The sequence below is a fragment of the Bactrocera tryoni genome, chromosome 1 (genome assembly GCF_016617805.1).
Source record: "Bactrocera tryoni isolate S06 chromosome 1, CSIRO_BtryS06_freeze2, whole genome shotgun sequence".
Lineage (NCBI taxonomy): Eukaryota > Metazoa > Arthropoda > Insecta > Diptera > Tephritidae > Bactrocera > Bactrocera tryoni.
In genome coordinates, this window is record NC_052499.1 from 32,307,930 (window position 1) to 32,429,855 (window position 121,926).

Sequence of the window (121,926 nt, forward strand, 5' to 3'; positions counted from 1 at the left end):
TATTATAGAACTTTCAGTGCCAATGTTTTAGGTGTGATAAAAACAAACAAACCACTTACTCCTTTAAGTAATTTTTTTCAATCATTTTCACCTTATGCCTATTGCACTACGGAAATGGAATGTTTTTCTCTGAAATCGGATTTAATTCAGCCTACAATTTTTCTATTGATAGCTTAATTTGCGGCTGATACGATTTTCGACAAACCAACGAACATACTTTGACATATTTTCGAACAAATCAAATTCATCGACTTTATCCAAGGTTTTTTTCCAACCTAAATGCAAAAGAGCTTCGTGGACGTGATTAATCACTGCCCATCTAAATGCCCTAGGAATTAAGGACAAACATTTAGTTTTACCTTTTCTTTGTATCCTTCTATGCAAAACTCCTTTCCTCAATTCATATGTTTTCTCTAAATTTTCTGTCAAATTATTATGTTTTTTTTAGCTTAGTTGATAACTTGGCTACCTCAGGATCACGTTATTCAGATACTAGCCAATTATCATTTATTTATTTTTTTTTTCCATACTTCAACATGCTTTAATCATAGGATTTCTTGATAAAATATTTACATACGTGTGTCATTTTTAACTTTTGGTTATGCTTCTATCAACTGCTGGGTATCACAATCCATGCGAAAGCAAGCTAATAAATAAACGCATACTACCACAAATACGCACACACACCGAATAAAAGCCTGACGCACATTTAAGGAATAGGAAAGATCCTTGTTGCACTATTATTACTGTTCCATTTCCCTTCACTATCTAATTGCGCTCTACGCCCACTTCTTCTTTCGATTATCTAATAATTTTGGTCCCTTCTCATTTTCCATGAACTTAATTTTGATTTATTACAACCTCGTTTCCACTTTGTATTTCGCTTTACATTTTTAACTTTATACTGGATTGGGATTAACGTTCAAGTTCAGGTAAATCAATTTCGACATTACCAACCAACCACAAATTTTACTAATAAAGTGCATTTAGTATATTGACAAACACTAACAATCACTTTCCTTCAATGAACATTCAGCTCCAGAGTTAAATCTAAATGGAACGGACTCACCTGATAATTTTACCACCACCTTTGGCGAAACTAATGTGCAAATATCTACACGCCTCTAATATCTCTTCTCTCTCCCACTGATCCGGATTTCAGGATATGAAGTAGCGTAATGTCCTATCGGTGCTCTTGAAACATCGCATACTGTACCGATATATCACTCCAGAATTGCTGCTTCCTTTGTGAATATTTTCTCTTGGGTTCTTTCCTCTTTCCAATCGACTACGACATTCGGCATATTTATGGCTAATCTTTCCACATTGGTGACATATCATCTGGAATTTGGACTTCTTCCTCTCTGGGCCAGTTGCATCATCCTCAGTATTACGATTCTTAAAAGCGTGAGCCTGCAGTTGTTGTTGTAGCTCCTTGCGGCTTGTTACGTTGGTGGTATGTACCCAGCGCAACAAACTATTATCGATTTGCGCCTTGTGTGCCAACGCTACCGACACTGCGATTTCCTCCAAGTCTTTATTTTTCCACTTGGACATGAGTGACGTAACAATTCGGCTACCATATTCTACAAACCCTTCTCCATATTTAGGACGACCATTCATAACGTTTAATAAAATTGCTGTTGTTGTCTCGACTCCCACGAAGCGTTGAATAAATAACTCTTTAAATTGAGTCCAGGTTATGCCTGCGAAGCATATTTGTGATAACCATTGAGATGCGCTGCCGTCTAGCGCCTTACTTAACGCCATCACAAGTCCGCCGTCTTCGAGGGTATTTTCCTTAAAAATAAGGTCCAGCCTTGTACACCTTGCAGAGGCATCCGCTCCAGCACAATCGGAATTGAACTTTAGCAAAGCAACGTGGACAGGCTTTGCGTCTGCTACCGGTCTGATATCGGCATGGACTTCATTATGTTCATTAGATTCCGGTGCTGTGCTTCTAGCGCTACGAGGATCTGGCACGAGTCTCGGCTTGTAGGATTAGCCGATCCCACTTCTGATGTCGGGGATTTGGTTCGTTGATGACTCTGTAGAGGATTTGCTTAAGGATGTCTCCTTATGACTTTACACTTCATTTACACTTCACACTTCACAGTTTTACACTTTACTCAATAACTTCACTATACGAGAACAGCAAGCTCTGCTCCTATCAAGATCACTTCTTGAACTGATTCTGCGAGGACATAGCGCCTTATTAAATGCGCACCCCTTCATTGCTCTAAAAGTAGCTAACGGTTCCTGAGTCTCTTCACTCTGTTCGCAGAATACGATCAGACCTCACACAGTAACAGTTTCTCTAGTCCTGTTACTAATTTGCGCATTTACATTCTATAGTACCGCAATATATGCAGCCAATGCGTCGCCTACTTCAAACGATGCTGTGCCACATACAGTTACCTACAGAATATTAGCACTCCAACATACGCATTTACAGTGACATACAAAATACAAGCCTAAGCGCTCCGACAGATACATACATATGTACATGTATAATAACAAGAGCGGGCGCGAAATAAAAAAATAAAAAAATAAAAAACATTGCGGGCGCGAAGCCGGATCAAAAAAAAATATGCATAAATAACCATCAAAAACGGGCGCGAATTAATACAAAACCAAAAAAAAAAAAAAAACTAAATCAACAACAACATTACAAGCTCATCAAAAGTCAGCATAATCAAAGGACTGGGAGAACGCAAACGCACACACTGGGAGGAAAGGCCACAACTGCATACACACTCCAGACCACATACATATGTACATACACAAATTGCTCCCAAAAAATTGTCCCCAAAAGAGTTATCGCCTACATGCTAAAGTTCGTAGAGCGACTCAAAAATAAAATTAAGGGAATCCACCCAGAATCTAACGCATTGGTTAATGCACCTAGAACTCCAAAAGGCAAAGGTCGCACTAATCGCATCCACTCAAATGCGCTACTTCAGCCGCGATATCTCATTATTAAGAGAATCAAAACCCATTGATAAATGGAGTTCAATCTTGGTTCTTAACCCATTCTTGGACACGAAAGGTCTGCTTCGTGCGAATGGTAGGCTTGCTAACTCAAGCCTGACGTACAACGAACGCCACCCTCTAATTATAGCAGAGAAATCCCAACTTGCCACATTACTCCTCAATTATATCCACTTACCCATGCTTCACGCTGAACATCGCCTAATGCAGCATATAGTCCGTCAAGAGTTCTATATTCCCCGTCTAAGCCCCAAATAAAGAAATGCATTTTCATGTGCAAGATCTGCACTATGCACAAGCAGAAGTTGCGACCAGAGATTATGGCAGCACTTCCACCGGAACGCTGCAACTTCGCTCTGCCTTTCACAGTTACAGGTGTCGATTTTGCTGGTCCTTTTCAGATAAAGGCGTCCATGCTAAGGTCCCCCACTCTAATGAAAGGCTATGTGGCTGTTTTTGTCTGTTTTGCGACAAAAGCAGTGCACCTCGAGCTGTGTACGAATCTGACAAAGGAGGCTTTTCTCGCGGCATTCGCTCGTTTCGTTGGACGACGCTACTTCCCATCAAAACTGATGAGCGATAATGGTAAAACCTTCATTGGAGCCCAAAGAACCACTGAAAAGGAGTTTGTGGATTTTATCAAACAAGTCTCACCAGAGATTGTACAAAGGTATGCTCACCAAAATGTTAACTGGCAATTTATCCCCCCAAGCGCTCCTCATATAGGTGGTTTATGGGAATCAGCAGTAAAAAGCTTTAAATCCCACTTCAAAAAAGTAGCTGAAAACTAAAAATTTAATTATGAACAGTTCACCACACTGTTAGTGCGAATTGAGGCCGTTCTGAATTCACGGCCACTCACAACCCTCTCGCAAGATCCCTCTGACTTCACAGCCCTAACACCAGGGCATTTTCTCAAAGGAGCACCCATTCTGGCCACACCTGAGCCAGGCGTGGGGTCGCTATCCTTATTAAATCAATGGGTGAGAATAAAAATTCTCCATCACGATTTCAGCCGCCGATGGAAGGAAGAATATATAAAGGATTTTCATAAAAGGTACATGTGGAAGAGTCCAGAAAAGGCGCCAAAGCTTGGAGATTGTGTCATCATCCATGATGACTGTCTACCCCTCACCGAATGGCGGCTTGGCCGCATAGAAAAACTACACTACGGTTCCGACGGTCATGTACGAGTTATTGATCTCCGCACTCAAACCGGCATATTAACAAGACCGCTCGTGAAACTATGTTTTGTACCACACATTGACGAAACCGCAAATAACGAAAAAACCGCCGATACTACCGTAACGCAAATAAAATAACCAAAAACCCGGCGTAATAAACTCGCAAATAAAAAACTCGCTTAAACAAATTCGGAACCTAACGCAATGGTCGATCTACGTGACGACCCTTTCATGCCACATAACGTGGCACGATCGCCATACACATTTTAATGACACACATTTTTAACCACATTCCTTCTCCCACACAGATTCCCATGGATGTGGATATGCCAACTGTGCCAACGCCAACGGTAAGGTCAACCATTACCGTGCCGCGCCCTGTGGCAACTCCAGCATGCAGCCCATGCAACGGCAGAAGGTTGCTCAAGCTCACGGGCACTGCCTGAACTGCTTGGCAACGGTACACACCACACAGGAGTGCACATGAGTGACCTTATGCCAACTGTGCAATAGGCCGCACCACACCATGCTGCATCGAACCCCAAAACGGCCTGTAGCGCGGCAGCTTGCCACGAACCGGTCACAGCAGCCCCGTCGGCATCGAAGGCTAGTTGCTCCTCCATCGTCCAGAGCAAGGCGAAATGAAGCATCCCCGCGGCGCCGGCAAAATCGTACATCAAACCGTCGCTCCACTGGTCTTAGCAGCGTTGTTGCCACGCTGCAGCAATTACAGCGACTGCTAGGCTAATATTCGCCTAGGGGGGCCGGGATGGCTAGATGAGTTAGCTCTCCCCTCTATACATCCGACACTGAACAACCACACGACAACACACCACACTAACGCGATCCACAAATGAAGACACCACACACTACTACACACGAATATACCACACATGCTGACATCACACCACAACTCTACACCATCCAACCATCAAAAGCGACCGCTCCAGAGGACGATCTTCCCTTTTTTCTTACGTCGACCAGAACCGACGTCTCACGCAGCGTCATTTTTTTCCACCTACATTCCGCACGTATTAATGCGTATCTATTTTGAAGTGGCAGTGCAGTGAATAAAAGAAAAAGAAAAAAAACCTCAAATTGTGTATTTTTTTTAATTGAATATTGCCGGTAAAATAACCAGTGTCGAGTTCTAAGGTGAGAGGCTAAATCGAAGTAAGTAAACAGGGCCCTTTTATAGAAGTTTTTAACAGTACCGTTATATGGGGAGAGACAGGTGTTGTCTTCCGATTTCATCCATTTTCATAGTGTCTATAGGGGTGCTAAAGGGGTTTGTCTTGAGCGAATTTGGTTTGAATGTTGAACTCTTTCGCAACATTTCTAAATTAAAGGTTTGCCAACACTTGAAGGTATGTATATCTTAGTCTTTGTTCCTGGCAAATCGCAAAAGTCAGTTATACCCGAACTTAGCCCTTCTTTCTTGTTACCTAAAATGTTTATTGAAGGCATTCACACAATCGGTGCCGCTGATGTGTGTATACGCCAACTTTCACAGAAAAAAGCTTTCTAATTATGGTGGTTAATAAGGATCCATTTATTCTTTCCCAAGAATGGAGATGATGTCATATTAAAAAAAATCAAAGTTTTTATTATCTTCTATATAATACCTACAAAATATATATTTCTCCCCATATCAGCTAAAGTTCGGTTTAACATGGCAATGCTGTGATTTTTTACTTTAAATGTGTTGGGAAACATTTTGTAATTTATTACAATTGTACTCTTTGTCAGGTATTTATTAAAATCTGTGAATAAATACCTAAAACGCATACCCTTTATTGTATGCCCATTGGGTTTTAAATGTGTGAAAGCTTTTGCTTGTGCTCTCAGGTAGGTGCATACTGTTTTTTGTTTACGTTTAGCTATCATTAATGACAACGTCGCCAGTATCAGCTGGTGAGTTTTCACTCAATGCAAAGTGTAATACATTCTTACTTACTATATACATACATATGTATGTATTTAAATATGCGGATGTTGATACGAGTGTAGGAATTCCTGCAAAAGTGTATTAATTCAGTGTGTGGTATGTTTGCCTCTCTAAAAACTCAAAAGGCACATTGTACTTTTAGAAATTGCTTTTATTTAGTATTCTTCGTTTGACTACAGCGGTGTTATGTTGGTTTGATTTGCGCTCGCTGTACAATTTTGTGTGTCAGTTGAACAGTTTTTGTCGAATAAATTAAAACTAACGGCGTGTGAGATATAAGTACAACGAAGAATATGCATTCTGAATTGCAAACCATCTGTGAAGAATAGAACACAGTTTATTATTATACGTACATATATAAGCTGGAATATAATCGATTATTTGGCATTAGTTTTGTTTTGACAACAACGAATACCAATTTATCATTTGTGTGATATTATTCATATTGCCGGTAAATACTGTAAAAAATTATACCATATAACATAATTTCCGTTTCTTCCTTAACAATTTGTAAAGCTGCATATACATTGCTTTTATATTGTTAACATATGCTGCATCCGGAATCAAAATTTGTTACGGTAAAGTAAAATTCGTAAAAAGTTTTATTAAAAATGTATAGATAATATAAAATTTACAAATATAATTGAGTTGTAAAACCGGATACTAACCGGTGCAATTGATATAGCTAAGCCTCTAAATAAATTTGCATTTAATTTGTATGCTCATATAGAAATGTATGTATAAAGTAAACAATAGTATTAAAATATTGAATGAAGTGAGGATGCAGGATTTATGGCAAGTTCAAAGATATCGAACTAAAGTCCCATGTACGAAGCATCTAATTTTAAGTACTATTGTATAATTAAGAGCATTTAGTGTAAAATGTGAATAGACATTTCAAAATAAATCAATGAAAAGTGTATTTAATATGATACTTAAATACTATATTGAAGTGTTCAAGTTATTAAAAAACATTATATTAAGTTATTATTTAAAAGTTAATATTTTAAATAAACATTGATATGGGAAGGTAGGCGTACTTCTTTACAAAGCGACAAACATTAGAAGTTAAACTATTTAAACATAAGATATTAGACAATGCGGCAATGAAATAAATTTTAGGTCATCAATGATATGCGTAATTATATTTTCTTTTATATTATACTTAAAAAATATAAGTTGTGAAAATAAAATAAAAAACTTATTGCTAATAACATGTTATTTATTTCTAGGTATGTTTTCCTTTTATTTTTGATAAAGTTTATAAGTATTTCTTAAATATTATTAATCAAACGCCCTATGTTGTTGTATAAAGCTTTTTATTAAAGTATTCCTATGTTATACCGGCTAGACATGAGCGAAAAATAGTAAATAATTAGGTTTTGTGTTAAGTCAATATTTAAGATTTCATTATTATTGCTATTTTACATATGTATTTATTGCACTCATATACAAATCGCAGAAAATTACATAATCTTCTTCCAATCAGACTAATATATCGTAAAGTAATCATTTAAGTGTTCATTACATTTAGATAGTAATTTACTTTTTATCATTATAGAGACTGGGAAATCGATTCGTAAATTATGGGCGAAAATCAACTTCTTAGCGAATCAAACAGTTCCAAAGGACTTATAGTTATCACTTCTAACGGAATCTCTAATGATAGCGACGCACAAAGCAATAGAGTGGCTATAAAACCAGCGCTATCCGCGGAACACATTACAGCGCCCTGTTGTCGAGACATTCACGGGAATGAACCCCCAGATGGCGGTATGCGAGCGTGGCTAGTTATGACTAGTGCCTTTATATGTAATGGTGTCATATTTGGAATAATTAATACGTATGGTATCTTATATGCCTTGTTGACGGATCGGCTTATCCAGGCGGGCGACAATGAAGCTTCGAGCAAAGCTGGTATGTTATTTTATTGTAGATACTAATAGCAATTGATATTAATTTGCACACAAATTACCATTGAAGTATTGCATATGAGCTCTCATTCAATATCTAAGCGAATTTGACTAAAAGCTGAATTAAATATATGTAATAATCTAATAATTAACAGAGGAAAACATACATATATTTAAGCATAATATTCTTCTTCTGAATATGTGTATGCTGGTTTTATAATTTGCAACACTAGGTAAAACTTTTAAAGTTGCTCTGTAGTTGAATGCCGAACACTTTTGTTAAATTTTATTTTAAATCCATCCATCCATCGGTTAATGGCATTGGCTTAATCATCAAATATTTGCAGTTATTGTATTCTAACTGAAATACAAAATCGATGTAACAATGTGTGTCCACATTTGTAACTACTTAAGGTGACGGTAAGTTTGACACAATGTCAATGAAGTTGTAACTAGGGCAGCAGTTAACAACGCTCTAGGTAGCTGCCGATTTCCAAACAGTGAAACCTTACAAATGAATACCTCGCTCTAAAACTTCGCATTTAACTCAAAAGTTTTGCATTTGTAGTGCGATTGCTTTAAATCTTATCAACTCATAAGTTTATCTTAGAATCTGCATAGTGTTGGCTTAAACTAAATAGTTGTAATGATATTATTCGGTATAGATGGTAGAAATACTTGATAGCCTATATATTCTTAGGGGATGGATGTTCGAAAATTATAACATTTCCTAGTTACCACCAATAAAGTGTAAAATAGTGAAAATATTAATATTTTCATTGATTAATCATATATATAAGAATTCAATGAATAAAATCCAATTGATTAATGAGATACGAGCAAGGTATTTTGTTGAGCGCAAGTATTTATATTTTGAAACAAAAAAGTTTTAAATAAATACATTTCGAGTGTTAGTGTTTTTTTATAAAAGGGTGGTGTTTAGAGATTTTAGCATCAATGAGGAGATAATCATCAAATTTGGGGCCAATTTTTAAATAAAAAATTAATATACTGCTACCATTATGTTAAAGAGTTGGAAAATTGCTATAACCTGCTACTTTCTACTTATAATTCGAGATATGTACATAATATATAATACAATAAAACGTCAAGGATTCAGTTCCCCCAGTGAAGTGGTTGACATTTGCTCCAATCGAACTTACGAGAATCATGTGTTTTTTTAATTCGAAAACTCATTTGATGTCCAGTTGTTAGTGCAATCTAGCTTATATACTCATAATATAGCAAAGTTTGAAACGGTGTTTTTTAAAGTGCAGTTGTGTTTAAAATAATATATTCAAATTGTGATTAAATATTTAGTAAAGTCTGAATTCTGTAGAACTATTTTGGATCAGGACAATTCTTTAATCCTTTACGTGAACACTGAGATCATGTTGCGAGAAAGATATGCAAGTAAATTTATCTTTGACTTTCCTGGGATGCGCTTGCATTTATCAACGTAGTAAAATCCTTAACTTTTTGTCCCGCTACATAACAAGTATAAATAAATTTACACAATTTCGTTGTGGGCATACTAATTCCTTTCACTTCAATGAAATTTTAATATTTTGTTAAAAGTGAATTTTTTTATGAAAAAAATAAGTAAATAGGTAAATATTTTTGCTTTAAATTATCAATTGTTATTACAAATGATATAATAGAGCTATTTTATGCTTTTATTTGTAAAATAACGTCAAGTTTGTTAGAGCTGTGAATAATTTTACATTTTACATATTAGTGGCATCACCACTCTACCTCCCCTTTCTATCTTCCATTCTACTGTCAACTCTACTGTCGTCCTACTGGCGTTGGCAAATATAAGTAGGAGGATATTGAAGTTAGCGAGAGCGACAACTGTCGGCCTGCAGTCGTGTAGTTGTGCAGCTATCAAAAAAACCTGTGTCCATAAGAACGTGTGTATTTTTAATATTTGACAGATGTAGTTTGCAGTCTGTCGCGCTCTATGTGTTCAGCGCTAAAGGCGTAGAAATTAGGATTTTCTAAAACGGTATTCGTTATAAGGAGATCAAAACATATTGAAAATTGAATGAAATTAAAGTATTCTATAAATAAATTCGTTATGAAGCCTACTTTTTAAGTATAAAAATTCGTAATGAATAATATAATAATACAGGTTTATCCATTTTGAGATTACCTACTTTTTTAAAGAAAAAACACGGTACCTTAAAACTTAATAGGGAATGTTTATTAACATTCGAAAGAACATTTTTAATGGTCCATTCTCAGCTACGGCTGCTTTATGTTATTCACTGACTCACGCGAGATCCGTCTAAAAAGGCTATTGAAAAAGTACCTCTACTTGAATCACCCGTTGGTTCGACTGTATATGTTATATCACTCCAATTATCTTAGATATCACATATATATATATATGTACATACTATGTAGGTCTGACTAAGTTATTTTTGTTTTTTTATCAGCAATACTCCAAGAGTAAACGTTAATCTCAAAGTATCGATTCTCTATTTAAACCTTTGAATTATTGTACAAAGTGCGTGTGCACTCAAGGTACGACATCATGCTCTTCAATTAAACGAGAACATATGAATTACCAATTACGATTATTTGCTTAAATTGCATTAATTGCTATTATGGTCTAAGAATGGTCAAGCGCACACTTGTACAAAGGCACACAGTTCGGGTACTTGAAGTCGCAAGCGCTGCAAGTTAAACGACATTGGAAACTGCTACACATGTAAGTAGCGGAAGTGAAGTGCTTGTCATTCCATTTAATCATACGCCTATAAAAGCAAAATTTACACAATCAGTCAACATTCAATTAGGTACCAAATGCCGAGAACTGTCATTGATATACTGCTCGACGCTCTGCTAAAAAATAAATGTTCTTTTCAAGAGAAATGCTTTCGTAAACATTATTGACCATGAACATTCGCATATAGCTACATTTGGAATTTTTAACACAGCGTGTCAGAAAGTCCAAAGGCCCATGAGAACGAAATAATTGGGCAATGGAGTTAAGTGGTTATCAGCACAACTTGATCGACCTCGCTTCTTTAAATAGCAGGGAGACTTTTGTCTGTAATTAAACAAAACGGAATATGTTTTCAAAATTTTTGCACTTAATTTTTATTAGTTTTACTTGATATAATTTCTGAAAGTTTATTATAATTTTGAAAACAATTACTAGCACAACAATCATCTCATTGTGATTCCATTTCTCTATTTATATTTTTATAAATTGACAGACATAACCTTTATTCTTATGCATTGTTGCCCTAATTAAGTAATTAATATTCAGACCGAATAACCAAAGAAGCTTAAAAACTAAAAACTACCAGGATGTCATGAAACGTATTATTACTGGCGATGAGTCTTGGATATATGCTTACGACCCGTAAACAGGCGATCAATCGGCCGAATATCGTGGCAAAGGTGATCCGAAACCGAAAAACCCACGTCAAAGCAGATCAAGAATCAATGTTATGTTGACAGTTTTCTTCGGTTATCGAGGTGTGGTACACACCGACTTCCTTTCGACCGGCCAAAATCTCAAAATGGAAAACAATTTAAGTGTTTGCGCGAAGCTATTCGTAACAAGTACTCTTGCAAATTGCTAGAATTAAAGCCGGGAAAATACCTTAAGATGTAAAACGTCAACCAGAAGATCTATAATATAAGAAATTTTATATATACATATACTCTATATAACTTATATACTGGTCGACAAATACGGCATAAGATTTGTTAGAAAAACGAAAGTAGCTCACATACATATAATCACCGACCATAAGGAGCAAAGTCAGCCGGATGTTCGAAAATTCTGGTAATAGTTTAAGGGGGCTGGGTCAAGTTTTCGCTCAAATTTATCCATTTTAGGCACAAGGGTAAGCTGTCATGATTAAAACACGTTCTCCCAATTACATTAAGATAACATATAATATAACATAACAGATAAAATATTGGCTGATATATCATAAAGTCACCTGAAAGTTCGAAAATCTTTATATTAGGTATATGGAGCCTCAGGGAAGTATTATTCCGATTCGACCAATTTTTGACATACAGATATACCATTGTCAGAGAAACATTATACCAGAATTTCAATCATATGTTTCACACATTGACCGATATTTTCTGTCAAAAGTCAACTATAGATACTGCGGCCCACATATTCGGTACCTAGGGTCTTGAACAGTTTTGGTTGGATTTGGCCAACTTTTGGTCAAAAGGTGAAATACTTTAAGGGAATAATTACTGCAAAATTGTATTCCGTTATATTAATTACTTTTTGATTTGTGTACTGGAAAGTGAAAGAATCAAGTGGAATTTTAAATTGTGTTATATGAGAAGTAGGCGTGGTTGTTTTTTGTCCGATTTTTCCTATTTTCACACTGTAACATAAAAATGTTCTAAAATGACACGGACTATATTTAGTCGAAATCGTTTGGTCGGGCCCCGAGATATGGGATTTCACCAAAAAGTGAGCGGTGCCACCCTCATTTTCCAATTTTCAACCCGCTCTCATAAAGCCTTATATTAATTACTGTCTTGGAGGTAAAATTTAATGTCTCTGGCGTGATTATTTATGGATTTATTGGGCTTTTAGTAATTTTGAAAAGTACCGCTATATGGGGAGTGAGCGGGGTTATCCTGCTATTTCATACATTTTCACACTGTCTGTAGAAGTTCTTATAAGATTTGTACCCAGCAAATTTGGTTGTTGTAGCTTTAGTGAGTTAGGAGATATGTACATTTAACATAATAGAGGGCGTGGTCACGCCCAGTTTTTTAACATTTTTTTGCCCGTAGGTGCCCTTGCTACTGCGATGCAATTTTATATCTTAATTTAGTGCTTAGTTATGGCACTTTATATGTTTTCGGTTAATGGCGATTTGTGGGCGTGGCGGTGGTCTGATTACGCCCATCTACGAGCTCGACCCCACATACGCCACATACCAATTTTCATCAAGATATCTCAAGCTTTGCTACAGCTTGCACGCACGACGGGCAGACAGACAGTCACCAGGATTTCAACTCGTTACTCGTCATCCTGATCATTTATATATGTATATATAACCCTATATATGTATATCCCTATATACATATATCCCTATATCTATTAGTTTTAAGTGACGTTCAACCATTAGGTGAACAAAACTATAATACTTTGTAGCAACTGATTGCAAGAGTATAAAAAGAGGCCGAAATTATGGTCCGACAACTCTTGGTTTTTTCACCACGATAATGCACCGCCCAACAAATATTGTTCAAGGCGCTAAGTACGGAATATGTGGGCCCCAGTACATATTTATAGTTGACTTTTTACGAGAAATAAAGGTAAATGTGTGAGATATAGAATTGAAACTCCCTACGTACAGCTGCAACCGAAGCAATTGGTTTTCGGAAAGTGCAAAAGAACAGCTGGTACGACGAGGAGTGCCGTGTCGCAGCGGAGAGAAAACAGGCTGCCTACCTCGCAACGTTACGATCGACCACAACACTTGCGGGATGGGTTGAAGAAGGAAGCGAGACGCTTTTGCAGACAGAAAAAGAAAGAGGCCGAAATGCGTGAGTACAAAGAGCTTGATAAGCTGGCCGACAGGGGTAATGCCCGAAAATTCTACGAAAAAATGCGGCGGCTTACAGAAGGTTTCAAGACCGGAGCATACTCTTGTAGAACCCTCAAAGGTGATCTAGTGACCGATGCCCAGAGCATACTTAAATTATGGAGGGAACACTTCTCCAGCCTGCTGAATGGCAGTGAACGCACAACGCCAGGAGAAGGCGAACCCGATTCCCCAATCGATGACGATGGATCAGACGTTCCATTACCCGACCATGAAGAAGTTCGAATAGCATTATCCCGCCTGAAGAACAACAAAGCGGCAGGGGCTGACAGATTGCCGGCCGAGCTATTCAAACACGGCGGCGAAGAACTGATAAGGAGCATGCATCAGCTTCTTTGTAAAATATGGTCGGACGAAAGCATGTCCAACGATTGGAATTTAAGTGTGCTATGCCCAATCCATAAAAAAGGAGACCCCACAATCTGCGCCAACTACCGTGGGATTAGCCTCCTCAACATCGCATATAAGGTTCTATCTAGCGTATTGTGTGAAAGATTAAAGCCCACCGTCAACAAACTGATTGGACCTTATCAGTGTGGCTTCAGACCTGGAAAATTAACAACCGACCAGGTATTCACCATGCGAAAAATCTTGGAAAAGACCCGTGAAAGAAGAATCGACACACACCACCTCTTCGTCGATTTCAAAGCTGCTTTCGACAGCACGAAAAGGAGCAGCCTTTATGCCGCGATGTCTGAATTTGGTATCCCCGCAAAACTAATACGGCTATGTAAACTGACGTTGAGTAACACCAAAAGCTCCGTCAGGATCGGAAAGGACCTCTTCGAGCCGTTCAATACCAAACGAGGTTTCAGACAAGCCGACTCCCTAGCGTGCGGCTTCTTTAACCTGTTTCTGGAGAAAATAGTTCGAGCTGCAGAACTAAATAGAGAAGGTACCATCTTCTATAAGAGTGTACAGCTGCTGGCGTATGCCGATGGTATTGATATCATCGGCCTCAACATCCGCGCCGTTAGTTCTGCTTTCTCCAGGCTGGACAAGGAAGCACAGAAAATGGGTCTGGCAGTGAACGAGGTCAAAACGAAATATCTCCTGTCATTAAACAAACAGTCGCCGCACTCGCGACTAGGATCTCACGTCACGGTTGACAGCCATAACTTTGAAGTCGTAGATAATTTCGTCTATCTTGGAACCAGCGTAAACACCACCAACAATGTCAGCCTAGAAATCCAACGCAGGATAACTCTTGCCAACAGGTGCTACTTCGGACTGAGTAGGCAATTGAGAAGCAAAGTCCTCTCTCGACGAACAAAAACCAAACTCCATAAGTCGCTCATAATTCCCGTCCTGCTATATGGTGCAGAGGCTTGGGCGATGACAACAACCGATGAGTCGAAGTTACGAGTTTTCGAGAGAAAAATTCTGCGAAAGATTTATGGTCCTTTGCATATTGGCCACGGCATTCGATGGAACGATGAGCTGTACGAGATATACGACGACATTGACATAGTTCAGCGAATTAAAAGACAGCGGCTACGCTGGCTAGGTCATGTTGTCCGGATGGACGAAAACACTCCAGCTCTGAAAGTATTCGACGCAGTACCCGCCGGGGGAAGCAGAGGAAGAGGAAGACCTCCACTCCGTTGGAAGGACCAAGTGGAGAAGGACCTGGCTTCGCTTGGAATATCCAATTGGCGCCACGTAGCGAAAAGAAGAAACGACTGGCGCGCTGTTGTTAACTCGGCTATAATCGCGTAAGCGGTGTCTACGCCAATTAAGAAGAAGATATAATTAAAATTCAGGGATAATCTTTTCCTGATAATGGTATATCTGTGTGTCAAAAATGGTTTGAATATTTTTTTCTTAGCTCCCATATACCTTTCAACGATTTTCGAACTTCCAGGTGACTTTATACCGCATATATCGCCTAAGATGTGAGTTATCTCAATAGAAATAGTAGAGCATGTTTTATTGATAGCAGTGTATCTTTGTGCCTAAAATGGATAACATTGGTCGAAAACTTGACGTGGCCACCATTTAATAAACATATAGCATTCGGGTGACTTAACTAATATGAATGGGAATGGTACATTTGTGAGGTACCTTAATGAATCTCAATGAACATTTGATAAATAAGTGGCATATTCATGTATTGAGAAAAATAGATAAAATCGGGTCGATTCTACCTACTATAAATGTATCCTTTTTTTTTTTGTTTTCTAACAAAGCTTTTGTTGAATATGTCGGTCAGTGTATGAATTATATATGTACATATGTATGTATATAATTGCCTGGATTCCGCTCCTCTAGTTGACGTTTTGCACCATAAGGTATTTCGATGGCTTTGCAAGCCCTTTCTTACTTGTTATCATACATTTCTTACATTTTCATGATTTTGCATGATTTTCGATCGATTCGCATTTAGTCATCACTGAAAAACCACCTTTTCATTGGTTGAAATTTAAAAAAATATTTATTTTTTGTGTCATAAAAACAAAGCAAATCACTTTTGACCATATATTGTTTTCGGACTATCGATGCAACCTTACACAATTGAGTCATGGATACAACTCAATGTGTTTATTTTTATCAACTGTCTTCCCGTGATTTTTATTTTCTCTCTTCTACATACAATGTATGTATATTCCAAGCAAAATGTTTGCCGTAGTATAAATTTTTTCTTTCCGTTTTTTCTAGTGGGATATCATTTATTTGCTGATAAAAACCTTTTGATTTAAAAAAAATTTAATGCTTGATAACTCTCCCTTTGGATTTTTTGAACTTGAAAAATAAATGTTCAAAAGGTTCAATAATTATTACAAATGTTTGAATTTGGGAAAAATCAGAAAAGTTAATAAGTTTTCAGCGACTAGTATAGAAGGAAGAACATATATAATGAAAAACCAAGCATAAGCTTAGCAAGCAAAAGAAAAAAGTGACTTTTGTATGAACTCTAACATGTTTGGGACAATTTGATAACTCGATTTTAAAATCACTGAGCCATATTCAAAAACCGGTGTAACTAATGTTGAGATTAAATCAAAATCAATCGAAACATGTTCAGGAGTACATATTACATATATTACCAACATTTTATTTATGTTAGAACTATAAATTCAGTGATAAATTTTATCTGGTGGGGTGGGGTATAATTAGCAAATATCGATTGAATATTAAAAGTGGTGTAGTAGAAAATTAAAACCTATATATTTTACTATAGATATAATTTAATTACCCAAATAACATTTCCATATGTGGAATTTACATTTCACTCTATGATACATAACATCACAATAAGCTAATAATATTTAATGTGTAAACATTTTGTCGAACATTTCGAAACGATATTTTGTAATATATAAATTCAATAAAAGAGAAAAATTGCCATTGATGTTTAAAGTTTTTAAAACTTAAAGAACCGTCTGATTAAGAAAATGTGTGAAGTTTATTTTCAAAAGTAGCTACCCTAAAGCTTTGTATATATGTAAGTATGGTATATATGATACACCCATATGTAGATATACATATGTATGTAGATATGCACACGAAATTAAACGGTTATATATCTCAAGAGGTTATTTTAACATGCTGATATTTCGTCAGATCTCTCTATTGCACAATCTTTAAGAACTAAGAACAATGACACGGACGCTGGCAATGACAATGGCAATGATAGTGGCAATGATAGTGACGAATTTTGGCGGCATCCGTTGGCTGATTACTGGGTCAACGAAAAGCATCACTACTGAGTGTGTTAAATTATCAGCAATTTTTTAGCTCGCATTAATTTTATTAAATGTTAACGGAAGAGACAGACGCATGTCTATATATACATATGTATGGATGCTTAAATATTTAAATAGTTAGTAGAACTATTTGTATTCATTATCTATTTATACAAAACATGTATATACACATAGTGAGCGTTTTTAATTTGACACACTTGCTTCTTGATGATTTTCTCTGTTTGTGTACATACATGTTGCTTGAAACATCAAAGGTACAATTCCAATTACATCCACTGCAGTATAACAAAATATATCAGAATTATATAAAAATTGGCTCAAGCGCTCTTTTAATTTAAGAATTCAATATTGAAAATAATTAAAATAAATAATTTCAATAGGAAAACGAAATTTTTGCCAAAACGGCGAGCAATTTTTCAAATTGGTCTCTTTTCCTCCAAGTTCTTTAACGTTTTTCTCGAAACAGGTTCGCTGGTAGAAGTCCACAGTTTCGATTTTCCATGAGCCGCTGTTGTGTGCCCACGCTTCGACGACGTTCACCAAAAAACGGTTGCGTTTGTTGTCCATGATCAAATGCGGCATTCATCATGACGATAACTTTTTGATTCTCAATATTTCGTGGAAGATAAGAAGTCTTTGTAGCTGCCTACTGTCTTAATGTCATTCGGCGATGCCAATATGAGATCGTGGACGTCATCAAAACCCAATGTGTGACGTAATCCGCTCTTGTACGCGTTTATAGTATTTCAACTTAAGTTAAGTTTACATGTTGCTTGGTAGTTTACCACAAATGCTTCAACTTTTGCATTTGATCACTTTGTGCAAGTCTACAAACACTTGTAAAATATTCGAAAAGCTCACCTTCGTGGCCTACTAACGTATATAATTGAAATTTAATCCTTATATTCATGGACAAGCCCCATAGTCGCACTGAAATTCCACACCGAGGAATGAACGCTTTGTTGATGTTGCTCATTTATATTCGTACATACATACATACGTATGTACCTAAGTAGGTACATATTCAGTTCACGTGAACATGTATTTAAAAATAGTAAATTATATTAGAATTTTATTGCGAAGAAAAATGTGGTTGCCACGTCTGTTAATTGGCATCCGTTGATTCAAATCGCAACTAATACAATTTTTATATTTTGTGTATGTTTTTATGCAAAATCTATTGTTCTTTATACTATGAATGCTAATGCCTATGAAATTCAAAATTAATTAATTAACTTAGAAACCCGTGTTTTTAAGGTCATGGTTTAAATTAATGCATTAAAAAATAAATTTAACTGAATTTAAAAAAAAATTCTATGACAAGCATATAATTAAAAATTAAAAAGGGAAATTGCTTTAGAGTTAAAATTTTTTTGAACCGAAAACTTATTACTTAATTCAAATTTTTTTAATAAAAAAATCGCAACCCTGGTTGGGGTACATTTAAATACAGGACTTGGTAAATTGTTTACCATTTCTTTATTAGGTACAGATATACCATTTTTAGTGTAAATATATAACTTAAAAATGTAATTATAACCATATTTTACACTTTGTACAGAGTAATTCGAATTAATAATTAGTTATTATGATCATTTGTTGTTTAATAATGACATAAGCATTCGTTGAGGGCGGAAATGTGTACTTATACATACATATGAATATATATATTTTAGTAATTTTATAATAATTATATCCTTCACAAATAACATTTAATTTGTGTTTCTTCCAATGCCAATGCCGTGATAAATTTAGTACTTTCGATAAACTTTATGTGCATTCAGCCAGCTTTTGTTCATTATCTAGCGAACTTAGGCATGTACATTTGATGCTAAGGAATATTTGTCACAAATTTGTTTGTTGTAAATAAACAAACGATAGCTTATGTATGTATGTATATCAACTTTCCTGGAACAATTAGTGTGCCATTATTCTTCAAAATTTTTTGTTCGAAAAATGAAATTTTTTTAGCTACTTGACTGATACAGACCAAATTGAATTTCGTGTTTTTCACTACAGTAATACAATGAAACCTCTACTTGCTGACAGGGACAAAGTTTTACGTTAGTTACAAATTCCACTCCAACAACCGTACACTTACTACACTGGACGCAGACACTTTTATTTCCGTTACCTTTTATAAACGAATGCGCACCTCTCGTTAACGAACAAGAAAATTGAATTACTGAACGAAAGTGTAAAACAATAAAAAAAACCTTTGGGGACAATGAACATTAATAATTGAAGTAAAGGTAGAGTAACTAAACTGAACAGCCGAAATCTATATACGAGTAATACACTAGGCGTATACTATCTGCTGACAAGGTTATAGACGAATTTACAACAGCGCTTCAGTCGTTCCTTCTAAATTATCTACGACTTCAAAGTTATGACTGTCAACAGTGACGTTCGAGCCAAGTCGCGAATGCGATGACTATTTCATTGATGACAGGAGATATTTCGTGTTGTTATCCTTCACTACAAGACCCATACTCTTCGCTTCTTCATCCTTTCTGGAGAAAGCAGAACTAATGGCGCGGATGTTGAGGCCAAAAATATCAATATCATCAGCGTACGCCAACAGTTGTACACTTTTATAAAGTATTGTGCTTTCTCGATTCAACTATGTGGCTCGAAATATTTTCTCCAGGAGTAGATTGAAAAAGACGCCCGGGCCGTTCAACCTAGCTTGAAGCATGTTCGTCCTCAGCCACGAAACTATGAGGTAAAGGTCTACATCGCAGTTCTTCATCGTTTCTAATGCATTAGTCGATAACTTGTTGTCTTTTGACTTTTGCTTTTACCCCTATTGGCACTGTCATTGAGCAAGTCGCATGACGTTGTCATTATCCAAAATGCCTTTGAATTTGTTTTTCAAGAAGTCATTAAGATTTTCCATTTCACTAACAATTATATTATTATATATTATATTAACAATTTAATCTGCATACGTAGCACACGTTGCTAATAAGTAATTTAGCCCTTGTTGTAAATTTCCCCCATAGACCCCTTTTGAATCCGCCACTGGTAAAAATGTGAAGACATCATAAATAATGTGTATGTAGTATATATGCATGTAAGCGTCAAATGGCAACGTTTATTGACTAATAAGAGTATTGGTTTTATAAGTACAGCAATGCCTCTTTGGAACAAAATTCTGTGTTGTTTCCATTCTAAATTTTAAATTTGGTATCAACGTGACTTTGTCATATGTCACTTGTAACTAATTGCTTCAATCGCGATATTACGTGAGCTCAAAAGCCCTTGGCTCCACCGTGACATCGCGCCATTATCAAAAAATCTTTTTTATAAATATTTCGTTATGTTTATTGGTCCTAAAGTGACGCTCCCTTTTCTATTTTGGTTTATAAATAAAGAAAGCCAATTTCGTGTTTCCGTAAAATAGGTTATGGTAAAATGAAATTTAGTGAGTTAGTTAACATCATTAGCATCTCAAATGTATATATAGTATATTTCACAAATTTTTGTACGTAAATGAAAAAAAAACAACTCTCCGATACATGCAACTTTTCTCTTTCATCAACACGATTCTCCGGCTCATTCAGCTTGTGGTGCGACCGATTTATTGAAGAAATTACGCAGTGAACTAGGCTCTCACTATTCATCTTTATTCTCTAAAATACTCGTTATTCGATTAATTAACAATTTTCCTATCATATAATACATTACTTATATGTACGTATGCATGTATATATGTATATATGTACATAGTATATACATATACGTATGTACGCATATCTGTAAAGTTCGGTCACGGTCGGCTTACTTAATCGCTTTAATTAATTACTTTTTACTTTGATTGCGTTAAAGAGATTAAGAATAAAATTAATAAAAAGTCAAGCAACTGTGATAATAAGAAAATAGGGATGCGTAAATGCAAAGCGAGATTAAAATAATTTATTTGTTAACATAAAAATGACAGCCATAACTATGTCAGTGGACTAAGCTAATAACCATTATCAAACAATTACCATATTAGTTTGCAAATTCAAATCATTGTGTAAATTCTCCCGGTAGAGAGTAGTTCAAACATACTATGTACATATGTATATATTGTATATTTACCGTTATCTCGTTTTTTGTGCATATGTATACAAAGGTAATGTACAGACAAATATGAAGGTGATGTGATTAATTATTTAACGGTATTACTGACGATCGCTCAGACTATGTTAGCTGAGTGCGTCTCTTTCAATGAGATTTGGTAGGCTTAGTAATGCTGTGGAATACTTAAGTATACACAGTTTTCGCAATTTTTTATCCTTTCAATGTTTGAACGCGCATAATTCTAATCCCTTAAGAGATAAGAGAAGTTCGGTTAAACATTAATTGTGATGCATTGATTTAAAACGTCAATTAGTAAATATTCTCAATGTCTAATTATTATGTGAATAATGTGAACTTTAAACCTCTGGCTGTATTCGGGCTGTTTTTATCTAACTTTATATACATAAATCCCATTAAAACAACGATTGATGAATATTTGCTAAGTTTGAAGTACACTATTCTTTTTTCCTCCGACAAGCGGTCTATCAAAGGAAAATTAAACACAAAAGGCGCACCGACGACTAATCGAATTACAAGCGCAACTGCAATTACGGTTATACGAGAATATGTATAGTACTAGATTGCAGCGAAACTGAATAAATGACGGCAATTGCAGATAGCCACTTGCATACATAGTAGTAACATACATAGTTAAAAAGTATGCGTGTATACAGTAGGCATGTGTAAAATGTGAATATGGTATACATATGTATATGGATGTACTTATGTTAAGGGTACTCATAAAAAAGGTAGGTACAATATTTTGTTGTAAACAACACTCGAGGTTAGGCGATCATCTGTAGAAAAGTTATTGGCTATACACTTATCTGGTTCAAGATCCCTAATCAAACTAGTTGTAAAATGATTGCGGTTTTTATCCGGTTCTACGTTATCGGAGCTGATCCGGATTTTATCCGGCTAACCGCTGTTATTCCGGCGATTTCACCCTGATTGGATTGGTAGTTTTGGGTTAGAAATAACACTTGGCAATGCAATGCGGTAACAAGGTGCATTAAATTTAAAACTGATATTTCAAAATTGTGACGAGGCCTAAAGATTTGATACTGACAATGTCGCAAAACCAAAAAAAAGTTTAACCATGTCTTAACTTCCTTAAGGGCGGAGATTTCATGTTCAACTTGTTCCTTTAAAAGTAATAGTTGAAAATTAAGAGACTTGTCGTTGTCAACTATAACGCTATTAAAATGCTTTTTTTAATATGTATCTTCTATTGACTACTTCAGATAATGTAATAGCTGTCATATATTATTTTCCTGATTTATGTAGTTTTTCCTTATTGTACTTTCCAATTACGCTCTTCAGGTGGTTCGTGGACTGTGTATATTGTAGAACTTTTAGTTTAGATCCACCATAAGGATCTGAGTCAGTTAAAGAGCTCCGTGCCCAAAGCTAGTAGTAGTAGTAGCAATGACCTCTACTTTTGATGGATTTGTTTCTATACTTTTGTCCGAAATAACGAATCTTAAAAATTTCTCTTTAGTTTAAACTTAACTAAAAAAACTTACGTGATGTTAATGCTGCAAATTATAAGAGCAATTATTAAGAGCATGGTGAATTTATAACTTCCCTTATTTATTGCAGTTTTCTCTAAGTTTGCTTTCCTTTAGAATAATTTGATGAAAATCGGTCTCAAGGTTTAATACGGAAAATGGTTTGTTGTTGCCTGAACGTAAAACAGTACTACTGTGATCAAATTGAAAAGTGTATTTTGTCCATTTCATCTACTTCAATGTAATCCCCTCCTTCTGAAATACGAAGGATGCCGAATTTTCCAGTCATCATAGCACTTGGAAAAATCATCCGTGGTGATGGCCATCAGAGCCTTCTTCGATTCAGCTTTTATATCCTCAATTTAGTCAAAATGGTGTCCTCGGAGTGGTCATGTGAATTTGCTGAATAACCAAAAGTTACACAAAGGTAAATCAGGCGAATGCAGTCATATTAAAAATCAAAGAATTCACTTTTAGAGCCTCACAAAACGACGCGTACTCAAATACTAACGAATACATATTTTGACGTGAAATTTAGCATAGATGTCACTAACAGTACTACCAACTTACAGAAAAAATTTACCGATTCGAAAAACACGCGAAGTAAAATTAAAAATTTACCTTTCAATTTGAACACAGTAGTATTATATTGTCATCTAAAGGTTCTTTAATTTGTTTGTTAACTTTGTCCTTTAAGGTCATGGGGAACTGATAAAATTTAACGTGTATTGAACTTATTCGTATTTATGGTATATTAGAGGTATTAATCGTCAGTTTGTCATTGGGTTCTGCAAAAATTGGGTTTCGGAAAATTTGTAAGATGATTTATTGATATTGTCAATTGAAGCACTCTATTAAGAAAAATTTCACTATTGATCATTTAATATATTAGCCATTGTTAATAAGTTATTTATATGTTGCCGCCAACAGACACAGCACGAAATCGATTTTTTTCAGTAGTGAATTTTGTACAAGATTTTGTTGAATATAATTTATATTGGAATCGGTGTCAATCAGTATTTTAGTAATTATCTGCCCCTTATTTGGCATTCTAAATACTATGGTAGTGAGGAGTCAAATATTCTAAATAATTAAGGCAAAAGTAATTGTCGTTATCAACATCGTTTAGTTGCCTTTCGGCTTCAACTAAAAGGGCCCCAACCATAATTGTTGGAAAGCCAGCGGAGTCGTACAGAGTAGCTAATTTTACTTAAAATTTTGTACTATTCGAATTTAACCGGATTTCTTTGCGTTGGTACCTGTTTGGCTGTTTTTGCTTTATTTATACAATTATTTATTTACATCGCTAGATTCTGAGAGTAGATGTTTTTTTTTAATAAATTTATAGACCAGGGTAGATAATTTTGAAAGCAAAAAACCCTTAGTGTTGGAACCTAATTGCAGCGTCTGTTCACCAGAGATGCGACGCGATATATAAATGTGTATAAAGCTTTATACTATTCGCCTAGCGAGGTTGTGCGCTGGGTTTGGGACCGGCCACATAGAAACCACTCCCAATGAAAACGAAACAACAGCCTCGGTTCAAAGACCACAGCAAACCTAATAAGGACTATGATTTAAGGACATGCACCTAAAATGTCCGGTCGCTAAATTGGGAAAGTGTCGATGACCAGCTGGTTGTGACATTTACTTCTTCTTCTTCTTAATTGGCGTAGACACCGCTTACGCGATTATAGCCGAGTTAACAACAGCGCGCCAGTCGTTTCTTCTTTCGCTACGTGGCGCCAATTGGATATTCCAAGCGTAGCCAGGTCCTTCTCCACCTGGTCCTTTCAACGGAGTGGAGGTCTTCCTCTTCCTCTGCTTCCCCCGGTACAGCGTCGAATATTTTCAGAGCTGGAGTGTTTTCGTCCATTCGGACAACATGACCTAGCCAGCGTAGCCGCTGTCTCTTAATTCGCTGAACTATGTCAATGTCGTCGTATATCTCGTACAGCTCATCGTTCCATCGATGACATTGTTGGTGGTGTTTACACTGGTTCCAAGATAGACGAAATTATCTGACTGTCAACAGTGACGTGAGTGCCAAGTCGCGCGTGCGACGACTGTTTGTTTGATGAAAGGCGATATTTCGTCTTACCCTCGTTCGATGATATCAATATCATCGGCATACGCCAGCAGCTGTACACTCTTATAAAAGATGGTACCTTCTCTATTTAGTTCTGCAGCTCGAACTATTTTCTCCAGAAGCAGGTTGAAGAAATCGCACGATAGGGAATCACCTTGTCTGAAACCTCGTTTGTGACATTTACAGCGGCCATATAAAGGAGCACAAATTTGGTGTGGCATTCGTGGTGGGAGGAATACTCAGTCTTCGAGCCCTGGCATTTACTCCGGTGGATGTGCGTCTAGCCACAATCCGTATTAGAGCAAAATTTTTTTACATAACACTGATTTGCGCCCACGATCCGACGGAAGGAAAGGAAGATATGAGAAAATATGCGTTTTATGAGCGGCTAGAGCGCGCTTATGACAAGTGTCCCAGCCACGATGTAAGAATTGTGCTCGGCGATTTTAACGCCAGGGTGGGCAAAGAAGTCATCTTTGGTACAACAGTCGGAAAATTCAGCCTCTATGGCGAAACCTCTCCAAACGGGTTCAGGATCAAAAAGTTCATAACCAGATAGATCATGTTGTGATAGATGGACGACACGTTTTCTGTGTCCTTGATGTGCGTACGCGCCGACCTAACATCGACTCGGACCACTATCTTCATGTAGCGAATACACGCACCCGCCTCTGTACAGCAAAGCATGCCCGTCAACAAACACAAGGAAGGTACGACGTCGAGAAACTACTATCAGGAATAAAGGGATGTTCAACTTATTCCAGTGTGAGAGTGCTTCAAAACTAGCGTTTTTTATAACATTTTCCATTATGGCCAGATTGAACAAAATAACAATTTTTGGGCATTTATCAACCAAACACCCAACATTTATTAGGAATAAAAATTACTAAATAGTGGTTATGTATTATATGGAGCTCAGTCACCGACTAAACCTCGTACTGAGCAGTTGAGTTAGCGTCTTTCTCTGAGTTTATAGCTATTCATATAGCTCTCTTTTGGTGTTCGTTTTTTTTTTTTGCACTACGGTCTGCTTACTTAAGTAACGCGATTAATACTTATTTTAAGTGAGAAATATAATCCAATACTTATATCAGTGTATTATAATTTTTCCACTATGCCTCCGGCGGGCTTCCAGTTCAGGGACAACAGGTTTGCTGCGCTGGCCCAAGGTCCCCAACCAAAACGTAAAAAATCGTATCAAAAACTGCAAGATGCTTTTCCTGACTTACCGCCAATAAAAAGTGATGACCCAAAATATAAAGTGATTAAATCCGACGAGAATTCTACACCCCTTTCGAAGGTTTCTTGTTTTCGTGTTTACAATGCCTTACTTACCGTGAGCAAAGATATAAACAAAATTAGTGAATTACGCGACGGCAGCTTATTACTGCTAGTAAAAAATAAGCAAGTAGCAGAAAAGTTTATAAAAACGAAATGTCTTTTCAACATTGGCGCTGTTAGCGCTAGCTATCATCAACATTTTAATTGTAACAAAGGCACCATTTATGCACCGTTTTTAAACGATGTGCCTGAAAGCGAAATAATAGAAGGTCTGAGTTCTTACGAAGTTTCCGCGGTTTATAAGTTCACTCGCAAAGTTGAAGGTGTTATAAAGCCTACTGGAGTTATGCTAATATCATTCAACAGTTATTCCCTTCCAAACAAAATAAACATCGCATGGAGGATGACCTCAGGTCATGCCAAAAATTGGGTCATACGCAAAAACATTGTAAGGGTTCCCCAACATGCGAAATTTGCAATTTCCCTTCTCTACACGACAATGACTGCATCCGAGTTATGTGTGCGAATTGTTCTGGCGAGCATCGTTCTTCGGACTATACGTGTCCAAAGTATATGCAAACCAAAGAAATTTTAAAAATAAAGACACTAGAAAAGTGCAGTATGCACGAAGCCCTTAAAAAGTATAGAGAAAATGCTTCCCTCCCTTCCCTCACTGCTAGCTTTGCACATGTGCTTCAACCTACAAAAGAGGTATCCTCTGTATCCAACACACCAACAAAAATTTCAGCCATCAACAATTCCACAAAATCTAAAAATACTCATAGAATTGCCGACAATGACTTGCCTAGTACATCAAAACAAAACGCAGAGGTCACCTCTGCACCCAACTCATCAATAAACTCTTTAACTAAAAAAAATCACTCATCAAACGCCAACAACAAACATATTTCAATCAACAAGCCTCCATCGATCAGTTCAGACTACAAATACGTCTCACATTCAGCTAAAAATATCAGCGACAACTGTACCCAACAAGCCTCTTTCTTAAATCCCAAACTTTTCAGTCCAACAACAGCCTCTCTCATTTCTAACTTAAACAACTCCTTAAACTCGCTCAATAAATATACTGACTTCAACAACACTACTACCAACACTACCGTGCAGTCTAATCCACCTAATCACGAAAATCTCTTTCCAACAACAAGCAATTCCAACGATAATAAATACTCTCATCAACATACTGAACAAATAGAAATTGACTCTGAATAAATACGCTTAGCCTTTACTCTCTTTTGAACTAGTACTCAATTGGTGACACTCAGCTTCAACTGACTGCTCATACGAGTTGATATTCTAGCTCTCTTCTGTTTCCCTTTTCTTTTTTTCCTACATACATCTTATGATTCCAATATTGCAATGGAATTTAAACGGCTACACTAATAATTACAATGAGCTTCAATTATTAATACAAGACCATGCCCCAGCTATTATACTCTTAAATGAAACTCACATCTCTTTCAACTTGTCGGCTTTTACTCCTAAGCAGTACATTGGCATGTTTCACAATCTTCCACATATTAGCACAGGTAAAAGATTGCGATTCTCATAAGAAGAGATATTCCACACAAAATTAATGCCATTCAATCCATCTTGCTGGCTATGTCGATCGAAATTATCTTAGTTAAAAAAATCACCATTATCTGCACTTATATTGCACCAGACGAACAATTTACCAGTACAGACATCCTGCAATTAATCAACCAAGCTTCTACTCCTTTAATTTTCGCTGGTGATTTTAATGCATGGAGTCCACTATGGGGCTCTCCAATAGCCAACAAGAGGGGAAAATGCATTGAAGACGCTTTACTTTCCTCTAACTTAATATGTTTGAATAACGGATCCGCGACACACTTTTCCACTCACTCCACTTTTTCCCATGTAGATCTTACAATGTGCGCCGACACACTTGCCACAGAGTGCGAATGGAGTATACTCGATCACCTGCATGGAAGCGATCACTTCCCCATTGTACTAAAATTGCACCTAGGTTCATTGGGAGAAGTTTCAGACACATTGCGAGATAAATGGCAATAATACCCCAATATCTGACAACCCTAACCAAGAAAGTGCGAGGTTAACAAAAATTATCCGTTCAGCAGCGAATGTTAGCATTCCTCATACGAAGCCAACAGCAAGTTCAAAGAATGTTCCTTGGTGGAATAAAGAAATCGCTGAATTGCGGGCAAAAAAACAGACAGCTTGGTATGAATACAAACGCGCTCGATCACTAGTCAACTTAATATCTTTCAGGAAAGCCAATGCTCTTTTCCGTCGTTCCGCGAAACAGGCCAAGCGTAAATGTTTTCAGGATTTCACAAGCAAAATAAATCCTTCGTTTAGTCCTAAGTTAATATGGAACGCTCTAAAAAAAACTTTCTGGAGTGCCTAGAAACCTAACCATTCAATGCGTAAAGGGGCCAACAGGTTTGGTAACCAATCCATCCGATATTTCCGAGTTATTTGCAAACCACTATTCTGAAACAAGCTCAGATATTTCATTCAGCACACAGTTTCAAACCTCTAAAACCACCACACTGTCCGACACTTCCTACTCTGTCTCCCCTCTTTCTTTTTCTGCTAAACAAATAGAAACCAGCATTTCACTGTCTGAATTCGAGTTCGTTGCATCTACCGTTAAGGGTAAGTCCCCGGGGCAAGATAAAATTTCTTATCCAATTATCAGACATATGCCAAAAAGTCTCAAGCTCCGATTGGTAAAGCTTTATAACATAATTTTCAATTCTGGTGTCTACCCCCAATTTTGGAAAACGTCTTGTGTCATACCAATACTTAAACCACACAAATCCTCCGATGAACTTGCTAACTATAGGCCGATTTCCCTCCTTCCATGTATGGGAAAAATTTTGGAAAAGATCGTGGCTAACCGCTTGATGTGGTATGCTCAGCGAAACAAGTTCATATCACCGAATCAAGTCGCCTACAAAAAAGGTCAAGGCACGTTAGATGCTTTAATCCAACTAGACTACTTCATTACTAACGCTTTGTCCAGCAAAAACCACGTGTCCGTACTATCTCTGGACTTTCACAGAGCTTTCGACAAAATTGGAGCCCATATTATTATTCGACAACTTAGAAAATGGAAAATAGGCCAGAACATGATACGTTTTGTTACTAACTTTCTCACAAACAGAAAACTCAAAGTCAACGTAAATGGTTTTCTTTCTTCAACACTCCCGCTTTCTAATGGTACGCCGCAAGGCTCACCTCTTTCAGCCCTCCTTTTTATCATTGCTTTCGATGATATTAGTAGGATGATAATAAATTACAAAGGAGTTGAGCACCAGATCTATGCTGACGATGTCCTAATCTACACAAAAGTCTCTGACGTTAATTTAGCTCAATCCTTATTTACTAATATACTCGCCAGAATTGAGACTTGGTCACTGGAGTCTGGTTCTTCACTTTCCTTAGACAAAACACATATCCTTCATGTATGTAGGAAGCAAATTTGCAACGGTATTTCACTAACCCACAACCAAACTAACATCGAATGTAAAACACAGCTGAAAATACTAGGATTAATTTTTGACTCTAAATATAATTTTAATGCTCACTATAAATATGTCAGAAACTCGTTAATGTCACGATTAAATATTGTTAAATATCTCTCGTCTAAGCATTCATTTATTCATCCGAACACACTAGTCAATGTTGTCAGAGCTTTGCTAACTTCAAAAATAGATTATGGGCTCCCCATCTATGGCAATTGCTCCAAAAGCAGTATCAACCTTTTAAATGCACCTTACCATTGCGCAATACGGCGAAGTCTCCGGGCCTTTCCAACCTCGCCAATAAAAACGATAATGGCTGAATCTGGTTTACCAACTATTCAAAATAAAATTATAGATTCTTCGCTTCAAATTCTTGCGAAAACGGCTGAGAACACCAACCTATTACTAAATACAACTATCACGCATGCCACGAAAAAAAGAAAAATTCCAAGAATACATACAATCGGCTATTTCGAGATGCTTAAGTTTCGCTGCAGAAAATAATATCTTACGTAACGCAACACGCAAATTCACCACTCGACATCCTCCCTGTCTGATCAATGATAAAATACTACAGAATAAGCTTATGTTTTTGTCCAAGCAAAACACACCAAACGAAGTCTTTCAACAAACCTTTGCTGAACTGGAATCTAATTACACAAATAATGGCTGGAAGTTATTGTTTACGGATGGGTCCAAGTCCATCGATTCCACTTCGTTAGCAGTTGTCACTGCCACAGGAGAAATCATTTGCAATTGGCTTCTTCCCTCAACGAGCTCTGTATTTACCGCTGAAGGATCTTCTATCCTTCATGCAGTTAATTACGCAAAAAAGACTAAAGGAAAGTTCCTCATCTGTACAGACAGCGAATCGTGTATGTCTGCAATAACGCCTCCTTCAAATCGCAATCCCATAATAGAAGTTATCAGGGACGCGGTCATTGGTGCCCCTCAGAAAATCTAAATAATGTGGATCCCTGGCCATGCTGGTATTACAGGCAACCACTTTGCAGACCTCGCTGCGAAAAATGTAGCCAGGACTCCTGCCTTAACATACTACGTCTCATTCAAGCAAGACATTCTTAACCTTATTAAGCACAAAAGGCGAATGGAAAACATTTAAACATCACTACGAGGTCATAAACCCAGCCAGAAATCGTATAATCTACTCGTCAACAGTTCCAACTAGCGCAATGAAGACATATACTCGATTAAGGATTGGACACACTATCATAACACACGCCCACTTACTATCGGGTAAAAGCCCATCCATTTGCCCCCTTTGCGATGACACCGCTTCTATCAAACACTTACTCACACTCTGTCCGATGCTTCACCCAACAGCCCACAACTCTGGCAACATTGATCTCATAAAACTACTAAGTGAACCTTCAGAAAAAAACGTGATGATTGTATATAGATTCTTAAAAACCAACGATTTGTTAAAATATATTTAAGCAACTTACATCTTTATTAACCCTTAGCAATTAGAGTTTTTCACCTAGTTATAATTACAAGACGGCTGAAGGCCTCGTAGCCAGTGCTGCGTTTATGTATTTATATAATAAATATCTTTTTGTTATATGAATTATTATAAATAAATATTATATGGAGAAACTATTTAAATCTTTTTAAAGAATATTAGAACAACTGACTTTTGTCCTTTCAATACCCAATAAAAGGATTTAGGCTTGTTAGCTCTCAATCATTAAATGTTTTTAATAATTTTCCATTGAAAATAAAACTATGATGCTTCAAATTACAAAACGTTTCATCAAATACCTTTAAATTTCACAAATTTCTTTAATTTTCATTGTTTTACATTTTTTGTAAAAGGTCTTGAACTATGCAACAAGTCCCTCCGTTTACATATTTTTTTGGTAAGAACGTGAAACGGTTCTTTCTCTTCTTGCACTCCTGCTCTCTGAGAGCACTCATCAGCAATTCGGTATTAGGGAGCAGTGGGCCGTCATTTTAAGCCCCCTATGTATAGCTGCAAGCGAAAACATTAATTTTCGTAAAGGTCGAAAGAACAGCTGGTACGATAAGGACTGTCGTGTTGCAGTGCAGAGAAAGGAGACAGCTTACCTAACAATCCTGGGATCGACCACAACACGAGCGGGGTGAGATACAGTGGACTAATAAAGTTTACATCCACCTAGTTCTATAAAATTGCGACACGTTTATTTGTTTCAAAATGAATAAATTTTGTGGTTTTTTTTCTATCCATTTCAAGATATGTATATTTAACATTAAATATAGCATATCAAAATATTTTTTTTCTTACACAAATAAAAAAAATTAATGCTAAAGCTAAAAATGTGCCTAATCCATATCAAAAAAGTTTACGTACACTAATGATTATATAAAGGTTATATAAATAAAAAGTAGTTACAATAGTTTTAGCGATTTTTGGCCTACATTTTGTTGCAATTATTGTCTCAAGACGTCGACGTATGCTTCCCACTCGATTTCTAGTATTATTTCCGGAAATTTTGACCCACTACATCGATGATCCAGTGTTTTGGCCTTATTTTGAAGAAACCCGATGTTTTCGAATACCGTTTTGGAAATAGTTCCAGATATTTTGAATAGGATTAATGTCTGGTGATGGTGGGAACTATGGATTTATTTGTAATTCTATAACAACCCCGCACGTACAAGATACATTGTGTATTTTGGGTCGGTATCCTGTTGGAAATTGATTTTGCTGCATACATATGTAAGTAAGGTTAATAAAAAGAAGAGGTCGGCGTTTGCTAAACAATATTTACACAAACCATATTGGTTTTGGAAAAACATTGTGTTCACCAACGAATCAAAATTTAATATTTTTGGTTCGAATAGATCACGAAAAGTGTGGAGAAAGATCAATGAAGAGTCGCAAGGAAAAAATGTATTGCCAATGCTAGAGCACGGTAGGAGCAATGTTATGGTTTGCGAGTGTATGGTTGCATCTAGAGTTGGACATTTGGACTTTATTAGTGAAAAAATGGATAAGCATATGTATCTAAACATTTTAAGAAAAAAAATTAAATTTTAAGTGTTCTTAAATCGGCTGTTAATAGCAGCAAAATCAATTTCCAACAGGATACCGACCCAAAATACACATTGTATCTTGTACGTGCAGGGTTGTTATAGAATTACAAATAAATCCATAGTTCCCACCATCACCTAATAATCCTATTCAATATATCTGGAACTATTTCCAAAACGGTATTCGAAAACATCGAATTTCTTCAAAATAAGGCCAAAAAACTGGATCATCCATGTAGTGGGTCAAAATTTCCGGAAATAATACTAGAAATCGAGTGGGAAGCATACGTCGACGTCTAGAGACAATAATTGCACCAAAATGTAGGCCAATAACCGCTAAAACTATTGTAATTACTTTTTAAACTCACGCAACAAAGTTGCTAAGGAGAGTATTATAGTTTTGTTCACATAACGGTTGTTTGTAAGTCCGTGCACGCTGTAACTTGAGTAAAAATTGAGATATCATCATAAAACTTGGTACACGTATTCCTTGGCTCCATAAGAAGGTTAAGTTCGAAGATGGGCAAAATCGGCCCTCTGCCACGCCCACAAAATGGCGGAAACCGAAAACCTATAAAGTATCATAACTAAGCCATAAATAAAGATATTAAAATGAAATTTGACACAAAGGATCGCATTAGGGAGGGGCATATTTGGCCGCAATTTTTTTGGAAAAGTGGGCGTGGCCCCTCCCCCTACTAAGTTTTTTGTACATATCTCGGAAACTACTATAGCTATGTCAACCAAACTCTATAGAGTCGTTTCCTTCAGGCATTTCCATATACAGTTGAAAAATTGAAGAAGAAATCTGATAATAACCACGCCCACCTCCCTTACAAAGGTTATGTTGAAAATCACTAAAAGTGCGTTAACCGACCAACAAAAAACGTCAGAAATACTAAATTTTACGGAAGAAATGGCAGAAGGAAGCTGCATCCAGGCTTTTTTCAAAAATTGAAAATGGGCGTGGCGACTAACGGGAGGTTTCAAGACCGGAACATACTCTTGTAGGACCCAAAGTGGTGAGCTGATATTTGGAGCATACTGAAGTTTCATGGAAGACTCTAACCTGCTGAATGGCAGTGAAAGTAAAGCTCTGGAATTGGCAAAGTCGATTCACCAAATCTCATCTCATCGTATGGTCCATTGCCCGACCGTGATTAGGTTCGAATAGCAATGACCCGCCTAAAAACAACAAAGCGGCGGGAGCAGATAGATTATCGGCCGAGCCATTCAAATACGGCGGCGAAGAACTGCAGACGTGCATGCATTAGCATCTCAGCAAGATATGGTCAGATGAAAGCATGCCAGAAGATTGGAACTTAAGTGTGCTCTGCCCAATCCAAAAGAAGGGAGCCCCACAATCTGCGCCTATTACACTCGGATAAGCCTCCTTAATATCACATATAAGGTCTTATGAAGCGTAATGTGTGAAAGACTAAATCCCACTATTAACAAACTGATTGTACCTTATCATGATGTATGACTTTAGTCTTGGATAAACTACTATCGACCAGATTTTCATAATCTCGGAAAATACCCATAGAAGAACGATTGACACACACCACCTCTTCGGTAATTTTAAATCCGCCTTCAACAGCACGAAAAGGAACTGTCTCTATGCCGCTATGTCTGAACTTGGTATCCAGACAAAGCTAATTTGGCCGTGTAAAGTTACGCTGAAGAACTCCAAAAGCTTCATCAGGATCAGGACGGACATCTTCGAGCCGTTCGATACCAAGAGAGTTTTCAGAATAGAGAATATTACGAGCTACAGAGCTAAATAGAGAAGGTACAATCTCCTATTAGAGTATACCGCGCTATTAGTTCTGCTTTCTCCAGACTGGATAGGGAAGCGAAACGTATAGGTCTGGGTGAACGAGGACAAGGCGAAATATCTCCTATGTAATATCCATGTCATCAAACAAACAGTCATCGCATTCGCGTTTTGGCTCGCACGTCACTGTTAACAGTCATAACATTGAAGTCGTAGATAATTTCTTCTATTTTGGAACCAGCATCAACACCAATAACAATATAAGCTTTGAAATCCAACGCAGAATCACTCTGGCCTACAGGTGCTATTTTGGACTTTGAAAGCTATTGAAAAGTAAAGTCTTCTCCCGACGAACAAAGACCAAACTATACAAGTGCCTCATCATTCACGTCCTGCTATATGGTGCCGAGGCATGGAAAATGACATTATTTGATGAGTCGGCCTTAGGAGTGTTCGAGAGAAAAGTTTTGCAGAAGAATTATGGTGCTTTACGTATTGACAACGGCGAGAACGGCAGTCAATGGAACAATGAGCTGTACGAAATACAAGGTCTGTCGCAAAAGAAACAGAACTTTTTAAAAATAACTGTTTCTGGTGGCGTCATCTATTGCTGGGTATATGAAATAAAAAGTTTGATCTCTTGTTGAAATTTCGTAAAAATTTTAAGACAATTGAATAACTACAATCGATGTGATCGATCAAAAAGTGACAGCAGCTTTTGGTCATCGGTCGTAAAATGCAAAGAGCAAATATTAAATTTTGTTTTAAGCTTGGTAAGTAACGTTTACTTAAACATTTTAAATGATGAAAAAAGTTTATGGAGATCAGTGCCTATCCCGTAGTAATGTGCATTAGTAGTTTAAGCGATTCCAAGAAGGTCGTGAGGACCTCTGTGACGTTCAGAAGTCGGTCGTCTTAAGAAGTCAAAAATAAAAACAATGCTGATTTGTTATTACTATTCCGAGGGTATTGTACACCGAGAGTTCGTCCCACCTGGTCAAACGATTAATGCTGTGTTTTACCTTGGTGTTATGAAGCGTCTTTTGTCACGCATTCGTCGTGCTCGACCACAATACCGTGAGGCAGGGTCCTGGCGCCTGTTGCACGATAATGCGCCGTGTCATCGGTCGACGCTTGTCACTGATTTTGTGACAAAAAACTCCATATTAACCATTAATAACTCACCCTACTCACCTGATCTGGCTCCCTGTGATTTTTACCTATTTGGAAAACTTCATTTGCCCATGAAAGGACACTGGTTTCAGGACATTTCAGCTATCCAAAAGGCGACGACCGATATTCTCAAGAGCATTCCGAAAAATGACCTTAAACACGCATTTGAAATGCTAATTGACAGGGCTAAACGCTGTATCGAAGCACAAGGAATCTACTTTGAATAAAAGAATATAACTTTTGAAAAATATTAATTTTTTTTTTGTTTTTTTAACAGTCCTGTTTCTTTTGCGACAGACCTTGTATATGGCGACATTGACATATGTAGTTCAGCGAATCAATCGACAGCGGCTGCTATATGGTGCCGAGGCTTTAAGGGTTAACTGCGGTTTATCTCGATTTCCGGCGAAAATTCCGAGTTCTATAATAAAAGATTATATATCAACATCTTGTGTCCAATATTTTTGTGAAAACTTCATATAACCAAGCTTTGGGTTTTTTTTTATCTTGTCCAATCATTTTGTTTCTTTCACGAAATTTGGTGTAAACTTACCTTCTTAGGTCACAAAAATATTGTAATTTTGTAATTTATATTTTCTTCTAACTTTGACTTAATATCGAAAAAAAGACTAATTTTCATTGAAAAATTGTAACGTCTAATTTTTCTTTTATAAAAACGGTAAGTTTTTTTATTTGAAAATCTTAACATTTTGATGTTTTACAAATTATATACATTACTATCGTAAGGTTTTTCAAACAAAAGAACCCCACTAAACGATTCATATCGGCTTTTTTATTGCTAATACTATGAATTAATAGGTAGATAAAATAAAAAAAGCTTTGGATTGTTTGGTAAGGTGTTTTTGCATTTTTTGAGAGAATGTACCAAAGTGATGAAATATTTTTTATACCAACAGATAGTAAAGATTTCAACATACTTACTGACTTTTAGTCATGAAAGTTTGACGTGAGAATTTTTGTTTAAAAATTGTGTCTTTTTTCGATTTGAGCTCGAAGTAAGGTTACCTCCTTAATATTTTAAATAAAAAATATAGAGTATTTGGGAGATAAGACAGTAATTTTATGCCAAATTTCGTTAATGAAACCTCGTTTTTGAACAAAATAAAAATAAAAATGTCACAAACTTTAGTGTTCAAATTTCTCACACAAATATTGAGGTTATTAAATTACTTTTCATTACCTAAACCTTTGACATACTATATACCTTTTTATATAAGAATCGTAGCTTTGCCAGAAATCAAGATAAAGCGTTGCTAACTCTTAAAAATTCAACCACGCACCTCCTTTTTTCTTTTTTGTTGATGTATTTCTTTCACTTTTAACCATTTTCAAAGGCTTCTGCACTAATCTATTAATAATAATGAATAAAATATTGCTACATTTTTGCGTTGAATATTGTTATGTTGACGAAAATATTGGCGGTATTAACTTACCTAATATACGAATTTCGAGCTTCCGGTTGAGTTTATGTTGAATATACTTAGTACATACATAGTTTAATGCCGAAAATGTGGGAAATGGGTCCACGCACTATCCAACTCTTATATACTACCATGATTTTCGTTATTCTAAAAGGCTTTATGCTGCATATGGCGATCATTGCGTGAATTATCTTTACTAAATTATAGTAGTTGGAAACAAAATCTCAAGTACACTTCAGTAATATCAAACGCTGATGCAACCAGTCCTATACCATATCCCAAATATACCATATATAGTGATTTTCGAAGTTGTATTGTTAAGATTTATGGGGTTTGGAGATGGATAAAAATTAAAATTTGTCAAGGCCTTGATTTTAACTTGATATCTCTTATATAAGATTTCCGGTTGACTATTTCCATACATACTCAATATATGTATTCAATTTTACCACTTTGATTTATATCGCCATTATCTCATTTATGTTAAGATACTTAGATTTGATTGTAATCTAGTCACAATTTCTTCGAGTAATGGATGTTGAATTTAAAGTTTTGGAATTTTTTCGAAAGATTTATTAATGTAATGTTTTACCAACGCCTGACAGAATTTTCCAGCTTTTGAACTGGCTCCTTCCTTATTTATTATAAAGTTTCGTTTACATCTTTCACGGTAAGAGTGCTTGGTTATACTCTTCTTGATCATACAAATTTCAATAAACGAGAATATTTCCCCCTTTTGAACTTAGAAAATTAAAAAATAATTCATAAATATATTTTTTTTTAATTTCAGCTTTGGTTGGCTCATTGACTATTGGTACCACCTTTTTATTCTCACCAGTTGCAGGTGTTTTGACAGACAAAATTGGATTGCGATTGACAACACTAATTGGGGGCTTACTCTCCGCCACAGGTCTACTCCTCTCATCATTCTTTACGTTAAACATCCAAGCTATGTATTTGACGTATGGTGTTATGTTTGGTTTGGGTGCCGCATTGGCCTACACTCCAACATTGGCAATTTTGGGGCATTATTTTAAACGATATTTAGGAAAAGTAAGTGGATTTGTTACAGCCGGTTCCAGTGTATTCACAGTAATATTACCGTCAAGCTTGGACTATTTGTTAAGAGGTTATGGTTTGGAAACTATGTTGCAAGTTATGAGTTTGGTGTCGTGCTTCATAATTGCTTGTTCCTTCGTTTATAAACCGTTACATCCTCCGCCTTGTCCGCCAAAAAAAAAGCCGGGCCGTTCACGCATTAATATGATTATTCGCTCTATTATCAACGTAGACATCTGGAAACGCAAGAAATATGTGATATGGGCGCTTTGTGTCCCCATAGCTTTGTTCGGCTATTTTGTGCCTTATGTGCATATGATGAAGTTCGTGCAGAAAACTTTTCCTGGAAAAAGCAAAAATCTGCCTGTGATGTGTATTGGCGTGACATCCGGCATTGGCCGATTGATATTCGGAATTATTGCCGATCTGCCGAGAGTTAACCGTATATATTTGCAACAGCTATCGTTAACGTGCATTGGTGTAATAACGTTATTGTTGCCATTAACCAGCTCATATGCACTACTAATTGCTTTCACATTAATAATGGGTTTATTTGATGGCTGCTTTATTTCTCTTCTAGGTCCCATAGCGTATGAGTTATGTGGACCTTCTGGTGCAACGCAAGCCATTGGCTTTATATTAGGACTGAGTTCGTTTCCTTTAACAATGGGACCACCCATTGCAGGGTGGATCTATGATCAAACCGGCTCATATACTTTACCCCTCCTTTTGGCTGGAATACCGCCCATATTGGGCTCAACTATTATGTTCCTAATACGATGTGTTCGGAATGACAGTGATTATGAAGCGAATGTGTCAAGCGAACCCAAAGCAGAGAGTGGAAATATACAAAACGCTAATTGGAAAATTGCCGGTAAATATATTTTTATTATAAATTAATACTGAAAAGATATTAACGGAAGCTTGTAGTTTTATTATTTTAAGTCATTTTTTTTCTTTTGAATTTTATAACTCAATGAAAACAATGCTGCGAAACTGTGAGTTTTGCGGTTTAAAATTAATTTTGGTTTTCATTGAGTTATAAAATTCATAAGAAAAAAAATTTGCCGCAAAATAATCAAACTCCAACCGTTAATACCTTTTAAGCGTTTAGGTTTACGAAAAAATCGTAAGAAACCATTTACGAAATCTATAAAACGAGATATTTTTTGAAGTACTGAATAGATTTACGAAGAGATGTCTACTTTACCTACTTTTCAAAGATTCACGTTTTTTACCCTCCCTAATACACGCTTAAAATTGTTGCTATTCCTTTACGAATGAATTTCTTTATCAACTGATTTTAAGTAAAATAACAAAGTAATTTTTTAAAATACGAGCTTTTAAACCAGCCACAAGTAAATATATTTAGCAAGTAAGATTCCATGCAATTTACAAGAAAAAAATCATGTTAAGTAAAACTCAAATCCCAGTATTATTGGATTATTTTTGAAAATAACACTTTACTTACATTAACAAACAAATAGTAAAATTTTGGCAATACTTCAATCAAAGACGACTGAATAATGGGTATTAAAGTAATAACACTAGTTCTTAAAATCAATAAAATATAACCAATATATTCACGCCTGTGTGGTTTCGTTTTAATTTCTTGTAAAAACTAACTTTATGGCAACTTTGTTCTTTACTAAATCAGAAATATTATAAAACGAGAAATGCATTAAATAAATTGCGCTACTTTATAAATATCTATGTAAATACATATGTAATATATTTTATGTTTGGGTTATAAATACACATGTGTATATACATAATTGCTTTGCTATATTTGTAATAAGATAATGAACAATCTATTCAATTCTTTTAGAGCAAAATTTCAATGAGCCGTTGTTGAGAGGATCTGAGGAAACAAAATGTGCTGACAGGAGATGCGCATTGGCAGACTCCATTCGCAAAACGAATTCCTCTGAGTCAGGTATTAGTCGATATTTTATGGCCGGTAAACTTTCGGTAACTTTAGAAAAACGTAGAATTATAACTGCTTGTGTTCATGATGCTCCCAGTAGTGAAATAACTAGTCATCCCATTTGCTCAAAAACTGCTTTGCTTGATACGCGTTGCATGTCATTATCGATTGCAAATGACGAAGTCTTGACAACTGACGAAGCTTGTTCAGGAACAGTCGAGCGCTTATACGAGTACGTCACGCAAAAACGCCGTTATGCATATTCGATTTATTAACTTTTGTATATTCATTCATGTATGTATGTATGTATTCGTATATACTTATTTATTGCTTTTAATTAAACCAATTTAAATGAATTAGAAGTAACATTCAAATGCATTTGAAGTATACGTTTCATACCTATAGTATACACATAAGTATAAACCGATTAGTATTTACTTCTCCTACATATTTATGTATATACATATATATAAATGCCCATGTGCAATAGGGTGTTTCTTAAAAAATCGAATGAACAGTTTTTCTAGTTTAACCCACTCAATTTGCAACTCCACAAAATAAGATATTAGCAAACAAGTAAGGTGGGCTAAGTTCAGGTGAAACCGAAAATTTCATACCCTTTCATACTTTCAGGTGCATATGGTTTGTTAGTTATACTATACATATGTACGTGTGTGGTATAAGGCCTGCTCTCATCCGATTTTATCTATTTTACAAAGATACACTGTTATTACAAATATACGCTCCCTCATTTCCTTTAAAATAACTCCAACATTGGCCGATATATGTATGTAGTATAAAGTCAACTGAAAGTTTTGTCCACCGGTGCCTGTTTATATCTGAATTTAATGCTTAGTAAAGGCACTTTATAGATTTTCGATTAATAACATTTTGTGGACGCGATAATGATCCGTTTATCCATTTGTGCCAAGGAACACGTGCATCAAGTTTCATTAAGTTTCCAAGTGTTTGCACAGGCGTACAGACAGACAACCAGTCGGAATTCAACACGCCTCGTCATCCTGATCATTTATGTATTATATATACATACATATGTATAACCCCATATCTAACTCGATTATATTTAGGTGATACAACAAACAAATTATTGACTTAGTGGTTGGGGATTAGAGTTTCATTTTAAGAAGTTCGTATTAATATTTAATTTAAATTTCGCTGAGTTTCGTTATTGTATTACCTACAAATTTTTTTACTGGTGATGTTTACAAAGATACGAATGTTATTAAATCCATTCTTTAAATTACAAGGCAAAGAGTTTTGACTGATAATTGTTTACATATTTGTAAGTAGTAATAGTGAACAGTTATGATTTTTATGGTTTTTATAGGTTATCAACTCATAATTATACCCTGAACAACATGACGAGCTGAGTCGATTTTGTCATGTCAGTCCGTCTGTATATTCGCGAACTAGTCTCTAAGTTTTTGAGATGTCAGTATAAAATATTGCACACGTCCTTTTCTCACCAAGTAGCTGCTTATTTCTCGGAAGTAACGATATCGGACAACTATAACATATAGCTGCCATATAAACTGAACGATCGGAGTCAAGTGCTTGTACAAACAAACTTTTTCATTTGTCAAGGTATCTTCATGAAATTTGGCACATTTTATTATCCAAGGCATTGCTTCCATATTTTTCATATTAGACTACTATAGCTTATAGCTGCCAACGAAACTGACCGATCAAAATCTGAATAAAGATCTTTTTATAGCCTATATGCCTATGAAGGCTATTGTAGGATCGGGACAGCCAATTCAAATGTTTTTTTGTTTTTATTTAATTTTCCAATTACTAATTTTATCACATTTATATTCAGCGTTTTGCATTAATTTTTTTCGTACATATACATATGTATATACATAAGTATGTATATGCTATACAAGTACACTCATATATAGAATGTATATTTTTATATATAAGTATGTATTTAATATTTTACTGCAAGACAATGGCGGTTTGAAAAATAAAAAAGTAAACAATGAGACAAAATAGAGTTTCCACCTGCATCCTACACCACTGCCGCTAGTCGCTAGTTAATTATGCACATACATATGTACATACATATGTACATACATATATGATTACTGTTAATAATAACTTCTCGGACTAATTATATGGTTTTAATTTTTAAATAACAAATTTTATTGGGTCTCAATTAACATGGCTGCTTCTATATCATGCTTGATATTACATAGGTATGTCTACGCATACAAATATCAATATATCATACGAGCTTTTGTATATATACATATATATGTAAGTATCAACAATATATTAAAAAAAAATTAATAAAGTCCTTACTTACGTTGTTATCAGTTTTCCAATGTACATACATATGCCTGTAAGTTGAATTAGTTTAAACAAATGTTCTTATTCGTCAATAAAATTTTTCTGATAAGAGACTTTCAATACTTTTTCAGCACCCCATATTGAAGTTGATCGATGCTAGCCAAGAGAATACATATCATACATGTACATACATATCTATGTATAAACCAAACGTAACTTATTGATTCCTAGTACCTTCAGGGATTTATTGATCTTATGTGTCGCTATTGTAGATACTGTTCCATCTGTCGAATTAGAATCGATGAAATACTGTTACGTATCAGCAGGCATTAATTTAAGATTTTTTTATTAAAATACCTAAGGTATGAAATATATGGAGGATCTACTTATGGTACATAAGTAAGGACCAATTTCATTAATTATAATAATTTTCTAAATCAGTTATAAATTACAAGAGTTATTTTTTAATAATCATTCAGCTTTAAATACAAGAACGTAATTATATAGAAACATTAGATCTGTCAATAAGAAATTGCGAAACCACGATAAAATATTGTCATTGAAGTATCTTACTCATGCCTGTATGTATGTATGCACACAGCTCGAAAACATACACACACTCATATATACATACATACTTATATGGCCATATTAATTATATGGTATGTTAAACGACGCCGCCTTACAGAAAAATGCTTTTGATAATATGGTTAAAAAAATCTTGCCAAATTTATATAACAGATGACTTAGCAATAGGAATAGTGAATTTATTTAAACAAATATGTTCTGCCCATTTTTTTACATAAACATTCATAAATAAAAATAAAGTTTTCTAATTCGAACTTGAATATAAGTGTTTTGCAATATTACAAATGTACCTAAGTATTTACATATGTATGTATATTAAAATTCTAAAGTGAAGTTAAGAAATAAATACAAAAATGTCATGTGCTGAACACAATGAACACGACAGTGTACTGAAAATGGCGTTGTGAATCCTTCTATATGAACATTTGTGAGAAGGCAGCAACATAACCAGAGATAAAGAGATCCCCAACTCTCCTGTCACTGGAAATGTGAGAACCGCTCACCTACCGAATTTTGACAGTTGACTGGGTTGGGTAGGTTTTGACGTTTTGCAATTGGAATGACTGGAACGGCCAGATTGAAATTATACAAAAAATATATGTGAACGGAGGAATTTGTTGCCGCCGCTCAAGATCGCTAATAAAAACTTAAAACAATGAAAATCAAAGAAAATGCGAAATTTAAATATATTTCATGAAACGTTTTGCAATTTGATACATAGAATAAATAGTTTTCAATTACAAATGATTAAAAACATTTATTAATTGAGGCTTAATTCACCTTATTAAGTAGTGAAATATCAAAAGTCAGTTATTTTAATATATCATAAAATCATAAAATCATAAAAAAGGATTTAAGCAGTTTCGCCATATATTAAAAGTCCAATATATAATAATTTGCAATCATAATAAATGTTGGGTGTTTTAATTTAAATGCCCAAAAATTCTTATTTTGTTCGATGTGGCCACAATGGAAAATTTTATAAAAAAACGCTTATTTTGAGGCGCCCTCACACTGGAATAAGTTGGGCATCCCATTATCCCTGGTTTGTTATAAAGTATGTGTAAAGTGTATCAATAGAGGGTATGCAAATTTTTCTTTTTGTTTCAGCATCACAAACAGAATTATTATGGAAAAAAGTCGTGACTTTCTATCATATGAAATAGTACACTTAGAGTATTAAACAAAATGATTAGTATCACATGATTGTGATTTGAGCTGATCCATATGTATAGCTCGGAAAAACAAATTTGCCGCTCAACGTATTCAATTATTTCATTGTGCTGAAGACAGTAAAAGCACAGCCAGTGAAAAACGTAGAATCGTGGCTCGTGTCAGCTGCCACGACCTATCTTATGGGCGCGCAATGTAAGTGAACAGTGAAAAACGCTACTCCCTTCTCTCTTTGACGTGGGATGACGTGAGAATTCACGACATTTGGATTTTTGCCGTGCAAACGTGTCAGCTGATTGCTCTCTCACAAGGCAGGGTTGCCAATATCGATACACTGTAGTAATTATCAACTTTTATAATTCAATCTGTTCAATATGTTTGAAATTTTCATAAAATAACTCAAAATCAGAGTCGAATGCTATTATTTATAAATAAGTAAACTATTTTTAATATTGAAAAAAATTGTAATTGAATACAAAGATGTGCTCGAAACTATATATGCGTATTGGGCAATGGCAACATTGTTCAAATATAAACAAACAAAGATGGCTTATTTCTGCGTTTTTACCACGTTTTTCACTGTGCACACATTTTGCCGATGAAGAAGGAAAAGGAAGGAAGGCAGTAGCGTTTTTCACTGGCTGTGCTATATCAGTTACAGTTTTGGCCAGAGGAAACAGCAATTTAAGCGGTCAACAAAAGTAACATTATAATGAGCGAGAAATTGTCTTATGGATGTAACTTTGTTGGCGACAATAATCATATGAATTCACTTTGTAATTATTTGAGAGATGAGAAACAAAAAAATTAAAAAATTCTGTGAAACAATGCTTTCCAGCTACCAGGATGGGATGAAACGCATTATTACTCGCGGTGTCTGGCTATTTAACAAACTCAAACGACCGCTTCAGGGATACCGTTTTGAGTCAATTGAATTACAATTTTTTGCTCATAGTGAGGACTAGGGCAAGTTGCCTTCCAATTTTATCTATTTTAGGCACTGCTATTAGAAGAATACACCCTCTCAATTTCCTTAAAATAACTCCCACATTAGCCGATATACAGCGAGCCACACTCAAAATTGAACACTTCACACTGGGAACTTTTAACTTAAATAAGAAGGTCAATCCTGTTTTATTCCGAATTATTTTTATTTGTTTATGCTTACTGGTATATAAGAAGCACAGTTATAACAATTAACGGCATTGAAAACAAAAACAACAAAAAAACAATGTGGTCTGCTCACGTTCAAAATGGGACGGTTAGAATTCGTCAGCTGGGAACCGTTATAAGTTGAGCTCAATTCGAAATTTGATCATTTGTTAATAACATCCTTCGAAAATGCGTCAAACAACTATTGAAGAAGAACAGAAGATTATTATAAAAAAAATTGGAAGGATGAAAAATCCATTCGAGTATCAGTGAAATTGTTGAAAAAAAATCGACGGTGCATAATGGATCAGACAGCAAGCGTTTTGTGTGGAGAGTGTGTGTATTTTATGTTCTACCAAGTTCTACCAAGGCAATGACCCCAAGCATACTTACGTCGTGGAGTGCTCGGAATTGGTTGCTATACATACAACTGTCCAAAGGTTATCGCTACGCCCGCTCAGTCTCGGGACATGAAACCTATGAGCATTTATGGGGAGAACTCAAAAGAAGAATTGCTTCGCGATACGTGAGGAGTAAGTCAGAATTAAAACAAGCAGTATTAGAGGACTGGGAGAAAATAGAGACAAGTTATTGCCGAAAACTTATAGAAAGGAGGTAATAAAATACAAGGGAGAGGCGACAAAATATTAGTTTTAATATGGTTGGTACTTTCGTGCTCCTTACACATACATAAATATGTAAAAATAATCTACATATATAAATAAAAATGAATCGCCAAACTGTATGTACGCACATAACTTTCATACGACTGAACCAAATTTGATAATTTTTTTTGATAATTATTTTATTAATAATTTTGATGATAATGTTCGTTGAGCTTCAAGGATGGTTTTTACGGAGAGAAAAATTCGAATAATTGTCGGAAAACTCCTAAAAACAGCCCTTTTATTTTTCCCATACAAACGAATGAATGTTTGTTTGTTAGTAACGCTACGAGAATGGCTGAACCAATCTTGATGAAATTTTCAGAGGTTGTTCGTTGTGGATCAAGGAAGGTTTAGAAATAAAAATACCTTATAATTTTCATGAAGAAAAGTCGGAAAATTGGATAATTCCAAAAAGTACAATTTTTTTTTTTAATTTTTGTTTGTTTTGTTTTTCAATATTTTGATTTGTAAATTATTTGAATCGTTCAATTTCGGTCGCTTGCTTTTTTATTCCGGCTATTCCGTCGCCCCGGGCGCAACGTCTTGGGGGCGGCAAAACGATCTTCGCTGTTTTTTAATATTCACAAAAATACTTCAACAAACTTTAAAGATAAAGAGTAGTACACTCACAATGTAATAATCTGAATAACAATGAAAAATATAAATTTTTACTCGAATACTCTTCAGTCTTTGAATTTGTCTTATATCTTATAGTAGCAAAATAGGCAAAAATTCCTGGAAATTGTGTCAAAAGTGTACAAGATATAGGGCGAAAATGGGTTTTTTCTATGGCTTTTAATAAGATGTCTTATAAATTTACTATCAATTTCCTCAAAAGCCGTATTGTGAGAATTTTGGAACTTCAGAATTTGCGTGGCTTCTAGTTCCTAAATTTTATATACTTAATATCGAAGATATTTTGTAAAAATTCACTTTTGTTCGAACCACCTCATGAAACTTGTAGGTAGGTAGATAAAGGGGGGCTGCGGAACATCCTTAGCCCCGGTCGCCCGAAGTTGTAGCTACGCCACTGGGTGGAAACCAATATGGTTCATCTTTTCGGTTTGTATGTCTGACAATAAATGCATGGAACACTATCCATGTGCTTTTCTTTCGGAAACACAAACTGGAAATGATGGATATCAACTCTATCGGCGTCGCTCACCAGACAACAATGGCAGAACATTCAGCAATCAACTTACAACAGTTAATATCGAAGTTGACAACACATGGATCGTACTATATTCACCATTATTTTCTAATTCACATTCAAAACTCATATCAATGTTTAATATTGCAGTTTGGTGAAATCGATAAAATACGTTTGTAAATACGTCACCAAAGGAAGCAGCATAGCGATTATTGGTCTTGAACGATACGGTCGATACGTGAACTGCAATAAAGCGCTTTGTAAGATATTTACTTTTGCAATTCATGGACGTTTTCCCGACTGTTGTGCGTCTCGCAGTTAATTTGGAGAGTGGCCAAAGAGTGTATTTCAACCCAGAGAATACAGTACAGCCAGTGGAAACACCGCCAGCAACAAAATTAACATTGACGATTTTTTTCTCAACTTTCGTCAGTGATCCGTTTGCGAGAACATTGCTCTTACAAGCAAGGCCAACCAGTAGATTGACATCCAGATGTGTTCTCAACTAATGCATTAGGACGAATTTACACAATCCACCCGAAAAACGACGATTGTTCCTACCTTCGGTTGCTATTGATTAATGTACGCGATTCAACTTTATTTGAGTCATTGCTTACTGTGAATGGTACGGTGTGTACAAGTTTTGGAGAAGTAAGCCAGCAATTACAATTGCTGGAACACGTTAATCACTGGAATGAAAATGCAGTTCGCATACTTTTCGCGATAATCATTTCGACATATCAGCCTTCAAATCCGCGTCAATTATGGGATACGAACAAAAATGATATTGCCGAACACGTTTTACATCGCCTTCGCTAAAAATTGGAAATGTTACAGTTTCAGTGGATACTTCCGGTGGTTCGATATCAATTCCATCTTCCCTTTATCAATTCACGAAAGATTAACTCATCACAAATGTTCGGACATTTGCCAAATTATCGTAACTACGATTCCTTATGTGCACGCGCAATGTTAGCTGCCAAAAATACCGATGTTGTTGACTTAAACTGGAAGATTCAAAGTCAAATTCCGGGAGACTTGCGCTCATACAAATCGATCGATCGTCTTGACAATGAAGACGACGTCGTGAATTATCCAGTGGTATTTCTAAATTCTTTGGACAGGCTTGGTATGCCACCGCATCATTTGCGTCTCAAAGTAGGATCGGTCGTTATTATGTTTAGCAATCATCATGCCCCGAAACTATGTAATGGAACCCGACTGATTGAGACGCACCTATCGAATACAAGGGACAGAATGCTTGATTGTACGAATTCCTTTGAATTCTAACGATTTCCCATTTCAGTTCAAACGTATTTCGTTTCCAGTGAAAATTGCATTCGAGATGACAAGCAACAGGACCTAAAGATAGTCGCATAGTGTGAGGCATAAATTTGGAAATGCTATGTTTTTCACACGGCCGTGGTATGCTCACGAGTTGAAAACCATCATTTCTGTACACCGGAACAGAAACCAAAAAACGTTGTTTATCAACCTGCGTTGCATTGAAAAAATAAATAATAAAATGATAAATTTAACTTTCTGTTCATTTCAAAACACATAATTTCACGCAGGACAACGGCTGCGGGGCAGCTAGTTTGGAATAAAAAAATCTTTCTTATCTAAGTTTAAAGTTCCGAGTGTGAAGTAGTAGTTCGAAAATCCTTTTATGAGGTATATGGGGGCGGAGGAAAGTATTGACTCGATTCAACCTCTTTGTTACACAAGGGTATTATTTTTATTTTTTTATTTCTATTATCAAAAAATTATTTTTCTCGAATTTTAAAACATCCTTCACAATTACAAAAGATTCCATTTCAAACTTTACTTTGATCGGTCCGTTTGTATGGTAGCTATATGCTATAGTGATCCGATTGGAACAATGTATTTTGATACATTGAACAATAATCGGTGCCAAATTTTATCAAATTTTTATTTAAATAAATAAATAAAAGTTTTCCAAATAAGTGCATGGTTTGGAAAGTTCATTTCGAATGACAGCTATATACTCGTTCTAAAGTAAACTTAGGCTAAAAAAAACAGAACAAATGGTTTTTTCGGCAAAATCAATTCAACACAGCGCGTATCGGCAAACATACGAAAGAAGATTCCGTGATACGTCAATCGTATACGGTGATGGGCATTATCATGGTACCTTTACGATGGGCATTATGACTTTCGATAGCAAACGGATAGTAATTTGTTTTTAACTCACAACAGTTTTTAAAATTCACATTGCTTTGGATCGTATTTTTAGGCCACAATAATTGTGGAACTGTCAAAACTGTTGCACATTTTCAATAAACTACCTAAAAAGTTAATTGAATATCAAAATGGATCCGACTTTGTTTTTTGATTTGAGCTCTAGTGAAAGTGATAGGGATGAAAAAATAGTGCGATAGTGATCACACACAAGAAATAGACACCAGGGTAGCGAACCGGAAAAATGAAAAATGAAAATAAAATATTATTTATTAAATTTAATTTGAAAATTTATGGTTTTAACCTTGTAAATAACTTTTTTAATGTAAACTGAAATACAAAAATGTTGTTCATATACATAAATTAATTTTTTTTTTATTTTTAATGATGTATTCCATTTATTATTTTCTTGTTTTTGTTCTTTATTACTAAGAATTAAAAAAAATATAAAATTTAAAAAAATGTAGTCACATTTTCATAAATTTGTCTATTACGATTGGAAGTTTTCATTCGAATGGTATTCGAACGAACCGATACGTTTATACACTTGTTCACGTATGTCATCAAGCCAGGGGTCGAATCGTTACATCTGTGCACGGATCGGCAAACATACGAAAGTAAATTACATATGTACGTCAATCGTATGCGGTGATTAGCATTATGGTATACGATAGCAAACGGATCGTAATATATTTTCAATTCATAATAGTTTTTAAATTCCACATTGTTTTGGATCGTATTTTTAGGTCAAATTAGATGTGGAACTGTCAAAACTGTTGCAAAATTTTCAATAAACTAACAAAAGCTAAATAATAATATCAAAATGGATCCAACTTTGTTTTTTTATTTGAGCTCTAATGAAAGTGATGGGGATAAAAAATAGTGCGGAGATAGCTAAGAAATCGTAGCAATAGCGTAGGTATAAAAAACAAGTAAGGAAGGGCTAAGTTCGGGTGTCACCGAACATTTTATACTCTCGCATGATAAAGTGATAATCGAGATTTCATTATACGTCATTTACATATTTTTCAAATACCATACTTTTGTAAAGTTTAATTCCGCTATCATCATTGGTTCCTAATGTATATACTCGTATTATACAGAAAAGGCATCAGATGGAATTCAAAATAGCGTTATATTGGAAGAGGGCGTGGTTGCTAACCGATTTCACCCATATTTCGTGCATGTCATCAGGGTGTTGAGAAAATATTACATACCGAATTTCATTGAAATCGGTCCAGTAGTTCCTGAGATATGGTTTTTGGTCCATAAGTGGGCGAGGCCACGCCCATTTTCAATTTAAAAAAAAAGCCTGGGTGCAGCTTCCTTCTGCAATTTCTTCCGTAAAATTTAGTGTTTCTGACGTTTTTTGTTAGTCGGTTAACGCACTTTTAGTGATTTTTAACATAACCTTTATATGGGAGGTGGGCGTGGTTATTATCCGATTTCTTCCATTTTCGAACTATATATGGAAATGCCTGAAGGAAACGACTCTATAGAGTTTGGTTGACATAGCTATAGTAGTTTCTGAGATATGTACAAAAAACTTAGTAGGGGGCGGGGCCACGCCCACTTTTCCAAAAAAATTGCGGCCAAATATGCCCCTCCCTAATGCGATCCTTTGTGTCAAATTTCACTTTAATATCTTTATTTATGGCATAGTTATGACACTTTGTAGGTTTTCGGTTTCCGCCATTTTGTGGGCGTGGCAGTGTGCCGATTTTGCCCATCTTCGAACTTAACCTTCTTATGGAGCCAAGGAATACGTGTACTAAGTTTCATCATGATATCTCAATTTTTACTCAAGTTACAGCTTGCACGGACGGACGGACGGACAGACAGACATCCGGATTTCGACTCTACTCGTCACCCTGATCACTTTGGTATATATAACCCCATAGTTTTAGAACTTACAAACAACCGTTATGTGAACAAAACTATAATACTCTCCTTAGCAGCTTTGTTGCGAGAGTATAATAATATAGGAGGTAGATGCTTTCTTATATTTTCCAGTGTTGCTATAGCGGTATGCAAATCAACATTTTGCGATGTGTCATTGTAGCAGTTTATTAGGTGTTGCATGGGCAGGGTATCTTGCAGTTCATGCAAAGTGTGGTGATTCTTTTGAAAGTAAATATCCGTGCGTTAATTTTGTATGGCCGAGTTTAAGTCTCATCAAAACAAGCTGCTAGTGTTTTGTCTTAAAATTCGATTTACTGCCATGTTGTTGAGATAACTGATGCATAGTTTTATAATGAGCATTAATTTTGTTTTTATAATTAGAGACACGTTGTTTTTTGATGAAGTTTGCGAGGCACCTTTTAATATCTTTTTCGGTATAGTTGTTATCAAAAAAGTAGGATGAGTGGTGCGTCTTTTGCTAATTGATCGGTATTTTCAATACCCGTAATGTTCACATGCGCTGGCGTATATACAATTTTTATATTTTTGCCTCGTATGAGAGTCTCCTTAACCCTACGTGTGAGAATATCGCTAATATTTGCCGATTATAAAGCGTTCATTGATGAGAGACTATCGGTGCATATTATTAGTTTACAGCCTTTAGGTTTTAATTTTGCAGCTTCTTCAATTTCTGTAATTTCCGAGGTGAATATAGCGGTGCAGCTAGACAAAAGTCCACTTTTGATTAGTTCTTTAGATTCTGTTGTAATAGCAAAAGTGTTTTCAACTTTCTTTGAACCATCACAGTACCAAATTAGCCAGTTCTTTTGCTTCCATTTTTGCACTTGCTCAGTTGCCTTAAAGCAAGTGGGTTCGTGCTATTTTTGGTAAACCCACTGGAGATGAAAAGAGATTCTGCAGATTTCCAGGGAGGACTGAAAACTTTGTAAGTTTTTAGCTTCGAAAAATCTATATCCATCTTCTTAGCCATTTTGAAGATTTCCGTGATTGTAGAATTAATTTTTAAGTATCTTTTCGAGTGAGCTAAAGCCTTAAAGTCGACGTTACGAGCTTTCGAGAGAAAAATTCTGCGAAAGATTTATGGTCCTTTGCGCATTGGCCACGGCGAATATCGCATCCGATGGAACGATGAGCTGTACGAGATATATGACGACATTGACATAGTTCAGCGAATTAAAAGACAGCGGCTTCGCTAGGTCATGTTGTCCGGATGGATGAAATCACTCCAGCTCTGAAAGTATTCGACGCAGTACCCGCCGGGGGAAGCAGAGGAAGAGGAAGACCTCCACTCCGTTGGAAGGACCAAGTGGAGAAGGACCTGGCTTCGCTTGTAATATCCAATTGGCGCCACGCAGCGAAAAGAAGAAACGACTGGCGCGCTGTTGTTAACTCGGCTATAATCGCGTAAGCGGTGTCTACGCCAATTAAGAAGAAGAAGAAGAGCCTTAAAGTCTGTGTACAGGATGTTATCTGAGTTTTGTATGCAGTTACATATTTTATTCCCAGTTAATTTAAAAATGCAGTCTTCAATAGTAGGGAGTTTCAGTTCAAAAAGTATGTTTGCAATTGGAGTTGTTCGAAACGCGAGACTAATTATGCGCGCTGCCATGTGGTAATGTTTTTTGATTTTCTGCAGACAGCGTAGATTTTCCCCAATATCAAAGCTTTCATAATATTTAGTAGAGACTTTGTATGAGCACCACTTTTCATGCTGCATATGATTTTGAGTAGATTTATACGTTTTGAGAGGTCTTGACATAGGTCTTCAATTTGGTATTTCCAAGTCAGTTTTTGATCAAAGGTTATTCCAAGGATTTTAAGATAGCGCACATTTTCTATTATAAGATTTTGAAATACTGGATCTGGAAGATTGCAGTTTCGCTTCTTGCATATATGTATGTAGGGGCTTACACTTTTCAAAATTAACAGATGCACCCGATGTTAAGGACCAATTTGTAAATAAAGTAGACAACTTTTCCAAATCATTAATGTAAGTGTTTACATCATTAATCTTCGAAACAAAATAGAGGTCACCCGCGTATAAATAGTGTGATATGTTATTAACTTTTTTCATTAAAGCATTAATTTTTTCAAATGCAATTAGAAATAACGTCACCGATAGGGGAGAACCCTGTTGTACTCCATTTTCTAATTTTTTTTTTTAAATTTGATTTACATATATCCGTTTACGTTGACCATAAATGTTCTATTTGATAAAAAAGCTTTTGTATAGTTATAGATTTTTGGGCCAACTTTCCACCGATCAAGTTGATTGAGTATAGAGTGGACACTTATCAAAGGCTTTTGTAAAATCAACACTTATAACAGAGCAGTGATTTCGAGTTGATAAATTACTAGCTAGAAAGTGGTCTAGGTAAATTATTGCCTCTATCGTGCCTGACCTAGGTTTAAAAGCAGTTTGTTTTCTACTTATTAGATTGTTTTGAAATAAAAAAAATTGTATACATTTTGATATAATTTTTTCCAACAGTTTGCTTAATCATGATAAAAGCGAAATAGGACGGTAATTTTTGTAGCCATCTTTCTTATTCATATGCTTTGGAATACAAATGACGTTTGATTTTTTCCAAGAGTGGGGAAACACACCAGTTTTGACGATTAAATTAAATAAATGAATTAAGCGAATTTTTAGTACCAGAAGTGCATTTTTAATCATTGCATAGGTGATTCTGTCCGGGCCAGGACAATTCTCTTTAGTATTTTTAAGGTTATTTTCCAGTTCAAACAGTGTAATTTCTTCTTCAAGACTACAGCAGACTTCGAAATTTTATTCACCCCATACCGATTTGAGACACGATTTTTTTATACTCTCGCAACAATGTTGCTAAGGAGAGTATTATAGTTTTGTTCACATAACGGTTGTTTGTAAGTCCTAAAACTAAAAGAGTCAGATATAGGGTTATATATACCAAAGTGATCAGGGTGACGAGTAGAGTCGAAATCCGGATGTCTGTCTGTCCGTCCGTCCGCCTGTCCGTCCGCCCGTCCGTGCAAGCTGTAACTTGAGTAAAAATTGAGATATCATGATGAAACTTGGTACACGTATTCCTTGGCTCCATAAGAAGGTTAAGTTCGAAGATGGGCAAAATCGGCCCACTGCCACGCCCACAAAATGGCGGAAACCGAAAACCTATAAAGTATCATAATTAAGCCATAAATAAAGATATTAAAGTGAAATTTGCCACAAAGGATCGCATTAGGGAGGGGCATATTTGGCCGCAATTTTTTTGGAAAAGTGGGCATGGCCCCGCCCCCTAATAAGTTTTTTGTACATATCTCAGAAACTACTATAGCTATGTCAACCAAACTCTACAGGGTCGTTTTCTTCAGGCATTTTCATATACAGTTCAAAAATGGAAGATATCGGATAATAACCACGCCCACCTCCCATACAAAGGTTATGTTGAAAATCACTAAAAGTGCGTTAACCGACTAACAAAAATCGTCAGAAACACTAAATTTTACGGAAGAAATGGCAGAAGGAAGCTGCACCCAGGATTTTTTTAAAAATTGGAAATGGGCTTGGCCTCGCCCACTTATGGACCAAAAACCATATCTCACTAACTACTTCGCCGATTTCAATGAAATTCGGTATATAATATTTTCTTAACACCCTGATGACATGTACGAAATATGGATGAAATCGGTTCACAACCACGCCTTTTTCCAATATAACGCTATTTTGAATTCCATCTGATGCCTCTTCTGTATAATACGAGTATATACATTAGGAGTCAATGATGATAGCGGAATAAAACTTTACAAAAATACGGTATTTGAAAAATATGTAAATGACGTATAATGAAATCTCAATTATCACTTTATCATGCGAGAGTATAAAATGTTCGGTGACACCCGAACTTAGCCCTTCCTTACTTGTTCAGAAATGTATTCACTTGAAAATTGTTCATCTGCAGAACATCTGCAAACGTTAAGTTGTTTTTTAGAGCATGCCAGTATTTAATTTTTTCGTTTCTAAGTTCTTGCAGCTCTTTTGTCCACCAACAGGTATTATGTCTCTTCCTGTATGGTTTAGATTGCGGAATACTTACATTGGCTGCTCGCCTAATAGCTTTCGTTATGTTAGCCGCCTCGTTATTAACGTTATCAGTATACTAATCTCTTAGAAAAAAGAAGCCAGTATTCTTTTGCCGTTTTGTATCTAGGGTTATGGACAGTACTCGCATAATTTTCCCTATAACAGAGTATTATTGGACTATGATCACTACCGGACATATCGTCCACCGTGTCCCAATTTATCTCAATCGATAAATTGGGGCTACATGCTGAGATGTCAATCACAGTTAAAGTATAGTGAGTATATTTGCCGTTGTTAAGAATACACAGATTATTTTGTAGTACAAAACTTTCAAACATTATTCCTCTGGATATTGTGAGAGCCCCATAGTGGATGCCACCCATTTATATCGCCCAATATAATATTGTTCGCAAAATTAGTATCAATTGAATTGATGAACTCATTGAAAGAGTTTTTTATGTTTGGTGGTAGGTAAATATTTTGTATTTTAATTTCTACACTAGTTTTCACTTGGATTGAAGCTACATAATGGGTTGTCAAAAAAGGCTTGCGGTATTTTTATTGATTTTCTTTTTTTATTGAAATTGAAATGAATTTTTGATAGCTCATGCCCAGCTCTTGACCGATGCTACGGCTGCTACTATGCCGGTCCTTTTCGACCAATTCAGCGATTTTGTCGGCCGCTCAGCGCCGGAGCGTGGCGCATCTTCGACCACCTCTACACCAGAACGAAAACGTTGAAACCATCGTTGTGCGGTGGAAATGGAAACTGTATCGGGTCCATAAACTGCACAAATTTTATTGGCGGCTTGAGATGCATTTTTGCCTTTATCGTAGTAGTTCTCTTTATTTTGCTCCATGTTTGCGACGCTATAACTCACGAACGACTTAAAAGAATCGACAATCAATCAAACACATGTTAGCGCGTGAAATGAGCTTTCCAAAAAGGTAACAGCATGACTCGATGCGACGAATAAAACTAGAACTACGCGCTTTCAGCGCCAACCAGCGAAATTACCGCAAGACTTATTTGACAACCTATTATTTGAAAATTCAATCTAGTGCCATTTGCACCGTAGATATGTTGAATATTTTTGCGGATGAGAAATGCAATACCTTGCTTATTTCACATGTTCGTATTGTGAAGATAAATATTTTACCATTTTGGGCATTTGGTTGTTTTCAAAGCCGCATTGATATGCGTTTCTTGTAATGCTATAATACTCGTATGTATGAGGTTGGAATTCCGCTATTAATATCTCCAAATTATTGTAATTGTTCCAATAGCCTTTAATGTTCCACTGAAGAACTTTCATTATAAAATATGCACGGAGATATGAGTATAGTTATTCAGAATTAGAATCTGCTATAATATTTTCCTGATTAATGTATTGAAGTTGAGAAAGAATCTCATTGATGTCTCTATCCATATTATTCTGTGAGTCATAATTGTTTTCGGTAAAATTGCTGGTGTTGGCAATGTAATTATATTTAAATTTGTTTACCTGCATTATAGTTGATTCGGTTTCTTCCTGACAATTTGATGATTTGGGTATGCTTATTGAGCCAATAGGAGTTACACTTAAGTTATTATCGGGTGGATTTTCTTTATTTTGATTGTTGGGATGAGTTGTTGGTAGGATAAAATCTGAGTATTTTAATTGATTTATATAAGATTTTTGTTTTGTAGTTGTGTTGTCAGCAATAGGTTTTGTATAATTATTGGTTTTGTTTTGTAAATTTTCGTTGTTTTTGGTTGTTGATGGTTTTGCCTTGATTAATTCTTCTGTGGTTAATTAAGTCAAGTGATTCTATTGGGATTCCTTTTGTGAAGTAGTCTGGTGAAAAGTTGTTATTCACATACATAAGTTACTGCTTCTTTAATTGATGTTCGGTTTATTGTAGAATATTTAAGGATTTCTTGCTTTTTAAGATAAGTTGGACATTTTTTATTTGTTGATTTATGCTGAGAATTACAGTTAATACATGTAATTTGAGTGCACTTTATTACCTCTGAGTGCTCTGGTAAGGCACATGTGGCACAAACAGGAGTGTTGGTACACCTGTTTCTTGTATGACCGATAACGTAACATATTTTGCATTGCATGGGTTTAGAAATATATCCTCCAGGAGGCGGACTTTCGCCCATAACTGCGAGCGAGAGATCGCTATAAGACACTTATAAAGTTGACGTTTGAAAAAAGAACAATTTCTTTTCAAAATTATAGATTTTCAATTTAATATTTTCACAAAATTATGAATTTCTCAAAAAATTTTTATAAGCTTGAGAATAAAATAATGCTATCGTTTTCAATGCTTGCTTATTTTTTCATTTGAGACAATATTTTGAAACTAACGCTAGAGACTGTGTAGTTAATAGTAACTAGTCACAAATTGAGACTTCTCTTAAAAATGTCTCAAATAGTGACTAGAGGCTGTTTACAGAATCGCGCTATTAGTCTCACTGGCACGGGAACATTTTGTACAGTGCCTGTGGGTTCAAATTTTTCCACTTGAAGCTCAATTGTTGATCTGACAGGACGATTATGACGACCATACATTGGACGTAGCGCTCTTAAAGTTGAGGCCACTGACTCCGAATTACGGTTGTAAATTTAAGAATTTCGACTCATTGTTAGATCGTATATTTTTCTATGACGAAATGGCAAACCTTACTGAAGAAAAATGTCAAAAGTGCGGAAAAAATGTGGCGTCGTTTGCTGTCCCTATAGGTGTACATCTAGTAGCTTCCCTATTGAAAAACCCATTATTAATATTATAAAAAACTATATAAAATATTTCCTTGTGTATATCTTTTACTAATTTCAATTATACTTCGCATGTGAAGGTGAATATAAAGTAACATTTATTTTATCATATTTTTTTTTAATTTTCAATTTTTTAATTATGTCTAACTCTTATAAAATATATTTCTATAAAAAATTACTAATTTTAACAGAAAATCTTATTGATTACATATTTTTTTTATTTAGAGAAAACACACCAAAGAGTACAGAAATTATTCGGAGCACAAAAATCAATCTGACAAATCAAAAAAGGAAGTTTCAATTGACAGAAGCCGTTGGTGAAGTGTGTTTTAACCATGATTCAATTATATGTATATGCTTGTATCGATAGCTCATAAACAACGATTTGTCAAAAGTGAATGGATCCGTATTTCCCAAATCAGCTGCTTTGATTTTGCGTTTATGATTCAAAAGTAAATTTTTCAAATATTTCAACAATTTAAAATATCTTTCTTGAGTAATAACTGAATACGAATAAATTGTAACTGATACCATGTTCAGACCGACGATCACATGATTTCGGCTGTTGAGTAGTTTATCCTACTAATCTTATAAATTTATCAAGATTTCGCCATACAAAAATGACACTTCAAAACCATTTCATCGAAGTGATTTGAAACTGATCCACTCTAAATCTCTCGGTGCGACTCTGATTTTGCGTCATCTACTTGTTAGCATTAGAAATCTATTACATTATCACAGCTAATGTAGACACCTGAAAATCGACTTCCCAAAATGAAAAAATGCGTCCGTTATTTCCATTATATGGAAAATATTTAAAAGAAGACGGCTTCTACATATTACAAAATACTATATGACAATGTTTTTTTAAGAGATAGTAACCGATGTGAATTCTTGAATGGCTAAAACAGCTGTTTTATCATCTGTATTTGTACTTTTTGGGTTATACGAGTAATAAGCAGATGCGTTACGATGAAATAAACTTTCGTTTGTAGGATTTTATATTGCATTAAAGTAAGCCTTATTTAAATGAATTTTTCGTTCAAGTTTTTTTCTCTATTATTAATTTTGCTTTTAAATTTTATTGAGTTATTTGTTTTGAAAATTGTTATATTTTTATTACTATAACTAACGTCATCATCATTCTATTTTATTGTCCTAGGTCGTTTTTATTCATACATTATATTAGTTTTACTTTCCTTTCTTTTATCCACAATTTCATTTAAAGTGTTTGTTATAGTTCGAAGTATGCCTTCCAACATACTTAAATGATTTTCAGTATTTCAGTGATTTTTTTAATGAAAAGAATTATAATTACTTTAAATGTGATTTATGTAATCTTACACTTTGCCTGGTGGATGAACTAATTAAACATAAACGATTTAAACTTCAATCAAAATAAAACGATAAATAATCAATATCACACGTCACAAACTAAAATGTCTAAGCATCGTCGTTATACCGTAATTTTTGTGATAAATCACTTACACTAGCATCTTTAATTGTATCCAATATATTGTGGAGCACACACTACTGCTTTAACTAAAATAAAAACCACTTTATACACTTTGGTTTTTTTTAATAATTTTATTTATAAAATAAATTTATACTTTATAAAGTTTTTGCCGGAGCTGGCGATCGAGGTTCCGTTAATCGAGGGTGAATAGCGAGATTAGCCGAAAGTCAATGTGCGCAGTGTGTCGAACGAATTGCTTAGAACCAATTGTTCGCTTTTCCTTTTGCCCATCCTTTTTGTAGAGTGAGTTGATTGATGTAGCAGTGTGGTGAGTTGTGTTGAGTATGGTGTCATGAGATGGTGAATTGAGCTGTGTTGTATTAGGGTGCCCCAGTTTTCCCGTGTAGAGCGGGTGGATGCTTAACTCCTTTAAACATCCTGGGCCCCCTGCGAATATTTTGCCTAGTATTCCACGAATATGTTGTTGTCTGTATTTTGGCGTACTGCTGGTGGAGTAGCCGAGACGCAGGAATACATTCTGACAGCAGAAGTATTTGATGATGGAGTTGTAATATACTCACATTCATCCGGTGTGCAGAGAACGGATTTTGATTTAAACATGACACATGTATTTTGTGTGCAAACAAGTGTATGCGTTGTTTGCTTTTATTCATTTCATTAGCGGTTATTTAAAATTTCTTATTTCACCGGTATGTTATACCGGTTGTTTATTATTTGCCTTTTCCATGTTATCAGCTTATAAAGGATAGTAACTCCACTCTTGCGAGAGAGTGGCCGTGAATGGAGAACGGCTCGCCTCGTAAAATAGAGAATTCTTCATAATTAATTTGAAGCTTTGTACAGCTGATCCCCATAACCCACCCATATGAGGAGCGCTTGCATAGATTCGATAAGAGCGACCTTTAGTTTTTGTAAGTGTAGATGCGTCACTGTATCGCATTGAGAATATGGTGACCCCTTAACTTTCTTTTTGAATTTTTGCTCATAATTTGAAAATTTAGCTATGAATCAATATTGAACGAAATGTCTCAATTTTTGACTTCCTAGTATGTACAATTCAAGATATAAGCGATTTTATTTACATTTTGCCAATATTGAATTAGTAATTAGGTTGTGTTCGTGCTATCGTTTTGTGTGCGCGTATAGATGTTGCGCAATATTCAGAAACCGTATTGGCTTGGTATGTGGGGAATAGTTTACACATCGCTGTATTTATACCTGCGAAAATTTTAGTTCGGTTTCATTTGTTCGTCCCATAAATCTTGCGTCAGTAATCATAAGTGGCGAAGGCCACCCTGGGGGGTCGAAAAGTGACATATATTTGAATTTTTATTATTGTCAGATTGAATTCTGACTTTGTTTTTTCTGTCAATATGTGGGATGTTCGACAATTGGTTCTAAGCAATTCGTGCGACACAGTCAGTTCGATCATCAACTTTGGCATACACACTCCGCCGCGTCGACACCTTACGCTTTTCTCCTCCAATTACTAAATTCAACCACGATCCGAGTCTACTCGATCGCCAGCAGTGACAAATTCCAGAAATTGAAGTATCGCCGCCTCGCCCGTCGATATCATATTCAATGAGATTTATATAAGAAAATCAATAAATTTAGATTTAAATAACATTGGCAGCAATGAAATAACTAGACTCAAAAGACAACATATTCTAGACCTCCCATTCAGGAATTAATAACATATATTACTACGATATTAAATATTAGTATTAAGTTTGTTAATATAAGCACTAGAAATAAGAACATTTGATATGAATATTGTATATTACGAGTATTATTGATATCACTGGATATGTGATACAATTTTTGTGCTTTTGATAGTTCTTGATGGTTGATGTAAACGGCTGTAAACATGTCCCGGAAGGACGGCCATTCTTCATAACCTCCATAGAATGTTTCTGTGTCACACGCGGACAACTGAATCGTCAGAATCTACAATGACGACATGAGCCGCTTGGAGGCGCGTCCAAAAATTTGTAAGATTTTGGTTTTTTATTTCTAACAACGATTCAGAGTTTTCATGAATCGGTGAAGATGCAAATCTAGTGCAGTATCTTAAAAAACTGTCACTTTCTGAAATAAATTTAGCAACCTGTTTTGAGCGTGTAGCTCCTGCAGGTGTATTTTGATTAGGGTCGGTATTAACCATTTTTGCGAAATAATATTATTTATTTATTTTATTTTAGCTTTAAGTTTGAAAATATCCGCACTTTTACTTTATTACCTTCTTTTACGTCCTTATGTTAGTATTTAGGTACACCCTAATACTTGGACTTGTATGTATGTATGTATGTGCTTATGAAAGTACTTATGTTTTGAGCAATTGAGAGCTCGCTGAAAAGATCAATGCGCTATTTGTACGCAATCCTGCTTGTTTTTGTTTGTAAAGAACAAGAGGTATTGCCGGATAATTGCCAATGTGGACTTATAATATGTGTGTGTACAACTGTGTTAAGAAATATTTTGTATAGTTCTTACAAATTACGTAAATTTTGTTAATTTTTTTGTTTGATATATGTATGTATATGTAAATGCTATTTTATTTTTCGAAAAAGAGAGAGAGATTGAAAACGGAATTTGAAAAGTTATTTTCTCTTATGTATACGTACATATGTATGTAAGCAAATATGCACTTGTACATATGTAGTTTATATTAGAACCGCCGTCTAATATGCATTATAGACATATGTATATATATGTATATGTGAATATATAAATATATATTTTGCGTTTGGCAATTATACATATATATTGATGTATAGTATGTTATTTGTATTATGAAAAGGTATATGTTTGTATGTATGTAAGTATAGTTATATTTATTTTGTTAGTGTTTTTGTCTTTTACTTTATTTAGGACTTGCTATTTTTCCTTTGCTTACTTATTCTATACAATCCCGATTACTGCTTTATTAAGCAGAAAGGGTTTGCCGGAAATTTTTCGCAATTAATTGCTTGGATATTAGTTGCTTTTGGTGTTTTGGAAACACAAAGATAAGCTCTTAGGCTTTTTACATATTTAACATATTTTTTTCGCGCCCGAATATTTGTTTTTGTTTTCTTATAAGGTGCTTTAGGTTTTCGCGCCCGTTTATTTGTTTCGCGACCGACTGTCTGTGTTTGTTTTTTGTTTTGCCTGTTGAGACTGTTTGATATATTTTGGTTTTGTAAGTTTAGGTTTTTGTCACCGCAGCTTTCGTTTTTTCTTCGTTCCACTGCACTTTTTTTATTTTTGTCTTATTCGTTGTATATAAGTATCAAACCTTTTTTGTTCTCCCGCAGTTTTCACAAAATATATATGTAGGTGTATAGGTATGTTTTTTTTTGTTTTTGTTTGGGACACTGCACTTATGTTTTTTAAGCTTTTTTTCTTTGTTTTATATTTTTTTGTTCGCCACTGCACTTCTACCGCACTGCACTGGATATTGTTTTGTTTTATTTTTTGTGGTTCGTTTTGTGGCTGTTAATTTAAGGTGCCTGTCTTTTTTGATGCCAAATTTAGCATTTAATTTCTGTGATAAATCACTTACACTAGCATCTTTAATTGTATCCAATATAGTATTGTGGAGCACACACTACTGCTTTAACTAAAATAAAAACCCTTTTATACACTTTGGTTTTTTTAACAATTTTATTTATAAAATAAATTTATACTTTATAAAGTTTTTACAAATATAATGATTTGCAGCAGCTGGCGATCGAGGTTCCGTGAATCGAGGGTGAATAGCGAGATGTTGACGCGGCGCAGTGTATCGAATCTCTTGTAGCGTTTTGTTAATTTTTGATATTTTTTGATATTTTTGAGATCGTAGGTCATTGTATAGGAAATATCTATAAGTTTAATCATGCCAACGGTTGGGGCACTTCTTTTTGACATCTTCGAAGACAGTACATAACTACGCAGTTTTTCAACACTTTTGAAAAAAAAATCTTAAAATATAACTGAAAATATGTATAACTTATTACGTTCAAAAAAGTTCGAAACATTCAATAGAGTACTTTCTTTAACGAAAATCGTTTAATTTTTCATGCGTTACACTGGTAAATCCCCTTAATACAAAACTTCTAAATTGGTAAAGATTAAAAATAAAAACAAATAATTAATTTGTTCTAGGAATAAGTAAAACACGTACACATATTTATTTTCCTCCCAAACGCTAGCTAGCGGTGTTTACCACTAGCACTGCAGTGATCATAATAGCGCAAACAGCCAAAAACGGGGACCCGTGGCCCGTGTCAGCTGATACGACCTATCTATGGGCGCGCAATGTCTCTCTTTGAGGTAGGATGCCGTGAGAATTCACGGCATTTGGATTTTTGCCGTAGAAACGTGTCAGCTGATTGCTCTCTCACAACGCATGGTTGCCAATATCGATATACTGTAGTAATTATCAACTTTTATAATTCAATCCCTTCAATATGTTTGAAATTTTCTTAAAATAACTCAAAATCAGAGTCAAATGCTATTATTTATAAATATATAAACTACTTTATAATAGTTTGTTTTCAGTTTTGATATTTTATATTATAAAAAATTGTAATTGAAAACATAGATGTGCACAAAACTATATATGCGTATTGAGCAATGGCAACATTGTTCAAATGAAAACAAACAAAGATGGCTGATTTCTGCGTTTTTATCACGGGCTCAACTTTTAACACATTTTGCTCGCTAAGGAAGGCAAAGGAAGGAACGGAGTAGCGTTTTTGGCTGTTTCTGCTATAACACATTTTACTCGCTAAGGAAGGCAAAGGATAGAAGGGAGTAGCGTTTTTGGCTGTTTCTGCTATAACAGATTGCACAAACGCTTTGAAACATTTGCAGCTGTTCACCAACACTCTTACATTTTCTGGAATTTTCAATTGAATGGGAGAATACGTAAGTAAGATAGAGAAAAACTATCGACATTCTAAATATATTGTAATATTAACTGCTAGAATAGGAAAGACGAATACCCAACTTTTCAAGAAGAAGAAAAAACGAAAAGCGCAGTTTATTTTGGATTTTAAAGAGGTAGTTTAGTTAATTGATAATTTCATATTTTATAATTAATTTCTGTTATATATACATACATACATATATGTATATACTTTATTTATTTTATACTAGAGGACCCGTCCACGCTTCACTGTGGCTGATACATAGTTAATACTACAACTAACATCTATGTATATGTTTTTTATTAGTTGGATTATAACTATTATTTAATGAGATATAGCATTTTTGTGAAGCAACTTGTGTTAGTTTACAAAAAAATGGATCATAAAGCATTTCGTGTCTTAATAAAGTAGTGTTTTTTTGGGGAAAATACTGTTGCATTGGGGCTCAGGGAAACCCACCGTTGAAAAGATATTTGCTAAGCTGGAAACAGGCGAAATGAGCAGAGTAGGTGCCTCGCAAGTTCATAATCCAACAAAAACAACGACAAAAAACTGATTCTGAGAAGTGTTTAAGTTCTCTCTAAGCGGAATAAAGCCGAAATTTTTCGTCAGTGATAGAAATATAGCTCCATCATTTCCCACTGGAGTCCAATGGACTCATTCTAGTGGACTGTACTTGATGAACCGGTTCTCAGGCGTGGAAAAACGACATCAGCCTTTTGGGATGAACGTGGTATAATACATACTCAACGACTGAATACTGAGCCAGTTAGCAATTGTATTATTTTTGAGAAAACTCTGTTTAAAATTGTACGCATATATTCAAATGATTCCTACAAACATGAATTTTGAACAAATGCTTATGATTTAAAATATAATTTTTGTATTTATGTGTTGTATTAAACTTTAAAATAAATCGCTCTAAGCTATTTCCCCACCAATTTTCAGCCAAATCGGTTCAGCCGTTCTTGAGTTATAAATGGTGTAACGACTTTCTTTTATATACATATGTATGTATATAAGTAGATATAGAAAACGGAAAAGCTGAAGAGGAGAATAAGGTAAGCATTGTGATTTGTATGTTATCTATACGATTAAAACTTTAAATATTATAGAAAAGCATTTGGAGCATTTTTATAATTCAAATATCATATTGCAAATTACAAAAAACTAAGGTGAGTAAGTCATAAATTATTAACTTTTCTTTAAAGAAATGCAATTAAATAGTGTATATTTAATTTAAAAAGTTGTGTTTTAGATTGTTCATCGTACATACATTTACCTATAGATGATAAGTTTCTTTTTATGATCTCTCATAGAATGAATTTCGATGATCTTGTGGAAGAAATGGATTCCGAAGTGAAATACTCACAACCGTTGAGCCCCCATAGATTTTGCATTGAACATCTGATGATCTTCATTTTGCATTTTTTAATAATATGTTTTTTACAGATAAAGTGTTTAAAAAATATTTTATAATATCGTTTGCGCTCTTTCAGGAGAACCTTCAAAAATTGTGGTACCGTCATCATGGTCTGTCGGTCACGCAGGTATTATGTATTAATATATATGTAAATATTTTAGTATTTGCTTTAAAATAATAAAAAAAATATATTTATGTATGTATTTCAGATATAATCCAGAAGCTGGATGCCGTTGAGACCCGTCTCACTGCCATTGAAAAGGCCCCAAAAGATAAAGCCAGTAATGCAGTTTTGCATTTACAAAATGAAACAGAATCTAATTTTTATATTTTAATTTTCTACATGCCAGAAAAGCCGAGATGCAGGCACAAAGTAAATTATTGCGCATCACCGGTGACTTGGAGGACGAGCATTATATGGAGCTCGCTTCGAAACTGTCCAAGTCATCGAAAGAGCACGTGCGCTTCGTGGAAGACAAACACGGATGCTATGATAATTATTTCGCTTTTAAATATAGTGCGATTGTATTATAACTTACTGCCATTTATTTCTTTATAACAGATGCGGCTAAAATTGAAGGCAAAGGGCACAAAAGGTATTGATGGCGTACTGCGTGGTATGTTTTCAGACGATATAATGTACCATTAAAATTTAGAGGTGCGGAGAGAGAAGGAATCTTTACTAAAGCTACAGTGCGTAAGGTTAGTTTTTGGTAGGTTTTTTTTTACTGATATATATTTAAATGTCTTAACTTAAAACGATTTCCTTTAGATATATTTCCTGACAATGACAAAATCTGTGGAGAGCTCCGGAGATTTGTGGCCTTAAACCATAATCGTTTTAGGCAAAAACAAAAAAAAACATAAAATTAAGGCTAAATTAGTATACATTTTCTTATTATTACTATGTATACATAAGTATTTATATGTATGTATATTAGTTCTAAATTTTATATATTAGTTGTAAGTTGTACATATTAGCTTTAAGTTATATGTATATACGTATATTAGTTCTAAGTTGTAGATATTAGTTTCAAGTTGTTGATTCTAGTTTTATAGCCCTGACAGACAAGCAAAATTAATGCGCCTTGCACATTGAAATTTTAAGGTGACAGACTTGTGCATTCATATCAGCTATCTGATAGTGAAATTTGTTCATTTATTATGAAATAAAAGTGTGCGAAAAAGTTAAGAATATTGGAAAAATGGATAGCAAACTGTGCGTTGTTTATTTTCTGCCATCTAAAAATATTAAAATTTGTTTTTTTAATATACTTGCACAAAATTTAATTAGCAATATAAAAACTGTTTACCTCTGAAGCTGTAAACACAAACAAGGCGGCAGATTACAAGCGCCATCTGTCAAACAATAGCAGAAACTAGCCATTTTTGGGCAGTGTTGTCTACTCGAATTTGGTAAATTCAGCTAAGTGCACGGAATTCTTGTGCATTACAAACTTGCATTAACATGGGTCAAATGCGCAAGTAAATGTAAATTAAGCCCGCTATTGCATATTAGCGCTGTCGTCTGTCAGGGCTTTTACTTTTTTATACAAATGTGAATTTTCAGAATTATAATTACTATACTGAAGTAAATTTAATCTTGTATTATATTTGCTTTTAATAACAAGTTGACATTTTCTGCCGAATGTAATAATAAAAGGCAAATTAGTAGTTTAAGTAAATATGGTTTTAAATTTAAACAAAGAAAACTAATATGAAAAATACTGCAATCTATTTAAAATAATCGAATTTGCTAGAAGTAACAAATGGGTAACAAATCGAGGTAATAGATATGCTTGTTACTGCTTTAACCATTCTGCTAATATGGTTATATGTTACAGGTAACAAACTGCTAACCAAAATAATAACACAAACAGATATTTGGCAAACAAATACTTTTTTATGTATAACACATACATAGCTAACCATGCGCTAACAAAAGTATTTGCTATCCGTAACAGACTGTAAAGAGATTTGAAAATGTATGTATTCTGTTAGAACTGCGTCTTTGCCATTGGTTAGAGCGAGAAAACCATTGAACATCAAATAGCTTTGTTACTGTTTTCCCACTCTCTGAACAAAAGTAACAAATATTTTAACGTATGCAAAAGTTAACAATAACAAGCCGCTTACACGTTTGCTAACAGACGAGCAAAATTAATGCGCTTTAAGCAACGCTAATACGTATTGAAATTTTATGATGACAGACGGCAGACTTGTGCATTTAGACAGCTGATTGGGAAATTTGTTTATTTATTAAAAAAAAAGTGAAATAAAAATTAATAAGAGAAATTATTAATAGAAATTTTGGTATTTTTGAAAAATCAATATAAATTTAACGAAAAAATACGTTTATTATTAACTCCGTTCAAAGATAATAGAGTGAAATTAAAAGCAATAATTGATTGTAATGCGAAAAAAGTGTGCGAAAAAGTTAAGAATATTGGAAAAATGGATAGCAAACTGTGCGTTGTTTATTTTCTGCCATCTAAAAATATTAAAATTTGTTTTTGTTAATATACTTGCACATAATTTAATTAGCAATATAAAACTGCTTACCTTTGATGCTGTAAACGCAAAGGTGGCGGCAGACTTCAAGTGACATCTGTCAAAAAATAGCAAAAGTCGGCCATTTTTGAGCAGTGTTGCCTACTCAAATTTGGTAAATTCAGCTAAATGCATGAAATTTTTGTGCATTTCAAACTTGCATTAACATGGGTCAAATGCGCAAGTAAATGTAAATTAAGCCCGCTAATGCATACTAGCGCTGTCATCTGTCAGGGCTATTAGAAAACTGTCTTCGTTCTTTGATTGGTTGGTTAATACTGTAAATAATTTTATAAAATATAATCTGCTTATAACTATAACTCACCATCTCCCTCAACGTCTAAAAAAAATGCTCTTGCCGTGAACAGCTCATTATTGGTTCCTCTAAAACCAAAAATATTTCGTTAGTACTCGTAGATTGATAAAGCTCGACATTTTAAATTTGATACACATATTTTTTTCAACTATTCGCCATTAGCTCGAAAAAAATAGTTGTGATAATCAAAATCCTTTGTTCAATGATTATATAATGTCATTTCAAAGATGGGCGCAAATTTTGAACAAATGGCATAACTTTTCGAGAAAATGTATCCACCGACTTAAAAATTATAGTCTTGAGATAAACATGTTAAGTGCGCTGACGTGGGCCGATAGGCGGACCATCGAAGTGTCTATCTCTTAGAATTTTACTGGGATCTATTTGAAATTTTTTTTTTTTTTTTATTGGGGGTGTTTTTTTACGTGGCGGGTCCCAAACCCAGCGCACAACCCTATGCAGGGGATGTTTCGCCTTCTCACATTAGCTCGCTTCGAACGGATGTTCTTAGGCTACCCAGAGGATACTTGGTCAAAGACCGGAAGTAGTGAGCTGCTTGAGCCATGTGTAAAAGAATCGTTTCTGGCCCCTCCCAAGTGAATGGCGATCAGAGAACTTTCCTCACTTGCGTGAACTTCTACACATGACTCCTCCTAATAGTTCGAGCTGCAGAACTAAACAGAGAAGGTACTATCTTCTATAAGAGTGTACAGCTACTGGCGTATGCCGACGATATTGATATCATCGGCCTCAACACCCGCGCCGTTGGTTCTGCTTTCTCCAGGCTGGGCAAGGAAGCACAGAAAATGGGTCAGGCAGTGAAGGAGGGCAAAACGAAATATCTCCTGTCATCAAACAAACAGTCGTCGCACTCGCGACTTGGCTCTCACGTCACTGTTGACAGTCATAACTTTGAAGTTTTAGATAATTTCGTCTATTTAGGAACCAGCATTAACACCACCAACAATGTCAGCCTGGAAATCCAACGCAGGATTGCTCTTGCCAACAGGTGCTACTTCGAACTGAGTAGGCAATTGAAAAGTAAAGTCCTCTCTCGACGAACAAAAGCTAAACTCTATAAGTCGCTCATAATTCCCGTCCTGCTATATGGTGCACAGCGGCTATGCTGGCTAGGTCATGCTGTCCGGATGGATGAAAACACTCCAGCTCTGAAAGTATTCGACGCAGTAACCGCCGGGGGAGGCAGAGGAAGAGGAAAACCTCCACTCCGTTGGAAGGACCAAGTGGAGAAGGACCTGGCTTCGCTTGGAATATCCAACGGGCGCCACGTAGCGAAAGGAAGAAACGACTGGCGCGCTGTTGTTAACTCGGCTATAATCGCGTAAGCGGTGTCTACCCCAATTAAGAAGAAGAAGAATTTGAAATTTTAGGGGATTTTTTTTAACATTTTGTACTATTCACACAGTCTTCACTCATTCCATGTTTAAAGTTTTGAAGTATTAATAATTCATATTTGCTTCATAGTAAAATATTTGCTATATTAGAAAATAGTTATTTTATTTCTACGAAATCTTAAAGCGGTGAAATGAAAACAAAAACAATAAAAAGATCTGCGATAAATCTAACAAGGACTGACAGTCGGACAGCTAAAGGCGTGACTCAGGTCGTCCAGCTGATCACTTATATATGTAACCGGTTTTTCAATTGAGCGCTACAAAAGTTTTTTTTTTTTAATAAAATAATAACGATTTGGGATATCAATGAAATTATTTATTCCTGTAAAAGTACATTTGATGCCATTACGTATGGAACTCGATTTCTTTTGCATGCACTATGTTGGCATAGACCATAGACTTGACGTAGCCCCACAGGAAATACGTGGCCAATTAACTGGGCCATTTCGTGAGATAACACGTCCACCAAACTTGGTTTTTAATAAATCGAAAAAAATATGACGTCGTTTGCATACTAATTTGTATGCAATATGTAGAAAGCAATGAACTATCACTATAACAGTTTGACAGATCAGTTTTCATTTATATGAAAATTTCGAAGAGGCAACACATCCCATTTACACATTTACCGACGGCAGTTTCATTTCGGTAAAATTAAATTTAGTTGAGCGAGTATTAAGACGGTTACGTTAAATTATTAAAATAAAGTAAATTTTTAAAATAATTTAATACATTTTTCCAAAAAATTAATATTTAGTTTAGTATTGTTAATTTGCAGAAAAATTATACAAAATAGATTGGCGAATGAGCGAAGTCTTAAATTTAATAAACTTATATGCACAAGCATATATCAAAATATCATTGCAAATATTAAATGTATTATTTTAATTGATATATAAAATGTATGCTACAACTATTATAGTTCGAAAATATGAAATTTTTTTTATTTTCCACATAGTTTTTTTTCATCCATTAAAAATTTAAACAGTGCAAGAACTCAAAACATGCGCTACATCAACTCGTACTTACCTACCCGACGCTTTTTCGCAAATGAATAGGGGTATTCTCTTGCTCTTGCAAAATCCTTGCATGGTGCACAAATTGCAGAATTTTCCACTTGGTGCAACGGCACAACAACAAATACACGCAGAAAATTATTTGCAATGGCTGTAAAATATGTCAGACCAAAACCCATGTTTATTTTCGTGCAATGACACGTAAAAGTATAATTTTTGCTGTCATTTTACATAAAGACATATTTCGCCGTTAAATTGTTGAGGAAGTAAGTTTTAAATAGATTTTATAATTTCTATTTAAATTATTAAGATATGTTTCTTTCTTTTGTTAAAAAAGAATGTATCAGGTGCGCCAATTCACAGGTGCCATTCTCAATAAATTGACCAAATCAGCCGTTTATATACTAACATATGTATCACTAGATTCTGCAATGGGTGCTCTCTTGACCTTGAACATTTCGGTATAGGGTTTTTGCATTTTGTGTCATCGTGCAATCTTGCAAGAGCAACAGAATCCGCCTATTATGTTATGATAACAAATGCCCACATACAGATTTGGCAACGGCAATAGCAATAGATTTGGCAGTTAGTATGCAACGACACACATGTGCGTCCGATCTGTATAAAATCGTTTCGCCATACACGACATACAAATCCATTTTGCGTTCGTTCTTCACACAGTGAACATGTGCAACAGGTAAGCGGAACATTTCTTGGAATTTATTTCTAATGCAGCACTTTTATTTATTTCTTTGTATTTCGTTAATAAGTTATTCCGACTTTTATTTTTCTCAACTTTATTTGTATATTTATCACTTTTCGTTTGCCAAATTGCCAATTAATTTTTTATAAGATCAATAAATTCTGATACGAAATCTTTATAAAGGCCTGCTTTAGAAGCTTCAAACAACCGGTTTTTGTTTTTGCTTAAATCTCTTTAAAAATTATATAAGAATATGTCCCCAAAGTTATAGATGGGAATTCGAAATATTATCGAAGCTAGAAGGGAAATAGTGACCGAGCGTCTAGCAGATATATGAGCGCTTGGACAAATAGCGAAAACGTTCTTTTTGGAATTTTCTTAGTTTAACTAGAAGATAAAATATTAAAAAATATGAATCTCTTTGAATTTTTTGTTTCCGATATAAATTGCGAGCTGCATCCTGCCCACCATCCGACAAATGCACATGCGAGATGCATCGGGCAATTGCTTCCCAAAGGCAGAATATAAAAGATTTCGTATCCAAAAAAATTGTGAAAGATGTTCAAATATATAGCTATAAAGCCTAGAAATTATTTCTTTCCCTCCCAAAAGAATTCTCAAAAGAATCGATTTTTTTAAGCCTCTAAAGTAGGCTCCCCCCTTAACAGTTGCCATTGTTCGTCCGTGATCTTCACTGTTCGGCGACACGAGAGAAATGAGATTTTGTGTGCACACAGCGCCATACACGACACACATGTGTGCACACCGATCGTAAAAATCAAACATTTTCGCGAACATGGATCGGTATGCGCACAAGCCCATACACGAGTAAACCGCAATCGCATACATACCGATCGAACGCACATTTGTGTCGTGTATGGCCACTTTTAGCCTGTCGAGATGCGGGGTCATGGCAAACTTATTATACTTTGTTCAAGGCATAGATCTATGGTTCAAGGTATACAAATTTTCGCACAACAATATAAGGAGGGAAAATTTAATTTCATAACGGAAAGCGATGAGAAACAAAGATAGCGCAATCGATTCGTTTATTTCTTTTATAATTCCTAATTCTTATAATGGAATGTTTACTTTTTAGAGGAAGTATCGTCAGTACTTAATTACTGGTATTTGTATGCAATGTAGCAGTGCCAATTATTCTCTGAAGTTCGAATTTGTCGAACTAACTAGCTATTGTTTTTAATTACTTCGAGCCTTACATTGAAATTTATCACGGAACACTCGTTTTCATAGTACATAAGTACATACATACATATACTTTCGTGTGTACATAGTATTTCTTTATACCGCATCGGTGGACAACGTCATACTATATCTACATAGGCATGCACACTTATACAAAACTCATGCCCATAAATATGAATTAAAAATTGCTTAATTGTAATGAAGTAACCGCTACTACTTTTTAAGTGCTAGATATTTAAAATATTATAAAATTTTCAAACAATAAAATAAACGAAATATTCCAAGCAATATGTATGTTGTAACGAGTAAAAAGCATATGGTATTTAAAAAAATAAAGAAATTAATACGGAAATGCCGAATTTGAAAAGTTCAAGTAGTATGTAGAGACTATCCCCGATGATTGAAAAGGAATATTAGACACAAAAAGCGAACGCTCAAAATATCGAGTTAGTACTGTAGAGTGTTCTCCCACTCCTCCAAATATTTTCGAGAGTCTCGAATTTTACCTTATCTCATATAAATTAAACAAATTAATTTCTTCGTACGATATTCGCACACAAAGTGTTGACGGGCTTCGTAATTGTCACATCGCGACTTGCGTGAGTTTTGATTCAGCTAAGAAAGTTATAACAAATTATAATTTATTTATAAACTATGATACTCTATTATTTAACGGGAACACTATTGTTACTTTGGATCCATGTGTTATGGAGTCGTAGAGCATTTTATAAATTAATATGGAAAATATCTGGGCCGTTGGGCTACCCCATTGTGGGCATGGCCCATCGGTTAATGAGGAGAGAAGGTAATTTTTCTTTTCACGTATATTTTATCAAAAAACCTGTGTTGCGGGAGTAACAAAAAAATGCAAATTTAAGAAATAAGTGAAAATTACAAAAAAAATTAAGAATGAAGTGTGAAATTCGTTATCCAGAGCCAAAACTTGTATTAGTTTTTAAATACAGTAAAATTGTAAAAGCTTCGGTTATTTGTTAGAATTCTGTGAAACTTTATTGAATAAATGTAAATAGCCGAGAAATTATCAAGTCCTTGAGATCCCTCTTGAAAAGAGTTAAACTCCTAATAAAGCAACTAACATCTCCAATGAATTTTTATTTAATATCTTCTGTGAATATAAATTAATGGTTTTAGATATATTTTCCTGTTGAAATACTTCATCTTTAATTTAGCAAACTCTTATAACACTTTATTTTTTATTTCATACAGTTTAGCAGAGACTCGGCACAAAATCAACGTAGACTAATACGCAAGATCTGAAATATATAATTACAACAATAGAAATAAACTAAATAAATATATAATGATTTACATCTTTATATACTTAAGTAGAAGATCTGTCCAGATGTTGATATGGCTAAGTTTTACATTAAATATAATTTTAATAAACTATTACATATCATGAAAATATTATGTTACTAAGGGTATAAGAATACAGATGGTTAAGATTTGAAATTAAATCCTTGTAAAAACACATCGCCTATTTAAATACATATGTATACATATTTTTATATGTAAATACATGACATATCTCCCCCATTCAATATGTACGGTATAAAGTCCATCGATAGAATGAGAGATATTCGCCATTGGGACAGTGGAAATTGTGGATTTATTTTAGAAATTTTTGTTTCCTTCTTGATTAATTTCACTAACATACATATGTATGTGTAAGAATGCATTTTAACAGTTATACTGCATATAATATTATTCATTCAAAGAGACGGATACTATAATACTTTTATGCCATATATGTAATAAGTAAGAACAGTTTTGAGAATATTTGCTGAATATTTTCAAAAATGAATTGCTCAATATATCAGTATTTTAAAAATATTTTGTAATCATATGCTTTTATGAAACAAATAATTTCCAGATATTTTATCAGCATTTAAAGAAGAAGAACAAAAGTTTGGACAAACTTTCTTTTCTTGGCTCGGACCATATCCCTTTTTGGTTGTTGGCGATCCCCAAATAGCGCAAGATATTTTAACTTCTCCCCACTGCGTTAACAAAAGCTTCATCTATAGCGCTTTGGATGATGGCGCTGGAAGAGGGCTGTTTAGTTTACCAAGTAAATACATCACAAATTTAGACATCTATAAAACTGTTTGAACAATATTTCGTAGATCCAAAGTGGAATTTGCACAGACGTCTTTTAAATCCTGCATTCGGGCACAAGGTTCTTCTGAATTTAATGCCCATATTTAATCAAGAAGTGAATAAACTCATAAAAACATTTGAAATGTTTTTAACGGAAGAAGTCAATTTGACAAAAGTTTTCCAAAACTTTACATTGAAGATTGCAGCACGTAAGTTCAAAACGCTTTTTAATTGGAATTATTGTTGTGTAACTTTATGATGAACTCTAGAAACGACAATGGGCGACAAAATTCCCTCCGACGACATAAATAATTTTTCCGAAGGATTATTAAGCTGTTATAAATGGTAGAATTAATTAAATATGCTTAACAAGCTAACAAATATTTAATAATTGTCAAGTTAAATATTCTAGTGTTCAGGATTCCATGACCCAGATGTGTTTTTCACCCTGGCTGAATTTCAAGGCATTCAACTATTTCTGGAAGAATAGAGACTCCTATAAAGAGGCAAAATCGAAAATTCGTACATATATTCGCAATGTAAGTTTTTATACTCTCGCAACAATGTTGCTAAGGAGAGTATTATAGTTTTGTTCACATAACGGTTGTTTGTAAGTCCTAAAACTAAAAGAGTCAGATATAGGGTTATATACCAAAGTGATCAGGGTGACGAGTAGAGTCGAAATCCGGATGTCTGTCTGTCCGTCCGTGCAAGCTGTAACTTGAGTAAAAATTGAGATATCATGATGAAACTTGGTACACGTATTCCTTGGCTCCATAAGAAGGTTAAGTTCGAAGATGGGCAAAATCGTCCCACCGCCACGCCCACAAAATGGCGGAAACCGAAAACCTATAAAGTGTCATAACTGAGCCATAAATAAAGATATTAAAGTGAAATTTTTTCACAAAGGATCGCATTAGGGAGGGGCATATTTTGCCGCAATTTTTTTGGAAAAGTGGGCGTGGTCCCGCCCCCTACTAAGTTTTTTGTACATATCTCGGAAAATACTATAGCTATGTCAACCAAACTCTACAGAGTCGTTTTCTTCAAGTATTTCCATATACAGTTCAAAAATGGAAGAAATCGGATAATAACCACGCCCACCTCCCATACAAAGGTTATGTTGAAAATCACTAAAAGTGCGTTAACGGACTAACAAAAAACGTCAGAAACACTAAATTTTACGGAAGAAATGGCAGAAGGACGCTGCACCCAGGTTTTTTTTTAAAATTGAAAATGGGCGTGGCCTCGCCCACCTATGGACCAAAAACCATATCTCAGGAACTACTCGACCGATTTCAATGCAATTCGGTATATAATATTTTCTGAACACCCTGATGACATGTACGAAATATAGGTGAAATCGGTTCACAACCACGCCTTCTTCCAATATAACAGCTATTTTAGAATTCCATCGATGCCTCTTCTGTATAATACAGTATATACATTAGAGGTCAATGATGATAGCGGAATAAAACTTTACACAAATACGGTATTTGAAAAATATGTAAATGACGTATAATGAGATCTCAATTATCACTTTATCATGCGAGAGTATAAAATGTTCGGTGACACCCGAACTTAGCCCTTCCTTACTTGTTGTAATTATTATTTATTTTAAATTATAAGATTGGCTTAATTTAATTTAAGTGTAATCAAAGAATATTAATGAATAGAGCAGGCGAAAACTGAAATCAAACCTTTTTGAGTACTGATTTTTAGTTTTCATATTAGAGAGCATCGAAAAGCAACTTCGAAAAGAGAAATACAACACGCGATGAAAGAAAAGGAGAAAATCTATAATTAGACACAAAGAATGTTTTCATATGAATTATCGATGTCTATGTCTATTAAGATTTACGGCTACAATTTCTAAGATATTTTAAAATTTATAAATATATAAGGGAGAATATACATAAGTACTAACTGGAGAATTTATTATAAAATATTCATAGATATTCTCTAATGTAATCATAAATTATTTAACTGGCATATACTAACTTTTTGAAAAATTTAAAAATCACTAAAATTGGATGATAAAGATTCGAAGCAATAAAGTGGTTATGCTTTGTACACTTTTAACGATGTTACAGAATATAAACCAAGTAAAGGAGGGCTAAGTTCGGGCAAAACTATTTTATAACCTCGCAATGTGAAAAAAATATAAGACATTATTCATTATTTGACGAAAGCCTGAAAGGATTACAAACTTGATTTTACCTTATTAACTAATATTATAGCTCTTAGGCTTACTAAGTTTCCTTCCATTTCGTGTCTACAATATTTACATATATTAAAATCAAACCAATTGGTCAAATGAGATATACTATACACGGGCAGTATGTAATATATTAGTTATAATAGGAAAAAAACCTAGCACATAATTGGAAGTCATTATTTAAGGAATATGAGGTTAAGAGCAAGGACTAGACCAATTACTATTCAGCACTAAGCGATATGATGCTTAAACAGCTTAAACTCAGACGGAAAGTGAAAATGTTTGGAAATCACTATGTCGCATAGAGAAAGATCTGTGCTAATTGTATTAACTTTTGCCATTACTCAAGTACACTCAAAAACACGTTTTTAAGCAAATATAATAAATAACTCATATTCTGACGTTAGAATGACGAAAATTATTATAAATAGGGACCGACTTCCCACATTTTCGGCTGTTCACTGTAGTATATTCATTGTTATACGTTGACTTAATTTTCCCAAGTTTTCTTACATATTGATCGATACTCGTATGTCCGGTATAAATCCAACCGGACGTTCGAAAATCTTGATATTAAGTATATTGTGGTTAGAGAAACTATTAACCCGGTTTCACGTATTTTCGAAACAAGTGTTAACCATTATCAGGAGAAGAAATCCTCTTTTCTTAAGTAATTATGTATGTATGATATACATATACATACATATGTTTACATATGGTTTATACATTTGTATATATGTATTTCACTCACATATTTATACGTTTGTATATTTTCCGTTTTACGCACAGTTAATAAAACAAAAGACCATGTACGAGCCAGAATTATCGGAGAACAAAAGGGCATTAGACCAAAATATTTTTATACATCGCGCTCTCAATTTGGCTCAAAAAGGGCATTTCGATTGGCAGAACGTTGAAGATGAATGTAATGTGATTGTGTTTGGGGTGAATATTTTAATTTATTTATTATTTTAACAGCACAATTTAATTATGAGTATTTCATAGGCTTTCGAAACTACTTCAAACACCCTCATGTACATACTGATGTTGCTAGCAATGTTTCCACAGTATCAGGATAAAGTTTTTGATGAAGTCTGTTCCATATATTCCAGTAAAGACGATAATGAAATCACCTACAGCGACACACAACTGATGATTTACTTGGATATGGTGATTAACGAAACGATGCGGGTGATGGCGCCAGTGCCATTGGTGGCAAGGCAAACCGAACAAGAAGTTCGTCTAAGTAATGATGTTGTAATTCCCAAGGGACTGCAAGTAGCAATTGATATTTTCAATATGCATCGCCGTACGGATATTTGGGGTCACGAAGCACATATTTTTAATCCGGATAACTTTTTACCATCAAACTTGGACGGTAAACACCCTTATGCATTCATACCATTTACGAAGGGAATTCGGAACTGCATTGGTAAGTTTCAATTACTTTAGAATATTGTTGATACTATTAATATGATTCAGATAACTAAAATCGATTTGTTAGAACTGTGAATCGAATGATGTGAATCTTTAGGTTGACCAATTCAAAGCTTTTGGCAAAAAAGGGAAGAAGAAAGCAAGGTCAAAGCTTCGGAAACTGCCGCAAACATTGTTCTCGCAAATTGCATGAACTAAATGGTGTTCGAAAACTTTATTATTCAATAAAATTAATAAAAGAAAGTTGTCACTTACATATGTATATGAATCTTGAATGTCATTTTTGTAATTGCTGTCCTTAAAATGTTACCAATTTTTTCAGGTTGGAGATATGCTCTTTTATCAATGAAAGTAACTATTGCTAGACTTATATTGAATTATCGGTTTTCTACTACATTCGAATACCAGAATTTACACTTTGTAGAAGACATTACCATTAAGCTAAAGGAAACACCTCTTCTTCGAATATATGAAAGAAATAAAAATATACTTAAATAGTAATGTATTAAATTTATAATAATTAATTTATCAGTATCGGAAATGAAATATAATAATAACTATTTATTCCCAACAGTGAAAAATGATAATTTTGGATGTAATAATGTATTTCAGCTTCTTAGTGGAGAGACAATCGGCTAATGGTTTGAATGGTCAAATATCCATCTATAGGAGATTCAAATATCGTAAAAATGTGTGCATGTTGCCTAGCCTTTGTGTTGGCCTTACATAAATTTTTCTTTATCTTATATTTTTATAGGGAGTTTGCCATGGCCTCTTTTATATATTGTTAATAAAATACATGTAATGTATTAAAAAAGGTTATGCCTTTCTCATTTATATTTTAATTGTTCCATATGCGTGTTATATTTTTATACCCTGCAACATTTGCTATAGAGTATAATAGTTTTGATCACCTTATGGTTGTATGTATCAACTAAAACTAATCGAGTCAGATATAAGTATGTACTTGTATGTAGGGTTACGTATATAAAAATTATCAGGATAATTAGGCGAGTTGAAATTCGATTGACTGTCTGTCTCTCCGTTCGCGCAAACTATAACTTGAGTAAGAATTGAGATATCGTAATGATGTTCCTTGGAAAAAAGTTGGAGTTTGTAGATAGGCGTAATCGGACCACTGCTACGTCCACAAAACGCAATTAAAAGAAAACCTATAAAGTGCTGAAACTAAGCTCTTAATTAAGATCTAGAACTGTAACTTTGGCAGTAGCAAGGTGTAAGGTACATGTCTCTCAAACCGTTCCAGGAAAAAGGACCATATTCGCTCAGGATACGACTTATAAGAACCCCTATAGACAGTGCGATCATGAATCGGTTCATTAGATTGGATTTTTAATGTTCACAGTTTTGTTATCATCTGACATTGGAATATATGTACATCCACCTAAATCTACACAAGTTTAACATTCAGCTAAAATAAACTTTTATGACCATCACGTTTCTCGTATGTGTTTGGAAAGCCATGGAGGCCATTTTCCCAATGTGTTATTCCTTAAGTAAACCTATATTATGTAATTTTTGATTCGATAAAAAAATTATAACTGTTAGACTAAAAACTGTGTTTTCTATTTAGTGCCAATCTTTCGTTAATTTTGGACCCCTTTTATATGCCGCACAATCGTAAACGATTCTATGATTATGCAGTGAATACGAAACGTTATATTTACCTATAATCAAAATTAACTTTATTGGGTTTTCTGTGTCGAGAAAACTGGTGGAGAAGCACTGCTTTTCACAAACTTGCGACAGAATCAAATTGCTGTTAGACGTCGAACGTCGCTAAAAAAAGTGTATACATATAGTCACATCTGATTTTGAACTATTTTTATTTTTAAAATAATATTAGTTTCTTAAATACTTTAAATATAATATTCTCAAATACACAAAGGCTCATACAGATAAAAATACATAATTTTAAATTCCAATTAAATAAAAAAAAAAAATATTCGCTTCTACGCTTATTTTCAATTAATTCTTTCCAAAAATTCATTTCTTCGGCATATCTGTAGTTTGGGTTCTTCAACATACCTCAAACTAATATGATCAGAAAAAATAAGATCTTCGTACCGGAATGAAGTAGTGAATTTGAAATTACGAATCAAACTTAAAAGCATAACACGCAAAACCACTTCAGCATAATGCCAACCTGAAAAATAGAATGCAAGTTAAAAAATCTTTTCTTTTACAAAAAAAGCGGAACGGAAAATTTACCAATACAATTTCGTGAACCTTTAGAGAATGGAATGTATGCCCAAGGGTGACGTTTGCAATTGTTTTCTGGTAGAAAATTGTCTGGGTTAAATGAATGTGCCAAAGGACCCCATAAATCTGTGCGCCTGTGCAGTATGAAAATTGGTATCATTACTTGCAGGCCTTTAGGAACATTGATACCGTTTAATGTAACATCCTTCACAGCTTCCCGACCTATAATGGGTATTGATGGCATAAGTCGAAGGGTTTCTTTAATTACAAGGTCCATGTAAGAAAATTGTTTGAGTTGTTCGTATTCAATAGACATATTTTCGACAGAAATTATTTCTTCCGTTTCTTCGAAGAGTCTTTGTTGAATGTTTGGGTGCATGGCAAGCATTATAAGAATTGAGTAAATTTGTGTTGAAACGGTGTCGAATGACTAAAATTGAATATCGAAGCGTATACATATATACGTATATAAAAGAATAAATATATCTAAAAAATTACCCCAGCAATAACAGTTTGGGTTTCGTTTAATACGTCGGCATGTTGAAATAAGCTTTGATCTTGAAAGTTGAGGGCACGATTTATAAAAATATCAGCATCCTTTTTTATATCTACCTCCTCCGACGTTACGTTCATATTTTTGCTGTCAATAGTCCCATCATTTGCCTTTCGCTTATCTTCAATTAACTGAAATAAATTTTTCATATACTATGACTTATTTATTTTTGTTAATATATTACCGTTTCTATATAGTCCTTTATAAGTTGCTTCGTTTTATAGTATCTGGGTGTGTAAGTTAAAAATCCGACCTTTAATGTGCTAAACATAGCTCCATTAGCGACTTGTTCCAACATGCTTTAAAAATATTACATAATTTACTACACATACGTATTTGACTGCAAGTTGTTGAAATATTGGGTCGTTAACTATATTCGTGAGAGATGGCGTAATTTGATTATCATTAATTATTATTCTCATTAATTATTTCAATATTCGGATCATGCTTTAGAAAGCCATTGTCCTTGTCGGAATGGATTCATTACGACAGCTCTAAACGCAAAAATTAATTTGTGAAACTTGGTCAATCAACTGAGGCAAATGGTAAGGCCAAATAACCATGACGCCAGAGTAAAGCTCTTCATTTGATCAGAAGGTTGTGCTGTATTATGAGCTTATGAACCCAAGTTCTACACAAGTATAAATTGTCACTGAACCTTAAACTCGATGAAACCAAAATGATGCGTAAAGGGGTTTGAGAAGCAATGAGATGAGATATGTAAACGTTTCATATGAAATCAAATACACTAAAGGAAGTTGATATACCGTCTTAATTAAGTAGTGAAATTATTTATTCCTGATGCGTTAAATATGAAATATTGATTTATTCCGAAAATAACGTTTTGATTTACTTACTAATTAAATCCGCGAATCATTTCGTTGTGATTATCGTTTCCCTTATAAAGGCCAACCCCCATTGTAGTTTCTGAAAAAAAAATATACAGGAAAAACTTGCAAACAAATTGAAATTAAAATGTTTGGCATCGAATACTTATGTAGTCGCCGTTTAGCAATTTCACTAGACATTCAAGATTTACATAATACCAACAATTTTATGATTTCCGATTTTTAGTATATTTATCTATACTATCATAACTAATGTATGAGAGTCCAATTTTTTTATTTTGATACTAGTGCAGATGTTTCCTTTATTTGAAGTTTTTTGCCATGGAAGCATCGATATCCATTTTAATTGCAGTGTCATAATAATTTTATTTTCATAAAAAGTCTTAATTATCTCCATTAAGCATAAGCTTATATAGGATACTCTCTGTTATTATACTACCTCAAAAGTTAAATAAACAATGAAAAATGTTATGAATTGACATCAATGTTGCTTCCTTTCTATTTAACATGAATTTTTCTTTCCTAATTGAGTGCGCTGATTGTGGTAAATTTAATGGAGATGAATAAATTGGGTATGCAGAATTAAGTTTTCGGATTATTTCGACTACTGTATTTATTCTGGTAACGGCACTGCTGGGCCTTACAAAAACATCATTATGTACGATGTGATAATTTCCAAATAACTGTCAATATATGTATAGCAATATTGTTATACAGGGTTTGTCCGGAAAGTTATAGGACTGATTTTCTTCCGCCGCGACTGTACTTCTAAGCGTGCGCTCACCAACTGGATTCGGTAGAGGGCGCTCCTAGCTAAAGAACGAGCGGCTGGTCAGTTGTCCCCGAGCACCTGGAGAGTCAGGACAAACATTTTCACGCGGCGCGTTTCTGTAAGTGGTGCAAGCCGAAAATGCAGCGTTCCTTAGAGCAGAGGTACGCAATTAAATTCTGTGTGAAACTCAGTAAATCTGCAACTGACACATTTGATATGATCAAGCAGGCTTACCCATATTCTATATAGAGAAGAAGCAAGAAGTGGTGTGTTTTGAAGGTCGGGAAGAGGTCGCTGAGGAAGACCGGAAGAATGAGCAAATCCAAAGTGAAAACGATGCTCATTGTATTTTTTGACATCAAAGGCATCGTCCATCATGAATTTGTTCCTCCTGGATAAACTGTAAACGCCAAGTTTTACGTGGAAGTCCTCAAGAGACTCAAAGGAAGGGTCAATCGGGTCCGACAAGACATGAACAGCTACCTAACTAAGGCCAGGCTGATGAAAGGCAAGCATTTTGAGACGACAGTGGGGATACTCGGCTCTCAAGGCTATTCCGGAGAATGCCTTCCGTGACGCCTTCAATGCTTGGAAATCGCACTGGCAGCGCTATATCGACGCAGAACAAACCCTGCAATCTAATTATTTGATCAATTTATGGGGACAAATCTTCTCTAAAGTATGCCAGTCATAAGCCTTTCTTAAATCTATTGCTTTAATTTTTCATTGTTGCAATAACGTGGTCGTACAGACACTGAAGATGCAGAACGCTCTGGTCGGCCAAATGAGGCAATCATAACGGAAACCATCAAAAAAGTCCACCAAATCGTTTTTGAAAACCGTAAATTGAAATTGCGTGAAATAGCTGACACCTTAAAGATATCATACCGCAGTGTGTACACTATTTTGCATGAACATTTGTCTATGAGGAAGCTGTTGTCAAAGTGGGTGCCACGTTTGCTCACGGTGGATCAATGCGCCGTGTCACAAGTCGCTCGCTACAATGGCGAAATTGCATGAATTCGGCTTGGAATTGCTTCCGCTCCCACCATATTCACTGGATCTTGCGCCCAGCGACTACTACCTGTTTGCAGACCTTAAAAAAATGCTCCAAGGAAAGAGATTCAACTCCCACGAGGAAGTCTTCGCCGAAACGAACGCTTATTTCGAGGCCAAAGATAAATCGTTCTATAAGGAAGGTATTGAAATGTTAGAGAAGCGCTGGACTGATTGTGTTGCTGTTGAAGGAGACTATGTTGATGAATAAAGTCGAGTTTTGCCAAAAAAATTTGTTTTTCTTATTTAGTCCCGGGACTTATTCATCCACGTGTTACTAAACATTAAATTAAGCTTACCCATAGCCATATCTAAAAATGTTCGCTTTATTATTTCGAATACTTCACATTCTCCGTTTCCGACATTATTATTCAGCCTCTCCACCAAGGCCTGAGCACCATCCTTGAATATTGGTATAAATTTAATGATGGTTTTGTGAGTGAATGTTGAGTTCATGAGCTTTCGATTGTGCTTCCATTTCTCCCCTACGGAACATGATGGAGGATACATTTAAATGACTTAAGGCTTATATGTACATATATATAGTTTGATAAGTGTATATATATATGTATGTATATTCATTAAAACCTGGGCTAGTAATAAGTCCCTTTGGAATTGCATTATCGATGGCTGAATACATCGTTGCAGATTTATTTATAAATCTATTTGAAGTGAGTATTTCTTTTATCATATCTAGATCCACGGTAACAAGAAACGGTTGAGGCCCAATCCAGGCGAAATAATTCCAACTCTTAAACTTAATGAAGTACGATTCCAGAATGTATAGAAACTCTATTTTGAATAAAAGAACCAGTTTCGATTTTTGCAATATACTTGTACATATGAACCATCAACGAATTCCTTACTTTTCATTGGAATTAATTTATATGCGATTCCCAAAAACGGAAAACCTCTTACTGTTGGTAATTGCGAAGTTATGATATAATAACGATTTCTCTTAAAATATTTCACATAAATCAATATTAAACACAATATACCACAAAGATATAATAAAATTTTGAATCCTTGGAAACTAACAACATTCTCCTTCACTTGCATTTCGAAAAACAAAATCCTTAACGTCTCACTAACAGTTCAATTATTATCTGCATATATTATTTAAAACAAAAGCTTTTATACTTGTTCGAATCCACGAGGTTCTGATTGATGAGTAAGTGTGTAAAGTGCATGTGCTTGAGTGCATTACACCAGTGGTGAGCACACACGTACAATGACATTTTGTAAGCCGTTCATTCAACCTTAGACAAATTTACGAAATAATGTAATAAACATTGTTTTTGGTGTTCAAAACTTATTTTATAAGTGGCAAAGTGCTAAAGTTAAAATATCTTGTTGTGCCAATAGTTCTGTTCACTACTGTATTTTGGACTTGGTGGTTCCACGCGGCTTTTCCACGGACACCAGACTAGGGACCGTGAACAGCATATGAAGGAGGCCCAATATATCCTATATTTGACTTTTATATCGATCAATGTATTAGTATTATATGAGATTTATTTCAGATACTTTGAGAAAATCTATTTCTGATAATAATATGTCTGAATATCAAAAAGGTAATGAGTCCGGCCAATACTTCTCTTAGCCCTCATATACATACATAATACAAAGATTTTCGAACTTCTGGGTGGTCGCATATATCAGCCAACATGTGAGTTATCTCAATGAAAATGAGAGAGCATGTTTTACTCATAACAATATACATACTTATCTTCGTGCCTAAGGCGGATAAAATTGGGCGAAAGTTTGACCTAGTCCCCATACGGCATATAATATCCGGCTGACTTTACTCCATTTGATAAGTGATTGTATGTGAGGTATCTTAATGAATCTGAGGGAACATTTTATTAGTAGTGGCATGTTAATAGTATGTAGTATTGGCAAAAATAGATAAAATTTGGTCAGTAGTATCAAACCAACTATCTATACTACATATTTATAATGATTTTAATTTTTCTAACTAACCTTAAGTGGAATACGTCGGTCAGTGTACGAGTTATATATATATTATGTATATATCAGTGATGGATTCACGGGGGGAAATGGGGGACATTTCATTCCCCTCAGGGGCTAAATGGCTTATTAAAAATTTTACTACTCTGAAATAATATAAAGTAACAGAAATATAATCCAGAAATTTGCCATTATATTTCTGAAACAAAATAAAAGACTGTCTCCATTTGAATATCATATAGTATGTATAATGCAAAGATATGACAGAATTTACAAATTGAACAAGAATTAGTAACTGAAAAAAAAGGAAACAGCGGGAAAACAGCAAATTTTAATTCAAAATCGGGATTTTTTGCTTATGTGATATTCTATCTCTAATACTATGTTCGGACCGACAACGAAAACATGTTTTCGAGGGAAAAACTGGTTTTCGCACGAAAACTTGTGTTTTCGTCCATGTAAAATCTGTCAAACGAAAACACAGTTTTCGGTGAAAACTACTTGAAAACTTACATTCCACTCATTATAATCGCTACCTGCTCTAGTTTAATCGATGTTTTTGGAAGACACATTTTGCCGGCCCTAAATTGTCACATGATATTTGTTTACATTCCATATACAAAAACAGCTGTCGCTTGATATTCTCATATTAGGGGGATTCTCTTGCTCTTGCAAAACCTTGCACGGTGCAGAAATTGCAGAATTTTCCTCTTGGTGCAACTGCACAACAACAAACACACGCAGAAAATTATTTGCAATGGCTGTAAAATATGTCAGACCAAAACCCATGTTTATTTTCGTGCCGTCATATATCACTAGATTCTGCAATGGGTGCTCTCTTGGCCTTGCATATTTCGGTATCGGATTTTTGCATTTTGTGTCATCGTGCAATCTTGCAAGAGCAAGAGAATGCCGCTATTGATAGTTGTCAGTGAAAACTCATCGAAAACACACATTGTCGATCCGAACGACTTAGTTTCCACAACATACAAATGTGTTTTCAAAATGTTTTCAATGTCGGTTCAAACATAGTATTAGGAACATTTTCGATCCATTTATTCAGACAAGAAAAAAATGGCGGCAGACCTGAAAGTTGATGAAGAAAAACCAAGAATCTGCAGCCGACAAACATATCGCAAAAATTTCTGCGTGATAACTTGCGAAGAAGTTCAGTGTACATTCTCTGTTAGTTACAATCGGCGAAGATTTGAAGACGCGCTTTTCTAGAGAAGTATTGGCTGTATTTCAACTGAGTTTGCTGCTTCCACAAAAAGTATGTGCTTTGACAACCAAGGAAATGGAAAATCTTATTGACTGCTGGATAGATGGCTTCAAAGGCCTCTTGGGTAACAAGAACTTATCGCGACGTTTGATCACAGCAGTGCCATCGGAGCAAGAGTCAAAAGACAACAAGTTACCGACTAATGCTTTGGAAATGTTGAAGAACTACGACCTATACCCCATAATTCATAGTTTTCTTCGGATATTCTGCACACTTCCTGTAACGAAAGGGAGCTCTGAACGCTGTTTTTCGACACTTCGGCCATTGAAAACATCGCTGAGGACCAACTTGCTTCAACATAGATTTATCGGCCTGGCGTTGCTGCACACGCATCATGTCATTGAAGTCACTGCAGAAGAAGTCCTCGAAAGATTCTTAAAACTTGGCCCACAGCATTTTGTTTTGTGAAATTTTTCTATTCAATGCACGCACTGACTACATTGCAATAAAGTATGTCACCGCAAGTCTTCGATTTATAGTGTTTTTTAAATTTAGTAGGATTTGATATTAGAAGGTCAATTAGAAATTTTTTCACCATAATATTAAACTGTATAAAGACTAATATAATAATCTTCATGTTTCAAGTAAATGTTCATTTACCACCCCCCAAAAACGCCTCTGTACCTTATATATTATATATATTAATAATTTGTGGATCCTCTGGTAAGACTATAAAATGTTCGGTTGCACCACAACTTTGCTCTTCCTTACTTGTCAACAGTACCGTTTTAAGGGGAGTTGACGGGGTTATCTACCGATTTCATCTATTTTTACAATGCCGGTAGGGGTGCTTAAGGGATTTATCTTGAGCGAATTTGGTTTTTGTAATTTGAGTGGATTAAACCGATTAGAGGGTGCTTCTTCTTACTGCGATCTCCTATGTTAATTTGGTGCTTAGTTATAGCATTTTGTAGTTTTTCGCTTAATGACGTTTTATGGGCGTTGCAGTGGACCAATTACGTCCATCTGCAATACCAATCGACTTACGATGCCGAGAAACATGTGTACCAAGTTTCATTGAGATATCTCAATTTTTTAATTAGGTTACAGCCTGCACGGACAGATAGACAGTCATCTGAATTTGAAATCGTCTCTTCAATCTGATCATTTTATGTATATAACCCTATATGTAACTCGATTAGTTTTAGGTGATACAAACAACTGTTAGGTGACTATTACTATTACACTCTGCAGCAAAATGTTGCAAAAGTAAAAAAATACAAATCCTTTGTTCAATGACAATATAATGATGTGCTCACAATTTGAACTAAACCACATACTAAATACACATTTTATTTTTTATTACAAATATCTACCGTTGTCGAATATCAATTCTATATTGTTGTGTACAACTTTGTATAATATATTTAATACTATCGATGGTAATATCATCGTTGTCATTAGATGTAAGTTAGTTTATCTTTGAGTAATCTGTATATACATTGTAACGAAAAAGTATCCAGAAATTGTAAATAAAACGCAAAATATTTAATAATTCAGAAGTCCCACCATATGTAATACACTTATGCAAACGATTTTCCAGTCCCCGAAACACTTTTCATAAGCACTTTTTGGGACGGCCCTCAGCTTCTTCAGCGAATTTTGTTTTATCTCTTTGAACGTCTGAAAACGGATTCCACGGAGTGGAAATCTCAATTTGGGGACCATAAAGAATTCACACGGAGCAAAATCTGGTGAATAAGGTGGTTGATCAATGGTATTCACAGCGTTTTTGGGTTTGAATTCGGTCACAATCGTACTATTTTTTAAAAAAATTCAGCTTTATCGTGACGAGTCGAACAAGAACGCGTTTCTTACCCAAAATATCCACCAAAATCATTTGAACGGACTCACGATAGATGTCGAGCTCACTTGCTATCTCTCTAACACTTGCCTGACAATTTTCAAGCACCATATCCCTTCCTTTTTTAGTATTTTCATCAGTTGAAGAGATCGAAGGACGTCCAGAACGAGGCATGTCTTAAACGCTCTCTTAATCGTCTTTGAAGGCTTTGTACAACTCGTAGACTTATGTTTTTGAATCACCGTTAGCTTTTTCCAACACTCGCAACAATTCCGCAGACGAAATTTGGTAAGAAATACAAGATTTGAGACAATACTTTGTTTGATATTTTTATCCATTGTAAGCAGCTGCTGTAAACAAACTAGTTGACAGATCGCGCTATTATTTGGCATACTAATTAAGGACAGTCCTACCAACTTAGCAAAATACACTTTTTTATATATATCATTTTCCTGGGGAGTTTGATTGCAATTTCCGGTTGTTTTTATCAATGTATATGTATATTCGCTTGCGGCTCCATTTCATCTGAAAATTCGTCAGTGCTCATCTGGAACATCGAAGCAGCGCTGCACTCTTACACCTTTTGGAGTTCGAATGACACTTTTCGAGCAGAAAAATATCTTTATTAGTATTTGTTTCTCTACTATTTAATACTTTTTCTTTCAGGACTTTCAGTCACTTCCTTTGTAGCACCTATATTCTCAAGTTTTTGACTTCTTAATGTCTCTGTTAATAATTCCTTAAACTTCCGAAAAGTGTTCACACAATTGCACTGTGAACGTCGCATCTGCTCCGCTTGCCTTGATAATGATCTCTATGACCTTTTTAACTAATTTCTGAACATTCCTAATCTCAAGGTTTGAAAGCCGAAATTTTCGTCAAAAAGGCCCGATATAACAGTTTTAGTAATTATTTAATCCTTCCTACATGATGATAACAGTTTTTCGGACTTTGCCTTTTTGACAGCTGGTACTTTATTCAGTGGCGTAGCTACAACTTCGGGCGCCCGGGGCCAAGGATGTTCTGCCGCCCCCCTTTATCAACCTACCTACAAGTTTCATGAGGTGGTTCGAACAAAAGTGAATTTTTACAAAATATCTTCGATATTAAGTATATACATAAAATTTAGAAACTAGAAGCCACGCAAATTCTGAAGTTCCAAAATTCTCACAATACGGTTTTTGAGGAAATTGATAGTAAATTTACAAGACATCTTATTAAAAGCCATAGAAAAACCCCATTTTCGCCCTACATATTGTACACTTTTAACACAATTTACAGAAATTTTTGCCCGAATTGTAGTATTTAAATACCATTTTCGAAAATTGGAGAAATAAAAGTATTTGTTACAAACAAATCATAGGGTAACTGTGAGAGTGACACGTCGCTAGACAAAGCTAGAAAAGTGCATCTTTAAGTTCTATCACTATTTTTAAGAAAGATATAAGACAAATTCAAAGACTGAAGAGTATTCGAGTAAAAATTAATATTTTTCAATGTTATTCAGATTATTACATTGTGAGTGTACAACTCTTTATCTTTTATAATAAATTTTGTAAAAAAATTTGTTAAAGTATTTTCCTGAATATTAGAAAACAGCGAAGATCGTTTTGCCGCCCCCAAGACGTTGCGCCCGTGGCGACAGCCCCCTAAAAAAAATTGTCGCATTTGAAGTTAAGACAATCCACAAACCATTATTGAGACGCCGTTACATCTTCAAAAAGGCACTGCTTGGTGTGTTCCATGGGCTGAGGCAATTATTCATTCATATTTCTTCAAACAGGAGTCCCATTGCGGACGGTGCGGGATGGGATAGATACCGAGAGTTGAAGAGGGAAGCGAGACGCATTTGCAGACAAAAAAAGAGAGGTCGAAATGCGTGAGTACGACAGGGGGAATGCTCGAAAATTCAACGAAAAGATGCGGCGATTAACAGTAGGTTTCAAGACCGCAGCATACTCTTGTAGAACGCTCAGAGGTGATCTAGTAACTGATGCCCAGATCGTACTGAAATTATGGAGGGAGTACTTCTCCAGCCTGTAGATCACTTAGAGAACTAGATCACCTCTGAGCGTTCTACAATTGCAGTGAAAGCATAACACCCGGAGATGGAGAATCCGATTATCCAATCGATGACGATGGAGCTGACTTTATGCAGCTTTGCCTGAATTTGGTATCCCTCCCACTACGACGGCTGTGTAAACTGACGTTGAACAATACGAAAAACCACCGAAAGGATCGGGAGAGACCTCTCCGAGCCGTTCGATACTAAATGAGGTTTCAGACAAGGCGACTTCCTATCGTGCGACTTCTTCAATCTCCTGCTGGAGAAACTAATTCGAGCTGCAGATCTTAATCGAGAAGGTAAAATCTTCTATAAGAGTGTACGGCTGCTGGCGTACGCCGGTGATATATTGTATTATCATTGCCTTCAAAATCCGCGCCGTTAGTTCTGCCTTCTCCAGACCTTCTTAACTTTCGACGAACAAAGACCAAATTCTATAAGTCACTCATTATTCCCGTCCTGCTGTATGGAAAGACCAGGTGGAGAAGGACCTGGTCATTGGAATCTCTTGTTTTATTTGTTCTTGAAAGACAAATAACTAAAAAGCTCCATCTAGGTTATTTTATTATGATGTTTATATTTCTAAGAAAGTATTATATTATCTCACTCGTTTTCAAAAGCAACATTGCTATGTTTATGCTTATTTATTTTCGAGGTGCTCATATGTGAGGCCAAAAGGTGAAATTCGGGGGAAATTAAATTTTACGACTCTCAACCTTTCTAAATTTTTTTAATATTAATATTGTATAAAATGTGTAGGTTTGAAGTTCATATGCCAAATAGGGTAATATGTTTATGTGAACTACTTTTATGCCTAACAATTTTTCTATAATCGTTGCCATATCCATACATACTTTATCTTTAAAATTTGGACTTAAGGCGAATATTTTAGTAACTAAGTAATTTCATTTAGTTTCCATTCAGCTAGTCAAAAGCTCACACTGGAATATATCTGCCTACTTTTGCCGTAGTGAAACTTTAAAAATGTTCATACTGAATTTTGTCTTCAGTTCTTTTATAATTTCGTTTTGTATGATCCTATGGTCTCGTAGGAAATATTATAAACTGATATTTGAATTGCCTGGCCGGATTGGATATCCCCTCCTGGGAAACGCTTTACAAATTAAACAAAGAGATGGTAATTGTCACTCAATAATATTTAAATTTATTAAAAGAAAACTAAAAATTCAGTAAATGTCAATATCAGCACAAAATAGTGAAATACAAATATCGGAAAATTAACTCGGCTGAATGATAAATAAATATAACTGCCTCATAATACGCGATATAGAAACCTGTCAAAATCTGTGATATTTTAATTTAAATTAAATTGATTTCTTAACCATAAAATGTTTGATTTTGGATTTAGCACTCTAAAATGCTCGAAATCTTATATCCCCAACATAATGACATCCGAAATTTGGTTGCATTTTTCTCAATAAAGCCAATATATTTATATATTTGAGACAAACAGCAAAATGTAACAGTGAGAGTAATTGAATCTACGGACTACAATATAAATTAATAATATACCAAATTTAAATGTAATCCTTTCGTTTTTTTTCAAATGATACATTTTGAACTTCTACGCAACATCTTTTGGTATGAAGGTTTGTCAATATGTGAAAGTATGTACAAAGATTTGATGCTTGAAAATTGGGAGAGGATGAGGTATTCGGTGATACCCGAACTTAGTTATAACTACACATTTTACTGGTACTTTACTTTTTTGTTATTGTTGTATACTTTATTATTATTATATATTATGATATATATATACTATGTATGTATATTTTCTTCTTATTAATTTGATAATAACTATGTATTTACTTACGTATAAAGAACAGAATTGCTATAATTAGTTCTAATGTAATTTTCGTTTCAGAAATATTAAATTCAATGAAAGAGAAGGAGGCGGAATATGGCGGTCTGTTCTTATCTTGGATCGGTCCATTTCCCATAGCAGTCGTGAGCGAGCCTCAAATAGCTAAGGACATATTAACTTCGCCAAATTGTGTCAATAAGAGTTTTGTGTATAAGGGAGTAGAGGATGCAACTGGACCAGGCTTGTTTACGATAGACGGTAATACGTATTACTTTCAATATATTTACTTGGTTGATTTAAATTTAAATACTTTTATAATTATATAAACAAAGAGCCTGAATGGAGTTATCATAGAAAATTATTAAATCCGGCTTTTGGGCATAAAATATTGCTTAATTTTATACCATTCTTTAATAAAGAGGTTGATCACTTAATGGAAGTTTTTAAAACCATAACAGATGTTGATGGAGTGGATTTGGTACCGATACTGCAAAAATTTACCTTAAAAATCGCCACCCGTAAGTATTTATTTAAGTCGACATTTATTCAAGCATTTCGCAAACAAAGCCGTAATATTAAAGAGACAAAAGAGAGTCAATAAATGAATATATAATATATTTATTTAAAAAGAAGCGGTATTAATCACATAAAAAATATTATTTATTTTCAAATATCACACCAATAAAAAGATCAGATATATTTATAATGTAAGTTTTATTTTGAAAATTTAAGGATTAAGAATTAATTTTATTTCTAATTAGACGATAGTTGATCAAACAAAAAACAGGAGATTAGTCAAAACTTTTATGAATAAATTCGTTATCAGAACAACAATAAAAAATGTTTGTAAAATAAATAAAATCTTAGAGTTTAATTATTTTTCAGAAACTACAATGGGTCAAAATTTAAGACTTCATGGCTCAGCTGTGGATGAGTCTTTATTGCAATCTTTTCCATAGTAAGTATGAACAACATAAGTAATAACCACAGAATCAACATATGTATGGTATAAATATGTTCATGTGTACCTATATTATTACGTTATTTGTATGGTTTTTAAGCGTTCAAGAGACAATTACCGAAATGGGTACATTGTCGTGGTTAAGCATGAAAGCGATGATTTGGATTTTAGGAGACTACGAGCAATATAAAAGGTCTAAAACGGTTATTCGCAAATTCATAGGCAATGTAAGTACATCGACTCAAACGAGTATTTATCTATATGTGACCTGGTCTACGGAAAGGGGGCTTAGGTGTCAAAAAAAAAGGAGAAAAATTAATGAGATAACGAGAAACTGACGATTATTTTTAACAGCTTTTCCCAGAAAACTAGTTTTCGCACGTTAGCTCCCTTTTCGTACATATGTATGTATATGGTAATTAATTACATGCGTACCATTTATAAAATTGCATATACAATACATAAATAAATGATGCGATGTTTTTAATTTAGCTTATTACGGAACGCACGAAAACTTTGCCGGATCAGTTGAAGCTTGATGGCAATATTTTTATAAATCGAGCTATTGACTTACTTCAACAAGGAAGATTTTCACGTAAAAATGTTGAAGATGAATCAATTGTCATAGTTTTCGGGGTATGGTTGACATAAAAGTTATTTATGTATTTACATAGGTTGAATATTTTAATAAATATTGTTTATTAATCTGCAGGCGTTTGAAACGACAGCAACCACTTTAAAGCACATTTTAATTCTGTTGGCAATGCACCCTCAATGCCAGGAGCGAGCTTTTGAAGAAGTCTCATCATTGTGGCCTGAAAGCGGGTCTTTCGAAATGAATTATTCGGACATACAAAAACTTTCCTATGTTAGCATGGTGATTGACGAAACGATGCGTGTAATGGCTACTGTCCCAGTAGTGGGAAGACAGCTACTTTCAGACACGAAACTAAGCAATGGCGTCGTTCTGCCAAAGGGGATTCAAGTTCTAATAGATATATTTAATATGCAACGCAGAGAAGATATTTGGGGACCGGAAGCTCACCTCTTTAATCCTGAAAACTTTTTGCCATCAAATATAGACAGCAAACATCCCTACGCATATATACCCTTTACGAAAGGTATACGGAATTGTATTGGTAAGAACTTCAGTAGATTCATTATTAATTGAATGGATGTAATTAAAATGTTTCTTTTTAGGGTCTAAATATGCATTGCTGTCGCTAAAAATTGCCGTGTCTAAACTTGTAAGAAATTTCAGATTCACTACCGACTTTCAGTACAATAATTTACATTTTGTCGAAAACATAACATTAAATCTTAAGCAGGCGCCACTGATCAGAATTCATAAACGACAGATGTAATTCGCTTACGTAACCTAAATATGTATGTACAAGTAAAAACGTGTAATAATAATGGAATTAATATATGTGCGTACTATAATTAAATTTACGGTGTCACTTTGCATAAAAAATATCATTTGAGTTAAAATAAATCCTAAATAAGTTCTGTTGAATCAAATTTCTATAAATATTGTTATTTTATTTAAATTAATTTAAGAATATTAATAGACCTCAAAAAATTCAAAGAATTGAGCGATCGCAATGCTATATGAAACTAATTGACAAATTTCACGTTCTTTTCGACACTTAGTTGTTTTTGTAGCTGTCATAAACATTTCCAAACAATTTCGTCGTGTGCTAAAAATCCGAGTATTGACTCAACTGTCATAAGAATGGACGACGCACCTCATCGAAGTCATTGCACAGAGTGTAGTCGTTTTGTTCAACTAACGGTTGTTTGTAACTCCTAAAATTAATCAAGTTAGATAAAGAGTAACATATTTCATAATTATCGGGATGACAATAGAAAAACTTAGATATCTTGATGAAACTTGGTGCGCGTGTTTATTGGCATTCTAAAGATGTTAGTACTGCAGTTGCCAAAAATGGACCATAATGGCACACCACTAAATACATACACATCTTACAAAGTACCAAAGAAATATCAAACAAACTTTTGGGAAAATGGTTATGCTGCATCGCTCTCTTTTAGGTGGAGTTGCATATTTCAGCAACTCCTCGACCAATTTGATTTAAAAAAGGGGTGTAATGCAATCCTTATGCTCCAGTTTGAAAATGGGCGAAAGTGTACTACTTCCCATATTACATAAGACCTCAGCGCTATATATTTTTTTATCGAAAAAATGGTCAACCTTTGAGATGATGAGTAAAAACGATTCAATACTTTACTTTATTCGCATATACATAATATCTTCAAACATTTTGTTGGCTCTATTCCGTATCCGTGATGAACAAAAAGTATCGAATTTGGCACTTTTTTCGACAGTTTTTCGTAAAAAAATAAGAAGATTTCAAAAAATAAAAATAAAAGCTTCAAATGATATCTTCAAACTCTTCTTTTTAGTTTGAAAAACACCATTCTGAGAAAAACGCGTTTTAGGATTGGAGTCGCTACCTTAAGTGAACGTGCTGCATAAAACCTGTTCAATATGTATTATAAAATTTCATTTCTTTGGTTGAATTAATGCCCCATACATATACCACACTTGAAGAGCTTAAGAAGCTGGCCAAAAGGGGTACAGCCCGAAAATTCTACGAAAGGATGCGGCGACTAACGTAAGGTGATGTAGCGGCTGATGGTTAGAGCATACTAAAGTTGAGGAGGAAACACCTCTAGAGTCTACAAACTGATTGGACCTTATCTGTGTGACTTTAGACCTGGAAAATCTACTATCGACTAGATTTTGGCTATGGGCCAAATCACGGAAAAGACCTGTGAAAGGAAGATTGACACAAACCACCTCTACGACGATTTCAAATCCACCTTCAACAGCACGTAAAGGAACTGCCTCTATGCCGCTATGTCAGAATATGGTATCTCCACGAACCTAATATGGCTGAGCAACACCAAAAGCTCTATCAGGATAGAAAAGGACCCCTCCGAGTCGTCCGATACCAAACGAGGTTTCAGAGAAGGGCCTATCTTGTGACTTCTTCAACCTATTGCTGCAGAAAGTAATACGAGTTGCAGAGCTAAATAGAGAAGGTACAATCTTCTATGAGAATGTAGAGCTTCTGGCGTACGCCGATAATATTATATGATTGGATAAGGAAGTGAACGACGACAAGACCAAATACATAAGTATATCCTGTCATTAAACAAACAGTCACCACTTTCGGGACTTGGCTCGCACGTCACTGTTGACAGTCATAATTTCGTCTGGCTTGAAACCAGCATTAACACAAATCACAATATCAGTCTTCAAATCCAACGCAGAATCACTCTTGCCAACAGGTTCCAGTTTGGACTCCCAATCCAACACACCCCTTCTCCCAACGTACATGGTCCGGAGGCATGGAAAATAACATCATCTGATGAGTTGGCCTTACCGCAGTTGATCGAACGATGAGCTGTATGAGATGTACGACGACATTGACAAAGTTCAGCGAATCAAGAGACAGCGGCTGAACTGGCTAGGTCATGTTGTCCAGGTGGAAGAGAACACTCCAGCCTTGAAGGTTTTCGATTCAGAGGAAGACCTCCACTCCGTTAGAGAGATTAGGTGGAGAAGGACCTGGCTGCACTTGGTATCTCGAATTGACTCCAAATAGCAAAAACGACTGGCGTGCTGTTGTTAGCGGTGTCTACGCCAGTAAAAAAGGAGAATAATACATTTAACATATAATACATAGCAGAGAAAAACAAACAAAAAACATTAAATTCCGCTCGTTGACTCCCTTCACAGGTGTATTTCTTATATCAACGTTGTTTGAAACCACCTGCAAGTCGAATTAAGATTACTTAATAAGAAACTAAGATCATTTATAAAGATTTTTATCTTGATTTGTATAAGCCAGTTTGTGAGGCAGCTATTTGCTATAGTGGTTCGATTAGAACAATACGTTCGAAGATAATGGTGCCGTACAATAATCAATGTAAATTTCGAGAAGATATCCTGTCAAATTGGAAAGGACTTTAGTTTGATCAGCTACTATCTATATTCTATACCTGTCTGTAAATTAATAATTTATTTTTTTTTTCACTAAAAGAAGATTCCCTTTTAGGAGTTCATGAGTACGAAAGGTTTATACTGTCCCAACTTGTTACACAAAGTATAAAAGCATAAAAATATGGTCAAAGGACATACCTAAGAAATTTCGCAAATTAATATAATCAATACAGACTTTCCTAGCACCAATAAATTAATCTCCGCCAAAATGCTGAAAACGTATGTATGTACCTTCGCACAGCACTAATGTTCATGTTGATTTGGTGAATTGTGTAAGTAAAGCAAAGGGCAGGATAAAGCGTGATCTATAGGTTATAGATTTATAAGATACCAAATATTTTTATAATCAATTTACAAATTTTTCAAATAACGAATATTAAATTCATGTCCAACATTTTGTAATAAAATCTAAAGTTTTACCACCACCTGAAAATATCGTACTTAACCCTTTCTTACTTTTTGCATAGAAATAAAATTAATTTTTGTCTTTGTTACAAAAGTGCAGTAAAATATGTTTACAAATACATTGTACATAATATAATTAATATTTAAGGTGGTAATAGATAACACATACACACGGCGACGTAAAGTTATATAATTTAAAAGCATTTAAGAAACCTTAACTCATTCATTGTTTCTCAATAAGATGTATATAAAAGGCGGGTTTCTTCTCAACTTGTATTTCTTTGAAATCGCCATATAATTTATGTTTCGATTTCTCTCCAAAAATTTCTTTAAGTATTTTGGTAAAATTCTGGAGAGCGTGTGGGTAGTACGAAAGCCGAAATTCGCTGCTCAAATTTTTTCCTTCAATCTGGTAGTCCATGGTAACCATTGCAGGTTTTCCGCAATACAAAAGGACAGAGGTTTTAATGTCAGCAGTATGACTTGTCTGAAATAAAATTAAACAATTAATAAGTAAACGATTATTTGAAATACTGGAGTATACTCAGAAAAGAAATGAATGAATATTCCTAAAACCCACATTAAAGTAAGGTAAAATGTATGCCCGAGTTTATCACGACTAATTAAAGCAATATAATACAATAATATTAAAATTAAAACAAAACCACAAAATAAAATATTTGTGTCAGGTCATTTCATATTATCATCTCGATATTAAAACATTTAAATAAGTATTTATTTGCATTGCTGTTATCTCTCCCAACATTTTCTGCGTTGCCAACTCCGATAATAAAAAACACTAACAAGATATTTAAAATAAATTTAAAAAATAACATTCACTACTACATACCTAATTCTGAGTAAATAATCTAATGAGCACGTATGTATTTTTTGAAATCTACACTGTTTGCGTTATTATAAATAATTAAGCCAGAGTTCACGTTATTAATTACCGACGTGATTTATAAATTAATAAACAGATTATTATTAAGACAGTATTAGATCGTGTAAATACTACATTAAGATTCTTCGAATTATGAATAACTAGGAAAAGAAATATTTTGCAAATTAGTTCTTATTAATAAGTGAGCATTAAATTGAATTTTGTATTCGACACCTCGTTCTATAGGATATATATGGATAAAGTGTTTGTCTTTCAAGGAAGGAAGGACAATAAAATTTCCTAATTGATATATTATAGTTATGATAAAATATCTTGAACGTACGAAAAACACTCGTATATGTATACATAAGTACTCACATTGTAATATATACTTTTCGCTGGTGTGTCTCCCGTTTCTAAGATATCGTCGTAGTTTCTGTGGTCAATAAATAATATTCCACCAGTCTTAAGACACTTTTGAAAATTTTTAATAGCTTGTTTGTGGTCGAGCTGCGCTCCACTATCATCCATAAGATGGGCAAACGAATTTCCCAAGCAAATCACAGCATCAAATCCCTCGCCAACAATTGGTTTAATATCGTCGTACAAGGTCAGCCAATTAGCTTCCTCAATTACTATTGGAAAAATATTTAATATTCTATTCTATCTAGTTTAATTGTGGATTAAAGCGACTTACTCCAACGATCGAAAGCTGGCTCCTTACGTCGGTTCCAGCGCTCTTTCAATGCATATTTCAACATTTTGTCGGAGGCATCCACTGAAACCACCTCGTAGCCTTCCTCCAGCAACATAATTGAGTCAACACTGGATATCGGTGAGATCATCAGTTTTATGATTATTTTTTTTTTTTTTGTAAATGCGTAAACAAGTAAGCAAGTGAACTTACCCCGTTCCACACGCTACATCGAGGATCCGCCTGCAACCTTTTGATCGAAGTAATTCAATTAAGAAATTTTTATAATTTTCTGTACGTGAATTTTTGTCCCCAATAAATATTTCCCAAACTTTAGCCGCTTTGCCGTCGGCGTATTGATCTCGTACCCCTTCCGCGGATATACCGGCAGAACGGGCAATGAAAACACTATCAGCAGAGGTAGGCATCTTGTTAGTTGAATTTCAGGAATTGAACTGAATTCAAATTCGTCAAATCATTTAAAATTTACCTAAACGAAAACACAATATATTAATTTATAAATGCGTATACCCAGTAATACGTTAAAGAGCAATTCATTACTTTTCTAACGAATAAGGAACAACAACCTACGTCATTTCCTCTGAGTGAGAATTATTTGCAAATATGTAAAAATTTTATGTACACATACATACTCTTATGTACATATTATAATAGCTGTGTATATTTATATTTTATTTCATCCTTTTTGGTATAGTTTTTCACATTCGTGAACCAACTACAAGTTTAAGTTCATTAGCTGGGTTCCTGGCTTTCTCAAGGGTCACATATATTTTTCCATCATTTCAAATACAATTTAGTTGAGACTCTTATCATTTCAACTCTCTTCTATATTCGGTTGCTACCGAAATATTGGTCAACATTCTTCATAATTCAATTTTCTGCTGGGCTAATTGTCCACTAAAATTTTATGTGAATCACAACGCTTTAAAATATTTACACAATATAATACATATGTATATGTACACTTATAGCTTTCGTTATCAAATAAACTATTCAATACGTGTGTAATAATATTTATTTATACGTGATCATCTATTATCTTTAATTTGTTATGAGCCTTGACCTTTACTAAGTTAATTTTTATTTAAATTTATTTTATTTTGAAAATGTACAGTACAATGGGACAATAAAAATCCCTCTATTTTTCGTATAATTTTTTGAGCTCAAGTAAGTAAGTAATTCATAAAAGATTATAAAGGGCAATTAAAAAAAAGTAAGAAATAGCTAAGTTCGGGTGCAACCGAACATTTTATACTCTTGCATTAACCAAAGACAGGGAAATACCTTACGATGTAAATCGTAACAAATGTAAACTAAAAAGCAATATTTTTCATAATTTTTAAGGTACAACAATAAAAGCTCTATTAAAAAGCTTTATTCAAAAACTAAACTTCGTCAACAGAAAGTTCTAAAATCTTTATATTAGATTCATATATGGGGGCTCTGAGAAGTATTGACCCGCACATATTGACCGATATTTTCAAACAAAAGTCAACTATAGGTACTGGGGTCCACATACTCGGTACCTAGAGTCTTGAATAGTTTTAGTTGGATTTGAAGAATTCTCTGTCATAAGGTGGCACACACTAAAGGTATTATTTGTGCAAAGTTTAATCTCAATGTATTAATTGCTTCTTGATTTGTGTACTGGAAACCGAACGAATCAAGGGGAATTTAAAATTGTGCTATATGGGAAGTAGGCGTGGTCGTTGTCCGATTTTGCTCATTTTCACAACGTGATATAGGAACATGAAAACGTACCAAATTTTGTCGAAATCTGTTGGGCGGGTCCGGAGATATGGGATTTCACCAAAAAGTGGGCGGTGCTACGCTCATCGTCCAATTTTCACATTGATTTATCACGCTTTTAGTAGTTTTGAACAATACCGTTATATGGTGAGTGTGCGGGGTTTTCAGTCGATTTCATCCATTTTCACACTATCGGTAGGAGTTCTTGTAATACTCATGCTGGGCGAATTTCGTTACTGTAGCCACGCCCACTTTTTCAAAATTGTTTATCCACAGATGCCTCTTGCTACTACGATCCCCTGTGCTAAATTACAGTTTTATAGTATCTTAATTTAGTGCTCAGTTATGACACTTTATAGGTTTTCGGTTAATGGTGATATGTGGGCGTGGCAGTAGACCGATTACGCCCATCTACGAACTCGAATTTTTTTTATTACGTACAAACGTTAGGTGAACACAACTATAATACTATGTAGCAATTGGTTGCAAGAGTATAATAACAGCTTATTGCTATACGATATACATACATACATACATATGTGTACTAACATTAGTATGTCCAATGACGGAAGGAGTTCTTCTTCAGCAGCATTGAATGCAGACTCTCTTTGAAATAAGTATAAGGTTGTCAAATATCTCCTTTCCGCTTTTTTGCTCTTTATTCAATGCTTTATAAAATGTATTACAGTGATCGGGTTAAGTTCAAATATGCGTCCTCGCAGAAGCCTACCTACTTATTTGCGCAAAACTCGGACAGCCACTTTTCACAAGCGTCTGATGCCATCACGACGAGGATTTTTCCAAGTGCTATGATGACTGGAAAATTCGTCGGTATAAGTGTATTGTAGCGGGAGGGGATTTCTTTGAAGGAGACGAAATGGACAAAATTCACCTTTCAATTTGATCACAGATGTGTAACGATATACGATGCAGATGCAGAGACTGTGAAGATGTTGTTACATCATACATATTTATGTATTTACTCGTACTATTCCTTAAGTGATTTACGATGTCAGTAAAAAATGTAGGTTGCCAATTTAACTATTCCATTATATTGTTTTCACGATAAATGATATCCTTGACAACAAAAAGCGAGCGGAGCCACGGGTTTAGACTAGTTATTTATACATATGTATATTGTAATTTTTTTTTTTTATATTTTCATATTATTTACAATCTGTCGTGTGACAATATGCAAATGTTATTATATTTAAAGATTGGCATTGATAATAAAATTGCAATTTATCCATTAAATACATTAAAAGCATTTGAAGTATAAGATTTCTACTATATGTCACTATTCACTTAAATTAGTATTACATATACTTTACAACTTACGCTTACACTTACACCTATTACATATACCATTTAGATCATAAATTGAACTGAATTAGAACTGAATTAGTTCAATTTAAGATCTAAATGGTAAGTCTAATAGCCTCGACATACTGCATTAATGCCGATTAATTCAGGAGTTACTGAAGTTAACTCTCTTGCTAACTCCCAATTAATCCTCAAAATTTTAGAGAGTTAGTTGTATTTTCGTTGGCAGCAATGTTAAAAATGGCCAATCTGAATCTATTGTGAATCAAAAACAAGCAATACTGACAGCTATTTTTTAAATTTTCAATAATAAAACAAGTTTTATGTTATGATGTTATGTTATAGTGCGGTTTTGTAACAATTGATCGGCTAACAACCGCCATGTTTATCTTCTTCCATTTTCATTGAAAATATTATAAAAATGACAATCAGCTGTTTACGAGAGTTTCAAACTCGCATAGCTGCCATCTGTCACCTACAAATTTGGATCTGATTAATCCGGATTAACACTGTTGTCTCTCAAGGCTATAAGGGATGAAGCGTTGCCACCCGCGGGTGTCTTCACTTTTGTTTAGTGGGTTAATGGCGTGTATGTTGGGGTGGCAGCTTGGGCGATTAAGATATCTCGGACGGAGTTTATGAATCTCGCACTTCATATTTATTTTAAAGAGTTTGTTTAAATTAACATTTTTGATGTACCATGGAGCGTTTGGGATCAACCTGACTGTTTTCGACTGATATCTTTGAATTAGTTCTACGTTCTACTTGCAGTGCCAGATTTGTGTTCCATATGCCCAAATCAATTTAAAAAAAAGGGGGCCTCGCAAACTTTATTAAAAAACCATATGCCTCAGATTATGAAAATAGAATATATGCTCATTATAAAACTATGCATCGATTATATCAACAACATGGAAGCAATCGAATTAACCCTTTCGATCCGAACGGGACGTGTGTGTCCCGGTGTATGTTTAAAGGTACCTAGCGTAGAGAATAAGTGCTTAACCCTTATGTGAGCACCCGGGTACCCGGGTGCCCACCACCACACTTTTCTTCTAGCAATTCGGTGAAATAATTTTTGATCGAACTGAGCTTCCTAATCCTTGCGATTTAACTTCCAACAAAGCTATTTCAGTATTCAAAATGGAAAAAAAAATTGTATGAAGCTGAAAGTTATGTATGAAATTAAGTAACTCGCGGGGAGCACCCGGGTACCCGGGTACCCACTATATGAAAAACAATGCAATCATCTGTAAATGAGATTCAATATAGATAAATGTTTTAACTATATAACTTGGGATAATAAATAACTAATAACATGAATTCGTAACATAAATTTATTAAAATCTTCATTAATTATTCAGCACAAGCAGGACATATTACTTTCGTTATACACTTATGAGGTTTATTTTTCTTCAATGTAGCAGTGCTTGTCAATTTTCATGGGAGTAAGTATTTAGCAAGAGGCAAAGTCGTAAAATAAGTTTCCATTGTTATATTTCGGAAACTTCTTTTGAACGGAGCTGTAAGTTCTTTTGTTACTCTCTTTCCTTAATTTTTTTCTCGAACATTGGCAGCGTTTTCAATATCGCAAATCCACCAAATTTTCATGCCATTTTTTCGAGTTTCAAAGGAATGTACTGTGTGAATTTTGTGTGCCTACGATAAGTATAATTTTCCGTACTTTACTTTACCCAAATCTGCATTGAACATTGTCCATAAATCACGTATAGGAGTAGCTTTATCATTTTCTGTACATACTTGGCATGTGTTGGATAAAGATAAAGAGGATACGAGTTACTCTTCCACATATAGTATTATTGGCGCCAGAGCAAATGAGAATTCCAATGAACAAATACATTTCTTACACAGTGACCGAACGCCAAACTCTATTCGAATTAGGTTTTTGCGCGTTATAATCTTTATAGACGATTAGTGTTTTCTGGTTAGTATAGCGAACAATAAAATCAATTATTTCAACTGAGATTATAGTCCTGAATTTATCTCCTAACAATATTTCTGTAGATCTAGCAGGGCCACTTTTTTTTTGTGAGAAGCAGTTTGTCGAATTTCAGGCGGTTTCTTACACCAGACAGTTCTGTTTTTTGCAATGTGTTCATCGCCATTTTCTATATCTGCTTCTTCCCTTATAGTCGATACACCTGCGGCTGTGTCCTCTGCTTCACTCTCTTCTGACTCACTGGTCATCTTCCCCGTACGGTGAAAGTCGTAATATCATTGGACAAAATTTTGCTCACCATCCTAATTGATGAGGTGATAGATGATCTTCCATAACGAAATGCCAATTATTATCTCTATTAAATGCTCGATTGAGTCGACAAAGTATTCGAAATTGTTCGAATAATAGTTCATAATGTCGATTCTAACCCCCTGTTTTTTCATAATTTCGTTCGCTTCCAAACATCGAAAGTGTTTTATTATAGTGATGGGTACCAGGGTACCCTGGGTGCTCATTAACGTGGCTAAAACTGGGTGCTCACATAAGGGTTAAAATGGTTTAAGTTAGTCCCATTTCGTAGCTTGTACCATTCTTAACGGTATTTGTGCATACAAATGGTATTTTAAATGGTAAACAAGTGTTCATTTGCCAAAATAGAGTGAATAATTGGACATCTATTTCATAATTCGTAGGGAATTTTGTGATAATTATATTTTTACTGTTTCGAAATCGGCTGAAAGGTTAATTAATAGTTATGCTAATGTTCTTGACATATTGTGAAGTTGGTGAGTACTAGTATTTTATTGTATTTTTGTAATTATTGGTTTATATAAGTTTGTGGGATATATGTTTTCCATCAGTATTCTTGTTGGGTTAACAACGTCCCAATCAGGATCCGACCCACACATTTATTGACAACATATTGAAATTATATTAATTAATAATTTTATAACTTGATTTTGTCCTCGACCTTGTACAGGCAGGCATATTTATGTTGATAATGAGAGCGGAATGATCTGAGCTCCCATCTTCATTATTGGAAATTTATTGATGTTGTGGGTTTATGCCCGTATAAATTGTGATGCCAATTAGATCCGGAATTTTACTGGGATTGGTCGGCAAGTATGTGTGTCTGCCAGCAGATAAGACATTTAAGTTATTTTGAGAAGCACATTTGTACAATTCCTGGAATTTGGGACCCGTTTTGCCGAAAAGTGAGTGAAAAGTTTCGTTGCTTATATTGAATCGAGGCTGGAGAGTTTTTAGTTTCTTAAACTTAAAATTTTAATTTCCAGCTTGTTACAAGTTTTACTTTAATTTTTTTAATTAAATTAATTTGAGGGAACTCTTTCCATATTCGCTTTTGAAATCGGTTACGTCAATATATTCCAAACAATATTTTTTAAGTGAGGGAGTGAAGTATCTCAACATTTTTTTAAGTTTAAAATAAAAGCGCAAAACCTTTCAATGCTCCTTTGTGAACTAAGGCTATATTTTTGAAAGTTAATTTGAAGTAATTCCCTCCATTCAGAATCTATCACTGGTATATTTTCATATCTAAGAGTAGGAAAACATTTAAAATGTTTATCAATTGATACGTTTCTTTTTAAATTACATTTTCTGGTGCAAGCAACTCTATTCATTTTAAAATTTCTTTATCAACATTTTTTTTAATTTCATTTTGTTCGAGAAGGAATACAATTTCCGCCCCGAAATAGATTTCATCAATTGATAAATTGTTGAAGCTTTTAAGGGTAACTCGGTAAGAAAAAGCAAATTCAAATTCAATTAGAATAAAGGATTATTTAAACTTTCATTTTCAAAAATTTGATTTATTTATGCGCTTATAATAAATAAATCAAATTTTTCTGCATCTTCGTGAATGAAAAATAATGCCAAAATTTTCATAAGCTCGCAGAACTTAACACACTTCCGTGCATTACGCAATGAATTTTTTTGTGCCAGTCATCATACTTGCACCATCCGCACCGAAACTGAGCAACAATTTTTTATAATTAAGCATCGCTCTTTATTACATCTATACATACAAAAAAAAAATGTCTTCTTTGAGTTGTATTTTGAAACAAACTCAAATTTTTGTCGTTGAGCAGTCTGTACTCTCATCTCCCCAAATATAAAATGAATACCGCGAGTTAATTTTGACATGAAGTAAAAATGAGTCAAAATAATATATTTTTGAGCTGTGCCCTATTTATTAATACTCTTAGGACTAACTTATTACACGGTTCTTACTTCTATTTATAATTTATTTGTTTATACATATATAATATGTTTGTTTAGGTTTGTTTACATAAACCTTACTGCTACTTATATTTTTGAGATGCTGGTTGTTTGGTAGTAAATAACTATTTGGGTTGTTATTGTTTGTTGTACTGATGCTGCACTTCTATTGTTCCAAGATAAGGTTGTTTTGATGATTATTTATTAAGGATATTTTGATAAGATACTATTATAAAGAATATGTTCCTTAACTCGCGAATTAGTTGTGAAACGAAATCAAACTGGAATTTGATGATGTTCTTTTAGTTCGACCGCACTTTATATTCTTTGGAATATTGGAATCATCGAAACTTTCGGTTATCAGCAGAAACAAGTGATCCATTGTTGAAAAAGAAACGTTGCGTTTAGCACAATGAGCGGCTAAACATAGTTCAGCTTCAGTTATGTTCTTCTTGCCTCTGGGGATTTGTATTGCTCTCGAATCCTTAAATTTTTTTTGGTGTTTCCGTGATTTATCAAGTCTTTATTACCTCCGATTGTTTTTAGGTCCACTGTGCATATATTTTACATCGGGGCAATCCCTAATCAGTTTTTACAGGATTTTAAATTTTTGTCTGGTTGGAAATTGACTTAAACAATTTACGTTTTTTTCTCACAGGCTAATGAAAATTGTCAATAAATAATACATGTACAATTCTTTTCTGAAAATATTTTTCCATTTTAATATATGTACATATATAAATTTTATTTTTTAGGCAGAGAGCTTATTCGACCAAATTTAACTGGCGAAATTAAATTTAAGAAGTTGAAGTTTTACAACACTTCCAACGAAAGTTTTTTTGAAGGATTGATAATTATTGTTTGAATTATATTTGAAACTCAACAAAGATTTTGTCAACCTTACCACTGGTGGAGGGAATTCAAACAGCCTTTCGTCGAGTGATAAATCTTTCATTCTGATTTTATTTTTAAATTGTAAACCTTATATACTATTTTTGAGTTCTTAGTTATCTAATTAAACATATGTATATATATGTACGGCACACCACATGGGGTTGTTTTCAACTATGCAATACAATACATGTGTGTGTGTGTGTGTTGTCATATAATTTATGTTGCATGGCTTGGGATGTTTTCAAGTGCACAAGTGCATTTGTAATCAATTGCTCAAACCTAAGTACGAGGTGCGTTCAAAAAGTATCGCGAATTTTGTGTTTTTTCAAAAATTATTTACTTCTTCATGAATATCTATTTTGTCTCCTTCAAAGTAATCCCCATGAGATATTATACACTTATGGCAACGGTTTTTCCAATCTTCGAAGCACTTCAAAAAATCATTTTTTCTTCAGCTCCTCCTTCGATGCCATCTTTATCTCGTCCAGAGAAGAGTAACGTCGCCCTTTCATGGGCCTCTTCAGTTTAGGGAACAAGAAAAAGTCACAGGGGAACAGGTCTGGGGAATACGGTGGCTGCGGCATCATTAGTGTGTTGTTTTTGGCCAAAAAGTCGCGCACAAGCAACGATGTGTGAGCAGGGGCGTTATCGTGGTGCAAAAGCCAATTTTTGTTCTTCCACAAATCCGGGCGTTTCTGGCGGATTGCTTCGCGCAAATTGCGCATAACTTGCCAATCGATATGTTTAGGTCCTCAGCAACTTCTCTAACGGTGATTCGACGATTGGCCAATACCATTTTCTACACTTCATTAATTTTTTCGTCTGTTGTTGAAGTGCTCGGGCGTCCGGCACGCTCTTCGTCGTTCACATCTTTTCGGCCTTCTGAGAACATTTTGTACCACCGATAAACGTTGCTTCGGTCCAAGGTAGCTTCTCCGTATGCCACAGTCAACATTTGGAATGCATCCGCGCACTTAATTTCGTTTTTCACACAAAATTTGATACAGGTTCTTTGATCCATTTTTTTGAATAGGTAAAAATCGAAGACGATCCAAAACACGTGATACTTTTTGAACACACCTCGTAAATATGCTTATATTATATTTCTTGAGTGCATGCGTATTGCATATAAATGCATACGTGCCTCATATACATATGTATGTGTGTTGCATATAAATGCATGTGTATTTATGTGTTAATTTATGTATGTTTTGTATTGCCTCTGCATTATCTGATTTATGTGGACTGTATAACTTATTACAATAGCTAGAATATTTCTTATCTTATTTAAGATTTGTAAAGAATATACAAATTTCTAAATATACTTAAGTATATTAATATATTCCGCCTTTTTGAAGCAATGAACATGTTCAATTTTGAACAAATTGTAATATCAAACTGTTTGAAAAAATTTGAGTTCTGACGCTTTTGTAGCTAGTGTGCGATATGTATCACAACACTCCAAATGCGAAGACAACTTCGTATGGAAATTATAGTTTTTCTTTCTTCTTCATCTTCATTACCGGCGTAGACACCGCTGACGTGATTATAGCCAAGTTAACAACAGCACGCCAGTCGTTTCTTCTCTTCGTAAGTAGGCGCCAATTGGATATTCCAAGCGAAGTCAAGTCCTTCCAAAGGAGTGGAGGTCTTCCTCTTCCTCTGCTTCCCTCGGCGGATACTGCATCGAATACTTTCAGAGTTGGAGCGTTTTCGTCCATTCGGACAACATGACCTAGCCAGCGTAGCCGCTGTCTTTTTATTCGCTGAACTATGTCAATCGTATATCTCATACAGCTCAACGTTCCATCGAATGCGATATTCGCCGTGGCCAACGAGCAAAAGACCATACATCTTTCACAGAACCTTTCTCTCGAAAACTCGCAACGTCGACTCATAAGTTGTTGTCATCGTCCAAGATTCTGCACCATATAACAGGACGAGAATAATGAGTGATAAATAGAGTTCTCAATTGTCTACTCAGTCCGAAGTAGCACCTGTTGGCAAAAGTTATTCTGCTTCGGAGTGCGACGACTGTTTGTTTGATGTCAGGATGTTCATAAAGATATGAACATGAAAGTTTTGTAACCTTAAGATAGAATTATATATACAAAATTATATTTTTGACACAACTACATTAATACATAAAAATATACATGTAAACAATAAATTAAATAAAAAGTATATACAGTCCACTAAATGTCAAGTGCAATGGTAAGCAACAAAATTGTAATATGAGACTTGCTCATAAAAATGTGAAAATCATTGCACATAAAAGAAAACTCATAAATTAGAGTATACATAATACTAATATTAAAATACAAAATATACATACTCGAAATATTAATGCACACAGGCAACAGATAAGAAAGTATCAAGCGTGTGTACGTATGTGTATAAGTGCGTTAGATGCACTAATCTAAAAAACTATAAAATATCAATGCGTTGGTATCTGAAAAATGCAATAAAAATATAATACATATTTACACATGTGTATGCACACTAAGCATACACACATATACATATATACATAGTTAAGAAATTAGAATTAAGAAATGTATTGAGGGAAGAAATTTTAATAAAGAAAACGAGAGTCAAAAGTGAACTCTCACAGTACAGACTTAACTTAAAGACTGTCTTAATCTGTCACATTTGGTCCTTCGATCCTCTTTTTGAAAAAGAATCGAGCAAATTACTGCAAGTACTAGAAGCCTCTTAAAAGAAAAAAGAGCATTACTTAGCCAAGTAAAAATAAATGTAAGCCGGAATAGCAAAGACTACCCGCATTTATAAAAATTACTTTTAGTAAAAGTTAAAAAAAAAATTTTTAAAAGCGTCCTTGTGGCTATAACAACAAGAACAGTGCAAAAAAAAAATATATGTATATATACGAAACCATCTATAAAGAAGCAAATATGAAGAATTTGCTAACACGACAGAAGGAGTTGGGAGATCTAGCTGCGTTGGAGGAGCAGAAAATCCTGAGCGGAAAAATAAGAAAGGCTTCATGTCTGGAATATATGGATCATATTCAGACTGTTATGAAAGAGTTTACTGCAAATCATAATAAAATAATGGCTAAGAAGAGTTAAGAAGCTGAGGAATACATTGCGAAGAACTACTTCGAGCATGTGATGCAAACAATGGAGAATTCTATTCAGAATTTAAGAATTCAAAGTACTGCCGAAGGTGTTTCAGCAGTGAGCAGCATGTGGCAAATAGAATCTACGCCACAAACTATTCAGGTCGCACCACCTGAAGCCGCGTCTGGCGTTGAAAGAAAATATCAACGTCGAGCAAAAATGCTCAAAAGCACGATGGATGAAATAAGAAGAAATGCATTGGATTCTCTCGAGCAAATGAGAGAATTCAAAACCAAGCTTCAAATACAATTTGAAAATGTTGAAGAATCATATTTTGAAACTCAAAATATCAAATTAGTTGAAACAACTAAAGAATCTATAGAGGAACAAATAGATGTATTTCGTCAAGAATACAAAATCATCATCGAAAGGATAACGGAGAAATTAAATAATTATAATTCACCACAAACAATGTATTCCAATATAAAACTGCAGGAAATTAAAATTCCGATGTTTTACGGTGAAATCTCACGATCTTCCACGATCTTTTTAAAAGTTTGGTGCATGATTCGAAGCACTTTACAGAAGTGGAAAAGATGCTCCGATTGAAGACATCATTAGGTGGAGAATCTGGTAGATTAATTCAACATCTACCAATAACAGCAATAAATTATGAAGCTGCTTGGCAAATTCTCAAGGAAAGGTATGAGAATAGAAGGCTACAATTTACAGCACAAGTAGACAGACTACTTGATCAACCGACAGCAAATGGAGAAAGTGCACAAAGCATGAAGCAGCTGTTAGATACCACCAAAGAATGCATTTATGCTTTAAAAGGGCTAAATCTAAATTTGGAAATGACGAACAAGCCATCATAAGCTCGGATAGTGGTTCGAAAGCTGGAGCAAAGAGTCTACGTTTATACGAGCAAAACGTAAAAAAAAGGGGATATACAAAGCCTAGATGACGTCTTCAGTTTTCTGGAACAGCAATATCAAGCTCTAGAAGCATACGCGACAGAAAACCAACTAAATGGAACAATCAAAAGCAACCACAGCGAACACCTACATTGTGTATACTGCAAGGTTCCTGGGCATCAAATTGGTGAATGCAGAAAGTTTCAGACATTGACTACCATGAATCGAAGAAGATTCATAACAAACAACAAGTTATGCTACATTTTCCTTGATCACGTATATGAAGGAAAATGTAATAATAAAAAGAAGTGCAATAAGTGTGAAAGAAATCATCATAATTTATTGCACTTCAATGTATTCCAAAAAGGAAAAGGAGGAAGTGAAGAAAATGTCACAAAAACATCATCCACAATGATGACGAAACATTCGGAAATGGCGATACTCCTAGCAACAGCACAGATAAGGATGAAGGCAGCAAATGGAGAGTATGTGACATTGCGAGCCCTAATCGATCAAGGATCACAAAAAACTACTATTTCCGAAGAAGCATCTCAAATACTTCATTTACCAAGAAGAAGAGAAGTAACTGAACTACAAGGTTTAGGAAATACCACAGTGGGAGTGTCCAAATTTAAAATCAACATTAAAATCAAGCCGAGATTCCTAAGCAACGAGGCGTACAATGTCGAAGCACTAATTTTGCCGAAATTAGCGAGTGCTCAACCAGACAAAACGTTTAAATGGGATATAGAACAATTCAAAAACTACACTTTAGCTGATCCCAATTTCAATAAATTAGATCGAATCGATATTGTCATTGGAAGTGACATATATGCCGACATACTAGAAGAAGGTATATTTAAAAAAGATCGAATACTAGGTCAAGCTACGAAATTGGGCTGGATATTGTCGGGAGTTTTACAACAACCGAGAAAAAACAATACAATTTTAGCAGCGGTTACTACAACATTGGAGAAGTTTTGGGAAATAGAAGACACTACAACTCCAGCAGATACAGCAGATGATGATGAATGCCTAAGAATTTTTGAAAAAACAACAGTAAGAAATGGAAATAATCGATTTGTCGTCAATCTACCTTTTAAACAAAAAAAAAAAGAATTAGGCGATTCTCGCAAACAAGCTATGGCGAGGTTTCTTAATCTTGAAAAAAGGTTCGCTACGAATGACGAGTTAAGAAAACATGTTTATGAAATAATATTCAGAAATGGGCTACATGGAAAAAGCAAGTGAAAATAAATGCGGAAAATACTATTTGCCACATCAAGCAGTGATTCGAGAAGACAGTAGAACGACTAAACTACGAGTAGTTTTCGATGCGTCTGCAAAAACTACAAATGGAAGTAGTTTAAATGACATCCTCTTCATAGGACCGAGACTTCAAAGAGACATATTTGACATTTTTAATGACAGGAGCAGATTCAATAGATGAATGTAAGGCCATTCAGTATGAAATATCGAAACAACTACAAAAATATGGATTTCACTTAAGGAAGTGGATGTCAAACAACAGTGAAATCATAGCAACAATTCCGGTAAATAACGCGAATGAAGTAATAAAAATAGCAGAAGACGAAACAATAAAGACATTGGGTATTCAATGGGATCCTACCAAAGACATGTTTGGATTTAATACGAATCTTTCAACGCAAAAGCTGGTTACAAAAAGACAAGCTTTGTCTGATTTAGCGCGAATTTTCGACCCAATGGGATGGCTTTCACCAACAACCGTTATAGCAAAGTTATTTATACAGAAACTTTGGTTGATGAAACTCAACTGGGACGAGTTACTTGACGAGAATTTAACAAAAGAATGGCAAGAGTTTATGCAGCATATACCAGAGATAAAACGAATAAAAATTCCTAGATGGTTTGAAACTAAAAACAACTTTAAATTTGAACTACATGGATTCGCAGATGCTTAAGAGAAAGTTTATGCAGCAGTTGTATATACTAAAGTTGGTTCAGTTATAACAATTGTTGCTGGTAAAACTAAAGTGAATCCAATTAAAAATAAGAAAACGTTACCAAAACTGGAACTATGCGCGGCTCACCTACTTGCTAAATTGCTGCAAAGGATAAAAACAGTCATCAACAGAGAAATGAAAATATTTGCTTGGAGCGATTCAACTATAACGTTAGCATGGATAAATAATTGCCAAAGTAAAGACAGATTTATTAGAACACGAATAGAAGAAACCGAATTACTTGTTTCCAATGCAAAATGGCAACACGTTGGAACAAAAGACAATCCAGCTGATGTAGCAACCAGAGGGGTACTGGCGAACAAACTAATAGAACACGATCTATGGTGGAAGGAACCAAAATGGTTGCGAGAAGAGGAACATCATTGGCCAATAAAGAAGATTATTCAAATCGATGCAACGTATGTGACAACCTCAGAGGAATTACATTTCTTGGATAAGGTAATACCTAAATATTCTAGTTTAAGCAAATTAATAAGGATAGTAGCTTATATTTTGCGATTTGTAAAAAGAATAAGAGGGAAAAAATGCCCTGAATACTTAGTTAAATCTGAAATGAAGGAAGCTGAAGAAATGTTAATAAGATATCAGCAAAAATTACAATTTAGAGAGGAAATTCAGAGTTTAGAAATAAAAAAAGAAATTAATCATAAAAGTAGCATTGCAAGCTTAAATCCAATTTTGGATAATAAGGGAATCCTTCGTGTAGGAGGTAGATTGGGTAATTCAAATCTTCAATTTAATCAAAAGCACCCAATAATATTAAATAAGTCACATTTGTCATCATTGATAATTGAAAATATTCATAAAATAACTTTACATGGAGGGTACAAGTTAATGGAATAAATGATTAGAAGGAATTACTGGATTGTTGGATTGAAGAATTCTATAAAAAAGACAATTCGAACTTGTAGTAGATGCGTACGTTACCGCAAAGAAGTAGCAAAACAATTAATGGGAAATCTTCCAGAATTCCGAGTATCTATGTCAATTCCATTTACACACGTTGGTATAGACTATGCAGGACCGATTCATATGAAATGTTCAAAAGGACGAGGACAAAAAACATTTAAAGGATATATAGCTGTATTTGTTTGTATGGCAACAAAAGCTATTCATTTAGAAGCAGTAAGTGATTTAACAACCGAAGCGTTCCTAGCTGCTTTGAATAGATTTTTTGCTAGAAGAGGTAAAAGTCAACGTATATATTCGGACAATGGAACAAATTTTGTCGGAGCTTGTAGAAGATTAGACCGAGATTTTAAAATGGCAATCAAAAATAATTCAGCCGTAGCTCCCATATTAGAAGCAGATAAAATTCAATGGCATTTCGGGCCCCGGCAGCTCCTCACTTCGGAGGAATTTGGGAGGCAGGAGTGAAGTCGGTGAAATATCATTTAAAAAGAGTGATAGGCGAAACTAAATTGAAATTTGAAGAAATGATTACTTTGCTATCACAGATTGAAGCAATACTGAATTCACGACCTTTATGTGCGATAGATAGTGAAAGCGATATAGACGTTTTAACGCCTGGCCATTTTTTAATAGGATGTCCAATAATAGATTCTGAAGCAATTAATGATAACCAAATAGGTTCATTAGATAGATGGAAATTAATACAAAAACTTAAAAAAGACTTTTGGAAACGATGGGAAAGCGAATATGTTGTAATGTTGCAACAACGCATGAAATGGAAAACCAAACAAGCTAATCTCGTACAAGGACAAATAGTTATTATTAAAGATGAAGAAACTCATCCAGCCAAATGGCCATGAGGAAAAATTATTGAAACTCATCCGGGAAAGGATGGAAATATAAGAGTTGTAACTCTAAAATTACAAAATGGCGTACTTAAACGGCCCGTTCACAAATTATACCCACTGGAGGTAACAAACAGCAGTAGAGCAGAGGAAGCAAATCATGTGACAAGTTTGCTGATTTCGAGAATAACAAAAAATACTGCAACCTCAGAACGACCGAGTAAATCAAGCAAATTGATGATGTGGTTCTTAACGATACTCATGCTAGCAACACAAACTAAGTCATTATACATTAATGATACATCTAAATTAGGAGCTTCAGTGACTAAACTAAAAAATAATACAGCAATATATTTGGAACCGATTAGTAAAATGGACATAATAAATTCAAAATGGAATTTAATAGTCTATTACGAATTAGGTACTTATTATGATCGGATGCATAAAATACAAGAATTTATTAACAGACTTGAAAATCAATGCAAAATATTGACCTATTACGAAGATGCCTGCAACTTTAAATGACAAATATAATAGTCTTAAAGCAAATAATGAATTGTTTATGAAAAAACAAAATAGAAAAAAGCGAGCACCATTCGAATTCGTTGGTTTAATTTACCATATATTATTCGGAATTATGGATGCTGATGACCGAGAAAATATGGAATCAAATATTAGAAATATTTTCGACAACCAAAAAGATATAGCAAAATTGTTTAAAAGGCAGACATCGGTAGTTGATTCTACCATAAATATATTAAAAAAGACAACAGATGAAGTTAACCGTAATTTTTGAGAAAATGAATCAACAACTTAATAAATTTTATAACGAACTAATAAAAGATCAAAATGCTGAACGAATGACCTTGATGTTTCAAATATTAACCATTTCAATAGGAATAGTTATGGACGAATGTGAAGAAATCCAAACTTCAATAATTAATCTTCTAATTGACATAAATCATGGTCGCATAAATCCAAAACTATTAAAGCCTTCGCAACTTAATAAAGAAATTGAATTTATTAGAAACAAACTACCACACAAATTAATACTACCTGGAAGACAATCGGGTAACGAATTAAAAGAAATTTATAAATCGATGACTGCTAAAGGTTTAATTGTTGATTCACGGCTAGTCATAAACCTAGAAATTCCCTTAATATCGTATGAACCGTCAAACGTATATAAATCAAATCCACTTCCAATAAATTAGAAAGGGAATATGATTATTCCAGAAATAAAGGCAGAATATTTAATATACAAGTTTGATTTGAATCAATATTCACTTATAAACCAAGTAGATCTAGATAAATGTTCTACTAACTCAGAGAATCATTACCAATGTCCTGGAAATTTAGCTTGGAAATCAGCGACGGATAATTCATGTGAAGTAGCAGCTTTAAAACAATAAGAAAATGAAGCATGTGATTTCAAACCTTCTACAAATGAAAACGTTTGGATAAAATTATCTTCTCAAAATCGGTAGCTTTACAAATTATTTAGCAAAGCTATGATATATCTAGAATGTGATAATAATCAACAAATGCATATAGAAATCCCTAGTCAAGGCATTATGACAATAAGAGAAGGATGCACAGTCCGGCATGAAGGAGTAACTGTAACAGCATCTCATCATATACAATCTGAAATTAAAAAAGAATTGCTATCCTCTTCTTGGGTTAAAGATATTGACAAATATCTTATAAAACCTTTTGATTCAACATTAATAAACAATACCAAAGATATCGTACATCTTAAACAACAAATAGAACTCCTCAAAACAGAAAATATAAAATTAAAAGGTATAAATTTTCATCACGTAAGTGGTCACGTTTCGCTAACATTAGTTTTGATAATAGCATTAATCATTACTATTTTATATATAAGATCCAAATGTGTAACAAGAACTGTGACTGCTCCATTTGAACTTCCAGTTAGACATAATTAAAAAATATTAATAATAAAACATAATATACAAGTAAAGTTAAGATACGTATGAACATGAAAGTTTTGTAACCTTAAGATAGAATTATATATACAAAATTATATTTTTGACACAACTACATTAATACATAAAAATATACATGTAAACAATAAATTAAATAAAAAGTATATACAGTCCACTAAATGTCACGTGCAATGGTAAGCAACAAAATTGTAATATGAGACTTGCTCATAAAAATGTGAAAATCATTGCACATAAAAGAAAACTCATAAATTAGAGTATACATTATACTAATATTAAAATACAAAATATACATACTCGAAATATTAATGCACACAAGCAACAGATAAGAAAGTATCAAGCGTGTGTACGTATGTGTATAAGTGCGTTAGATGCACTAATCTAAAAAACTATAAAATATCAATGCGTTGGTATCTGAAAAATGCAATAAAAATATAATACATATTTACACATGTGTATGCACACTAAGCATACACACATATACATATATACATATTTAAGAAATTAGAATTAAGAAATGTATTGAGGGAAGAAATTTTAATAAAGAAAACCAGAGTCAAAAGTGAACTCTCACAGTACAGACTTAAGCAAAGACTGTCTTAATCTGTACACAGGAGATATTTCGTCTTGCCCTCATTCACTGCCAGACCCATTTGCTTTGCTTCCTTGCCCAGTCAGGAGAAAGCAAAACTAACGGCGCTGGTGTTGAGGCCAATGAAGTCAATATCATCTAACTACGCCAGCAGCTGTACTCTCTTATAACAGATTGTAGCTGATCGATAATGTTCTGCAGCTCGAATTAATTTCTCCAGCAGAAGATTGAAGAAGCCGCACGATAGGGAGTCGCCTTGTCTGTAACCTCGTTTGGTATGGAATGGCTCAGAGAGGTCTTTCCCGATACTGACGGAGCTTTTGGTGGTGTGTGTCAATCTTCGTTTCACAGGCATTTTCCAAGATTTGGCGCATGGGGAATATCTGGTCGGTTGTTGATTTTCCAGGTCTAAAGCCACACTGATAAGGTCCAATCAGCTTGTTAACGGTGGGCTTTAATCTTTCACACAATACGCTCGATAGAACCTTATACGCGATGTTTAGAAGACTTATCCCAAGGTAGTTGGCGCAGATTGTGGGGTCCCTTTTTGTGGATTGGGCAGAGCATACTTAAATTCCAATCGTTTGTTGTTCTTCAGACGGGTAATTGCTATTCGAACTTCTTTATGGTCGGGAATACGTCTGCTCCATCCTCATCGATTGGGGAATCGGGTTCGCCTTCTCCTGGCGTTGTACTTTCACTGCCATTCAGCAGTCTGGAGAAGTGTTCCCTCCATAATTTTGGTATGTTCTGGGCATCGGTGACTAGATCACCTTTGGGGGTTCTATAAGAGTATGCTCCGGTTTTGAAACCTTCTGTAGCCGCCGCATTTTTTCGTAGAATTTTCGAGCATTACCCCTGTCGGCCAGCTTATCAAGCTCTTCGTACTCACGCATTTCGGCCTCTTTCTTTTTCTGTCTGCAAATGCGTCTCGCTTCCTTCTTCAACTCATGGTATCTATCCCATCCCGCACGTGTTGTGGTCGATCGTAACGTTGCGAGGTAGACAGTCTTTTTTCTTTCCGTTGCGACGCGGCACTCCTCGACGTACGATCTGTTGGAATTTTCCGAAAACCAATGGTTTCAGTTGCAACTGTACGTAAGGAGCTTAAAATGCCGTCCCACAGTTCCCTTATACCAAAATCTTGACGCGTGCTCTCAGAGAGCAAGAGTGCAAGTCGAGTAAAAAATCGTTCGGCTGTCTGTTGTCATTGCAGCTTCTCGACGTCGAACCTTCCTTGTGTTTGTTGGCGTGCGTTTTTTGCTGCACAGAGACGGTTGCGAATCTTAGCTGCAACAAGATAGTGGTCCGAGGTAGCACCGAGTGACGGGGGCAGCTCTCGTAGGTGCGCTCCAAGCGCTCAAAGAAGGCATCTTTGGTCACATCGTCCTTCTCTTCCGTGGGGCGCGGGGCAGATCAGCGATATGTTGGAGAACTTCGCTTTGATGCGGATTGTGGCTAGACGGGGTGAATGACAGTACTCGGCGACAGTACTTGGCGATGGAGTCTCTCTCTTGCCACGAATCCCACACTAAATTTGCGCTTCTTTATATGGCCACTGTAGTAAATGCCACAAGGACCTACTCGTCTCAGTTCTTGTCCCGTCCATCGCATTTCTTGGACGGCGGTGATGTCAACCTTTATTTTCACGAGGACATCAACCAGCTGGGCAGCGGCACCTTCCCAATTAAGGGACCGGACATTCCAGATGCATGCCCTCAAATCGTAATCCATAATTGCCATGGTCGTCATCAAAATGGGGGTCTCTCATCCGAGGTTTGTTGTACTTTTCATTGGGTGCGTTTTTTATGTGGCGGGTCCTAAACCCAGCGCACAACCCTGCGGAAAGGATGTTTCGCCCTCTCACTTTAGCTCGCCATCAAACGGATATTATTAGGTTACACAGAGGATACTTGGTCAAAGACCGGAAGTGGTGAGCTGCTTGAGCCATATGTAAAAGAATCGTTTCTGGCCACTCCCAAGTGAATGACGATCAGAGAACTTTCCTTATTTGCGTGAACTTCTACACATGACTCCATCCTTTTAGTTTTTCTTTAATCTAATTATGTGTGGGTGACTGCATATAGTATATGTATAAGGTATGGGGTAGATTTCGCATGTCAAGGCACTATTTGCTTTTTATACCCTGGATATATTAAGTTTGCCTCGAAGTTTGTAACACATTAAAGGAAACGCCGGAGACCTTTAGAATATATATATAAATGATCATCGAACGTAAAATAAATCACTCCGATAGGACCGATATAGCCTATAGCTGGCATAAAAACTGAACGATCTAAATCAAATGCTTGTATGGACAAATTTTTCGTTTAACGAGATATCTTCACGAAATTTGGAATAGGTTGTTGTCCAAAATCAACTGCTTGTATCGTATCTTTTGTATTTGGGAAGGATATTAAAGCTTCGGTTCTACCCAATTTAACGTTTTTTATTTTTTGAGGTATATCTTAGGTTAGGTAGACGCCATTTGACAACTAAAAACACCGTTGTGATGTTCAGAACTCCTAAGTAATAAAAAAATAATTTCCCATACTCATTAATAAAAATGTTATTCCTGATATATTCATACATTCAAATTGCACAAACTATATTTTGCATTTGAACAAAAACTTGAGTCCAAAATAAAACCCAAAATCTACATTTATTTCCAATTTATTGCATAGAAACAGCGAAGCGAAATGAAGGTTTTTCGATATAAGTAGTTTGAAAGAATGCTTAGCCAGATATTCTTGTATTTTATGTATAGATATATGTATACGCACACATAAAATTATAACCTTAAATACACTTTAATTCCAAACATTTATAAATTCACTCATAACTCAACTTAAAGTTGTATAACACTTTTATAAATACAAAAATAATATAAATTGAATACTTCTGTAGAGAATTGTCTTAAATGTGCTTACTAATTAATTACTTATTATACATTTAACGTTTTACATTAATATATAGTATGCTTTTATACACATAATATACTACTATGAGCAAAAAA

At 34.8% G+C, this 121,926-nt stretch overlaps 5 protein-coding genes and 1 long non-coding RNA gene across 18 annotated transcripts; 4 read left to right on the top strand and 2 right to left on the bottom strand.

The window, feature by feature from the left end:
• The first annotated feature begins 6,212 nt into the window (after window positions 1-6,212).
• Window positions 6,213-66,954, top strand: LOC120780974 (monocarboxylate transporter 10). 10 transcript variants are annotated; one of them, XM_040113429.1, is made up of 9 exons: window positions 6,218-6,701; window positions 7,685-8,040; window positions 38,053-39,195; window positions 40,150-40,257; window positions 66,120-66,170; window positions 66,253-66,324; window positions 66,394-66,416; window positions 66,606-66,745; window positions 66,816-66,954. In XM_040113429.1, the coding sequence occupies exons 2-8, from the start codon at window positions 7,710-7,712 to the stop codon at window positions 66,690-66,692; spliced, it is 1,815 nt and encodes a 604-aa protein (XP_039969363.1). In that variant the 5' UTR covers window positions 6,218-6,701; window positions 7,685-7,709; the 3' UTR covers window positions 66,693-66,745; window positions 66,816-66,954. The 10 variants fall into 10 exon arrangements, with proteins under 10 accessions (XP_039969226.1, XP_039969178.1, XP_039969145.1 ...); XM_040113343.1 differs by having other exon boundaries at window positions 66,606-66,756; window positions 66,816-66,895; XM_040113292.1 differs by lacking the exon at window positions 66,816-66,954 and having other exon boundaries at window positions 6,213-6,701; window positions 38,053-38,106; window positions 38,173-39,195; window positions 66,394-66,695.
• On the top strand, window positions 64,341-66,113 carry LOC120781552. Of its 2 annotated transcripts, XR_005706103.1 has the most exons (4): window positions 64,341-64,618; window positions 65,569-65,681; window positions 65,736-65,795; window positions 65,940-66,113. It is a non-coding gene; the product is annotated as an uncharacterized LOC120781552 (long non-coding RNA). The 2 variants fall into 2 exon arrangements; XR_005706097.1 differs by having other exon boundaries at window positions 65,569-65,795.
• Window positions 66,955-73,557: 6,603 nt separating the features above from the next.
• On the top strand, window positions 73,558-80,548 carry LOC120766330 (probable cytochrome P450 313a4). Of its 3 annotated transcripts, XM_040091753.1 has the most exons (9): window positions 73,559-74,054; window positions 75,144-75,341; window positions 75,397-75,579; window positions 75,640-75,715; window positions 75,783-75,909; window positions 78,378-78,533; window positions 78,594-79,020; window positions 79,348-79,522; window positions 79,600-80,548. In XM_040091753.1, exons 1-9 carry the CDS (start codon window positions 73,904-73,906, stop codon window positions 79,607-79,609), a joined length of 1,503 nt encoding a protein of 500 aa, XP_039947687.1. In that variant the 5' UTR covers window positions 73,559-73,903; the 3' UTR covers window positions 79,610-80,548. The 3 variants fall into 3 exon arrangements, with proteins under 3 accessions (XP_039947689.1, XP_039947687.1, XP_039947688.1); XM_040091755.1 differs by lacking the exons at window positions 79,348-79,522; window positions 79,600-80,548 and adding an exon at window positions 79,071-79,287 and having other exon boundaries at window positions 73,558-74,054; XM_040091754.1 differs by lacking the exons at window positions 79,348-79,522; window positions 79,600-80,548 and adding an exon at window positions 79,093-79,287.
• Window positions 80,549-81,010: 462 nt separating this feature from the next.
• Window positions 81,011-85,536, bottom strand: LOC120766441 (probable cytochrome P450 313a4). The gene is made up of 8 exons (XM_040091949.1): window positions 85,344-85,536; window positions 85,066-85,269; window positions 84,777-84,962; window positions 82,659-82,728; window positions 81,986-82,100; window positions 81,747-81,932; window positions 81,258-81,678; window positions 81,011-81,192 (listed from the first exon to the last, which is right to left on the bottom strand). The coding sequence occupies exons 1-8, from the start codon at window positions 85,534-85,536 to the stop codon at window positions 81,011-81,013; spliced, it is 1,557 nt and encodes a 518-aa protein (XP_039947883.1).
• A 7,960-nt stretch (window positions 85,537-93,496) lies between these two features.
• Window positions 93,497-95,833, top strand: LOC120782523 (probable cytochrome P450 313a4). Its single transcript, XM_040114832.1, has 7 exons — window positions 93,497-93,682; window positions 93,757-93,942; window positions 94,310-94,382; window positions 94,486-94,612; window positions 94,878-95,021; window positions 95,098-95,524; window positions 95,586-95,833. Exons 1-7 carry the CDS (start codon window positions 93,499-93,501, stop codon window positions 95,747-95,749), a joined length of 1,305 nt encoding a protein of 434 aa, XP_039970766.1. The 5' UTR covers window positions 93,497-93,498; the 3' UTR covers window positions 95,750-95,833.
• Window positions 95,834-98,928: 3,095 nt separating this feature from the next.
• Window positions 98,929-100,859, bottom strand: LOC120776986 (glycine N-methyltransferase). Its single transcript, XM_040108089.1, has 4 exons — window positions 100,614-100,859; window positions 100,404-100,531; window positions 100,085-100,341; window positions 98,929-99,310 (listed from the first exon to the last, which is right to left on the bottom strand). The coding sequence occupies exons 1-4, from the start codon at window positions 100,826-100,828 to the stop codon at window positions 99,047-99,049; spliced, it is 864 nt and encodes a 287-aa protein (XP_039964023.1). The 5' UTR covers window positions 100,829-100,859; the 3' UTR covers window positions 98,929-99,046.
• Between the last annotated feature and the right edge of the window lie 21,067 nt (window positions 100,860-121,926).

Coding starts and splice junctions, on each gene's coding strand:
- LOC120780974 (XM_040113244.1), top strand. CDS start 7,710: ATGGGCGAAAATCAACTTCTTAGCGAATCAAACAGTTCCAAAGGACTT. Junction 8,041..38,052: donor TGAAGCTTCGAGCAAAGCTG/GTATGTTATTTT, acceptor TTTTAATTTCAG/CTTTGGTTGGCTCATTGACT. Junction 40,258..66,119: donor AACGAATTCCTCTGAGTCAG/GTATTAGTCGAT, acceptor GCGCTCTTTCAG/GAGAACCTTCAAAAATTGTG.
- LOC120766330 (XM_040091753.1), top strand. CDS start 73,904: ATGATACTCTATTATTTAACGGGAACACTATTGTTACTTTGGATCCAT. Junction 74,055..75,143: donor TCGGTTAATGAGGAGAGAAG/GTAATTTTTCTT, acceptor AATAATTTCCAG/ATATTTTATCAGCATTTAAA. Junction 79,021..79,347: donor GGGAATTCGGAACTGCATTG/GTAAGTTTCAAT, acceptor CAATTTTTTCAG/GTTGGAGATATGCTCTTTTA.
- LOC120766441 (XM_040091949.1), bottom strand. CDS start 85,536: ATGCAAGTGAAGGAGAATGTTGTTAGTTTCCAAGGATTCAAAATTTTA. Junction 85,270..85,343: donor TAAATTAATTCCAATGAAAA/GTAAGGAATTCG, acceptor TATTCAAAATAG/AGTTTCTATACATTCTGGAA. Junction 81,679..81,746: donor CCCAAACTGTTATTGCTGGG/GTAATTTTTTAG, acceptor ATTCAATTTTAG/TCATTCGACACCGTTTCAAC.
- LOC120782523 (XM_040114832.1), top strand. CDS start 93,499: ATGAAAGAGAAGGAGGCGGAATATGGCGGTCTGTTCTTATCTTGGATC. Junction 94,613..94,877: donor TTCGCAAATTCATAGGCAAT/GTAAGTACATCG, acceptor TTTTTAATTTAG/CTTATTACGGAACGCACGAA. Junction 95,525..95,585: donor AGGTATACGGAATTGTATTG/GTAAGAACTTCA, acceptor GTTTCTTTTTAG/GGTCTAAATATGCATTGCTG.
- LOC120776986 (XM_040108089.1), bottom strand. CDS start 100,828: ATGCCTACCTCTGCTGATAGTGTTTTCATTGCCCGTTCTGCCGGTATA. Junction 100,532..100,613: donor GATGTAGCGTGTGGAACGGG/GTAAGTTCACTT, acceptor ACCGATATCCAG/TGTTGACTCAATTATGTTGC. Junction 100,342..100,403: donor GCCAGCTTTCGATCGTTGGA/GTAAGTCGCTTT, acceptor TTTTTCCAATAG/TAATTGAGGAAGCTAATTGG.